Source organism: Cygnus olor, chromosome 1 (genome assembly GCF_009769625.2).
Source record: "Cygnus olor isolate bCygOlo1 chromosome 1, bCygOlo1.pri.v2, whole genome shotgun sequence".
In the NCBI taxonomy this organism is placed as follows: domain Eukaryota; kingdom Metazoa; phylum Chordata; class Aves; order Anseriformes; family Anatidae; genus Cygnus; species Cygnus olor.
Window position 1 is genome coordinate 183,638,464 of NC_049169.1, and position 144,179 is coordinate 183,782,642.

Below are 144,179 nucleotides of genomic sequence, written 5' to 3' on the forward strand. Positions count from 1 at the left end.
TCATCGCAAAGCCTGCCATTCAAATCGTGCCTAACTTTTCTTCATTATTCTCTTTATAGACTTGCAGAGATACAAACAGTCTCACAATTTGTATTTCAGTGGAATCTGAACCTTTACTTTTTCCTCCTATCCTTGCTTTTGTAGGGTTGACCCATGCAGACACAAATCTTTCAGATTGCTCATGGGCTCCTGCATGATCCAGCCATCCAAAGAAAGGCCAGAACAAAGTAATTTCAGAGACTCTGCTACATTCTTATCAACATCAATGCTTTCCTAGTTTGTGCCTTAAACAAATGCAGATATCAATTCTTAAGAAAAGTTTTTAATATACCTACGTAAAAACTCACTTTTCTGCACTACTTACTAACACTTCATAAGGGACTTTTTCATTGAGTCTACTTCATATCAGAGGGTTTGTCTTTGAACAACATACAACAAAAAAAAAGTTATCTAAAAAGGTTCAGTAGTTTACACAAGATTTCTTTACCATTACCATTTTTTATCACAACCGAAAGCAATAGTAACAAAATCCCCTGACACACACTTAGTTTTTTATCCTTAAAAAACATTTGTTAACTCATGTTTTAAATTTGATTTGGAAAAACAAAATTTTTCTCTTTTTACTCTCAGACGTGTCCTGCTGATGTGCAGTGTATTTTCTAGAGGTTTGCTCAGTAACCCTAACTGATTTTGGTTAGCATTATCCCAAAGCAGGGTAACTCTGAAATGAATAATAACACAATTTTAATCAGTTTTCAGCCATATAAAGTACTCAGAGATCACTACTGGGGAGTGTAAACAGCCAAATACAGAAGACAGCTCCAGTTCGTTTTGCAGAACCACACTCCATAAGGTACCGATTTACATCTCCCAAAGCTCCTGTGCAGACTTTCCAAGCACCACCACTACAGAGAAGTCCAGGTTAGTGTTTCACCAGGGAGAATGAAATTATATTAATATGTATAAGCATACACCGCAATACCTCCAAGGCATTGACTAGTCCCAGCCAGTATTTAACTTGAATCCCTCTGCTAATGTTTAAGGCTCTGGAGACTTATCCATAATTATTTATGTACCTATTGTCCAAGTGTTCCTTGGCTTCACAGTCATCACGCTGACTACAAACTAAAAATAGTCCAAATGAAGAGACAAACAAAGACAAAAGACTGCAATGAAGTTTCTGTATCTCAGTGTTTATTACTTAAAATAACATCTAACCTTATTTATGATCCGTGTATGTTACTTAGGGATGCAGTGGCACGTCTGTTATAGCTCAAGGGGCATGAATTAAAGTAGTGTTCCAGCACTGCTGAAGTCTGCACCCTGCCAGCTGAACCATAAGTTATCTACCTCTTTGGAACAGGGATTCAGAGGTTAAGAATTGGATGCTGCTGTCGTGCCTATTGCGTTAGCCAACAGCACATAAGGGAGTCTCGACCACGCTAGCCCAGGGGGTCATCTGGGCTCAGGGGAGAAGATACAGACAAACCTTTGTTTCTTGCTGGAAAAACAGATGGTATTTTTATATGACCGTGCTGCTATAATAGTTGTGAGATCATAGCTGAGAAGGATGTGCTAGAATATGATTTCATTTTTTGAAGATCTATCAGAAGGGAAAGAGCTAAGTACTCTCCATTTTCCTCAATATTTTTAAATCCATTTTGCTTTTCATACATCCATTCATTTCATAGACCTGTTTATCTGTCCTGACTCCCTTAAACAGATGTTTCCCTGGCTTAAAAAACAAACAAACAAACAAAACCAAACAAACAAGAAAAGAAATCCAGTTCCCGCTTGTTTGGATTGCTTGGAGAAGTCGTCCAAGTACTAATACACTTGCAGGTAACAGTGAATCAGTCTGTAAGATGACTATTTGCCAGATTCTTGTACTACACACACACACACAGAGCCTTGGTATGTACACATTCATTAGTGCCATGGGTAGATCTTATTTTGCCAAAGCAATATGCTCCATGTCTCCCTTTCTGCAGAAGATGAACTCTTGCTGGATGTGGAATCCATGGGTAGGAATACTCCATAGCTGCCAACACCAGCACATTCATTTTTGAAGAAAGAAGTTAAACTGCCTAGCACATTTCAAACCGGCAAACTGGTCAGCACAGTAGCTCTTCAATGCACTGCAGACGCGTAACTGCAGTCATGAGAAATAACCTGATGTATTTTAGGCAAATGGGAGCAGTCAAGCCGCAGCAGCACAGAGCAATGCAGCTTGTGGGTCAGCCAGGCACATTGGCCACCTGCAATGTAACGACCTTATCGCTCTCTCCAGGTACCTTAAAGGAGGCTGTAGCGAGGTGGGGGCTGGTCTATTCTCCCACATGCCTGGTGACAGGATGAAGGGGAATGGGCTAAAGTTGTGCCAGGGGAGGTTTAGGTTGGATATTAGGAAGAACTTCTTCATGGAAAGGGTTGTTAGGCTTTGGAATAGGCTGCCCAGGGAAGTGGTTGAGTCACCATCCCTGGAGGTCTTTAAAAGATATTTAGATGTAGAGCTTAGTGATATGGTTTAGTGGAGGACTTGTTAGTGTTAGGTCAGAGGTTGGACTCAGTGATCTTGGAGGTCTCTTCCAACCTAGACGATTCTGTGATTCTGTGATTCTGATTCTGTAAGCATTCTTACAGCAGGCCCCTAGGAAATGCTTCAGACAAGTCATGAGGAAAGTCACTCGAATAGACTTCCAGCAGCTCCCAGGTATTGCATCGGGCCTCCCAAGTCTCATACCTTTTCTAAGGGCTTGTTATACCATCAATAAACACCACTCGGTCATAACCTCTCTAACAGACTGTGGGTGGTTATCAGTTGTCTACAACTCTACCACTCTTCCCAGCACTGCCATACAAGCAGCAAATTATACAAATAATTTAAAACTCAGTCTCTTTCTATGCACACACTTAGTATTCAAGAAACAGTTGCCGAACAGACATGTCCTCCAGAAATGGCATAGGCACAGGTGTTCCCTCTTACCTACATGACCTTAAGTCCCTCTCAGGTCTATGCCTTTCCACCTGTCAGACTCTACCTTCCTTGTGTCTTCATATTCTGCTATCAAGATTAAGATCACTGTCCTCCTTTGAACTTTCAGAAGTTTGTTGTTTTAGTAGAATGAGCTTCAAAATCTAGACTGAATCCAAGCCTTTGTTGCTGGCATGTTCTGTACAATATTCTTTAAGAATGAGGTGACATTAACTCTGGAATTCCCATCTGTTTTTTGCCATGTTCTAATGTTTCATCTGGGGTTATTCTGAGTCTGTATAAAGATCCCGTTACAAAACAAAGAGAAATACCGAGTGTCAGCTTTTGGACTGGAGATCAGAAGAGCTGTTTGAACCACAGGATGATGAAGAGTCATTCAGCTCTGCAAACAGTTTTGGCAAATTCACTTTACGTGGTCTCTGGAAAGCAGCTTTCCACATGTGGGACAAATCTTTATCTTCCTATCTTCATTAAGTAGAGAGAGGTTTAGCTATGGGAGTCATTCAATTATGTCAAGGACAGGCTTCATCCTGTAGCCACATTGCAACCTCAGTTGCACAGACTGTCATGAGCTACCCTGCTGCATGCACTCAATCATCTGCTGTCAAACCAGGAACCAGGTCAAAACCACAAGGAATTTCTAACTCTTTTTGGCTGACTAGGTCTGATGCCATTTAAGGTCTCAACATCAGAACTGCTGATAACTTTTGTATCTTGTTGCCAAAAAAACAAAAAACCAAAACCATATCCATGGCCATCTTCCAGTCTTTAAGCCAAGTCATAAGTTTTGGAAGTGCTAATCCACTGTGTCAGCTTTTCCTTAGTAGTTTTACAAGTCTGGCTAGATTCTGCCTGGTAGAAGCTTTCGTGATAATGAGAGTTTAAGCACAGATGAGGTTAGAGCAGCTCTTAATGTTTTTCAATCAAACAGTAAAATTCTGGTCTAAGAAAAATGTTTTCTGGTGTTATGTCTAATTCTACTATTCTTGATAATTTATTTTCTCAATAAAATGCTTCATAAGAACAGGAACAGAAGAAAAATGACCAGTTTTCTGCAGGAGTGTTGCAGTGGGACTACAAAAAGCACCAATTACTCTCATCAAGGAGACAGCAAGCAATCTCATTCAAGTATTTGCTAGAAAGCTACAGAAGAAACAGCTGACTGCACAGGAATATGTAAGATTTATGCAACTTTTGTGTGCACTATTCATAGATTCATGCATTGCCTCAACTTACATGATATGTCTGAAATTCTTACACCCACACCTCTATTTGCATATAGTGCAAGTGATCCCGTGGCAAAAAAATATGGACCTTTTTGGTTCACTTATCAAAGGAGTTAATTAATGGTACAGCTAACTTCCTACCCTGTATGTTGCCTTCTCCAGATAATAAAAGAGGATCATGATAAAGTCCCAAATACAGAGTCACTGCTCAGGTACCCTAGAAACGAGTTCCACCTGAAGAATCATGCAAAGGAGAGAGAATGGGACTGCACCTTACACTTAGAAAACTAGGAAGAAAAGGAAGAAAAATCTAGTGCAAGGCCCACTCCATTCCCCCAAACCATGGATGCTGTACCTCTAATACTGAAACAGTTTCAGAGAAAACAGTGAGGGAAGGTTGCTCTTGCTACATGCACCCTCCCCCATCACAAAGGAATTTCAGGAGTGGCTTGAACAGACCTGCATGTTTAAAGGAATCTAATTTTACATCTACTGATTTCTCTGGGTTATAAAATAATGAAGCATTCTTTCTATTCCTGGAAAATTCTGATTTATTCAAGATTACACAGTACATCAATCTATCCCTAGTCTGGAAGAAGGGCATGATAACTTATTTACACTAAAAAAAAAAAAAAAAGACTTCTGAATTTTCCAGTGTTAGGGCAAAAGATTTGAATATGTTGGAATAAAAGCTCCTCACAGTGAATAACAAGCACTCACGGGGGGGATGAAGTGATTTCATTGACCCCATTTACCCTTTCTGCAGGCTGCTCTAAAAATCCTGGGGTTTTAGCTCCTCTCCTTTCTATTAATATAAGCATTATGCATATAGCTCAGTAGGTGTACAGTCAACACCAATCAATTCCCAACACCAATTCCCCACTTTAAGGATGTTTTATTATGTGCAGTGATTACTTTGGGGAGAATACTTTTGCTACTAAGTGCAAATCTAATGCATAATACAGTTGCACCAGATTGAGCAATGTGCAAGAGCTTTTATTTTTCCATCAAGCAAAATGTTTTGTGAAAACATTTGCAGAGTGGTCATTCATAAAGCTCAGTCAGATAACTTCAGAATTAGGAAAAGTTAGAAAGCATGTAGACTGATATTCTCAACTGTGCCTGGACAGTAATTTACAAGGATGCTGAAAGTTTCTTAGGAAATTCACATTCCTAGCTCCACAAAAGCTTCATTCTTTCATTTGAGATTCCATGTTCTTCTGGAGACTTGTCAACATTTTACTCCTAATTTGATCTGCATTTATATTCACTCACAATTGAATCCCATACAGTTAGGACTGTATCCTGTATAGATTAATTTTTCATTCTCAAGGAAGAGACCAGATCAAAGTAAGCAATGCACATACGGTGGCAGTTTTCTCTGTAGACAGTAAGACAGTTAAGAGCTTCAAAATAAATTGGCTTACATTTCCTATGCCTTTGCTTTACACAGCAAAAAGGCTTATAGGAAACATTCACTGGATGTAAAGTCAATGGCGAACATTATCTTTCATAACCAACAAATAATGAAATAATATTTAAAAAACAAACAAACAAAAAAAGATGTAATCATAATTTTGCTAAGATACAAACCTGACAACAAAATGTTATGTGGCAACACAGCTTCATAGTTGTAAATGCCACTAAGTCTGAGGGAACAGACCCTCACATACAAGAAACTCAACAATTGCCAGAACAGGCACTGCCACCAGTGTTTTGTTTTCTGTTGTGAAGCAATATACATGCACACTGCGTTTCGAATATAGATGTCATTTAGTAAATTGATTGTATTAGTGCAAGACTTCTCAAGTTTTATGATGCCATGGATTTTTCAACAGCAGGGAACAGTCAGTCTCGCAGATCTACTACATTTTTGCCAGAAAGTAAAAGGCTAATGACTTGAAATATGAATGCCACAGTAAGGCATATGATTAATAGCCACTGAGTAATAAAATCATTGCTGACAAAATATGTCCAATGAAAAGTTTAAATCTTTTCCAATGAAAAGTTTAAATATCCTCTTGGGAAAGGAGTCCTGGGTCTTGTTTCCAGTGCTGCAGATGCATTTTATTCAATGACTTGACAGGCAAGTGTTGTGAAGCAGTTCCCAGCACATGGACGAGAACCAAGAATCTCCATTTTCAAACATGTTCCTCCGTAAAAAAAAAAAAAAAAAAAAAAAAAAAAAAAAGTACTTCTGTACTTCTCCACTTAGTCTGTGTCCTCAAGAGTCTTGCACCTTCTGCTGAACAACAGCCCAATTTAAACAATAGCTCAGTGGTACCAAGGGTTAATTTTTTTTAAGCTAAGGAGGACTCAGAACCTCTCTGCTCCGTTTTGCTGTAACCATTACATTACTGTAGTAACACAGCCTCTACTTCCTACCTGCCTCAGAAGACGGTTTGGTGCTCACTTTCCTACAACGAGGTTGCAAGTCCCTTGTTAAGCCCTCTTGCAAGTCAAGTGCCTCTTGAAACACACCTCCACAACATGTGTTTTCTAGCAGCTGACTCCAAATGGCTTTGCTCCCCTAAACATAAAAATCAAACCAGAAATTGCCATACAGTTTCCCTACCATCAGTATAGAGAGAGAGCCACGTCACTAACCCTGTATGAGGCTACCCTGTAGGCATCAGACATGGGGAATATGGGCCAGGTGAGAGACTCCAGCTTCTGGAGTGGCTGACCCCACCAGGAAAGGCTCTTGACCCTGTCAGTCACACAGGGAGCCAGAAAACTGTCCCCTAAGGCAAAGATCTGACCTGACACCTAGAGGCAGGGGGTACCACCACCACAGCCTGGCCCCTACATCACTCCTCTCACATCCCCAGTGTCCTTGACCTAGGCCTAGGCCTGGCTAACAGGGCTATAGAAGGCTTTAGAAGGAGAAAAACATCCAGCTTTTCTCCTAAGACTGCTGCCTTTTTATCCATTCTCCATGCTTGCATCGATTGGCCTCCTTGACCTGATACGGCCTGCTATGACTGTAACTCTCTTTTCTGGACCAAAACCTACGGCTGCTGCTCTCCTCACACCAGGATCTCTGAATCCTTATTTCCCTATATTGCAGCCTCTCCACCTGCATTCTCCACAACATGGAGGCTGCTAGGTAAGACAGTGAATTCCTCACACAAACTGGTGCAGAAAGTCTTCACTGATTTTATCTAATCCAGGAGGAAAGAAGGGCAGCCCCAACCTACCACCACCAGTGGCACAGCAGGCCCTTGTCCTGTCCGAAGTGCCACCCCTCTAGGAAGCCTCCCAGTTCCCAGAACTTCCCCACCCACCCTTCAAAACCCAAGTAAGACAAAAATCACTCACCCCCAGCTAGGATATAAATTCCTGTGCTGATCCCTTGACACCTGCAACCTCGTTTTCCTACGCAGTGGGACTGATGATGGTGTAGATCATCAAGGGACCTAGGTGCCCTATTGCAGGCACATGTCAATACAGGCTAACATGCAAACAGCATTAGGTGCACTGCTGTTAGCACAGCAAAGGGTAACTGAGTTGTAGCACTGCTGCAGTACGTATTAAATATGAGGCATCATTGCCTGGGACCTTGTATTTTACACAGCCTTGTGATTTGTTATCCACACCAAGGCAGAGGTGCCCAGGCCACATCATATTTACTCTCTCTTAAGAGCTTAAGAACTCTGGTTTCCCTAAATGTAAATGGAGAGTTTGAGGAAACACAAGCCTTTGATGTGTGTGGGGAGATGTAATGCATTTAGGCAGAATATTTTAATTATGTGAATTACAACAGGGCAGCCTGCTCTTTTTCTTTTTTTTTTTTTTCGTGCTGAGTCATTTCCACTTGGACTCTGCAAACATGGAACCATGCACCGAGTGTTTAAGCATTTGGAATAAACTATTAATGCTGTGCTCTAGCTTTGGCATGCCTTAAACAGAGAAAAAGAAATCACTCCTTTTCTTCTTTATTTCCCTGAGCTTCTTAGTGGCCCCTTTGGGAGAGACTGGAGCTAGCTGATCCTACGTGTTTGAGATACATGGTGCCAAGGGCCAGTGGGCTGACACTATCTCACCCCATTCCCAGGGATGACTTCTGAAACGTCTCTGAGGCTTTCAGTTGCCATCCAGTCTCACTTGTGTACAAAATATGGAGAGATGAGTCAGAGCAATTTCTTGCCCTTTATGAAGAAAACTTGATACCTTGTGCATAGTTGCGGTATCTCTATACACAGTTTACATACTTGCCACCAACCTAGTTTTATTTTTTTCTTTTGAGTCTTTTGATATTCTTTTTTTCACAAAGTAATTTTTCTGCTGAAGTCTAGCTAAACGAGGTGTTTATTCAGCATCTGTGCCATCTAAATATTTACTAATGAAGATCTTTTTAAAAACTTTTTCCCTCAGCCACTAGGCAACGTATCTTTTTCCATTTCTTTGATCCTGAAGCCCCCCTTATTTTTAATTATTCTTTGCTTGGCAGCTGAAGGAAAATGTAGCAATATATACCAAGCCCTTCCCCACCCTCCCAGTTAACAAAGATACTGGTTGTAGATCAAAGAATCCATCAGAACAAACTGCTTCCTATGCAATAAGCCCTCTGTCTCTGGAATAAGCAAGTTTATCTTCATTGTGCATTCCGATAAGATGTTATTATAGTAGTGACTTTAATTACATTTCTCATTATTACATTAGTGCGCAGTAACATGGGGTTTCACTGCATCTAAATGTGATAGTTTGTAGAATATGGTGCCTTTAAGTCTTGTGATAGAGGGAAATAAAACTTCAGAAGCCACAAAACAAACAAAGAATGCTTCATTTTATAGGCATTTGACCAGAAGTACCTGTGGAAGGAGTGAGAAGAATTTTTGGAATATGCACTGGAAGGCAGAAAAAGATGAAGAGACATAAAAAGACAACAGTATATGCACCACTGTACATCCCTGTCATGCAAACATGGTAAGATTCTAGAAAATAAGTAACTGCTTCATGAATTAAGGGATAGATACTTACTTTTTTTGTCCCAACTTTGTATAGTGATATATCTGGAAGTATATTTTTAGTGACACATCTTTAAATGTTCACCTATTTTCCTACATAGGAAAACAGTTGCTTCTCCCACTATTATTTTATGGTAAGACCAGAAACTGTAAGACTAGTGTGCTATCTCAAAGTATTTTGTGTTAGGTATTGAGTGGATTAAAAAATCTTTGTAGGTATAAAAATATTCATTATGATTTGTATATTTTTGCTGTCTAAAATATTAATTGAATTGATATTGTTAAAAAGATTTTCATGTAATTCAGCTTCTCTGATAACTTGATTAAATGCGGGGCCTGGTATTTGCTGCCAGGTGATTCCCAGGGGAGTGAATTTATCACATGCTTAATCTTGCAATCTTTACTTAATAACTGCTTGATCTATAACTTATTGAAAAATGGTGGTAGTGCGCATAAACTGCAGTCAACTTTAAAATCAGGGTATAAATTACCAAACGCATCTCCCTTTGAAAGGCATAGACCTTCAAACAGACCACTGCTAATGGTTCTACAGAGTAGAAATAACATCATGATCTCCAAGAGAACTGCTGTTAACTTATTTCCAAGGAGTGGATTGGAGCGCAACAATTTTCTTCTTGGAGCCCCTAGGCAAAATATTCAGTCGGTCCCCAACTTGTTTTAAAGCAACCACATGGTAAAATGGTGCATTGCTTGACCCCTGTTGCTTGAAGCAACTACAAGTTTACGAGACTCTTTTTACTTCTGCCAGATAGTGAAAATACAGATAAATCTGATCCATATAAATCAAGTTTTTAATTAAAATACAGTGAGTTTTCTAATACAAACGGCATTTTCCCTTCTACTCACTGTATCCTGCTTTAATGCCAACACTGCACAAATAAACTGTGCTTATCAGTAAAATGTTCTTGTCTGTCAAATATTACTATGTTTTTTCCCTCTCATTATATTTTAAGTTTTAAATAGACTAGTTTATAGAGATGTCTTTTTTCCCCTGGAAGGCATATATACTGTCTTTGTTTAAAACATGAGAGTGTTTTAAAATAAAACATTATTAAGGAGATGCTTGCCATCAACATTAATTCTGAACATCTTTTAATGTTTTCATCTGGAGAGCAAAGTTTGTGGACAGCATTCAGTGAGGAGAGTCTCAAATGACATTCCAAAATGAGTCTGTGCATATCTTTACAGAGATTATCCTTTCTATTTTGAGACGTTTGTTAATGAGGTAAGTTCAGAAGAAGGTGGGGAAAAAAAAAAAAAGCAGAATGTTACCAACCTACCAACCTGATGTCATGACTAGTATTTTTTTCCTTTCTACAGCAAAAATATGAAGAAACCACATGAGCTTCTGAGGATCCAAATAACCATGCCTCCTAAATAAACATACAAGGATTTTCTAGGGATCACTGCTTCAGTATGGCTGGTTTATAAAGATGAAATACATTGAGAAATATTAAGAAGTTCACAGGCTACTAAGGTAATACCTCCAAATGCCAATCCCTTAATATCATAAGGACAAAAGCATTTGCTATCTATTTTGCACCAAAGTTCTGTAGGTGGAACGAGTTCAGCTGAGTTTTGAATGGAAAAAGCCCGGCACGAACAGAACTTAGTAGGTTAAGCTGACCATGCTCTTAAAATATACTTCAAAACATGTTGGTCTTCTTCATACCTATTCTTCATTAAAAACATGGCCAAATGTCTACAGTCTCACTTTTAAACGTACTTCCAGGAAGGGTCAGGAAGGATATCCTCTCAGGTTAATAATGTCACATGACAAGTTCTGCTAAATAAAGATTACTTTCCTAGCCCCCAAAATTCTGTCTCTAACATGAAACGAGTATGTGTTAGACTCAGTCTTGACTTGTAGAGAAATCTAACGTGAAGTTAAAAGAGATTGCTTAAGTGCAAGGTATTGTGACTTGATTTTATTTGTGACATGTAACCAGACAGCCGTACATGTACTTGGTAATTTAAAAAAACAAAAAGGAAAAAGCCAGTCTCACAAAGCTGAAAACAGTTAAAAGCTAAATCAGCTGAAAAGAAAAAATAAATAGCAAAGGGAATAATAATTAGGAAGTGCCTAAAACATTCAAGGAGATGCTTTAAAAACCACAATCCAACTGAGAACAGAGGCAATTCTAGTTAACAGAGAACAGACAGACTCAGAAGGGATACGAATGCAAATATAGGTTGCACTTAGATCTTAGAGGTCTTTTCCAACCTGAATGATTCTATGATTCTGTGATTCTACAAAACATGGGAGACAAAAAAGAAATAGAGATTTTAGGAAACAACAAAAAACAAAAAACAAGAAGGCGAATCAAAAGAAATCCACGGCTAGCAGAATTAACAGTAAGGAATGAGTTAAGCATCTCAGAAATTAAGTCCTTTGAACAACAATTAATATTGTTGCTGGAAATGATACTACTGGCTGGAAATGATGGAACTGTGAGTAATAGAGCAAAGACCATTCAAAAAGGATCTGAAAAAAAAACTGAAATTGATACATTAGGTATCATTACATGAAACATTAGGTATTATTAGGCAAGCTAATATGTTTTCTCTTTTAGCAGTAGTTGAAGATGATGATAAAAAGCGAAGTCTAATGTAAGTCACTGTGAAATCATCAGTTCTTTATACCTTGCTCTCAAGAATTTTAAATGTGCAGGCTGAGGAGCTCTCTGACCCATGTGCGTTGTTTCAACAGGTTTGGGAAGGCTGGAAAAGTTAGACTGGAAGACAGCTAATATCATATCAACATTTTTAAGGAGATAGATGGAATGAGTGAGGTGATTAACTGTTCATACAGGTCTTAGTTATTAAAATTAAGGGGGGACAATGTGAGTAACACCAGTCAGCAAAAAATATCTGGTGAAATTAAAACTGAATTACAAGTTTGGCTGGTAAAGGAAATGGGTCTGATATTACAGACTTTCCAGAGGTATTCAGCTTCATGCTACCTGACATTTTAATTAGGAAATTAATGTAAGCTGTATTGAATTTGTATTACTCTAAATTGATTAAAAACTGACTAGCTCCTAGGTCTGAAAATGCCACCATAAATGGGGAAAATTTTATCAACCTGATAGGTTTTTAATGAGGGCCCAAAGAGATCATTTCTTAACCTTGCAGTATTTAACTACGTTTTTAACAATGACCCAGAACTAACTATGAAGTTGATATAGAAAATTTTGCTAATGACACAAATTATGGCTTCGGTAAAAAGGGGAGAGAAAAAATTCAGGGGACAACATAGTCAGATTGTAAATAGGGCAGGTGAGGACCTCCGGACCACTCCATCTCTCCCACCCTGTTTCCAAGGAAGGACCAGGTAACAGACTGTTAGCTAATCTGCTCTTCTATGGGAGAGATTCTCCCCACTGATAGGGAATTTATTCCAATATCTGCCTGTAAGCCTGGTGCAAGAAAACAGTGCATGTTTCTGCGTGCTTAAAAGTAAGGTGAAGTGCAAGAAATAATGTAGGCAGACACATGAGAAGATGGGGAGTCTAACCTGGAATCTAAAGAGCTTTTGGTCATCATCTCAGCCAGGTATTCAGTGATAACCATTGTTCTTTACAGGAAGGATAAACCTAACCATGGAACAATTTAACAAGGCTTGTAATAGATTTTCCATCACTAAAGACTTCAAAATCTTTACATTTTTCCAGAAGATTTGCTCTAGCTCATCCATAGCCATTGGCTTTGAAGCCAAAATTCAGGGAAGTCTCAGGATCTCTGGGTACGTGTGGAGTCAGAGGTTCCCTTTGCCTCTGGATGTTTGTGTATCTTTATATATTGTATCTTTAAATACTGTTTCTTTTCTTCCAAGCAAATTTTCAATGACAAGAAAACTGTTCAGACTAGTAGGATAAAGAGTGGAATCAGGTGAAATGGCTGACAGTTCCTCTGAATCTTCCCAACATCAGGCATAATGTTCGGAAGGTGAAGTAAAAGCAAGGAATTACACTGGGTCTTGAACCAACGCCAGCTGAGACTGAGACTTCAGCCAGGTCAGGCAAACTGCAGGGAAGTGATTTCTGATTACACATTTCAGCACTTGCTGGCTAAACAGAATGGAAACAGAATCCTTACAGAATTTACCTTCTAAGGTTTACTAAGTCATCAACGTTGTTATGGAAACATACAACAAATGCAAAGGTAGATGTTGTGGTTTAAGCCCAGCAGGCAGCTAAGTGCCACCCAGCTGCTTGCTCACTCTCCCCAGGTGGGATGGGGGAGAGAATTGGGAAGGTAGAAGTTCAGGAGCTCATGGGTTAAGGACGGTTCACTAGGGAAAGCAAAAACCACACACACAAGCAAAGCAGAATAAGGAATTCATTCTCTACTTCCCATCAGCAGGCAGGTGTTCAGCCACTTCCAGGAAAGCAGGGCTCAGCATGCACAGCAATTTCTTGGGAAGACAAATGCCATCACTCCCAATGTCCCCCCTTCCTTATCCCAGTTTTATTTCTGAGCATGATACCAAACAGTATGGGATATCCCTTTGGCCAGTTTGGTTCACCTGTCCTGGCTGTGTCCCCTCCCAGCTCCTGGTGCATCCCCAGCCTCCCCGCGGGCAGGGCAGCACAAGGAGCAGAACAGTCCTGGCTCTGTGTGAGTGCTGCTCTGCAACAACCAAAACATCAGTGGGTTATCACCATTATTTCTACAAAACTCCAAAACACAGCATTGTGTGAGCCTCTACAAAGAAAATTAACTCTATCCCAGACAAACCATGGCAATAATCATCCCTTATTCCATACTGTTTATGTCATGCTCAGGTCCCACACTTTCCAATGCATCCACCCTTCAATTAATACACTGATATCATTCCCTTAGTCTAAGGACCACCCCTGTGAAATGTTCTTAAAATGTCCACTGAGTTGTTTTAATCCATGACTGAGCTTCTATCTGTTGTGGTGGTTGCTCAGGGCAGGAGAGGCAGTGAGCTGCATGGAGTTATGGAGCTCCAAAGCCAGCTCAGGTTGGGTCACTGCTGCACTTGAACTGTCTTGCAAGGCTCATCCTCCACTGGTTTGAGTGGTTCCTGCTGTAGGACTTCCTGTAACATGCAACTCAGGTCATGGGTTGCAAGAATTTAAAGGTATATCCATCACAATCTCCATCCCTGGTCCCTTCAGACCAGGCTACACGGTTGGCATTGCAGTGAACTCCTCCCCTCGCCCATGCTCCAGCCTGGGCTTCTCCATTGGCCACAGTCCCTTAGAGGTGTGCCTATGCCGGGATGGCCTTAACCATGAGCCACAGTCCCTTCAGGGCTCTGCCTGCTGTGCCGTGGACTTATCCATAGCCACAGATGCTTTGAGGTATTCTGGCACGGCCTTATCCACAAACTCAGACACTGCAAGGTATACCTGCTGTGGCATGGAGTTATTTGTGGCCACAGAGGCTTTGAGGTGCACTTTGCTCCGGAGTGGACTTATTCATGGCCAGAGATGCTTTGGGGTGTACCTGCTCCTGTGAGGACTCATCCACAGGTCACAGTCCTGACCTGAGGTCAGTCTGGAGTCCCAGTGCAGTACAGTACAGGAGTCCCTGTCCAGTACAGCAGCACAGGGACATGTCTCTGTCCTCTTCCTCCACGTGGTCTCATAGTTTTGAGGAGGATGAAAAAGACCATCAACAGGAAGATCTTGTAGTCTGGGATTTAGCCATATCTCTTTGAATAAAAAGATATCGCAACAACACATCATTCTGAGCATCTCAGAGTCTTCCTTTCTGCAGCAGAAAAGAAACACAGCATGAATAACAAAACAGGTTGCTGGACCTCAATCCATTAAAAACTTTGGTGGTCTAAAGTCAGGTCTTGGTATGTGGATAAAAAAAAGAAAAAGAAAGAAAAAAAAAAGGAAATTAGATGATGACAACTTTCAGTGGAATTACTTCAAATTTATGTCCTTGTAGCTCAGAGTAGAATTTGCCCCTAAAATCTTTAATCACAAATAATATGACTTCATTCTTATGCAGCTGCTTCAGCAGGTACTTGCATACACAGAACAATATCTTTAGCTCAATTACAGTGCTGGCTAGAAAAAATCATCCTTTCCAATTCTACAAATTGCATTAAATTCAGTTGCAGCCAGTTTAAATGTTTTTCTGAGTCTTTTTTTGGTTGGTAACTGAAAGTTTATCTTCATTTGTCCGTATCAGCCTGCTCATTTACCTCTTGACACCTCTTTTGAATCTGGATGAAAAGTGCCATGAAGCTAAATGACAAATTTTGGATCTTGCTGGTTGTCTGACCCAAAAAAGGACAGAATCCACATTCTGGTGGCAGTACGTGAAGCCACTCAGCCTGTTCACCCCAGTGCCTCCCAGTATTTCTGTGCTGTTATTACACAGCAATATTTCTGTGCTATTATTATACAGTCTGCTATTATTATACAGTCTTCTCAGGTGCTTCTTGTTACACGTCCACTCTACTGATTCCCTTTTCTCCTTCTCTCCCTTTAGTCGTGCATCTCCGAACCTGTCTGCCTGCCTCCATCTTCAGCTTCTCTGAATTTATAGCTTCACTTCTAGGGGCCGAAGCAAAGCGTAGTGAGACAATAGTATTTCTGATGTCTTTGCTGTGAGGGAACAGAGAAACCAGCTGTCCAGCACAGTCTCTGCAATGCTGCATTCACCAACTTGTTGCATAAGATAACAGCTGCTTTTTCCACCTGTTTTTCTTCTGAGAACTAGCATCTTACGCCACAAACATGCAGAAAATTGATGTGAGCAGCATGAAGCATGTTTGTACGGAACAAGTGTCCTATTCTGCCGGTGCTGGAAAAGATGTGTGGCAGAAGACTCCCTGATGGTTCAAGTGTCTATTTAAAACCTGATACAGATGTGCCCAAGCTGCTCAGACCTCTGTTTGGATAGTGATATCCTCAAGCAACCTGTGAAAAACTGGGTAAACTGAGCAAGCTTGAAGCCTCTCAACAACCCAAGCAACATCAGACTTAGCCGAATCCAAGGATGAGGGGCTGAGGCTGCTCTGGCCCTACAATTAGAGAGAAGGGGAACAAAAGGAGTGGAGGTAGGCATCCTGACATGGTTTGATCTTGTTCACGCACCCACTGAGGGATGGTGATTGCTTCTACTTGAAGGAGTCATCCTTCTTCTTTTTCTCAGCAATGCTGCCCTGCACGTCTGGCTCCACCCTCAGCTACGGGAACAACTCTCGCTTTCCAGGGCTCTGGCACAGGCAAAGCAGGCAGCAGAACCACAGCTATGTCGCTGTTCCCAGGAATCCGCTGCCAAAAGCAAGTGTCTGCTTTGTCTTTGCCTAGAGAAAGCCCACGAGGAAAATGTAACTCATAGCAAATCCGTGGTGCTGTGGCTGGAGTTTTTCTCGTGCCCATGCCAGCACACTTGGAGTGGGTTGAGGTTATCTCCACAGCAGGACGTACAACACTGCTGCTGCAACAGTTATTTCTTGTTTGGTGGTGGTGGACTGTGCCAGCACTTCACTGGAGCCCTGTAACAGTACATACACGGAGTAGATGTACTTACAGCTCTTGGGAACTTGCAGTCCCTTCCAAGTAGAAAATTCATTTTATTCTATGCATATTACACAGTGTCTGTGCTGAAAAAAAATAATAAAAAACAATAATAATAAAAAATAGGAGCCTTCCTTCCTTTTCACAGCTTCATCCAGTCTTCATAGTTTTCTACATATTCCTTTACTCATGTTTTTCTTTACAGAGCTATCCAGCATAAAAAGACAAAATGCAGACCAAACCAGGTTTTGGTTTATGAGTAAAGGAGGTTGGTTCATGTTTTAGAGGATAGGATTAGAGAAGGAAGGTTATACTGTGTGCAGGTCAAAGTTGGGCTTTTTCACTTACAAGGGGCAGGATAGGAAATCAGGCACTTAGGAGGGATAACAGCACATGAGGAACGGAATTAGCAGAGCCTAGGCGGGGCAGGTGACTGACAGGTGATGAGTGACACCAGCAGAAGAAGGGTTAGAGTAGATCCTGAAAATGAGAACGCAGGATTTGAAAGCCACGTGGGCAAAGATTTGGTCTTTAGGGAAGGGATTTAAAGTGTGTGTGGAGAGAGGGGAGAAGATGAGCTGTTATATATGAGCCTTGCTCCTGAGAAGATACATAGGTCAGTAGGTTAGCAGATGACAGGTAATGCCAGCATATATTCAGCCACTGTAATAAAACAGTATAACCTGAAATACAGCCATATATGAAAAATTTGTATGATTGGTAGTGTATCAAATTCTAGAAATCTGTATACTCGCTTGACGTCTTAACTAGACTTTTTCAACATGTTGCAGTTAAAATTGGCACCACACATGAATGCAATCTAGCTGTTTTACAAATCTGAGTCTGACTCAAAGCTACTATCAAAGTAAAGATTTACAGACTGACTGAGAAATCTAGGCAGTGTCCACCTGCTGCTGTCCCCTCCTGGCTGGGGCATCTCCAGTAGCAGAACTGGCATTTTAATTCACACCACCAAGGAAGATGGGCTGGGGATAGCACAGTGGGTGGGAGTGTAGACCACCTTGTTCTGCCTCCTCTTCGCTGCCAGCAGCACTTATGAGAAGATGAATGAGAAACCAGAAGTTTTAGCACCTGGAATAGATGCAGTGAGATTTGGCAGAACTCAGGTATGAAAGCCCTGGGATTCATGACCAAGTAGTCATGCCTCAGAAAGTTACACACCACACCTCAGCTGAGCCACCGTAACTGTCTGTGTCTGGCTTTACTCAACAGCAAGCACGAGCCAATGCACCTTAACCAGATTTAAGGCTAGCAGGGCAGAGGAGCAGAAACTGAAGGTTTTTTGGTTTGTTCGTGGTTTTTTTTTGAAAAGAAGTCTGCATGGTGTGCAGGCTGAAGGAGGGCATCCTCACCTACATGGCGCTCTGTGGCAGCACCACCACTTGCAAGGGGAAGAGCGCAGGATTAACAGAAAGGTCTAAACAGGGAGCCTGACTGATAGGTTTTAGACCTAAATACGCAACTCCTCTATCATAGTGTGGATGTATTTGATGTGATAATATTACTTTCCTCATAATCTTTCTACAGATTGATGTTTTAAGTGCATAAGTTAAAAATAAACAGCATTGTGGATGTAAAATCTCAAGTCACGCCGAGTTAGGATGTGTGATTGGCACTTCATAAATGTTTACAGTGATTTATAAATAACAGCGTCTCTTCTGCCACTCATCTGTCAAGAAGTCTCCTGCAGGAGAAGGGAGACAGCAGTGGGGAAGCAGCTGATATTTTAAGATGTTTTGGACCAAAGTGGCAAAGAGAGGTATTCAGGGAGTTGCATTACATCCCCCTTCTCCCTCACAACCCTCACACACACATGCCTTGATGAATTTGCACTGCGGAGCTGTAATTCCATTGTGGCTTTCTGATGTCTACACAAACTGCATTAGCTTTTCTGTCATGTTTTACAAGGAAAAAAAATTTGGCGAAAATGTCAGCAGGATGATATCTTTAATCATATTTATTGATTGACTTCAAAAGGCTCAGTGCAATTTAACTGGAACCCTCAATGCAATCAGAGGCAGGTTCAGCCAGAACCTATTCCTAGCATCGCCTAGAGCCTTAAATTCACAAGTACCTTTTGTCTCTGGTGTCCTCCTGTATAAGTGGCCGTAGTGACTGGACTTACCCGATATTTCTCTTTCAGCCTGTCCTTATTACAGATAATCCAATATGCTGTCCAATACAGCTAATCTAGCATATGGTTAGAAATGGTTTGCTGTTCTCTGGCCGGTCCCATGAACCGACAGGACCATTCAAAGCCCCTGTGAAAGTATTACTAAATCCTATTTACAAAAAGTTTTATTTCCTTGCATTGCTGTTAAAAGCTGAGTGGAAGTCCTATGTGACCGGCTCCCAAAACCACCGGTCCGGATTTTCAGGACGGCAAATTCAAGGCACAGGCTGCTCGGCCAGCGGGACCCCAGCAGCTGTCTCCCATGGGTGAAAGCTGTGTGTGTGTGGATTTCTGCAGGACACAGTGCCTGGGTGACTGGGTGACAGGAGAACCTGAGGCGGGAGCCAGTGGCGTCCCCTGAGCCCAGGAGGGCCCGGACCCGGCCTCTGCCCCCAGCCCCGCTCGGGACCCCTATGGTGGGGAGCTGAAATGGCGGCGCCTCAGGGCTGGGGCGGCTGCGGGACAGGCAGAGAAGGGATGGGTGGGGTGGGCTGGGCGAGGGGGTGAGCTGTGAGTGTGCGTGAGTGTGTGTGTATGTGTGAGCGTGTATATGATTGTGTGTGCGAGGTGGGGACACGCTCATGTGTGCGTGAGGGGCGAGAGGTCTGTCGGGGCAGGGGGCAGCAGAGCCATGGGGTGAGGGTTCAGTGTGGGCGGTGGGGGTGTGGAGGGTGAGCTCTGTGCATGTGTGCGTGAGGAGTGAGCGAGTGTGTGAGGAGTGGGGGTGCGAGGAGTGGGTGCGTGAAGAGTGCATGTGTGTGTGTGTGTGAGGACTGAGTGTGCGTGAGGAGTGTGCATGTGAGGAGAGAGCGTGTGAGGAGTGTGTGGGTGGCAGTGTGTGTGTGTGAGGAGTGGGTGTGTGTGTAAGGAGTGGGTGCGTGAAGAGTGAGGGTGGGTGTGAGGAGTGAGTGAATGCGTGAGGAGTGTGTGTGTAAGGAGTGCACGTGTGTGAGGAGTGAGTGAATGTGTGAGGAGTGTGTGCAGGGGGGGTGTTTGAGGAGTGAGTGAGCGTGTGAGGAGTGTGTGCGGGGGGAGTGTTTGAGGAGTGAGTGAGCGTGTGAGGAGTGTGTGTACGTGTGTGTGTGAGCAGCCTATGTGTCTGTGAGCAGTGTATGTGTGTGTGTGCGCGCGGGGCGGGCGGCGGCGGGGGGGGAGCGCAGGGGCGGGCCGGCGGCCGCGCTGCTGCTGGCGGCGCTCCAGCGCGGCGCACTAATACAGGCAGCCGGCTCCCGCCTGACTGACGCCGGCCGGGGCTGCTGCTGCCGCTGCCGCTGCGCCCTGGCCCCGCCACCGCCGCCGCCGCGCAGCTGCAGCCCCAGCCCCGCTCCCAGCCCCGCTCCCTCCCTGCGAGGCACCGAGACCCCAGCCCGAGCCGGCGGCAGGTAAGAGCCGGGGCTCCCCGCCGCGTCCCGGGGCGGGGGCCGCGCGGAGCCGTCCCCCCGAAGTTACCGGCGGCGGCGGGGGGCAGCGGCCGGTGCCGGTGTCCCCGCGGCGCTGGGGGGCCGGGAGGGGGCCGGGGCGGCGGGGGCAGAGGCAGAGACAAGGCGACGCCAGGGCTGCGAGCGAAAAGGAGGAGGAAAAAAAAAAAAAAAAAAAAAAAAAAGCGTTTTTATGGATGGCTTAGCGCTGACAAGCCTCCCCGCCGTTATGATTGCTTTCCTTCTGGTTTAAGAAGGTGGGGGGGGGGGGAAGAAAAAAAAAAAAAAACTAAAGCAAAACAACAACACAAAAATCCCCACATGACACGTTTGGGAATAGTTTTCCTTTCAGAGGTTGCTCGCTGCTCAAGAAATGCCGCTCCTGGACACGCTCCCGAGCAGAATTTCGGGGATTTGGTTGTGTACCAAACGCCGTCCTGGGTTTCGGCTCCGCAGCCGAAACGCTGGCTGGTGCTGGTTACCAAAACCCAGCAGCCCACCCCATGGCAAAGCCAGCCCCATCCCAGCTGTATCCCCTTGCCCCCACAAAGCCAGACCCATCCCAGCTCTATCTCCGTGCCCCCGCAGCTCTGAGCCTCGGGAGCTCAAAGTTTGGCTAATTTGCAACAATTCCGATATTGTGTGGCAACTGCGTTTTCCTCCTTTGATTTTATGGGTAAATTAATTTGATGCTAGCCAGGGCTGCTTTAAAGGACGGCTTAGTGGGAATAAAAATAAATGACACACGCTTGCATGCTCACAAACACACACACACGCTGTTAATTACTCGCATTTTATAGATTAATGAGGAAAAAACTCAGCCCAGAACGGTCAACTTCTCAGTGAATGAACTCTCCCTGGGTAGCAGTAGGAAATGATGTGCACGTCTTTGGAATGTGTTCAAGTTTGGGGCTGTTTGGGAAGGACACTGCAGATAAGGCAAGTTTCGCTCCTTCGTACCTGCGACGTGGAGGAGCGAGGGGCTTTACCCGTGCGCCCGTCCCTGCGGTAGGAGCGACCTGCTCGTCTTCGGGAGCGTAAGCTCGAGAAAAACGCCACAAAATTCTTCCCCTCAGCAACGGTAGGACAAATGCCATCACTCCAACAAGCCTCATCCGTTTTAATCCAGCCAGACAACTCCCTTCGTCCAGATTTGATAAGTACCGGTGTCTGGCTGGTGCGTGTTTGTTTCCTGCTAGGTTTTAAAACAGAGGCTGGGAGTGTATTTTTTTTTCCTATTTTAAATATTGAGTTAATTTGACATAGTGGCTAAGATAAACATGAATTTTATCAAGAAGTATACGTTGTGTTACATTTACTGAGTTGTGCAGTAGTTTCCTTTCTTGTCTGTCCCTTGTGATGGAGTTAACAAACATTTTCTACTTCACCATGTCACAGGCATATAAGCTGATAAACTGTAATTCTGCAGAAATGACTGAAATAGGGGTCGAGTGCATTTTACCACGCATCCTGGTGGTAATCAGGATTCGTGTGTTGATAGGGGCTGGAGACAGATGCTTTTATGCACATGCAGCAACTGAAACGAACACGCACCAAGGTTTACTCTGAGCTGTCAGCCGCACAACTTTGCGAAGAAGTTGGGCACTAATATTTTATTAATGCACTTGTCTGAAGCTAAGAGGCACACGCGCGTATGCCAAATATCCACAGAAGGTGGAGAGGAGTGTAGAGGAACTGGGGAGCCGCTTGGGTCTGGAAGCTGCTTTCACATGAGTTGGTAGCAGTGCCCCATGCTGCCTTCGCTGGGGATGGAACAAGGCCTAGCGCAGTAAAATAGGAGCAGGGAAGTGTCGGCATAACGTATCACATAACATCTGGACAGTTAATCCTCCTTTCTCCCCTTTTATTCTTTTACAGACTTGGTGCATTTCACATTTGAATCCTTAGCTATCTGCTGTTATCAGCCCGGCAGATAGAGTGTCATCTAATCCACTGCTGAATGCTAAAGTGCTGTAATTCTGATGGCCAGGCTAATCTGTCATGATAAAGTTTTATTTTTCCATTGTTAAATTCAAAGGACAATGACTGCTAATTACAAGTGACCTCTAACCAAAACACTAGCTAGTGTTTTATCACCGGTGCTGATACTTGCTAGCAGTATTCCGGCATCAGCTGCACGAGGCACCCTGCTTCAAAGAAACCTAACAGAAGAATTCAGGGAGCCAAAAGGGGGGGAAATACATGTGCTCTAGGCAATTTGCTGCAAAAAAACGTGGTGAAAGTGTACATAGATTCTATTTGCTGTGCAGCATATCTATTACAAATAATAATAATGACAGGGATGGGAAAGAAATAATTAAAAATTTCACTTAAAATATTTATGATAGCAGCACAGCAAATACATACATACCAAAGGCTGTTATGGTAGACTGCGTGGTTTCCTGCTGCAGGCTGGTATAAAGAATCATTAGAGTTATTGTACGTTAACAGCCAAAGACAGTAATAGCAATGACAATTTGAGAGAATCATTGCTTTCCTATTACTGTCTTTGAGGACGTTTGTTGTAAGAAACATTAGACTGAATACAGTGTAATAAAATTAATTTTTCAAAAATATTCTTTATAACGTTGGAATGGTAATAGTGTGGGAATTTTGCAGATAAAGAGGCGATTTGAAGAGTTTAGGGCTCCGTGTAGTCACTAGAGTAGCTGAAATCCTTGCTGAGCTTTTGCAGATGAGGGGATCTAATAGACTGCGGGATCGGAGCCCAGACCGAGATCCTGATGGGTATACGTACACGTTTACATCAGAGCAGGTGACACACTGTCTGCCCAAGGTTTTTTTTGTGCAGATAGCTGTGATTTTTAAACGGATTTTTCTACAGGACCACTTGCAGGTTTCTGCAAGAACTGTTGCAACATCCTAGACAGATGCACGGCAGAACAGTTTTCTGTGAGGTTCAGCTCCTCTGGACAAGGGCACAGCAAGGACACCGTGGAGGTGGACACGATTTCCTAGCTTACACGGTCACCACTGTAAAAACAGAAAGCAGAAAGGAAAAGAAAATCTGATAATCGACCCTGTGGTTTATCTTTATTTATTTATTTTTGAGGCAGCATGAAGCTCTAGGTGTGTTTCTCCCTGGGAGGAGAAATGCCGTGTCTTTCCTGCATCCTTCTCTCCAGAACTTGTTTCCTTCCCACTCTTCTTCATCGTCAGTCACACCACCATCCTTCCCTCTGCCAAACTCGGCATCATCCTTTGACTGCTGTGTTTCCTCACAACTCTTGGTACTCCCAGATGTCTCCTGCCACTTTTTCTTCACGTTACTTCTTACATTCCCCCCTTCCTTTTGTTTGCAGCTGCCAAAGCATTAGTGCACGCAGTGGCACCCTTCCAGCTCGATACTGCAACCTCCCGTTTCCCAACAAGCTCCCTTCTTCCACCTACGTTCTGTTCCCAGGCAGCACGACCCCTGCCAAAACCCCGTATCTTTTGTTTTCCTTTCTGAAATGTCTCCGCGCAGACTCCCGTTCTGGAGTCTTTATATACTCCTGGTTTTTAGTTAGGCTTTGAAAAATGTCCCCGCTTGCACGGTTCTCCAGGACTATTGGCCTCGGTCCTGCGGTCCACTGAAAGACGGGAAGGAGGAGGAAGGAAAATGAACAGATCTGTGGGTCATTACAGTTTGTTCTGCTTCAGGCTTCCTTTCACCCTCATTACCTGGCTACAATAGGAGCAAGGTTGGTCGCTGCTTGATAACTGTTACTCTGTTTGTCCTGCCCCGTATTGTACTCGGTCATGCAGCTGCGCTGTGAGGAGCGCGAGGCGGCGGGCTGGTGGTGGTGGTACCCTTTCCAGAAGGTGGTGTTTGCTCACAGCAAAGCTCCGTGTAATTAAGAACACTTTATAATGCAAATAACCATGCTGCTGAGGTTGGTACACTTAAACAATGGTTAATCATTTTGCAGTTTCTTGCCATGCCTTCCCTTAGTGAAAATTTTTTTTATTTATTTTTGGTAAAGCTTTCCTGTGGAGCGTTCCTCATCAGGAGAGGTCCGAGGGCTTTACAGGGCGGTCCCAGTCAGGATACCTACATGGCAGGTGCAGAAATCAGGGCACCCGAGGGAAGACCAGTTACAGGATGGGATCCCACGTGCTGGGCTCAGAAGGGACCAAAGGCACCTAGAGCTCACGTGGCTTTTCGGGACTCCTTTCTGGTTACTTGCTGGCCTGGCCTATCCAAACCTACTTGTCTCCATCAAATGACTCCAGCTGCCAACGTGCAGTTTCTTACCCCGCAGCGTGTGAGGTGGATAATTTATCTCTTTAATCGAGAGCTCCTGGATTGCTTCATGGAGGGCATGAAGCCTCCACAGGGCCATCTAGAGTAGGGAAACTGAAATTCGTCCCTGTGTGAAGCGGCACCCTGCTGCTTGTCCTGCAAGGCTTCTGCTGGGGCCTGGGCTTCTTGGTGGAGACCTGCGTGGGGTCTCGGGCAGAGCCGAGTGGTAGGAGGGGAGAGGAAGGGGAGAAACAGAGTTGGGATGTTCCCTGGGCTCCTGGGGTGAGTTTGCAGAAGAGATACGTTTCTTCTGAAGGCTCGGGGCCCTCTTTCTGCCCTCTGCTTGGTACCCCGCGTTTTCTGGAGCTGGCTGTTACCACGGCATGTCATCTCGCATCTTAAAGGGAATCCGGCCCTCATTTTGTGCTCCCAGGCCCTAACGTAGGCATGTGAAGGCTGTTTAATCTCATCAGCAAGTGTTCTGCTTTGTGGAGAAGCTGAGCACCCACATCTCCGGCTGAAGTCGCCGGGGCTGGCCAGCCGTCTCCTCCTTCTCCCCCCACAGGAGGGAACTAGACAGACAAGCTCCTGCTCCTTTTGTTCCTGGTGCTGCTGTTGTGAGACAGCTTCCACGGAGAGTCCAAGCACATCCAGATGCTCTTCATGGAAAACGCCTCGGTGCTGTCCCTTGCGAGCATCGGCCCCTTGTCCAAGGCAACCCCAGCCGGTGAATCAGATGAAATCCGCTAACACCAGAGCCTACCTGTCCTCCACGCCTATTCTGAACAGTTTTAGGCCCGGTGGATGCTCCTCCCTTCCCCCCGCAGGGTTTCAGGAGCCGCTGAGGGCTCCATTAGCGCAGACGGCTGCGGATGTCGGTGCGGGAGAGCCCATATGTCAGTCTGAGCGCATTAGCAGCTTCCCACAGTGAGAGCCTTTTAGGAGAGACAGGTTTGCATGCGATATGGTTTGAAGGCAATGAAATGCCTAGCGTGATTTCCCTGGAAAACTGCTAACGTGGGGAGTTTGCGTGCGTGACATTCCTCCCCCTACGTGGAGGTGGCCGTGGGGAGGAAGGAGAGGTGGCTGGCGGTGCAGCTGCTCCCTCCTGGGCCCGCTGGAACTGCTTCTGGAGGTTCTTCCCTTTGAGCCCTTCATTGACCATCTGTGTGATTTATCGATCTGTATTTCGCTCGCCAGGCTGAGTGGGGGATTCGGTGAAACCTGCAAGAGGTGCCTGCTGCGTTAGCACCGCGATGGAGTCAGTGACCCCCCGGGCAGCCCACCCGAGGTGTCGGGATGGAAGCCGCAGCCAGGACCATGTCTGGGTCTGCTCTGTCAACGTGGGGCCGTTACAGGGCACAGATCACTCAGCCAGCTCGCAGTGTCACAGGTTACCTTTGGCTCTGGGATGTTGGATACCTGGCGCAGCTGGGCAGCAGGTCTCAAAAATGCGAGATGCACGGAGAAGCAGGCACCAAAGTTTCATCGCCAGGATGAGACCTTGCAGGTCTGCCGAAGGGAGCCAGCCTCCCTTCCTTTCCGTGTGTCCCAGCAGGAAATGAAGGTGTTAGGCACCTGAACGCCGCAGAGCTGGGCCTCAGATCTCCTGCTAGGCAGATGGCGTGTGCTACACAGAGAAAACAGTTGCCATACCCATTTCCCGTGCACGTGCTGTAAATGTACAACTCGAGCTCAGAAAGTGCATTCCTCTCTAACAGCTCGAGACACTAAACTTTCAGGATAGCCTCTCCATCAGACCTGAGTGCCAGATCCTAGGTGAAGCAGCTGTTCTTCAGAAGTATCCTTACTCGCAGCATTCTTAACGTCTAACTCCAAGCAAATCCTTTCCCTAAAATGTGTGTTTGGGAATTTCTCCAAGAATGCCAGTGATTGATAACAAGGATTACAGGATCTGATTAGTGTGGATATAAACTTCAGGCCAGCAATGAAGCTGAAATTCTTTTCTAGTCCCCTTCTTCCTTTGTGAAGTGTTTGTTCTGGAGGCACTTGGCTGCGTGCTTTGTATTAGAGACGAGTCAGCGTTTATTTTAAAAGCAGGAACTCTATTTTTTGCGTATTTCCAACTGTTCCATTTTTAGAAACACCGATGGGTTTTGCTACAGTTTCACTGGGAATGGTGGGTATGTGAAGAATGCGGGACCGACTGTCTATAAAATGGGGATGACCAGAGCCACGAGAAGATGTGTTGGCTCCCCAAGGCAAGTTGATGCACCTCCCCGTCGTATCCCGCTGCCTTCTCCCACTAATACGTCCTCAGAGCTTCCCCGCAGCATGTTGACTCCTTGGGGGTGTTATCTCAGGAGGGGAAGGCGGTTGGGAGATGGGAGCTTTGTCAGGGCTGCCGGTCTGTGCCCGAGCAAAGCAGCCCCAGGAAGGGATAAGGCAGGGGCTGGGTGATCGGTTCGTCTTCCTGCCCGCGGGGAGCAGGGCGTGGGGCAGAGCAGAGGGTGTATCCCTCCGGGATTGCATCTCAGAGACTTCGGTGTGGCCCAGCCGGGGAACGCACTGTGGTTGACTCCATATAAACATCACAGCCCCTGGTTTCCTTTAAAAATTAATGCCGAGGAAGGAAGCGCGGTCAAAGAGAGATCACAGTGATAAGTTGGTCCGGTTTCGTATTTTTGCACAGATTTTGGTTGTGGTAATTCTCTGTGGTGCCTCCACATATTGTGGGCGATTTTCAAAGGTGCAAATTAGTGAGAATTTCCAGTCCTCTGCTTTCTCTGTTTTTTTGTTGTTTTTTTTTCTTTTTTTTTCAGGTGAGCGTGTTTATCCTGAGCAGCGGGATGCAGGTAGCACTGCCTGAGTTAGCCTAGGGCTCGAAACCAGCGTAACCGTGTTAGCGTAGTGCTGTGCCTGAACAGAGAGGCTCACGGGCTTGATTATTACAGAGGGCTGCAGGGCTTTCCAGTCCCTTCTTCCTCCCCAAGGCCAGCACAGCTATTCCTGAAGAAAGCTGGGTAACTCAGAGAGCTTGTGGGTCTCCTCCTTAGGGATCTCCAAAAGCCGCCTGGACGTGGCCCTGGGCAGCCTGCTCTGGGTGTCCCTGCTTGGGCAGGGGTGGCACCGGGGGCCTCCAGGGCGCCCTGCCAGCCTCAGCCAGCCTGTGGCTCTGTGATCTGCTCTCTCAGACCTCCAACAGCAGTAAGTATCCCAACACATAGCTCTCTACTGTTACACATTCTCATGTGGACATGAAATATGGATTGCTCCTACCCTACTTGCAGCAGCCTTTTGCACATTCGTGTGCTGTCACCACATCCGTGTCCCTCCCTTCTTCCTCACTAACGCAGCTTTGCTGATTGCGGTACCCAAAAGATGAACTCGTTCTGCATTCAACCTGGGGCTGCACCATCTCAAAGATGCACTCGCTCGGAGTGGTCCCACTACGGAAATTAGTACATCCTTTCCCAGTTAGGCACCACGGACGTACCAAAAGCAAGCTGGGTACTTAGTTTTCTTTTTTGACTGAATTTATGCCTCAAACACAGCCACAAGTGTTTGCCCTGTGGAAATTTATGTGGCTGTGTTAAGCTGTACAGCTCATGTGCCTGAATCTGTCCTCCTTTATAGCAAACGAAGATGTGTTACTCCTGTCGAGAGAAGCCGGACTGTGCTGAGGTAATATCTGAGTGGTTCCACAAGCTCAGAGAGATTATGTGGAAGTCACAGATGTTTAGACACTGGCATCAGACATTGTCCTCTTCTAATCCTGAATGCAGCGAGGGCTCCGCAGTGTGGAGGAGTAGCCAGAGAGGCACGAAGCGCTGTGGGATTTGTCTTTGATATCGATGGCTTCGCTCAAAGTTCAGCGCAGAAAGGCTTTCAGACCAAAGTTGAAATAAACAAGAAAATGAGCTTCAGAAGTTTGCATTATTCATTTAAGCTTATAGGAATAAACAATGAGATGCTGCCAGGGCTGTGTGAAACATGGGTAAATTTGAGTCTCAAGTACTTTACCTCATATCATTGCAGCTGTTTTCAATTGGAGCACTTCAGGGTCAAACCAGGAAGAAATTTGGTTTCTTAATTAAAAGCAAAAAAAAAAAAAAAAATCCTTCTTTACATCCTATTTAATTAAAACCCTGGGTGTCAGGTTCTGTGGTTGTGGAAGAACTCGGTAACAATGTAATGAATAATTCATTCCCTGTGTTTTGTTGGGTGCAAAAGGCAGTGGTTTTGGATGGGTTCATAACAACACCCTCGTCTTTCTGGTCCCCATCCCAAGAAGGAGCCCGGGGGATCCCAAATTATGCCGTGGGTGCCACAAGTGGAACATGAGTCTTTTCAAGGTGATTTGCATCTGTCAGGAATAACACGGGGCCGCTGTTCCTGAGCCGTGAGCTGCCTGCTGGAGCAGCAGCACGTGTGCGTGTGTGGCTCACGTATGCATTTCCGTGGCACTCTGCAGGGGTAAATGCATGCATAAAAACCTCCCCTGCCCTGCTCCGAGCAGCTGTGCCTGCGAAATCCTGTGCCAGTGCCAGGATTTCTGCCTCAGACTCAGGGTGTGTGAGCAGGCCCAGGGCAAGCTTGGTGAGGTTCCTCGCTCATTTGAGACCCAAAGTATTTGTAAACAGTCTTTTATTTCTTTATTTTAAAACCCTTTCCCCCCGCTGAGCTGTGGAAGATCCAGAGAGCAAACAGCAGTGACAACGTGACCGAGGAAGATCTTTGCCAGCCTGCAGTCTTCCGTCCGCTGCAGTACGCTGGCTGCTCTCAGCTGGGCACTAAATTGATTTGAAACCAAATCAAGTCTCAATTACAGCAATATCAGCTCTGGGAGAACTCACGTCCTTTTCTCTTTCCTAGTAGGTAGAAGTAACTAGCTCAGTGCTAGGTAAAAATAACCGACCGCGTGCGTGTTCACAGCATTCCTTCTTACATTGTTCGACTGAAATAATATTCTCCCGTCCAATTCTGTTGTGATTTAGTCACCGAGCTGCAGACTTCCAGCTATAATTGTCTCGCTGTTCCATTTTCCAGCCGCGTGCAATCTCCAAGAACTGTGCAGCTTCTGTCTAGACGACCCTCTGAGAAATCTCCCTCTGTGGCCTGACTTAGCTGTTGCAATGACACCGAGCCTGATGATGTCAGCCATTTTCGAGACTGATAGCCGTGCCTCTCGCGGCTCACTTAGCCGAGGCAGGGCAGAGCCTCGGAGTTTTATTCTGACACCAGATGCATGCCCACATCTGCACAGACGTGCACACGCACAGATACGCTTTTGAGGATGGCTGGGCGCCGTGCTGGTGTTGTGTTTTCAACCTGTTTTCACCAGCATCCCTGCAGCACTCCTCTTTGACTTCTTGCATAGAGCTTGAAGCGAAATTTAACAAGGACTGATCCAATTCCACCGCTACGCCCACTGAAATTAAATTATCAGGGAACTTCAGCAGCACAGTGACCTGCGCAGATGTTCTGCCAGGGGATGATGCAAATCCTAGTGGCACAGTGGATCCTTTTTGCATGAAACCAAATCTAAATTTCCCCAAACCTTTCCAGAGTGGAGGTGTCGCTGTGCTGTCACATGAGATACAGAGGAGGGTCAATTTCCATGAGCTCTGGAAGGAGCCCCTCTTACTGGCTTCAGCAGGACTCGGCTTGGGTCAGGGAACATCACGTGATGTGTAATGTGATGATCAAGTATACACCACAGTGATGGTGTTTCATCTGCTTCTCTCCGATCGTGGTGTGTCGGGCTCTTCAGCAGCACAGGGAAAGTTACTGTAGAGGAGTTCCTGGAGGAGCACGTTTCTCCTGTTGACCTGAGGGCCTACAGGCTAGCTCTGCACTGCCAGGTGAAAAATGTGCTTAGGAGCAGGAGGAAGTATTCCAGTCCCCTCTGCTCCTGTCCGTAGCAGTCATTCACATCTCAGGCGGGACTCATCTCGCCCAGCGTTCGTTGTATGCAGTGCTGGGTTTTGCTGATCATTTTCTGGGTGGAAATGGAGTGGAGAGCTCTGTGCCATGCACACACACGTATTTCTCACGTATGTATTCAGGGATTTCAGGGTGACTAGGTCAGATAGGAGTGTCAACAATTTGGACGTGTTTATGTGGCCATGTAAATTCTACCCCAAGGCTGTCTCCAAACCAGTAAATTAAACATGCCTGGTACTGTTCTTGGCCTTGAGGCCAACTGGGAGGGAGACACTTGCTTCCATGCACTAGGTGTCTCATCCTCCAAAACAGGGAGGCTCTATGCAAACTTCTTATTAGGAGTGAGCCCTGCTCCCTGCTAACTCCTGAATCGTGCACGAGAATTACGTGAGGGACTGCTACTCGGCACAGATCAAAGCCATTTCAGATACCGTGGTAACAATTTACACTGTACATAATCAAATTCTCATGCTTAGAAATGTTCCCCAGCATTGTTTAATCTGCTAGCTTAGATGTAGCTAAGGTGGGCACCCAGTATTTAGGGAGAACGGAACAGGTGAGCTGGGCTGAAACGTTTCCAGTCCCACCTTTTCCTCTTCCTGTAGACCACAAAAACAAAAAGGTTTGGTCCATGCTTACATGCTGTGTGTCTTCTGTCTCTCCCATAAAGCAAGTTTTAAACCTTGGGCTAAACTCGGCAATGGAATAAAGACTTAAGGCATGGAAGACTGACCATGTTTGGTCTTGACTAGTCTCTTACCAGCCAGACAAAGCTTCCCATGTCTTCCAAGAAGAAGGAATCGTGTTAGTTGTCCCCTGAATGATGTGTGACTCATACGACAGTACATCATACTGTCGCTGAAGGAGATAGAGGCAACCAGACCAGAACTCCCATCACGGTACGGCCAGGGCACGATACATGTGGTGGGGGTGTGGATCACAACCATAACACTTCCCTACCCCTCTGTGTTCTCTAGTGGTGAGCATCAAGAAACAAGACGGGTCGTCAGCACGGCGAATGTGTCCAACACAGCTTTAAAACCTTCCGGCATCGGAAGTTTCCAGTTGGGTGGGCAAGTTGCCTGTTAGAAAAGGCACGCAGTTTAAACAACTGCTGTCCTAAGAGATCATTAAAATGAAATTGTGAATTAACATCTCTATCTTTACAGCCGTGGAGCGGAGTGGCTGCCTAGGTATTTCATAATGGGGTATCTAAGCCTAGCAACACATGGCTTCGTCGGCTGAATAATATGCAGTATTATGTAATTTAATAACATTAAACTAGGATGCTCTGATAATTCTATTATTTGAAAGCTGTTTAATGTATTTAATGGCATCTATATTTTGTATGTCAGTTGGATTTGAGGCGAAAAAGATTTTAGAAGAAACTGGGGGGAGAACGATAGGAAATTGTGCAACGTACTTATCTGAGACTGCATCACATGGACTGCAAAGCGCTGCTTTTGCTTTTATACACATACCCTTGGCGACTCTCCCACTAGCAACAATAGTGCTCAGACTCATACTGATGTCACTGTTGAGTTATTTAATTTGACCGAACGAGATTAATGTGTTTATTTAAAACCTCGGTCAAAATGGAAAAGAAAAGCTCGGGACAATACTTCTACGTGAACACGTATGTTTTCCTCTCTGATGATTGCAGCGTTGCCTTAACGTTATCGGGGCAGCTGTTGACACACGCTAACGCCCGGGAGACCCCCGCAGATAAGAAGCGCCGGCCCTTTTCCCCTGCAGCAGAGCCTTCTGCACCAGCGCTGGTACCTCGGGCATTCATCCCAGCCTCTCCTCGCTTCCTCTTGCTGCTCTCAGGGCTGACCCGCAGCCATCCCAGCCCTGTTTTTATTTTCTCGTGTGAGGATGGGGTTTGGCAAAGGCAGCCACCGGCAGGCTCTCCGCAGGCTCCGGTGGGCAGCAAGGGACGAGCACCTGGGAGGAGCTGGGGCTCTGCAGGCTGAGCCTGATCTCACAAAAGCTGGGGCCTGCCGGCCCCAAAGTTCATCCGCAGTATGTTTTACAAACAGCTCGAGGGTTTTTTCCTGGGATAAATCATTCTGAGCTCATTTCTTTCTCACTTGTTCCCTCTAAGTGTCTGGAATAAACTTCGGCTCTGATTCAGTGGCAATAGCAACGATCCAGTTAAACGCTCCAGGTCGTAGGATTTTTACAAATACAGAGGGAGAAAGAAGTCGAGGATCTGAAGTTTCTCTTTGCTGGGACAAGTTCGAGCAGTTCTGTGGGGTTGCTTATTGATTATTGACTGGTGCAAGTGAGGTGCTTGTTGCCGTACTCTGGCAAGAGCCTCTCTCAGTGTCTAATGACAATCAGACATATACACAGAATAAAAATAAGGAAATTGCATAACCCTGACCCTAATTCTGTGGTAGGCGCATGAAGCAAGGTGGGTCTGCTCTCCCTTCCAGTTCTGTAGTTGTTCTGTCCGTATTTGCATGCTACCTCCTGTCCCCTGGTGCTTGGGGTGTGAACCTCCTGGTGGAGCAGCAGCCACTTCTCGGGTTTGTGACATGCCAGGGCGGCACCTTCGTGCTCTCTGTCCTTTGGGGTCAAGTGCTTCCATCTCCCCTGCTCTGTGGAAGTCCACAGAAGTTGGGAATTTGAGCCCCTGCCCTCACCACTGCTGCTCTCATGGAATGAGAGAATGTCCCCAGTTGGAAGGGACCCACAAGGGCCATGGAGTCCAACTCCTGGCTCCACACAGGACCACCCCAAAATTAAACCACGTGTCTGAGAGCGTTCTCCACGTGCTCCTTGAACTCCAGAGCGTGCTGCAGGGTTGTGTGGTGCTGAGGGTGTCAGACCCTGCTCAGGAACCAGGCTTTGGGACTGGCCTCCTGACCAGTGTCCCCAAGCGCCCTTTGAACTCTTTTAACAGCTGTGAATTTAAGAACACCGCAGAATAACGCGGTTTGGGAAGCCCTGCTGCTGCCACCACCAGGCAGCATCTCTCTGTCTCCTCGGTGGCTGCATGGGGGTGAGAAGGACCTGCTCTTCCCACGGAGCTGCTGCTCTGGATGCATCCACTTAGCAGCTGCCTCCATCTCCCGTTTCAAGTGCTTTGTGCAGTCCTTCGGACTTGGTATGCACAGGGGGTCCGTGAACTATATTTAAAGCAGTAAATAGCTTGACATACAAGGACGTTTTTCCTCAGAGTTCCAGTCAGTGGAAATATGTCATTTTCAGCTAAAATTAGACTGGCTCCAGCTACATTAAGAAAAGGAGAAAAAAAAAAAGTAAAATAAAAACAACGAAAAGCCCTCAAGAACTAAACTCTTTCTGTTGGACTTTGTCAGAGTAGCAGCTCCTAGCAGAAACAACCCAGGATCCATCCAGTACAGTCTGTGTCCAAAAGCCTGTGATTTTCATCCAAAAAACTTTGAATTATTGGAGACAGCCAAACAGACTGGCTGGGCAAACAAGGTTTTCTCTTGCAAAGTGAGACAATGTAAATAAGCTTAGAGAATAGTGATAGATCTTTCAAAGGCACTAAATGAAATCTGGGAGTAGTTGAATTTTAAAAGAATTTCACAGTTAATATTGTACAGCTCTTGACAAGCAGGGTGAGATTGGAGGGGCAGAGAAGGAGTTGAATACAGAAAAATATTCTACTCGTTGCTCCCATACAATCTGATATTACCGATTTAATTCTGTAGAAGATGCATGAGCTGAACCTACAGCTACCAGCATAGAAAAAAAAAAGCTACATTTTCTTTCACAATAAATACACCCCCAATCTGCAACAATTTGCCTATTGCATTAAACTCTAACTACAAATGAAAGTGACTGGACACTTTCTGAGGCACAGCTCTAAAATGAGTGTGGAGGATAGTGGGGAGGAGAGACTTGGACCCAAAATAAGCAAAACCAAACAAAAGCAGAACAAACAAACAAAAAAGCAGAAAATGAAAATTAAATGCAGATTTTGAATCATTTCTCTTTCAAAATATTCTGTTGAAGGAACAATGAAAGGAGTGTGTGAAGCTTAACTCTGTGTTGTGTTGTTATTCCAGGCTTCATCAGCAGTTTCTTGATGTTTGGAAAGTTCTGAGACCCACCCTGTCGGACTACTTGTAACCAGCACCTGAGACTACAAAATCCTCTCTTGGAAGGAAGCGTCCATCACAATATTGTAAAAACTCTGCAGGCCTTGCAAGGCAGGAGAGTGATTCGTGCTTCCGTTGACACTGGTGTGTGATCTCTGCTTCTTATGCACTCCAGCACCCCTATCAGTTCCTTGTTCTCCTTCACCAGCCCCGCAGTGAAAAGGCTGCTGGGCTGGAAACAAGGAGATGAAGAGGAAAAGTGGGCAGAAAAAGCTGTTGATTCCTTGGTGAAGAAATTAAAGAAGAAAAAGGGTGCCATGGAAGAACTGGAAAGGGCTCTAAGCTGCCCGGGTCAGCCCAGTAAATGTGTCACGATCCCACGTTCCTTGGATGGGCGGCTGCAGGTGTCTCACCGCAAGGGGCTGCCCCATGTCATATACTGCAGAGTGTGGCGCTGGCCTGATTTACAGTCTCACCATGAATTGAAACCACTGGAATGTTGCGAGTTCCCATTTGGCTCCAAACAGAAAGAAGTGTGCATTAACCCCTACCATTACCGGCGAGTGGAAACCCCAGGTAATTATATCACCTCCAAATGATTCACATCTCTCCATTAGCTCTTGTACTGGCAGATCTGTACCCGGTGCATCCTAACGAGTCCTCCTTTGAGATCTGAAGAGGCAGACTCTGTTTGATGGTGAAGGACCCTGGCTCTTTCCCGGCCCAGGGGCATCGCAGTCATGGCCACCTGCGGTGAGGAGCTCCTGGCAGGGGTCTGCGTGTCCTTGGACCCCCGAAGGATCTTGTCCAGGGTGCTGAAAGGGAGGTTCCTTTTGTGGACATGGGTGCTGGCCATCCTCTAATCCTCTCCCAATAGACCGGGGTCACTGCTGTGCCCATGGGCATGAAGGCTAGGCACCAGCCTGGTCTTACTACCTTGTCTGAAAACCAAAAATTGTCTCATTGATCCACAGGAAAAATGTATAGCTCTCTCTGTATAGATTAGAGTTGCAGTGAGATGGCTTGTTTTGCCATGGATGTGAAACCAGCTCAGTTGACTCCTCTTAAAATGCCTGATGGTATGCCTTCAGTGGGATTTAATGACCTCAGTGGGTAGTTTATGTGGAATAAATCCCCCAAGTTCTCATAAAACTTTGATTTTTTTTTCCACTGATGATCCCGTTTAGACTAGACTTGGTCAGCGTTGAAAACTTCTGACCTCACTGAAGGGTCATTTAGTTGGGCTTTGTGTCAATGAGACAGCTGTTACAAAATTGTAGTGTTCACTGCTGGCTTCTGCAGGGATCTTAGAAAGCAGGGCTGGTAGAGATCTCGAGCAGTCAACCTTTTCCCCTCTCCCCCTACTCCCAAGACAAAGCTAATTGCCAGGTACATTCCTGACAGATGTTTTTCTAATTAGCTCTGAAAATCCCATGCGATAGAGGCTCCACAACCTCCCCAGGCAGAAGAATCTATTGCTTTGCTCTCCTTGCAATTCAAAATGATTTCTAATGTCTAACCTAGCTCTCCCTTGCTGCCAAAAAATCGCAGTAATTCAATTTACTAATGGATACGGTTGGTAAGTGTATACTTATTATTCCGTGATTACTCTTTGTCTGGCATGAACTTTACTCTGAGGTGACATTAGGATCAGATAAGTGAACTGTGGGATGTTTCTTTTCACACAGATGAAATAAGGGAGAGACATTTGTTAACATTTGTTAAACAGGGGCTGTTCCCCTTCCTGATAGTCCACCCACTGCAGCAGAGCTGTCATTTTGAAGTTGTATCTGAGCTGCTGTAAACATTGTCACGACTAAAATTTTACAGCTGCAGGGAGTGGTGCACGTTGTCAACAGTTTTCAGTGGAAAGAGCTGATCTTCTGCCTTGCTAACGTAAACTCTTCAAGAAACTAAGAAAAGATGCTCATAAAATATCCCATGTTGTGTATCTTTCTCCTTGAAAGCTGCAGTCTCTAGTGCCTTCTCATTTCTTCTGGTGTAACTCCAGCGTAGCTAATGGAGTCTCCTCAGCGCCGTGGCTGACAGCTCTGCACGGGAATGTTTTAAACCCCCGTCTTCTGATCTGGTCAGTGCTCACCGACAAGAAACAGTGCTGGGATGACCCAGCAGCTGCTAAAGGGCTTCCAAGGCTGAAACTCAGAAGGTTTCAGCTGTGAATATGTCCCTACCATTTAGCCGGTGGAACAGACTGGCTGTGTCTGTACTAGTAAATGGAACATGGCCGGGCTGCAGGCCTGAGTATTGCTGAAATGCCAGCATGCTCCCCGGCACAGCCTGACCCACACGAGACACTTTTGGGCACCTTTGATGTGACCACCTTGCTTTGGAGGGGAAAGAGAAACAGCTTACAGCACTGCCAGTGGCAGTAACGCAGCTCCAGGCCACTCAGAAAGCAGTGCTGCAAATGGGGGGATGAGGGAAGAGAAGAAATGAGCTTGGTGGGGAAGTCGAAGCAGTGAGATTACCACCAAAAAAGGCTGGGAGCAATCGATCTGTTTAAACAACAGTCCTATTTTTTCCTACAGGAAATCTACATGTAGGCTGTTGGTGATCTTAGGCTTATGTGGGATTCTCTGAACCTCATCCCAGTGAGTTAAGGGATCTACCCATGAAACTATTCAGCAGCACATTTATTTACAATCCAGTAGCCAACATTATTTCCATACCAGTGTCTGTCCTTTTGGTGCTCACTTTGATCACTGTAGTCTGCCTTGCAGAGTCAGCCCCTCTGTGGCCAGGTCCGTTACCTTTTATCCAGAATGAGTGAGTCGTGTCCAAGATGGGAGGGCCTCGTCCCTTTTCTAATGCCCTGACAGATCCCTACACCCCTATTACCAGAGCATGTGTCCTCAGGCTGCCCAGCCACGTCACGGTCTGTGCTGACCAGTGCTGCACAGGCTGTGTGACTTTCGTTGCTGCTGCAGGTGTTCTCAAGTGGATGTCCTCCTTGCAGGTCTGCTGACCACAGGTGCCGTCTAGAAAAGAAACAAAAAAGATTTCCTCTATTTGTGCAACAGCACAGTGCAGGTAGGGGTTAGGCCACCTAGCCTAAAGGAGATAGACGTGATGGTTAGACTCTGATTCCCCCTTGAAGAGCTTGTCAGAAGTCTGAATGTTTCATTTTCAGTAGAAGCTGCAGTTCTGGAAAAACATAAAGCCATCTAAACACTCACCTTATTTTTATATGAGATCATTCATGTGCATTGTGGCAGTAGACAGCCGGAGCCTACGTGAACTTACACCAACGGATTGCTTTCATCAGCCCCCTGTAGGTCTGCAGTCTGGTATCTTCCCAGTTAGAAGACCACCTGATGATCTTACTATTGGCCATGTGTCTGACATTTGTGAATGGTCCTGGGCATAGCAAACAGGTGGAACAAGTGGGTCTCACCAGAGGATGGGCCTCGGAAGGTAGTGGACTCTGCAGAGATGGGCTGATGTGTCAGAAAAAGCGCAGATGTGGTACCTGGAATTAAATAGTGAGGCAGACAGTTTGCGAGCACCTGAGGTCACAGGCTCAATAACCACAGTCACAGCCAGGTTTCTAGCAAGAATTGTTGCAGCTGAGGAGAACAGGAGAGAACCTAGAGCAGGAAAGGCAGTGGTGGCAGGACTTGGGACATGTCTCTGTTTGCCTTCAGTTGAACAAAGGTTGTCAAAAGATTCTCTTTGCCCAGAGAAGCTGTGGATGCCCCATCCCTGGAGGTGTTCAAGGCCAGGCTGGATGGGGCTTTGGGCAACCTGGTCTGGTGGGAGGTGCCCCTGCCCATGGCAGGGGGTTGGAACGGGGTGGTCTTTAATGTCAACTCCAACCCAAACCATTCTAAGGTGATTTTGTGGTCTTTGAACACTTAGGGATGCACAGAAGGAAGGATCCTGGCTCATAATAGCAGGTAGAAGAAAAAGACCCCGCTGAGTGGCAAAATGCAGGTAACTTAGGAGGACAGGCTGGCCCTGGTGCACTCAGTCACTCAGTCTCATGCCTCTGGTCACAGTTCCTTCAGAATGGTTGAGCCCTGGAGAGCGACCTCTGTTCCCAAAAGAACAAGGAGGACAAGGCCCTCAGGGGATTTTTTTTTTTAAGCCACAAACAAACAAAAAAATCTCTGAATTCCTCACCACCACAGAGGCTTCAGCCCTCTAGGCAGCCACAGAGCAGTCAGTGGAAAGATTGAGTGAGGTCGCAAAAACTGTACAGCGGAGCAGAAATGAAGAGTGCCCTGGTCAGAGCTGGGAATGAGTTCAAGGCCTGAAAATTCCTCTTGCTGACTCACTCAGGGCGAGTCAATGGCTTTCCCTGGCAAGTGCTGTTCACACATCTCGATTCTCAGCCCTCATTTAGAAAAGCAGCTGCTCCGAGTTCTCACAGGGCTGGGGAAAGCTGCTTCCCCAGCAGCGGTACCCACGTGGAGGTGCCAGCACTGCTCAGCACCTCTGCTGGGTGCGAAGGCATCACCGGAGTTCCCTGTTTGCCAGGGCTGCTGGTCCAAGCTGGCCAGGCAGCAGGGAACCTGGCAGGCATCGCACCAGTGTCGTGGAGCAGCAAGGGGAAACTCCAGAAGCAGCAGCTCACAGCCCGGAGCTGCTCACAGCAGCAAGGGATGGCAGGGATTTAGCTGACCAAAGGCACACCTGCAGCGGTGGCGCTGCCCTTGTCCCTGTATAGAGCAGAGGAACTGAGTGCTAAAGGAGTTTATTTCTCTCTGCTGGCCGTAAACACGTTCATGGGGGACTGGGTAACACATCTCAGATGTGAACTCCTATTTGAATCCCACCTGGGAAGTCTGAGGAAATCCAAAAAGCTACAGAAGAGGTGAAGAAACAGAAATAGGACTTTAGAGGGTGGCAACAAAATATTCGTCCCACAGGTAGGCATGCCAGAGGCTGAAGGGAGGAAAGCAGGCTCCAGAAAACCATCCCTGTGCTGGCCAGAAGCTAATTAGAAAAATTTTGGTGCCAGAGAAGGGGCTACACATAGTCTCTGAACAGGAATCCCAGCGCCTGTGTTGCCAGGCAGGTAAGAAGTTAACTTCTATAGTGAACCTCTGTCATTGCTCCAGTTTTGTATATGTTTTTAGTGCTTCACTTCACAGGTGACAGGCAAATTCTCAAATGGCACATGCCCGTGGCTGGGCAGGAGCGTGGCTTAACCCTGGCCCAGCATCAGCGTGGTGCCCTGAGCAGGGATCTGAGCTGCTGCTGGGACCAGGCACGGCTCCTCCTGCCGAAACAGCCCCAGCTCTCCCAGCAAGCAGTGGGTGCTCATCTCCCAGGGAGGGTGTTCCTGCAGCCTCTTCTCATGCACATCTTTTGCATTATCTCTGTTTGCTTTATAGCAATTATTCCGCTCTTTCATTACACCGGATAAACGAGAGTTCGCTGTAATTAAAGGTGCTAGCTAACCTACCTAAAAAGAATCGGCCTTACCTAGACGGAGCTCTTGGGCCCAAACAATATGTTTAAACATGTTCAAACAATATATTTGTGTCAGCATTTATAACCAAGGGTGCCCGTTGCTGTTTGTTTCCATAAGCTGGTAAGGATGGACTGAAAGATTACGTGATGCTGGGTTTTAGGCCAGAGGAACTCGACACCAGGTCAATCAATAGAAGCCTGCAGGATTGTTCCTGTTGTTGGGACAAATCATCCTTGTCACAATAACCCAAATTGCCTCCTTATCTTCTTTTCTTGCTTTTAGGTCTTGGGGATTCATTCCCCCTACCTGTGTTTAAGGCCTTAACAAAGGCAATTAGGTGCTGAATGAGCGAGTGACTAAAAGAGAAGTCTCGTGGTACATGAAGTGCACGTTATAGGTTATAGGTGCTATTACCCCCTCCTGCAAGGACTACAGAAGGACCCAGTTAAAGCCCAAAGCTGAACTCCCATGTGCAGAAATATTTAGCAAGCTTCTTTGTGTTCCAGCCTCAGGGCTACATCTTGTAGGTAGGTCACCTAGTAGGGTTTGCAAAAGTGTTTTGGCTCCAGTTCTGCTCTTGCTCCTGATCTCCTGGTTGGCTTTCACAATGCAGCAATAATGTTACGGCACAAACAGTGTAAGATCGAAGTGAAGAGACTTAGTGAGGAGAGATGGTTTCTTCTATTAGACCGATTTTTACACAGATGAATTTGGCTTTCAGTTTTCTGACCTGCATTTTTCACGTCCCAATTATCAATCATTGACATTTGTCTCCTCCTGCTAGATCTTTTCTAACGATATTGCAAGAGGTAGATTAATATTACTGCAATATTTCAATTGCCATTTACATTTCATTTTAAAGATCCCACTGTCTGGCTGGCAGCATTTTCAAGTACCTGAAAACCTTTTAAAATCTAGTCTCCAGATTCTGGTCTGTGCTTTTTTTTTTTTTTTTTTTTTGCCTATCTGGTGGTAAAATAATGCTGTGTATTGCAGAGCACTATTAATCGATATTAAACTTGGCTCTGATTTTGGCAAAATCTGATTATAATATTTAGCAACCCCCTGATACTGTCATCCCTTCAGGAAGGAAAATAATTTTGAGAGGGAGAAATGTGCATGTTGCATTTCTGTAAGAGGGTTGTGTGCACATGCTGTACATGTGAAATTTATGGTACCTTGCTTAAGTCAGGAATGAGTCCATATTTTTCACATGGAAATGTGGAAACTGGCTACAGATCTGGAATAAAAAGTCCAAAATAATGTTTTGATTCTTGTTTTTGGACAGGTTCGTTGCTGTTCAATGACTTGTATATAGACAGCAATATTTGGGTAGCATGGAATATGGCTCTTTTTGACTTAAAAAGAGAGTTACTCTCAAGAGTGCAGTTTAAATTGATTTTTTTCTGTTCTTGTTTTTATTTTCAGTCCTACCTCCTGTACTCGTTCCAAGACACAGCGAGTTTAACCCTCACCTCAGCCTCCTTGCCAAGTTTCGTAATACTTCTCTGCACAGCGAGCCTCTGATGCCACACAATGCCACCTACCCCGATTCTTTCCAGCATCCTCCGTGCACCCCTTTTCCATCGTCACCCAGCCACATGTTCTCCCAGTCACCCAGCAGCATCAGCTACCCCAACTCACCAGGAAGCTCTTCTGGACCAGGAAGTCCCTATCAGCTCACAGGTAAGAATGAGCTCTCAGACATCCCAACAGAGGCTGTTGAGGCTTTTGCCAGGGCCTGGGATCAGGAGCCAGTTCTTTGTGCTCCCTCCAGACTGTAGCTACAGATTGAAATGTTGGACAGGATGGATTTGGAGTGGGATTTCTTGGGACTGTCTCTTAGTATTGTCTCCCTCCTTCTGATGGAGGCTCAAGGAACTAAGAGCTGTAGTCATTCCACTCCTAGAAGTGCCTGAATGAACTTTCATGTTTACTGTAAGGGAAAAGTTCAAGAGAGGAGCAGGTGTGCCAGGCCATCCTTCTGTCCAGAGCTGCCCATCCAAGCTTCAATCCATGGAAGAGAGCATTTGCAACACCTGAGGCAGGCACCTTTAATGGAGGAGGTCAGGATAGGGACCTTTAGAAACTCCAACAAGAGAGACAGAATAAAATGGGGAAATCGATACACAGCAATTATTTTTAATATATGATGATCCCACTGACTGCAAACTTCAGGAAGTTAAGGTGTTTAATAATCTGGTCCAACACTTGATGAAGCTACCAGGCAAATACCCATGACTTTGAAACGTGTTTCATTAGCTCCACAGTTCCAAATTCAGCAGGGTTAAGTCACTCAGGTTGTTTGTGTTGTGAACTCCTTACTTGGTACTGCTCTAATCACCAAAAATCTAACAATTCTTTTACTGTTAAATATACAAAGAAGGTGTCACACAACACAGCTGAAAGCTAACTTTAATATCAAAGCATGGTTGAAATTCACTTTTGCACTTTGTCGTAACTCTGAAATAGTTTCAGCGATCTCAGCTTTTTCACAAGGATGAATTCAGGTCAGAACCTTGTAGAGTAGTGTTTTAAAGCATCAACTACAAAGCATTTAAATTCATGTCCTTAATGATATGTCTGTTTTTATTTTAAGTGCAAGAAAGATGTTTATTTTCACAAGGTATTTGTAGTATTTTAACTTCCTTTTAAGCCGGACACTTTCAACATTTTTCCCTTCCCGGTACACTCAATGGATTTCTGTTCATTTCTTCTCTAGATCTGTAGTTTAGATTAACTCATACTTAGCAACATCCAAACACTTTAGCGAGTAGTAGGACTTGTTTGACTTCTCCCATCTTTTTCTTTCACCTCTCTGTAACCGAGCTGGATTTAATGGAGCTGGTTCTGACAGGTAAATCAGGACCATTGCAAAGTACATAATGACTCTGACTCGTGTGATTTAACTGAACTTGGGACCTAGCAAAGCTACTTAAAAATGTAAGTAGCTCAACCTGAGCTTCAGTATGTCACAGCACAGTGAATGCTGATAAACATAATTTGCCTGAGTAACGATCAGGGATGAGCTATGTAAGGCAAACTAGGACTAGATCAAGAACCTTGAGTGGGATGGATGACACCAAATATAGATGTCAACAATGCAAATTTCTGCATCTGATGCAATTGTTTATATGCTCTTTGTAGTCAACAGAGAAAAATAGGCACTCCTAGAACAAGATTAATTTCATCTTAGGGTGCATGTCTAACATAGCTGAGATGCACCATGTCTGGAAGTACCCATTTTTCTTTAGTGAGTAAAGTTCATAGTGACTATCTTAGGCATAGACATCAAAATATGTGGATAACCACATTATTTCTTTCTGTAACTTGTATTATCTTCCACAGTTTCTTGATTTTGTTTTATTGTCCTAGCTTGCTGCATTTTCTGTGGGAGGGTTATGCCCTCTGTATGTTAGGAATATCATATTGTGGATGAGATTCCTAAATCATGAACGCTGCTTGAATAGAATTAATAACATTCCCATGCAATATGTATTAAGAAGTTTCAATGGTTATCCTATGAGACAGTCCACATTCATCCACGCTGGGTGAAGTTGCTGTGTTTCGAGGGCCAGCCACTAGACGCCATACACAAGAGGAAATTTCAGCCTGGAACTGGGTTAAACCCTGGACTTCTCTTAAAGATACCCTTAGCCCTGCAGGCTCATGTATCACTGTAACGTGCGCATAGGCCCATTGAGTTTCTGTTCACTTCATACTTACAGAGTTTATGTAGTGAACATTGGTGTTTTATGATATGAAAAATAAGTCACTTTTTGTTTGGCTTCCTAAAGCCTCCTGCCTTTCTTGAGAATCCACACTACAGAGAGCCGCCTTCCATTTTCCAGCTTACTGTGCCATAAAGGAAACAAAGCAGGGTCTGGGCAGGTTGTGAGTTGGTACTTTTCCTCCACATTTTTTCTTCATTTCCATTGCGCTTTGATGGGAGACTGAACAAATCAGAAGAGGGCTGTACTTCCCTTCTGGGACAGAGGTGAAAAGGACAAATCTGGAGGGAGTTTTGCCAACTCTCACTTTAGAAGGCTTTCCATAGGCCTTCTTTATAGTCTGTGAAGAAAGCGAGCTTTCTCCCAGAGGAGCAATTACAGTTAGCTTCTGCTCTTAAATCATCCTCTGCAAGGATTTTACATTTAGGAGAGAAGTCTGGAACTGAAGGATCAAACTGCTTTACTTTCTTAGTGTAACAACTTGCGTTACCAGAGGACTTGGCAGGACAGTGCTCTGGGCCTGAGGCACTGTTGTGACTGTGCCTCCTTCTTTCAAGTGTACCAAGTCCAACACAACTGCCCTCCCTCACCATTCTTCCTGAATATGTTTTGGTCTTAATTTGGATACTGAGATCAGGTTCAGATCAGGGCTTTGTTTTGAACCCTTTCTAGCTAAACAGTGCTGAAGAAGTGGTAAGTATCCACCAGGAAATGCTGGGGAGAATTGACCAAGGTATTGATTTCGCTGTCTTTTCTTTCTTTTCTTTCTTTCCTTCTTTCTAACAGTGGAAACTCCGCCCCCACCTTACCATGCAAGAGAAACTCCAGGAAACTTAAATGGGCGGTCAATGGATGCAATATCTGAAAGCCAACTAGTGCTGTCTTTGCCCAATGGAGGTAAATCTGCCGATGGAGAAACTGAAAGTAAATAACTATTTGTACTATTCTTCAAAGAGAAATTGTTAAGCAAAAAAAATATTATTTGAACTAGAAGGTTCAATGATCTGTAATATTAGGTTTCAGACAGTTTTGAGGGTAAGGCTATGTACTAGACATGTCCATTAGCTAGCAGAATAGGATGATCTAAGAATTCAGTGACTTATGTGCAGAGTTATGGAGTTTAGACCTTGCTTGCGTCCATGGATTACTACAATCAGAAAGTTGTTAATGAAGGCAAACACTGTTATCTACAGTGTAAAGACAACGATATCAAATCAAGGATGGAGAGGCAATACAACACAAAAGAGCGCTATCAGTATCTAAACTTTCTTTATCACCTTTAGTTCTGGTTTTCATGTACTTTAGTCTTACATTTGGGAGCTTTCTTACTACCATCTTTGTGTTAATGTTACGTTACTGACTGGCTAGAATGGAAAAGGAGATATTCTAGTGAAGTACAAAGAGATTTTTACAGAAGGCCAAACTCTATGTCCTCATATAAAAAATTCTGTAGTGGGGAAGTGCATGGCTGGTTAGAGTAGAAGGGACTGGGATATTCCTCCCCCCTCTCAAAGCAACTTAATGACCTCTCCAGTATGGTCTCTGCTACCTCCAGACTAGTAAGGCAGGTGATGCTGCTCCTCCACCCTTTAAAGGCCACTGGTGCAGAGCAGCATGGGGGAGTTGAGTTCCTTTGCTGTGTTTTCCTCTGGCTTCCTCCTGCTGCAAAAGAAAAATCACCATTGTCCTTGTAGTCCAGTATATTGTAGTCCTAAACAAATGTCCTTTACAGCATATGGACTGAACTCTGTGCACACACAAGCACATTAAACAAGTAATGCCAGGCTTCTGAAACATGAAGTAATACGTGTGTATCAGAGAACCAGAGGAGAAGCAAGTTGAGGATGGTAGTGTTAATAACAGATGAGTACACAGAACGGCTGGATAATTACTAGTTATCAGACACCAATATTTTAAAGTAAATTGTCAAGATTTTAATCTCCTTACCGTAATTTGCCATCTCTGATCACTGCCATAGTGAATCTTAGTTGGAATTTTATTAGAGGTTGAGCACAAAGGTGCTCTGGGGGCAAGAGGTCTCACATGCCTGTGGGAGGCAGGCAGGATAAAGTTTCCCACTAATTCCTGCAGGACGAATGAGGCTCAGAGATTGTGTTACGGTATTGAGTCTTCGTCTCTGAGTTAGAAAACCTGGGCAGGGTTTAGATCCGAAAGAAATGACCTTGATGACATTTCCACTTACAGTCCCACATGGAAGCAGAAAGCCTCAAAGCACGCAAAAAATTTGGGGGGGAGTGATTCATTACTTCTGAACTTCAGCGTTTGGTACTAGACTGAAGGTTTGGCTCAGTTTTGACTTGCTTTGAGCCCATCTGTCATCCCTAGCTGCTGCTGGTGTGCAGAACAGATGTATCCCTTACTATTTTCAGTGTAGAGATTGGGTCCCAGTTCAGCAAGGAATGTCAGCATGTGCTTAATTTAATGCATTAGAGTTGTCACTTTTAAGAACAAGTGGGACTTCTCAGAGGCTTAGGGTTAAGCTGGTATACCAGCCCTTTGCACATTTGGAGCTTCAATCATAAAATTAAGAAGAAACAGAAGCTGCTGTTGAGATAAAGCCTGATATAAGTGACGGTTTAGAGGAAGAGCTGGGAGGATGAAAGGGGGGGGGAAGGGAAAAGAAACAGAGAATGATTGCTTAAAAAAATATTACTGAGAGCTGAGCGGCTGATTAATTTTGTTTCCTACAGATTTTCGGCCTGTTTGCTATGAGGAACCCCAACACTGGTGCTCAGTTGCATACTATGAACTCAACAACAGGGTAGGGGAGACTTTCCAGGCTTCCTCTCGAAGTATCCTTATAGATGGATTTACAGATCCCTCAAATAACAAAAACAGGTTCTGCCTGGGACTGCTCTCAAACGTAAACCGCAATTCTACTATAGAAAACACCAGGAGACACATAGGAAAAGGTAAGAGGAAATCCCTTCTCCTTGGGAGTATTCAGAGCTTGAAAGAGCTATACATTTCATTAACAAATCTGGCTGTGTTTGTCTTAAAACCAAAGCTGAGATTACTTCTGAAATAGAAGAAAAGCAGCTGATTCTTTTGTGACTGGATAACAATCAGCAGAGTAGCTCCTTACAAAAGCTATTTACTTGGCCAGCAAAGAGAAAAATGTTGTTTATAGTTGTATGTTCTAATTTAGCAGTATGTATTTTCATTTTATTTATTAGAGCTTCTGGCAACTGGGAATATTGCCATTGAAATGCCACTAAAAGGATAATTGTTGGTGCCTCAGGGCTGGTTCTCCTACCACCAAATAACAAAGGGAGATGAAACACTTAGCAGTTGAGCTATTTAGCTGAAGAACTCTACAAGAGTTGCCTTTGTAGCTTTTTCCCCGTAGCAACTTAAGAAAATCAGTCCAACCTGATTCCTTTCCTCATCAACTTCTCACTAGAAAAGCCAAGTTGTGGATTCTGCCTCCAGCAGTTCTTGTGTGCTCCTCTTCTGGTGTGTGCACATCTTGTGCACACCGGCTCATAAGCTACTGGTGGCATGTAGGATGAGACCTCACCTGGATACACATGGATCCACACACTCCACCCCAGCTCGCTAGGGCTGTGTAGGGCCTGATATTCTCCCAGAATTTATTGTTGTTTGCGGCGGTGAGTCAGAAGCCCTGTGTTGGCCACTTCTCTGTGCAGATGAAGCTTTGCCTGTTCTGGTATATCCAGTCTAGACTCATTATCTTGCCAGCCCAGCCTCTCACCAGTAGCTGCCTGGGAATGGATTCCCTACTGGGCTAATTAACTCTAATTGTTCCACTCCTATTATCTTGTCAACCTCACCTCATTTCCCAGGCCTGGAGCAGTATTTTAATTGGCTCTTGATAGTCTAGTGTTGAATGACTGTGTACGAGGAAGGTCTGAGACAAATGTGACATAGTTTTAACAGACACCAGTGAACCTGAAGGCTGGTGCAGGAGACATTGTGCTTAGCTCTTGCACTTTGCTCCAGAAGGAAAAGAAGGACCTGTGCTGGAAATGTGCTGTGTGAAGCTAGTGTGATGTGTCTAGGACAAGTGTCACATAGTAGTTTGTTGTGATGTGAGCAGTGGAAATGAGTTGCACGTCTAGTTCTAACTTACTCAGAAAACAAGGCAAAGCTTCTCTATCAGCATAAGCTGTCAAAGGGGTGTAGATCAAAGCTGAGCCCGGCCCTAAAAGAAGAACGACAAAAGATCCCGGTCAAAGCTGTCATTTGAGGATGTTACATCCTGTGAATTTCTGCCCCAAAAGAGGAAGAGATAGAACAGGAAGAATATGAGGTAAATGCTAATGGTCCTCATCCTTTCAAATGTGAAGATGTGTCTTCATTGATTAAAAGTCCTTTTAAGTCTTACGCTAGGAATCTGCCCAAGGGAAGGGAGCAGGCTGCCCAGAGAGAAGCTTAGTATATCTGAGATCCTTAATTTTAATGCTCTTCCCTGTTTATGCAAATCCTAAAAAAAAACATGTTCAAGTGGAACAGAAGTGGCACCAGTACAGGCCTGCAGAAGAGCACAGAGCAGCTCCAAAAGCCTGGAGTTCAAAGGCATGCTGGACAGATGAAAGCTACTGAAATGGATACAATTGTCACATGTTAACAGGGGAGAAAAAAGAGTGAGTAAACAAGATTAGCTCAGTAGGATAAGGATATGCGATTGAATTGTCATCTAGTGTATCAGCGTGAAACGGTTTCCTGGAAATACCACATCAAAGCTAAAAACAATCCAGAACACAATGCAACATCTACTAGCAATTGGACCTGTTTCAGCAATCAGACTTCAAGGACAAAAAGGGGACTTCTGATCAGAGTGGCAAAAAGATGTGGATGCTTGGAGACTGCCGAACCTCCTCTTTCTGCAGAGAGCAATGAAATCCTGCTAAAACATATGGACCCTTGATTTGGCCTTCTACAAATACGCATTCAGCTGGATGCCTTCCTTCAGGGTGCTTGTCTCTAGTGAATGAATATCAGAAGAATGGAAATGCACACTGACATTTCAGTGCTGCTGTATTTAATGCTTTTTAAAAGTCCACAAGGAAAAAGAAAATTATAGCCTCTGCTTTCAGAAGTTACTTTTGTGTTTTTGTTATTGCAGTTTGCAGTTTGGGTGATGCCTTTGAAAACATTATTTTTTTCTTTTTTCTTTTTTCTTTTTTGGAAGTTGGGTACTCAATATATTCTGAAAATCCAGCCTTTAAAGCTTTGCACCTAGAAGTGCAATCACCCTAAATCAAGAGTCACACCTGAAGATTTGAGATGTGGCGAACGTTTATGTCCTTGTTCTTCTCTCCTTACCCTTTGCTCTCGCTGTTTATTTCAGGAAGTTACATGGACTCCATCAGGGTCAGCTAGAACCTTTGTGTTTTTAGTATCTAATGACCTTCGCTTTCATCCCCCGTCCACAGGAAGGAAAGGAGCCACAGGTCACATAATAGCAGCCGCAGAGTGCACCTCCCCGTAATACCTGGTGCAGTTGGACTGGAGCTGGTGACTGGCCTAATGGAGTTGTAGTCTCGCCTGTGTTCTCAGTGCAATAGGAGCTTGTGCTGCGAGCCACACCTCCCTGTCACTCACATCTAATTTGAGATCTCGTGGGTGCATAGAAGTAAAAGTCAAGTGATGGCTTGAAGACAGACTAGGGTTCCTGTCTGAGTCACTCTGGAAGTCTATGGGAGAGCATATTTTTCCCAGATCCCTTTCCCACTCAACCTGCTTTTCCCCAAGCCTTTCCCACTTCTCTTCAGAGGCTGTTTTTGTTTTCAGGGTGTGCTGCTGCCCCTTGCTGTCATGACCACAGAATCAGGAACAGAGGCTGGGAACATGTAACCAGTCTTTTTGTATGAAAGACAACAGGAATGAAGAAAATTATGTCTGAATTATTAAAAAGCATAGTTATCACTAGCTTTGCAGACAGTCCACTGAGGCTCTGAATGTGTACATTTATATGTTAGAGTTTGAATGCCATACCTGGGAGTAGGGAGGATTTTATTATTTTTAGTGGTGGTTTTTATGAGAAGAAAGGACTCTGTTCTTCTGCCACTCTAGGACATGGGAGGCATTCATCTTGTTTTCACAGGATGACTCGGTCCCCTTCAGGGTGTGGTTTCATGCTCACATTTAAGCAGCCTGGGTCCCCATGGCTGTGCGGGCACTGAAGAAGATCTCACTGCAAATAAATCTTTGTTGTTTCCTTTTGTTTGTTTTTAAGTTAGTTTTCATTGGGTTCAGTTCCCTGACCTGGGTGGCTGCTCAGTCCCCAAGCTTTGCTGCCAGCATGAAAGCAGGTGTGGGAAGAAGCAACAGGAACAGAGGGAGAGCGAGCCTTTTCAGCACCAGCCCAGACTTCCATCAGTCTGAGCTGGCTGTGAACCTACTTTCTGTGGTGGATGGAGTGAATCAACAGGTTGTGGTTCCTCTTATCATCTATCAGCTAAGGAAGGCATCTACACAATTAGCTTACACCGGATCTCTAACTTTAAGGTTGTCAAATCGGGCTAAGAAAAGTTCTCCCCTTGTTTGATGTCTATTTTCATGCAAGCAGACATCCAAGGGGGGGGACCGGAGTCCTTGAATGGATAGAAGTGCTTCCATCTTCATTTCCCCAAGGCATGGTAAAAGTTTGGGAGTTCGTGTTGGTAAGGCACTCAGGCACTGAGAAATCCACCAGGAAATCAGTCCGTTTCTTGCTAAAGGTTGCTTTGAACAGGAAAGATCTAGTGAGTAAGTCAGGGACATGCAAATGTAAATATGTGGTTCTGATGTGGTGGATAAAATTCAGAAAAGGTGTTTTTAAGTGCACACCATGCTGTGTTTGAGCTGCATGAGATAGGATCCGGTAGTAGTACATAGCGTGCAACGAAGTGGGTCTTGGTCAGCGTGCCTGTGCTCAGACCAAATAGATTTGGATGTGTAATGCGTAACAGACTTGTCAGTTCTCTGACAGATCTGATCCATGCTTTGTATATGGCTGACATATGTTTGACATTTTGTGTGTGTATACATATGTGCGTGTGTGTATCATAAAGGTCCGTGCTGTTGGGTTAAAGAAGTAAGCCAATATTAACTGAGAAACAAAGCAAAATATACTAAGATTTTTTTTTCCTATACCAGTACCTTGAAATAACATTTTTGACAATTTCCTCTTAGTGCTGATGGGTCCATTGCACAGATACATGGATATACACAAAGTTTACTGTCTTTTAAAAGCCATGGTGTAGGCACTGAGTGCCTGGAATGATACTGGGCTTGTATGTCCACACCAGTGAAATAGTTAAAAAAATCACAGAAACAAACTAAATTACTGATATAACGTATTGTGAACAATGGAGGAATAATACCTGTCTTGTTTTCTTTTTCGAGGTGTTCATCTTTACTATGTCGGCGGGGAAGTTTATGCTGAATGTGTCAGTGACAGCAGTATTTTTGTGCAGAGCCGCAATTGTAACTATCAGCATGGCTTCCACCCAGCCACTGTCTGCAAGATCCCCAGCGGCTGCAGCCTTAAGATCTTCAACAACCAACTCTTCGCCCAGCTGCTTGCCCAATCAGTCAACCATGGCTTTGAAGTGGTATATGAGCTGACCAAGATGTGTACGATTCGAATGAGCTTTGTTAAAGTAAGGCTTTTTTGTTTTCTCTTGCCTTTCTGAAAAGGACAATCCCATCACTTGCTAGCTGTAGTGCAAAACTAGACCCTATCAAATCCTTCCCAAATAGGAATATGCACCCAAGCTGCAAATTGCATTCCAGACTGCCTGTTTTCTAATTTTGCCTTAAACTTGTCTTGTAGGTGGTTAAAATCAATACCTTGAAACTTCCTAGACTCCAAAAATAAAATTTCCATAGGCTCATGTGGAAAACAAGCAGAGACTGAACGGTGGTGTTCCCCCACCGATTGCATAAGGAGCTCAGCTTAGATGGACTCAGCAGCATGTAAATGTAGCACGTATCTTAGGCAGTTGTGATTTGTCCCATTGTTACTGCTTTGCAATGGAGCTTGGTAGAGCCACAGATCTGAAAAAAATGTCCTTATGTCTCCAGACCAATTTGCAGACTCATTGTTACTATAAAGTTGTATATATAGAACTGTATACATATGTATATGTATATATAACTGTATATATATATATATATATATAGTCAAGAAACACTAGCTCCTCCTTCATCTCCCACTGAGCTTGTTAGGAATTGTCATTGTTTGCCACCTCTCTGATCCCTGGCTACATGTTGTCTTAATTCCTGATCACCAGCCTCACTACCAGAAGGACTTGTTGCAAGCAGAATACAAAACCCAAAAGAACAACTGACCTCCCCCTGTTATTTAGAAGGGAGCCACCAAAGCCATTACTGTTTCCATAAGAGAAGACATTGGTGTCTTTGAAATCTGAATTTTGCAATCTGACTTCTCTGTGTGCAACATATCAGCCTCTGTGGGAGTTTCTTAAGTCTCTGAATGGTCCTCTAAATAGAATGAGATCTCTTGAGCCCTTTTAGCACTTAAGATTTACTTGGGTGCCTGTTGTGGCATCTAAACCCCAGAGAATGGTGAGTATTTCAAGACTGTTTACAGATGTGCTAGGCTAGGACTTCCCATAGTGGTGCTGGGAAGAGCTGGCAGCAATGTTCAGCCTGCAACCTAGGGAAGTTGCACCATTAGAAGCAAGTCGGTCCTGTTAGATACCATAAGAAGTGGCTTGAGTGTGTCCGTTCATCTTGCAGGTTTGGTTTTATACAAATGACTGAATCGAGCTGATTGAATTCACGTCTAAGATACTACAAAACTGCTTGAGGCTAAAGCCCAGTCCCCCTGTATTCTGCAAAGCAGATGAGTAGAGTCCCAGGGAGCTTTCTGGCCCTGACTCTTTCCAGCCATCGTTGGGGACCCATCAGCTTAACTCTCTAAGAGCATTAAGGTGCCCTGTAAGTTCTCCCAAGAGTCCAAGCCAAAATCTCTGTGCTTGTGACCACACTCTTGCTTTGTTCTTGGGAAGGAACTGACATCTTGTTCACACGCAAGCATTAGGGGAGAAAAAAAAAAAAAAAGGAAAGCAAGAAACCCAACAAACGACATTTTCTTTAATGGAAGACGTGAATGGGCATGTTGTTTGTAAAGGCAGTGTAGCCAGTTATGCAATATCTTCATTATCTCAGCAACTCAGGGGCAGTCTCTTTGATGTGTTATCTGCCTCCAAGCCCAGCATGGCAGCAGAAGTGGTGGCACTGATGCACTAAATAACACTGCTGTTGTATTATCACCTTGCTTTGTTGAAACAATAGCAGCCACTATAGTGCCTCAGGCACCAGAAGACCAGTGCAAGGAGTTATTTTGAACCTTTTCCCATGACCTTTGGAAAACGGCTATGCAAATGTCACCCAGACTCTTCCTGGCCTGTAAAAAAACCCTTTCCTGTACTCAGTTTTCTCAAATTATTTCTCTCCCAAGGTGTGAGCCCTGGTGTGTTTAGTTCAGGGACAGAAACACTCTTGGGCAATGGGTATGCAGTGGGCAGAGGAGCATATTGTATGTCAAACCCCAGGAAATGCCACACACCACGAGACCCTAGGTGCAGGGCAGTCCTGTGGCTTCTCCCCAGATTTGTGTCGAGGTGCTGCTGGGCAAGCTGAGCCGAAGGGCTCAGCCCTACACCACCAGTGCCTGAGCGGGCTGGGCAGGGACCAAGTCGTGAGAAACTTACCAGGACTGTATCACTCTCTGGAGGCAGGACATGGGACAGGGAAGTGAGGCTCCTGTCCTCTCTGCTACCCCTGGTGTGCTCATGGAGCAGCTGGGAGGAGCTCAGCCCTCAGGCACTTGTGAATGTATCATCAGCGAGAGCAGGTAACAATTTCCGTCCACACAGCCCTCCTGATAAACCTAGCAAAACCAGGTTGGCTGTTGTCCCTTCTCCACAGGTGAGACAGCTGAAGCACAAACCAGAGAGACGGAGACTTTCACCAAGCGAAGGACTGAAGCCAGTGCCCTCCCTCCCACATTCCTCCAGGTTTTGGGGCCAGGGGGCTGACCCAGCAAGGCTTGGTAATGTTTCCCAGTGCAAGGCAGCTCAGTGCAGTCCAGTGCAAGGCAGCTTAGTGCTTTGGGACGTGGCTGGACTCTGGCTTTTGCCCACGCAAGGTGGGAAGGGCTGGCAGGAGCAGCAGGCTTCCTCAGCTGATTGCCCCATGGTGAAAAGCTCACTTCTAGACTCCCCCTGTGGGTATCGTCATCCTCTTCCCATCCTCCGTGCAAAACAACAACACAGCTTTGCAGGTTGTTCTCATTTTATTCCCATCTTAGGGGAGCTCCACCTCTGGGTTCACGTCAGCCCTGGGGCTGAAGGAGGCTCCCTGCACCTGGGGAGCCTGTGTGATCTGCTGTGATCTGCTGTGATCTGGGGGAGCACAGGGAGCCCTGCCCCCGGGCATTTCACCCTCTGGCAGCTCCGGTCCCAGCCGGGGATGGCAGCACAGGCAGCAGGGCTGGGGAAGGGGACTGGAAGTGTTCGGGAGCTGCCAGCAGAGGGAGATGCCCGGCCACCTACACGGACTGCCAGACTCCTCACAATCAGGCAGGTTGCATTTGCAACCTGTAATTCCTATCCCTACAGATTTTCCGTCCTGTTCGTCGAGGGAGATGCATCAACTCCTCTGACACTTGCCCTTCTGGCCATGTTTTTTCCCTGCAGCTGAGGATTTAAGACTCTTAACAAAGTCAGAAGCCTGACAACACTCAAAGAGTGGCATTTTTTGCAAACATTTTCAGAACATTAATCTGAGTTGCCTATGAAAACAGGCACTTTCTAACCTGATAAATGTTCTGCAGGGCAGAAAAATGCTCCCTGATTAAAAGTACTCATTGGGCTTTGGTGGGTCCATGTCTTCATTTTCTGCTCTCTGCCCCTTTTCTCCATTAAGCACAAATGAATTTTATCCAGACCACTTATTATGGCATCTTGTTTTGGTGTTGGTCCTAGTTTTGCACGTGGGTGTCTAGAGAACTGGCTCCTAGCATCCTCAGTAGTTTGAGTTGTTCAGCACTCTACAGTTTAGGTACCTTTGGTAAACGTAGGTGTTAATGTACCTCCATGTCCCTTTCTTATGACAAAAATATCACCCCCCCCGACTAGCATAACTATAGGGTTCAGCTTCCCTGATCAGTGGCCCACAACTATAGAGCCTCATCCTGCAGTGGGACTGCATTTTGCAGATTGTCCTGTGGAGATCTGAGCTCTGTTTTGTAAGGGAGGCCAGCAGTTAGCTGTGAGACCTCGGGCTCTTCCTTGGATCGCTCAGGTTTGTGTGAAATTACTGTGCACAAGCGTCGTGTCTCCAGAGCTTTGGTATTGGGCTGAAGAGAGGAGAGCAGGAACTGCTGGGTCAGGTGCTGAGCGTTATGACATCTTTTCTGTAGTTCTGTGCTGATAAAAACATCTGGCTGGTCAAGTCCTGCGGCACTTTGTTGACGCCCTCACACTGTTCAGGGAATTTACACAGGTGGCTAAAATAGATCTATCTAGCCAAAACCCTGGCAGAGTGGCTGCCTTCTTACCAAGCAGACACTGTGCCCACTTGAGGTGGGGACTTCTGGTTCTTTTTGCTCCCTGCTAGCACCCCATGCCCACCTTCTGACAGGAGCTCCATGTCCCTTATCTCCCAGAAGGAGCTGGAGAAATTACTGCAGGATTTCCCACAGCAGACAGCCAGGAATTCCCGACATGTTCAAGGATAGAAAACCTATGGAAAATGCCTATACATGAGTTAAGTTTAAGGTAAAGGAGATAGGGCGAACCTTTCTGGAAGCTTCCAAAGGCTCAGACAAATACCTAAAACTTTGAGAGTCTCAGACTGGTGGGATGTATCTCTGTTGATAAATGAGGCAGTGCCCGGGATCATTACCAGTTCCTGCTAAAGTGTTGTGACAGGGCCTGGTCTGCGTTTTGTCTGTGCCAGACAGCAGCCTGGCAGACTTGCGTGGGCACGTCTCTGGAGTGCGAGCAGCAGGGGCCATTCCCTACAGGCTGTCTGCAGGCACCCGAGCTCAGAACCAGGCCAGTTCCTGCCAGTTGGTCTCAGCACCTGCAAGTGTCGCGAAGCACTTCTAATTCAATAGTATAAAGTTCCTGAGAACTGATGGTAATAACCTTAGAGAGGCAAAGTTTTCAGAGAAAATTATCCCTAGGACAAAGCATTATATCCTGGTGACTTGGGTGATGGGCTACCTGCAGTTGTCCTAGACCGACAGCATTGGATTTGTGATTTAATGTTGTATTTTTTTTAAAGTCTCACTTTTTGGCCCTTTGATGCTTTTGTAGGGCTGGGGAGCAGAGTATCACCGCCAAGATGTTACAAGCACGCCCTGCTGGATTGAGATCCACCTGCATGGACCATTGCAATGGCTGGATAAGGTGCTGACACAGATGGGCTCACCTCATAACCCCATCTCCTCAGTCTCTTAGGAATCATCTCTAGAAGTCCCTTAGGATGGATGCTATTGCAGGCAGTGGCTTATAGGATTTCCGATGAACAGAAGCTTCTATATGTAGATGTATGTAGATGTAAATATTCCTATACATAGTCTACTCTCCTATTTTTTTTTTCATGATATGTTTTGTGGTTTCTAGTTACTCTGATGCCAGTACAATAAGTTTAGAAATTCAGGTATAGCATATCTGTTCTCTAGTACAAAATAAGCCAAATTCCTGCAAAAGTGTCGAGCAGCTTCTGTGAGCATCTTCATTCCCCAGCCACGCCAGTAAACGGTGCGAATTCTCATCACTTCCACGTGGATTCAGAAACCTGGCTGTAGCTGTTCCTAGTAGGTGAAATTCACCCCTCTGCAGGCAACCAAAGTCAGATCTCGGCACCATTTATATCCATTGTACATCCTAATTTCAGGTCTAAAAGAGGACCTTAAGTGGTGCACAGGACTTATGCGTAGAGATGACTTTTTTCCAGTGATTGAAGGACTAAACAGCAATTCCAGTCTGTCTCCCTATGGCAAAGCGCGATGGGACAGCAGATCCTCTGAGGAGCTGAGACCCCTGTCTCCCCTAGGATTTGGCAGGAGGAGAGAGCCCTCGGGATGCCTTCAGCTCTGGAGCCTTATCAGAGCATTCTGGACACACCTGAGTAGTCTGATACTCTTAACACAGTAGTGTATGGTACTGCTGCACTGAAAAGCAACAAGCTCCTAAGAAAAAAAAAAGAGAATTTGAAATATATGCCTAGAAGTTTAAAATCTAATTAACTTCCAGTACTTTTTTTGCAAAGTACATACATACTTGCATATGTATCCGGCATGTAAACTGAATCCTATCCATTATACAGTATTGATGTAGTTTGTTTTAAAGTTAGGACTAACTGTAGTTAGACTACTGTGCTGATATCAAGGGTACGTCTAAAAGGGACTTGAACTGTGATTCAGAAAAAGGAAATGAAGTGTGCATTGAAGAACTGAGTAATTCATCTTGGGATGGTCTCTGCATTGGGAACAGGAAGCCCCACGCTCACAAGATGCACTGAGGAGGAGACGTGAGCCAGTCACATCTATTGCCTGTACTGTGCCCATCCTCAGGAGCTGACCGAAACACTTGGGTTTGACAGAGGGGGCTTCCCTGTCAGTCACTTCGTACATCCCCATGGATGGTTCCTCATCTTAGAGACAGGCTTCATCATCTGCAGCGGTTTTGCCTCGCCTGCAGGGAGTGGCGAGGCAGTGCAAGCCACGAACAAGCAAAGAGTGAGTCTAGGTGCAACCCTTTTTTTTAAAAAGCTCCTTGTCTGTAGTCCTTCCGTAAGCAAGAAAAATTACTGTCCGTACTGTCACTCACAGAGACAGCCTTTCAAAATGCTGTTCACCTGGTGGCCTTTTCTGAGGAGGCAGGTGAAACCCTACTGCCTTTTGGCAGTCCCTGTTACCTTGCTGAAAGGGTACAGGATTAGCTCCTTCCAGGCCACTGATTTTTTAATTTTTTTTTCTGTAAGGGTCAAAATGATAATTTCTCAAATCTCACTCTTCCTTAGAACGTACTAGAAGTATATTGAGAAAAAATGTTTTACAGAAAGTTTCTTTTCCTCTCACACGATATCTGGTGCTACACGTTTTACTGCATGATTAGAAGAGATGCCTGAAATCTTCAGGTCCATCACATATGCACACCAAATAACATTCATTGGAAAGACTTTCTGTGTCTTTTAGATGCTATGTAATACCTGTTATGAGGTGGTAATCATGAACAGAGCAGAAGAATGAGTAAAATAGAGGGGTTACTTCCTTTGAATGCACCATCAGCTGCCTCCAGCATTGGTAGAGCACAGAAGGATAAGTGATCGTTAAGACTGAGCAGTATTTGCAGGTTTTATAGAAAATTTGTAAATGTGAAGAACCCTATTCTGTCACCATTTGCCATCAGTAGTGTCATTGTGGAGTAGGAAAAGCTTTACAGTGTCCTGCAGCAATGAAATCCAGTAATAACGTTACACAGAAACTCCAGGCATGCCATTTACTGCTTAACAGACTAGAGAAAGGCTTGGAAACAGACATTTTCCTCAGCTCCCTCTGTCTTCAATCTCCCTGATCCTTTATCCTAAATTCATCCTTGCCTTTTAGGCTGAAACCTCCTTCCCACCCAATATATAGGGAAGCCTACGAGTTGCTTTTAGACATCTCCAGCACTGTCATCTTCCTCCCAGAGAGCAAAGGTGGCCTTGCTAAGGTGCGTCTGCTCTTGAACATCTCCAAAATCCAGTTTCCTGTTGATTCTTCAGAAGAAAAATTACGGTTAGTCAGTGAAGAGAAGCAGGTTTTTCTGAGGCATCATTCGTCTCATCATAAGGTGTTTCAGGTAGGCCAAATACACCACACCCTGAGCGTGATTTTGTGTGCCCACTGCGTGTAAGGGGAACGTATGGTCACTAGCTCAGACGTGGGCTGCTACATTGGACATACCCAAAAGCAGGAGAGGTTGGCCCCTGGGGAGGTGAAACAACTTTCACAGCCTGGCAGTGATGCTTGCTTAGTGAGTGTCTGTGTTTTTAAATGGAAGTTGGTAAATTCAGAGCAGCTTTTCCTTTCCTGTATTTCTACTCTTTTCTCTAATCTTCATGCAGATAGCCCTTCTGACTTCACTGCAACCCACGCGTGCATCTCATTAAAGGCAGTCACCTTAATATTTCTCTTACTCGTAAGTAAAGCAACAGTGACTTCTGAAGTGTGGTTCTTCTGACCTATTTGAAATGTCTACATTAGGATGAGATGAATCATGTAACTCTGCTGAAAGTTGGATCAAAGCACTGATTCTGGGCAATCAAAGCCAACATCCACCTTGGAGCTATTAGCCTTTGGGCAAGCTGTTATCACTTTGTGAATGATTTCTGATTTTGGTGGCCTGTAGAGGCTTAGTCCCAACCAAGCTAGCCCCACTGTACGAGCTGCTGTGCAAACAGAGCAGCTGACAGCTCCGTCCCGGGAGAAGGGAAGGGCTCATCATGAGGGAGAAGTAGTAGCAGTGGATGAGGCAAACAAGTAAATAGAAAGATGATCACTGCCTAGATGCAGTGATAAAAAGTAAGGCTACTAAACCATTTATTTCCTTTTCTTTCTGATCAAAGTCCTCTTAGAGTCCTCTCTTGTATACGAATTGAGATCAATTAAAAATTTGGTTTTCTCATAATTTACAGCAAGGTAACTTTGTATCTCACTGTAACGAGATCCAAATATCTCCTTTTGGAAGGCGATATTTTCTGCTGAAAGATCTTCATGAACCTATCAACCTACATTCAATTTAAAGCCTTTAAATGCACTCATTAATAGTTTTGAGATGGACTTCCTTAGAGATTTAAAACCACTTACGAGGAGACTGCTTAGTTGAAGGCAGCTTTTTTCAAATGTTTTTGCGAGCCATCAACAATCCAAACCCTCTTGAAGGTTTCTGTGGATAAATACCATGCATCATCAGGCAGTGATGGGAGTTTGATCAGGCAGTGGCATAAAGCACATCCATCATGGTACCAGGCCACTAGTTTTCCTACTGAGTAGTCGAGAGATGACTGCTTAATTGCTGCCAGTTCTCCAGCAGCACCAGTATTAATGTGCCATTTGCATCCAGAGGTGACCAAAGCAGCTACAGCACACTGCATGAAGCCGTTCAGTGCCACTGTTGCTGACTGCTCAGGCCCCTAACCTTGCCCTGTAACAGATGATCAGGGACATGGAGCAATGGCTGTAGCATTCAGAAGTGCAGCACATGCTTTTTCTCCCCGTCAAACCCTTCCTTACAGACAACTCAGCTGGCTATGCGTGATGGTGTTTTCACCCAGAGCACATCCAGGCAGCCCCCGTGCTTTGAAGGCTACACTGAGTTGACTTTTCGCAAGGGCTCTGCAGTGTGCTTGCCATTATTCCTGTAAAGCCACAAGCATCTTTACTCCTCATCAGTATTTCGTGTTTTGCTATGCTCAGTCAGTGTTAGTAACAAGAAGGGGAACCGTGGCCCTGAGTAACGTCAGCAGGAGTCAAAGAAATTCCTTCCATGTCTCCAGCAAGTGCTGTGCCAAGCCTTTCAACACCCTGAGCAGCCTCTAAGTGGTCCCTGTGTTGAGCAGAGCATCGGAGTAGATGCCCTGCGGAGATCCCTTCCCGTTTACGTTGCTCTGTGGTTCTGTGCAGACACCCAGTGCTAACGGGCTTCCACAGGCAGGAACTCTCTGCTAGCAGAGCCAGTGTCAGGATGAAGCATGTTTATTTATCCTCAGCTATTTTTTCACGAGTTCATTGCAGGACATAGTTGCTAGGTATTAATGTTCCCTCAGTATAAAATCTGCGCTGGAAACACCTCTCACTGTAAACATCATCTCCACTGTACAACTCTTAAAATGGAGCAAATCAGGCATTTGTGTCTAACTTTATGTCATCTGCCCTTGTTCCTCCTCGCTTCTGACATACTTCTTAGCCAATAAGCCCTGCAAATCAGAAAGTCTCAGCAGTGACCGAGGAGTTGCACAAGCCACTGGCTGTGCAGAGGCAGCTGAAGCAGGGACCATCAGCATCTTGGCTGGATGGAAACAATTCGTAAAGAAGCTTGACAGAATTTAGTAGTCTTTGAAGGGGTCTCAATTATACAGCCTGTTTTCTTGGTGCATTGGAGACTTCTCTGGTGCAGCTATAGTTTTTGTCAATACTTGAACACTGCATAGTGCTCAACATGGGAAAGGAACACTGCAATTAATGTAATATTCACCTCTCCTCCTGACTCCCCATAACGTAACTTAGTGAAACCAGAAACAGACACAATAAAAATTAATGTCATAGGGTGAAGTCATTAAATATCATTTTCAGAGCTGAGAAGTGCTTCCCAGAGTATACGTTTATATCATCACAAACCTACTGAACACAGCATGTCCCGTGTGCTCTCCAAGCCAAAGGTGAGTTCATTGCTCTGGAGAAGCCAGAAGTTACTTGACCATCCAAACCAAAGCCCTTCTAGGTCAGTGTGCTTCCCTGAGAGCATATAAGAGGTTAGGTCACCATCCGTTGAAAATGAGACTGATGGTAGAGTTGGTCCCATCTTGCAGTAGGGAGGGAGATTATGTGAGGCTTTAGCTCTGTGAACAAAACACTTCTCAACCTTGAGACTTCACTGCAGCCACTGAAAGAGGGCTGCTTCTTCTTGGTGCAGCTCTGGAAGTACCTTTCTGCAAGGCACAGGAAGCCTGAGAGGGCATTTAGTCTTTGTTCAGCAGAGAGAAATCGCTTAGTGTCTCTAGTGCAGACTCTTCTGCATGTGCACCAGCACAGGACTTTAGTTTGTACTGATCACCAACTCTCAGGAGCTCCAGAGTGGCCAGGAGTGACCAAGATCCTGTTCCCTGTTCACCCCAGGGCTTTCCAAACAGCTTGCCTGGGGGTGCCTTATGTTACATTGCCATATTGATGCCACATTTACCTGCCAAGGAGGTGAGATGTCTGAGAGCCCTGTCAGGAGGATGCTTCCACTTGTACCCAAGCCATGCTTGCAAACTTGGTGCCTGTACAGCTAATGAATCTAAGCTGCAGGCCACGTCTCTTATGCAAGGTAGACATAACCACTAAGTCCTCCAGAGTCAGCTACTCTTCCATTATAGCCAATGTGAACATTTGCAGCTATTTGTGAACGGTTTTTAGATCTCCAGTCATAGTGTTTTTATTATCCATGGATGCTGCTATTTTATATTCCGTGTTAGTCTTCAAATAATATTGCATATGAATAGCATAGGAAGAAATAGACCAACCAGTTAATAATTTTAAATACAGACCTCATCAGCAAAGAAAAGCTAGAAAAAGAGTTGGTAAAGTCTGACCCCTTGCACTTTCACTGTAGTGAGCACATCATCTGTTTCAAAGTGATTTTTTGATGCTAAAGTGTGTGTTACATCTTACTAATTCACAGTTATGTCCATGAGATGCTTTGCAAACAGGAGAGCAAGGGAACAAACGTAACGACAAGCAGAGATAATGCACCTCTAGATACATTTTTTTCACTTATTCAAGTAATTGGAGTTCATTTTAATTATTTATAATACTAAGTACAAGTTAAATGTACCACAATGTATTTTCTACAAGCAATTCAGTGTTAGCAATTTAATCCCTCATTTCAGTATCGCCTCTGCCATTCAAATTGGGCTGAGAAGTGGGACAAAAAAAAAGGAAGAAACGGGCCTTTTTGGGTGGATCAATGAAGCCATAATCTTGCAAAGATGTATGTAACCAAGGGGCCATAATGGTGGATTTGAGCAAGGTCTGTGTTCTTTGTGTTAAGTACTAGCTATCAGTCTGGTACAAAAAAGGGAAACGTGAAACACACAAAGATTTAATGGTACCACTTCTGTCTGCAAACAATTCTGCCCTCTCTCTTTTCCATCACAGTCAAGGCAAAACTTCTTCACCACTTGGAAGAAGAAAGTAAGTAGTATTCACAGTTAGTGATATTCTGTACAACAGTGTCGATCACTGTGTAAATAATGCTAGTTGGACTCTTGCCTCTTGAGAACAAGAAATCTGAGACATACTTTCAGGAGTCTGCGAGATCAGGGCAGCTCAGAGTCCTCTGATCAGCCCCAGAGTACTCTAACCCGTGCCCTGGCATATCAAGAATACAACTGCTAATCAGGTGGATGATTTCACCAGTATTCCTACTGCTGCATCTGCTTTGAGGCATCCTGAAGTCAACATATTTAGCCTGATGTTTGAACAGTACACTTTTTAACACACTCCATTTTCTTTGGCTGGAACTATTCTATTGTAAAAGGGATTATTCACGTCTTGTGTTTTACTGTTAATAAAGTATTTCTGATTTAAGAACTCCTTCTCTTGTTCCCTTTTTTTCCCCCCTCTTTGAAAGAGATTGGCCTCAGGGAGCTGTAGATCCCAGTTTGATTACCAGTAACTTTTGAAAACAGAGCTTTTAGAAAGCCTTTATTCATACAAGTATGTCTTATGAAAGAGGATCAGAATGGGATGCTAAACACTACGAAATAGATTGAAAATTAATATGGCATAAAATCTGCCTATTACAGTAATAACATGTATACCTCGTTAACTTTCCTGTGGTAGATGTGAAGATGCAAGAGGTTGGTTCCACTTACTTTCAGATGAAGCCAGCCAGACCCTGGCAGGCAATTAATGAGTAGTAGTGATGCTGCCATATGACAGAAGCTCTAGCTGTGGACCAGTAGATCTGCATTACCTGAAAGACAGATTTGCAGTACTGCAGGTCACAAATCACTCAAGGAAAAAGGTAGGTAGAGTAAGAATGTACTGTTCTTTGTTATAAAAGTCAGGATTTAATCCTCCTTAAATTCAGAATTTGGGTTCTGCAATAGAAGCGTGGGGGCGTTGGACAGGTAATGGTCTTGGAGCCATGCAGACGCTGCTGGGGTCACACACCCCCTGAGAACCCCATCTGACACTACCTGAACAGGACAGCCCTGTTATCAGCACATCTCCTGATGTCTACACCAGGCTGTGAGGCACTGGTATCACATCACTGGAAGCACAGGACAGCTGAGATGCACATCTCTATGCAGATCTTCAGCAAGTTTCACTTGTTTTGAGGTAACTCATTCAGCACTGTCTTAACACTCCCTGTGTCCCTTTTCTGCCTTGTGCTGCCCCAATGTCTCCACACCAGCTTCTAGTTTGCCTTGAAGCTAACTTCAGAGTTCTTCCGAGAAATTTAGGTTAGTGCATGAGAAGCAATTGAAATAGAAGCTCTTCTTAAATGAGTCAAAGGAACCTGCCCAATGAAAACTTTTCAATAAAACACATTTCCTAGAATTAGCAGCTCTAAAGAATTGTTTCTAAAACAATTACATCTTTTTGCAAATAACCATGGGTCCAGAGCAAGGTCTAGGGCTGCCTGGTGGATTCACTGCTGAGCTGCTGGAGAGACCTGTTGCGTCTGCCTGTATGTTCCAGTGACCCCGTTCATCTCAAGCTGCTGTGGAGGAGGATTGAGAGGACCCATTTGTGCTGCATGAGCCTGGGTGAGTGCTATGTGACTATTTGGATGCTGGTACATGCATTGTCTTTTGAGCTGTCTGGCCAGCCCACCCTAGTTTTGTGTGCGTCTGTCCGTCTGTCAGAAATATGTGCTACCTCTCAGCTATGGCTGAACCTGAGAACACAGACCAGAGGCAGATTCACATCTACCAGGCCGCAATAGGAAGGTCCCCCTGGGTCTCAACACCTGCTGAATTTGGCTATCTTCTAAGAAATATGTGGTCTACCACAAAACTAGGAATTGTAAATGTGAGTAGTATGCACTGCCTCTACCATTGCCCACAGGAAAACCCTAGGAAGATTAAAAAAAAATAAAATGTGAGCCTTTGGTTAAATCTCCTTTGGAACCAATCCAGGGAAAGAAAATCCATGGGGTATCATTGCACCAAATCAACTAACTCATAGTCGGTTAGTTTCCAGAAAGACATCAAAGTTTGATGTACATGGAGAATCCAACAATTGAGTTGCTTGTTCCACAGGTAAATGATTATCAAGTTTGCCTAAATGTGGTTGTTTCCATCAGATCTATTGCCATAGTGATTTATAACTTACTTTAGATCTGAGATCTGATAAAATAAAACAAGAATTCTGACATGCACATGTGCGCTATAGTAGATAACAGGTAGTTGATCCATATGAAGTGCTTGCAAAATGCACCTATACAGTTTACTACTGACAGATTCAGGCATTGCACTGAGTTCTGATTTGCAGATGCTCGTACATCTCATAGTTTAAGGAAGGCATATGTGAAAGTTTCTTTGAGATACTGTCAGAAGCAACTGCTGTGAAATCAACACCAGATATTATCTCTGTAAATTGGAACAGATACCAGAACAAAATAATCATCTGAATATAAATCTCACCCTATAAAAGTTATTAGTGTCAACATGACTATAGATTCAACTTTCACCTTTTGCATTTTCTCTTCCACTTCATTCCTGGTGAGAACACAGGCCTGCTGCTCAGTGGGCAGGACACCTAATAAAAGGACACAGAAGAGGCTGAAGTACCTAGTACTTCTTGTCTCTGGGTTTCCTCTGGTAAGACTTGTCCTCTCCACTCCCAATTCCTCAAGCCTGCTAGCAATGTCCAAGAGTGAAGCAGTAACCAAAGGAGAGGAAGACACAGTTAGGGACTGCTTACGCCACTCAGAACACGCACAAGTCCTTGAGACCAGATGGGATGCAATCACAGGTGCTGCAGGAGCTGGCCAGTATCACTGCATGGCCTTACTCAACCATTTCTGAAAGGTCATGGTGACCAGGGGAGGTTCTTTATCTCTAGAAAAAGGAAAAGATTACACCTGTCCTCAACAAGGGAAGAGAAATCTAGGAGACTACATGCTGCTCAGTCTCGTCTCAATTCCTGGAAAAGTTATGGGGCAAATCCTCCTCTAAGCCATTTCCGAGCCCATAAAGGATGACAAAGTGTCTGCGAACAACCAGCAACAATCTACCACAGGCAAGTGACAGCTAACCAGCCTGGTTGCCTTCCACAATGCAACGCCTTGTTCCATGGACAAAAGAGGAGCAAACAACGTTTACTTTGACTTTTGCAAGGTCTTTGACTTGACATCCTGGAATATCCTTATACCCAAACTGGTGATGTATGGACTGGATAAACGGGTGCTGAAGTGAGTTAAATTCACAGACAATTTTTTTGTTTGTTTAAAAACCTCCAGGGTCATCAAACACCACCCAGAGAGGCTACAAAATTTCGGCCCTTGGACGTGTTCCAAACTCAGCTGGGGACCCATTTCCAGAGGGCAGTTGAATACAGTCCACTGGAGGTCCCTTCCAACCTATATAATTCTACAGTGAGACTACCAGAAACTATACATTTTACAGTGGCTCATACCTTGCTGGTGAATTTTACCTTTCATTCCAGGGACTCGTATGTTTTACAAACCTAAAAATATGCAAAAAAAAAAAAAAAAACTTATACCTCAGATGTCACTTCAAATCAGGCCATGAATATTTAGATGCAGAACAATTATGCTCTCTTCAGCAAAAGCCTGACATCAGTACAGCACATCTTCCTGTCTGCTAAAGGGAGCACATTATATAAAAATGCAAAGGGTGTGTTTTACTCTTCTGTTAGTTATCATTTTTCCAGGTAGTTGTTTGTAAGAAATGCATCAGAGAAAACATGTAAAAAGTAGAAGAAATAACTTGAGTACAACTAGACGAAAAAAATCACAGGTAAGGACTCCAAATATTAAAAAGACTATACACAGAAATGGTATTTATAAAGTTGGCAGCACACTGTCTCTGAAAAAATGCAGTAAGAGCTATATATATGAAATATACAGATATATAATAAAATGTATTATATGTAATAAGGAAGAACTAAAAAATGTTGAACAGATATGCTGAAGGGACACCATCAACTGAAGTTTCTGGAAGCATTTCATTATAATCAAACTTGTTCGTTTGATAAGAGCAAATGTTCTCAGAGCATATTTTTACTCTGAAGCATGTTCTACATGTCGACATCTTCCTTGCAAAAGAAGAACTGAAACAAACTTCTTGAGAATTTAATAACAACAAACATTATGTTAAAATAAGAACAGAAATGGGAAAGCTACAGAAGAAAAATAACTACCGCTGAAACCAGTAAAGGCCAGACTGGGCACCTAGAATTACTTCCTTCTTTTAAAAACATTTAATCAGAGCTGTTTGCTTTCATGAGCTGACCATCTGAAATAAAAACAAAATAATTACTTCCTCGTCCAAGTTCAGCCCATTATATTTTTGCATGTATTCTGACATACTGAAAAACTTAATTTCATTTTGCTTAAAGCAAAAATAACTTTTTCTATGTCATAAGAGTCTGGGAAAACAGAGGTTTTAATGTCACTTACCTAGAGCTAGCCATTTTAATATAGAAATGAACAACAAAGCAACATACAAACGGAACAGAACAAAAAATAGTTTTCTTTAAAAAAAAGAAAAAAAACAGATTTACTCAAACACTTATTGGTCCAGAACTGTTGGTACAAATTTTTTAGATCTCTTTTTAAAAGAACAGCTTGCACAATACTAAATACAAGAAATCCCTACTGAACAGTTTCTATACATACACAAAGCACAGCTTATAAAATGTGTAACACTAACAAACACTCCTGAACAGATATTATTCAGCAGATCACACTGCTGCAATATCAAAGTAGTACTTTAATAAGCATCTCCACCATTCAGACAACCTCTGTTAGGAAATGTGGTTTAATACAAAACTCTGATTTAAAGACAAAATTTGGGATTCAACATTTACATAATACAGCATTTGGATTTTTAACCAAATCAATTTTAAGTTCATCTGAATTGGCTGAAAACCTGAGAAGTCCAGCACTTGAGCTGATTAGATATCTGTCGTCTTGATCAAATAATTTTAACTATACTTTTTTGGAAGAGAAAGAATACAAAACGGAAACAAATGTGCAATTGCATTTTACCTTTTGGATGCACTTGCTCTTAAAAGCCTTAAGCATTTGAGTTAAAAGCTTTGATCTTATTCACTCAGGTAAAAATACCGCTCATTTTTAAATAAGTCGTGATACGTGATTTCATGCGTAACAGGTTGGTCCTTAGAAATAACTACACAAAACAAGGTCCAACTCTCCACTGCATACTTTTAAGAAGATTTAGAGGTGGAACGTACTTTGCTGTTTCTCCGTTTTGGAGATTTTTAACACAAATTCCTTTACATGTGTTGTACAGACAGTGAAGCATTTCAAACCTATTCAACTTGCAAATAATGAATATATGGCAGGAGGATCACTCAGTTTGGACTTTTCTGAGCCACTGGTGGACTTCTTGATGGCACACTGTCTTTAGTGCAAGATTCTACTGGACATAAGCTTCTTGGATCCCTGAGGAATTACTGTTAGGTCATGCCACTGGACTGGCTCAAAGGGGACTTTTCTTTCACAACTTCCATAGAAAGTAACTGACTTCCTTCAATGATTGTCATCAAAGAGTGACTTGTTTAACAGTAAACCTTTACATAGAAAAATGTTAATTTAGTGGAAGACTTTGGTAGGAAAAGGATGTACAGCTCAGAATTACTGATAGAAACAAATTTTCACTTAAAAAATCAAACATTACAATGAAGTTTTAAAAAGAATCAAAAAATAGACTCCTCCAGATTTGCTCACAAGTTTGCAGACACCCAAGCAGCTCAAAACCTCAAAAGTGCAAACAAGGGACAAATACAACACGTAACAGCAGCAACTTCTCTTTTCCTTTTAACATAGAGATTCTCTATATTTAAATAAAATATACGTCCTAATCCTCCTTCAGCACCAGACTCATTTGCAGGTCACTGATCTGTTCTGATTACCCAGGTGCTCCTTGAAACTGCTGCTGCCGTTGCTCCAAAGCCTGTTGACTTAACAGCTGCTGTTGTTTCTGTAGGAACTGCACGACTTCTGGACTTCTCAGTAGGGACTGCAAGAAAGAGAAAGGGGACTTTAAATAACTCAGATATTTTAAATTATCTACCACAGTGATAAATTACAAAGCATGCTCACAAAAAACCGTCTCAAAACCATCTCAGGACATCAGCAGGTAACCACAACCAACGTTAACGCACATTCTAAAAGCAGATTCAGAACCTAAGGAACAAGTGATATTGCCCAAACCATACAAAAACACAACAGTAGTAATCTACAGACATTGAAAACAACATCAGCCTCTCAACTATGCTTGACTTTTGAGCCAATTTCCAAATTCCCTACTACAGACAGTAGTTCTGAGCTATAATAAATATAAATTAAATATTGTAATTCTGTAGCAAAGCTAAACTTCACCGAGCATTCCGTAATTTTCCAACATTTCTCAAAAAAAGTAGTCCAGCCACAAGGAATGTATTAAAAAAAACCAAACACCTGCCTTCAGTCAGAAGGCAAATAGCTTTAGATGCTCTTACATCTCATCACCTATCCTAGAATAGGAAAGCTAATTAGGAACAGATTAGACAAATACATCTGAAAACTTCCACTGCTCAGAGACAATGGAACCGCTTATCACTGAACATGAGATTTTAAGAATAAACTCCTTTTAAGGCAGATTAAATGAAAGTGAATGAGTAGAAATTTGCTAAAATAGAAAGTGAAATGACAGAAAAAAAAAAAAGCCCAAGGATACAGGCTGACATTTGCCAGCAGTATCGTTTGAACTGGCCCAAACAGCTGCAGTCTGCCATCCAATTTGAACTGTTCATTCTCATTCCTGCAAGGTGGCAGCACAAGCGTTTGTAAGGTCAAATGGCAAATGAGGTGGAAAATGGATCAAAAGTCAATGCAGAAAAAGTGTGATTTTCAGCTGAATTAATTCCCTAGACCGGTTGTTCATTGTGCACAGTCACTTCACTACGGCAACCAAAGAGGTACTGCAACTCTGCAATTCAGATTCACACTGAAAAGGACCAGCAGCTTCCAGGAAAGGGTCAGAACTTTATGTTGTTAGGAGGCAATTCTGCAGAGATTATAACTGGAAAAAAAAACAACAATCTTGCATACACCTTCAACCTAGAGCAGCACTGAACAGGTCAGACTACAAACAACAAGTTGTCTCACTGAACAGATGTGCAGCCTGCTTTTCCATAGCTTACATTTGCTCCCTCAAGTCACTTCACTGCACAGGGTACTTCTCAGTAAGGATTTCTTTACTTACTGCTGTTTTATGACATTTCGTCCTCCCTGACTACTACAGCCTCTGAAGCAAGAGGCCAGCTCCTCTTTCAACACCTTGTTGCTTCTCAGCCCCTCACCTCTGCTTTCTACCTCTTCATCCAGGGCGAGCTGCACATCCAGGCACACAGGGGCCGCCACAAAAGCCTCTCCTCTCCTGACAGAGATGAACACAACATGCAAGAAACTTAGGAACAAGCACAAGGGACTTTGCTCTTCCAAGGGACAAACCTGCGGGCAGCTACCACTGACACGCAGTAACTTTCACACGCCCGACATAAGGGCAACATGAGCAGCCTCAAACGTGAGAGGTCACGAGTGTTTTTTCCAGGTCACTGCATGTCCTTTAGGCCTGGTGTTGTGCAGATACACGTAAAGCAAAGAATAAATTCTAGGAGGAATAATGCTGACCATCTGAAGCTGAGTCAGAGCTGAGAGAGAGAAGCAAGAAACATATCAAAGAGAATCTCAATCTCAGTTCCCCAGAATAATGTAAGGAAACCTGATTCTCAAAGAGCCTTGACACAACTTTGAGCACAAGCTCTCAACATTTATTTATTCCATGAGCTTCTGGTTGACATACCAGAAAAAAAAAAAAGTTTCATTAATAAAAAAAACTTTCAAATTTAATTAAAAGCCACATGAATATGAACAGACAGGAAAGGAAACAACAATTCGTTAGGCAGTGCATGAAGAACAACATATAATGGGAAAAATAAAGTTCATAGTTCAACCGAAGAGCTACAGACACCCCCCTGAGTTTTAGAAATAACCATCACGTAGGTCCTAACATTGAGAATTCGTCCAAGAAAATAAGTCTGTACAGCTGTATACTTAACACTTCTATGATGCTTCCTTAAAGACTTCAAATTTGAGCCTGCTGGAGTTCAAGAAGCATTTGGACAAGGCTCTCAGAAACATGGTCTGATTTTGGGGTGGTCCTTTGGGGACCCAAGAGTTTGACTTGATTATCCTTGTAGGTCCTTTCCAACTCTGGATATTCTATGATTCTCTGAAACTTCTGAATAAGTACTACAACACTTGAATAGCAATTGTTAAATTGCTTTGCATAGGTAACAGGGAGTAGCCAAACAGTTCAACTAACTTCTGAAGGAAGGAGATTGTTAAAACAAACAAACAAACAAACAAACAAAAACAAAAAACAACAATAATGAAGTAGAAAGAATTGCAATGAAACACCCCAAACAATGGTAAGGACTGCATTATTGCTGTTCATTAGGCTCAATTATTGCAATATACTTACAGAAGCAACAGAAGCAATACAAAACTTACAACATATGTCATTCATGCAGTCTACAAATATCACACACGGTACTGTTTCCATACAGTTTGTTTTACCAGCAAATACATATGCAATTTTAAGTGTGGTATCATAATAAGCCTACAACTTTTAAAACACACTATAATAATTAAAGTTTACAGAAGACCTGAAGCCCATGCACTGTTCTGTCTGAAGCTTTACAGAAAAGTCGGGCTAATATGTTTAAAACATCTCAGTTATATTTTAAGTACTATTTACCCTAATGAAACGACTATACATATTTAGTACTACCAAAATATTCAACTTCAGTTAACATGGCAACCATCGATAAACTCCATCCCTTTTGTATTCTTCATGCAGAAGCAGAGACACACACCTGAACGGCAGCAAACTTCAAATCTGAAAACATGCACGTGCAGTGTATGATCACTGAGCTGATATTCACCTTTCGCAAGGGTGACAGTTAAACACTGCTAAGCTGCCTTTATTTTTTTTGAGTTCAAGACCTCCAAGAAAACAAAACCTACCAGCCTCTTTTTATTCAAGACTTGTTCTAGAAGAGTAGGTCTTGCTGGGCGATCTCCAATGGAGCCTGTTCTCTGTTTTGTAACAGAAACTGAACCTTCGACACAATCCTGTACATTAAAGAAAAAAAATAATAGAAAAGTGAGACTATAAAACCTGATATCATACACTTTTTACCACAGAAGAGTCCTAAAAGAACCTGTTTGCATTATTAATCTGCAGAGGAAAATAACAGCACTAGAATGGGTATGTATTTATTCAAGAACCGGCCTGTTTTCCTTCCCACATTATTTTCCTTACTCCATCACTCACAGTGAATGCAACTCCAGCAACGCAGCTGAGTTAGCCTTCTAAACTGCAAACCTAACCAAGTTACTGTGGCCAGCTAATGTCTTGAATTTATTTGATTGTATTTCTTAAGAGTGAACTCACTCAACACACCTCAGTCTCTAGTTTGCTAAGTGAATTATATTTAGCATTTGCAATCAGGTGGGAATGACAATATTCTTCACTGCAAAACAAAACAGACCAGAATACCAGTATGAACTTGTCAAAGCCACAGGCAAGAGACAATAAGATCCTCGTGCTTTTTGTTTGTATGTTTGTTCTGTTCCCTGTACAATCACCATTCATGAATTAGGCTGTCTTCTAAACAATGTAGCTCTACAATCTTCTGTAAAGAAAACATTCCTGTTTCGGAAAACTTCAATCATCATGCTAATCCTATGTTTAGCAAATTCACATCTTACTGACACTCTGACTCAACTGTTTGCCCATGAGTTTGCCACTCACTCTGACTATTTGCGAATTTGCGAAGACCCCAAAACACACTATCAGCACTGCAAAAAGGCACACCCAGTTTATCACTAACCATCCTGCTTTCTTCTGCAAGTTCAGGCCTTAATTTCTACTATTGTGTGTTGGTTTCAACATTACGGAAGTGGGAAAAGCAAGCCCTCTCTTTTCCAACATGCAGTCATCACTACTTCATGTTATAGATCAAAAAAACGCATCACTACATGAAATAATGCAACTGTACCGTAATGTCCCCTTTTCTGAGCTATGGCAAGTATTTGTGTAGCCACATCATGAACTGACTATGCTGAATTATTATGAAATGAAGAGTGAGCAGAGGAAAGCACACCAGTATGTAAATCTAGAGTTCACCCACATCTTGAATGCAGTGTGCAGTTCCTGTCCTCTCATCTGAGATAGAAGTAGCTACTACAAGCAGAGAAGGTTCACAGAATGGCAACAAGCAACAAGGACAATAAAAGCACAGAAACAAGCCTTTTCACTGCAGGAAGGAAACAACTTCAAAACAGACATCACCCAGAATTGCAAAAATCCCCAGGAAACCCACACTTACACCAACAAGCCCACTCAGCTAAAAAAGAAAGCAGCTCAGAGAATATTATCTAGCTTTTTCTTATTTCTATGGCACGCTTAGTGGTTACTATTATATTTTATGTGAATAAAAGCAGAATGAAAATATTTTTGTTAGTTGCCCTGCAGTTAGATCAGCTCCCTGCTCACAGTCACACAACTCCACAGACAGTTGTGCTGACAAAAAAAGGCTGCTTGTAGCAGGAGTGTCTGTCTGTGCCAGGTAAGCAGCTTTTTTTTTCTTCTGACAATCACTATTCCACACTTGTCCCGTCGGGCACAAACTAGCCAGCACCTTCAAAAGTAAAAACATTTTGGTCTCTTTTTAGCTCTAAACACAAAATCATAAACATCCTCTAACTCGTCAGTGCAAAAAATCATCAGAAACAGTGCTGCCTCGATTGAATCGCAAACCAACAACCAAAACTATCTAAAAAGTTGAATGTTAACATCAGCTCTAACCCTGGCAATCTCTATTCCCCCATCTAAGCAATACACACAAGTTTTTAGGAGCAAGTATGAAATATTAGCGTTCTAAATAGTTAAGTAAACGTCATTGATATAAAATATAAAAAAAATATTAAACTTATTTAAAATATAAATATAAAATAGCCATCTCAAAGAACATGCATGACCGATTTCAGCACACGATGTATTCCCCAGTGGCTGCTGTTCCTGTGGACCCCCACACTTCAACCAACGGGGCAGGAAGGCTGACAGCTGTCTCAGCCCTATACTTTCGCCTTTCCTCCTATGAAATAAACACACACAGCACTGCGAAGCAACACTTCTGGTACCTTCTGTCGTTGTATGCTGCTGCTGTTACCACTAGGAGAAGAAGAAATAGGGTTGTCTTGTGCCCGAAGCAGACCGAGCTCTGTGGCTGCTCGCAGGCTTCCCCCCCCACCCCCCCCGTGCATTAAAGACCCCACAACACCAAGACCCCCCGGCTATATTGACCAGCAGACACCCCCCGGAGCTCACACACCCCCGTGCCTCACCTCAGCCCGCGGGCCGCCCCCCGCCCCGGCCCCGCCGCCTCCTCCTCCTCCGCCACCGCCGCCCCCCAGGGCCTGGTCGCTCTTCTTGCGCTTGTACTTGTCCTTGTACATCTTGTTGCGGTGCCGCTTGCACATCCAGGGCTTGCGCTGCTTCGCCACCTGCGTGGTGGTCTCGCTGCAGCCCTGGTAGGTGCAGCTCTTGCAGTCGCCGCCCGCCGCCGCCACCGCCTCGCCGCTGGAGGAGGAGGAGGAGGAGGCGGCCGCCGCCGCCGCTGCAGCCGCCTCCTCGTCGTCCAGCTCCTCCGGGCTGGCCGTGCTCTCGCCGCCCGCCGCCTCCTCCCCCGCCTCGGCTTCGCCGGGACCCAGCTCGTAGAACAACATGAGGCCGCCCGCACCGGGGGGCTGCTGCGGCGGGGCGGCGGAGCCCTGCAGCGGCAGCACCCCCCCTCCAGCCGCCGCCGCCGCCTCCTCCTCGCCGCCGCACGGCTGCATCACGAGCAGCGCCAGCTGCGGCGGCGAGGAGGAGGAGGAGGAGGCGGAGGAGGAAGGGGGAGCGACGGCGGGGCTGCCTCGCAGGGCGCCGGTCACCGGGTAGCGAGGCCGCCGCCGCCGCTCGCAGCAGCAGCCGCCGCCCCGCGGTCGCCGCGCAGGCGTGGCGGGGCCGCGCAGGCGCTTCAGTGGGCAGGCGGTGGGCGCCATCTTGTCGCGGGGTGGGGAAGGCGGCGTTTTGGGCGTTTTCTCGTTTATGAGGGGGAAGAGTTCCCTCCTAGGCTCCTTGAGCTGCAGCGGGCCTGTCGTGTCGCACATGTGGTGGTAGATGTCTGGCCCCATCCTGTCCTTACACATATACCGTCCGTCTGCCATCCATGTATGCCTGTCACCAGTGAGAGTGGGGTGCTGAGAACAGCACCAAGGGTGCTGTTCTGCTTCCCCTCCCGCTCAGCCTCCTTATGGCTGCCGGTCGATCTCACTTGTATCTTTCAGCTCTCTTCAGCTTGCCCTTCCATTCATTGCTTTAGGTATTCACTGTCACCTTGGTTCACTTCAGTAGGACTCCTTCGATGTGTTTTACCTATTAAAAGGTTCATCTGAGCAGCTGTGTTCACCCAATTTGTCCAGTTACAAATACGTTCTTCCTAAGTAAACACCTTTATTCTGCCATGTAAATAAATCCAGTGTCCATAATCTCAGCCATCTTTTAATTCCTCAATCCAATCTTTTTTTTTTTCTTTTTTTTCCCCCTGAAAAGTTCTTACATTTTATTCCAACAAAAAAGGACTTGTAACTATTGTGCCTACCTTCAGTTTTCCTTCTGCTTCATCCTTCCGTGTCACAGGCACTGAACTTTCCCAACTGCCACAGAGAGGTTACACTAACCTTCTCTGTGATCATCTGCTGTTTGCTCCCCCTTCATTTTTCTTACCTCCTTTCCCCATGAGTTCAACCTTTCTTGTTGTACAGGTAGGTTCATCCCATATTAAAGAAACAGTGCTGACCCCGTTTGTTCTCTGGTAATTACCACAGATCCCCTTTCCTGTCATTAAGGTAAATGATTGTGCTGTTTACAGTTGCAGCCGTTAACTTTCACCCTTGACCATGCCTAGTACAGTTCTCCCTCATTTATCAAAATAGCTAATGACATGGTATAGTCCTAGACAATGAACTGAGTACTTTATCCTTGTCACCTTTGACCCACCACTCACCTTTAAAATTAGCAAAATAATTCCCAGCCTTACTGCTGTTTAAACTAAAATTACAGACTATTTCTTTTTCGGCAGTGGAGACGCTCCCCCACATCTGCCTCCGTTTCTATTTCATCCCTGCTGCAGACACTCAGATAACTCACCAGAGCCTGTCTTTAGGACTTGCATCTGTGCTGGTAGTGAAGCATGTAAAAATTATGTGTAGTATTGTTATCCTGCCTCTTACCTCTTTAGACAGTGAGCTCCTTGGAGCAGAGGGTGCCAGTAAATGTTTTGAATTTTTCTCATTACAGTTCCACTGAAGTAATTTTCGTTGATTTCTTTCAATTGGAACACATCTTGAAGGAACGCCTACTTAAAATTCTCAGTGCCCCTGACATTAATTAAAATAAAATCAAAAGTAATAACAAAACCAAAATAAAAGCATTTCTCTCTACCCACACTACCTCTACACATCCACACTATAAGTAATTAAAATGCAAATAAGAAACTGGAAGCTGATACCTTTCAAATTCCGGGAGGAAGACTTGTACCTTCCTCACCACTTCTCTGAAACCCCACTGGGACAGCTAGGTTTTGGCACAGGCCAGTAAGACCAGTAGATTTAAGCAGTTTGAGGCTAAAGGAGAAAATTATTTCCAGAATGAAGGCTTCCATGAAAATGCTCTTCTGAAAACTGCCTCTTTTTTTTGATTCAGTTGGATTCTGCCTCAGACACCCTGATAACACTTGGGGATCTCATTGGGTGTCTGAAAGCATACTTCAGTTCCTTAGTTCTCTTTTTCCTCATCTGAGGAGAAAAGAACAACAACAACAACAAGTCTGAAAGCTGATAATACCTTACAAAAATATTAAGGGGGCTAATTAATCAGCAAACTGATTTGACATTTAATGAAGCTGTTACTGGATCACAGTGTAAGGTATTAGCCAATTCTCTTCACCACAGAACCTTGTCATCTGCTTGCCTGAGGGCATAGAAACAGAAACAGGAATTAAATTAGCGGCAGCTAACAAATGAAGCCCTTCTTAAAAAAGCTGCCATTGATGCTTTTTTTTTTTCTGCCTGGTTTGCTCAGAAAAGAGAAACATCATGATGGAAAGCAAATAAAGCAAAGTGTAAGCTTCTGTGGGCTGCACTTGTAGCATTCCAGCTCTTGGGGAAGGAAGGTCATGTTTTGAGCATTTTGTAACTGGTCTGTACATCCTTGCTGGCCAGCCAGGAGTGGCTGCATCATGTTTTGCCTTCCCAGGTATAATTAAAAGGAGATGCCATATGTGATTATTGAAATCTATTAAGTTCATTTGTCCTTTGGCTGACAGCTTGTTGTTTAAATAGATTCTGTAATTTTCTGTTGTCTCGTTTGTGCTTGGGAAATAGTTCATTTTAATGTTCTAGCTTTCTGTGCCAGTTCTTAGTATGTGGTTCTTAATTGTCTCAGGAAGAAACATGTATTAAAAAAAAACAAAACACACAAACATACAATAGTACTAATGAGTATAGCTGCAGTAATATTTTCAAATTCTGGAAGTTATTTCTGCATGTTTCTATGAGTGATGTTATGAATTCAGCTCACTCAATGGTGACTTACGTATCTATCTATATTTTACACAGAAATGCATTTGCCTTTATCTTTAAGAGCACAGGCCGTATTAAGAACTTCTGTGAGAAGTGGAACCATGACATTCATGCATCCAGTGTTGAGATATCCTTACTAAGAAAACATAATCTAAATGCAAATCATCTTGTAACCTTATTGCTTGGTTATAAAATGAAAAGGTCAAGTCAAGGAGAGCATTTGAATTTTTAAAACAGCTTTGAAAGGTACTTGAAAGATACAAGGGAATGAGGAGTTCTGGAGGAAGCTGAGAACTAACCATTTTTGAACACATCTCTTTGGGAACACTTCATTTGATGAGGAAATCAAAATGTGAGTATATAGGTAAGAGGGATTTTTCTTCTTTATTGTATCTCTTACTGCTTAGCAACTTCTCCATTTATTCCTCCTACTTGCTCTTGGGTTCAGGTCAAATTGCACAGTCATGGAAAGGTACAGAAACTCAGCAACATCAAAACAGCTTTTCCCTTAAAGGAAGACAAAGTGCGGAGTGATCATTATGCTTGCTGATACTAACTTCCAGACAACAATGAATGCTGAGCTCTTTCCATCAATAACAAAGGAAGTGTTGCTACTGTTAGCGGTTTGTTAAAACTTGTTTTTCAGATAAGTTTAAAAAGCTTTGATTCCGATTTTATCAAATATTGTAAATATCCCTTTTCACACTGTTCAAGTGTCTCTGTTTCCCAACAGTATTAGGAAGTCAGAAGCATATCAGCCTGTATGAACTACAGATGAATTTATTTTTGCAAATGACAAAAATAAAAGTAAATATATAAACAAATATAAATTTGACTTGAATTATGGATATATATTCTGTTTGGAATGTATGCATATATGATATAAAATGGCCATCAGAAATGTGTTTCTAGAAGTCCATCTCATTTTGTGTGGTTACCTTTGTCCCATGACAAAGCAGATAAATAAGTTTGCTGAAAGTAAGTCTGCCTTTTAATTTATTTACTTTTAATTCAATGTAAATTATCCAATTTACAAATCACAGAATCACAGCATGGCTGAAATTGGAAGACACCCCTGGAGGCCCCTGGTGCCACCCCTGCCCAAGCATGGACACCCAGAGCAGGCTGCCCAGGACCACATCCAGGCGGCTTTTGGAGATCCCCAAGGAGGAGACCCCACAGCCTCTCTGGGCAGCCTGTGCCAGGGCTCCGTCACCCGCCCAGCACAGAAGTGCTGCCTGGTGCTCAGAGGGAGCCTCCTGGGTGCCCGGCTGTGCCCATGGCCTCCTGTCCTGGCACTGGGCACCACTGAGCAGGGCCTGGCTCTGTCTCCTTTGCATCCCTTCAGGGATTTACAGACATGGATGAGATTCCCCTCTGAGCCTTCTCTTCTCCAGGCTCAGCAGTCCCAGCTCTCCCAGCCTTTCCTCACAGGAGAGGTGCTCCAGTCCTGTGACCATCTTGGTGGCCCTCTGCTGGACTCCCTCCAGTCCCCCCAGGTCTCTTTTTATTGGGGGGGGTGGGAGGGTGGAGGGGGAGGGAGGGAGGGTGGACGGGTGGGCAGAACTGTATGCAGTACTCTGCAGGTGTAGCCTCATCAGTGCTGAGCAGAGGGGAAGGATCACCCCTCTTGACTTGCTGATGACACTTTGCCTAATGGAGCCAAGAATACCATTAGCTTTCTTAGTAGCAAGGCTACATTGCTGACTTGTGTTCAACTTGGTGTCTATCTAGGTCCTTTTCTGCAGAGCTGCTTTCCAGCTGGGTGACCCCCAGCATAAAAATCACACCCACCATATAATAAAAAACAAAATAATGCTGAATAAAGATGTGCAAGACAGGATTTAGAATACATCATGGATCGCTTATTGGACATTTATTAGCCCCTGTGATCTCAATAGCTTTAATTACTAGAACATTTCTAAATTGCAGAACAGTGTTTCTTTGATGATGTTTTCAGTTGCTGAAGTAGACTTTATCTGGAGGTCATTTTATTAGTCTAAGCAATTTCCATTTGCAGTGAATGGATGGTTGATTATTACTTCTAGCACACGAGCAAATCACTGTCATTCTGCATGTTCTCCCACCATGTGGAACCAGCATCTTTGAACGCATCCTGGAAAGTCTTCAGTTCCATGTGAGTTGTGATACACTCCTTTGTGGTATGGAGTAGGAATCACCTTGGCAAAGGTCAGTATCTGCTAATTCTAGTTAATATTGTTTCACAGATTGATTCCTTCTCGATCTAAATCATTTGATTCAAGCCTATTTTAAAATAACATGCCAGATCTCTCTCCTTATAGTCAAGAAAGAGTGAATAACAGAGAAGAAAATTACTTACAGTAGTAAAAGTAGGCATAGTCATTCTGCTTAATGAAGCAGCAAGCATAAATAATGGGATGCATTTAGAAAAAAAAAGTAATTAGCTCAGTTTAACCCTATGAAACATTCTGTTCCCGTATGAACAGGGAGAGCCTTGCTTATTGAGGAAGTTAAAACTAGATGGAAGCAAAGCTCTAGATAAGGGAAGCAATCCTCCGTTGGCAGGGAAATATGTCTAATCAGCTGCACTGTCCATTGCTAACATCTGTGACTGCCAAGCAAAGGAAACACATACCTGTCTCTGAATTTCAGCATCTTTCTCTTGCTAACTTTTTTTTTGCTTTAGCACTGACATTATTTCATGATCTAAAAGAGTCACACCTTGGGGTCACTCCTACCTTAGAGTTACTCACACAGGATTTGTTCTGAGGAGTCTTTTCTCACTTTAATCAACCAGTGAAGTATTTCCTGAATAGTTTTCATAGGGTTTTACATGTCATTCCACACAAAAGTTGGAATCTTCTGGCATAGTTATCTTGGCAGCAAAATTTATATTTTCTATTTTTGGCTTAATGCCACACACTTCTCACACACAAGTTTTTGAAAGTGTCTTGTTATTCTGAAAGATTTATTTCACACTTGAGAGTTCCCTTCATGAGTGGCTCTAACCCATTAACAGGAAGTTCTTTACGTGAACTGGAGTTATTTTTACACACTTTTTTATCACTTTGTTGAAGCTGTGAAATAGCAACTTTGCAAATTCTTCTACACAGTCACAGAAGTTTTGCTGCTTTGTTTTTCAATAGGAAGTTGGGGATTTTTGTTTTTATTTGTTCTGTTTAGCCACCATTCTTTAAAAAGCAAAAGAATCGCAGTCCTTTTTATTTATTTATTTTCACTGCACTGTAGATGAGAGCACCCATTATTGGAGAAAGGGACAGACAGAGGTGTAGAATGTAGTTGACACAGGAAAGACAAAATGCCCTGGTTTATGAAATTACATGTTAAGAACTGTCAGTGAATAAGATCTATAGGTTTCTCATTTACATGGTTTTCTAGCTCACTCTTCTCCTTTACAGAAAATCAGGGAAAAAGCAGCCAAACTCATGACTTTTAACGCTGTTGTTGTATTCTGCTCAAGAAGTTAGACCTCTGTTCTCTTTGAAATGCTTGGCAAATACATGTACAAAGGGTGTTCATGTATAGGGACTTCAGAATGATCATATTCAGGCTATGAGAGACAGAAAAGAACTCATTTTGCAGGGGAGAAGGAAGGAATTAGCACTCTGCAGGACTGAAGCATGGCTTGATCCTCAAAACATAACCAATCTGTGCCTAAGAAGCTATTTCTTCGCTCCTTTCTCAGACTGATGTTACAAGATTTGTATATTTAGGAACAGGAATAACATTTTCTAGTCAAATATGCTCTCTTTGTACTCTGTGCATACAGCAATTTTCTGCCTTTCATCTTGACAACGAGGAACGTGTCTAATTTGGAACTGAATGCCTGCCTGCAAACATCCAGGATTAACAGCCTGTTGGAAAGTCTGTTGGGTCTCACCTGTTTTCAAAGCCATTATATTAAAGCTGGATGTTTAATCAGTTTAGTTCTGGAAGAATCAGGGCCCAGACTTCCAGCTGGATCAAGCTGGCTTCAAATACAAGAACCCAACTGAGACCAGCCCTTGGACAGCTCAAAATGGAGCCATTAATGGGCCATGAGAGCACTACATAGTCATTTGCTTATATATCACAATTTTAATTGCTTTTCTCTATCTTGTCTTTCAGGCATGTAGGACCAGCTCCTTGGTTAGTTACTAGATGCCCTGGGACTGACAGTTCACTTGGAACACTTTTCACAAACATTGAGTTTATTGGTCCTGTCGTACAACTACACCTCAAGCATTTGTATTGATTTGTAGTCTTTATACCATGTTGACATTGCAGCTACATACGCCTGTTGCAAGTATTTCTGGAGACATATCACAGACTTCGTTGCACTTCAGCATCAACAGCCATTTCTAGGCAAAAGAGCTTCATGTATTTTTTCAGACCCTTTTTGCAAACCCAGAAGTCCCTGTAGCCTGCCAACCCGTTTGGCTGAGGCACATTTATTTCTGCATAATTCTTAGCCATTACAGCCGGAAAGATAACTGTTGTGATTCACTGGATGAGCTTTTCCCAGTTGGGCTCAATGGCTTGTACTATTCAGTAGACACTCAGACTCTGTCCTGATCCTGGTCATTATTTTAGAAGCAGCTATCGGCATACAGAAAGCTAGAAGTTAATTTGGTCACTAAAGACTTAATGTCTACGCTGAATAATGCTACTGGCTTCATGTCCCAGTACAGGAAAATTAGTGAAGATTATACTGCTTTGTACATTTGGGATGGTCAGCTTCAGATACATAATTTTCTCAAGAAGCAGCAAATATTCATGGAACTTTGTGAGGAAGTTACCTTGTTACTTCAAGTGATAGTCAGACAAGATCACCTTCTTGAAGAATCAGAGCACAATGTTCTCCTTTGACTAGTGCTGTCCCAACTGTGGCAGATTTTCAGAAACTGTTCAGAACAGGAAGCCAAGCTGTTTGGACTGCATCAATGGAGTGTTGTTTAATTTTTCTATGAGTTGACAATGGGTAGTAAACATTATGAATTATATTCAAACATTATGAATACTATACATAATAATAATAACATAATGTTACATATTATATTTCAAACATTATGAATTACACAGAATAAGTGACTTTCAGAAAAATAGGATTCCTGAGTTCCCAAGAGCCATCGGTGCTGTCGTAGAGGAGAAAATGAGTAGATGAGTCTGCAAATTTAAGATGCCCTTACAAGGCAGAAGGATTCATGAATGTGTATGTGGGAAAAATGGGAAAAGTGCTGAGAGGTCTTGGCATATTAAATGCTGAGAGAACTAAGGACAACTCCTTCCTAAGGACCTTGTAATTATGATGTTTATTTCATTATTAAATCTATGGGATTATGTAGGCTTAATGAATTGTTGGTATTCAATATCCTTTTTTATACTGTTCTGCAAGCAGTGTTATAACACTCTTCACCACACAGTCAGGATCTCCTGATCATCCATGGGGTTGCGTTTGGAGAGGAAGGAAATAATGTGCAACATAGGCTTTTCTGCCCTCCACTCTCAATTTTCAATACTGTTGTGTCCATCCTATATAGAGTTGGGCATTTAAATTGCTCAAAACAGAGTAGGGAGCTCAAAATGGAATTTGAACATGCTCAAAACATTGAGGATTGTTTAGCTCCCCATATATTAACATAAGGACAAATATGACTTACCTCACTTCAAGAGTAGTTTGTATAGAAAATTCTCACTACTTCTAAAGAAGTACCTTATAATTCAGCTACTGTGCAATGATATGAAATAGAGCAAGTGGTTCCTGTGGGTGTTATTTTATTATAAATTACCTTTGACACAAGGGATTTAGTGAAGACAACTTTATTCCAAGTAAAGTATGGAAGTTGTCTAAGGACCAAGATGTTCTTGCTTGGCTGCTTTTTCTCAATAAGCCATTATAAGTTGTGTTCAGAAATGTGTGAAAGTCTAAAAACTGAAAATCTATCCCTCTCTGCTTCTGTGTGGCACTGCTAGTTCACTGAGAGGTCCCTCCAGTCTTCCTTACCCTGAAATAAGGAGGGTCAATATCTTTAGGCCAGTGCTTAGAGAATAAAGTTGACTGACAGTTTGCATTGTAAGGAGAACATAGATGCAGATTTTGGGCTTTGTTAGTGGTGATGAAAAATGCAAATGCTTTGTTTTGGATTGTAAACACAAGCTGGAAGTTTAGATCAGTGGGCTCCTCTGAAACTGCCTGTATTAAGAAAGATTTTTAGATGCAGAGAATTGAGATGTTACAGTTTACCCTCATCTATTAATCTATTTATCTGTTAATATTATATAATATTAATAATATATATTATTATCTATTAATTGGCCCTATTTTTTTGGTAGTTTAAAAAACAGAATTAAAAATGTGAACCTGTATCTATATATATTTGTCTACTATCTAATATGAAAGACTGCTAATTGCCAAAATCAGCTCTGATTTAAAGCTTGAGCAGCCACAGTGAAATTGGTAAGAGCAAAGTCAACCCTGTCAATTTCCACATACCTATGCAAATATCTCTCAAAGCAGAATTTGGACCTAGAAGTCATTTATTTATTGACAATGTCTTCTGCAGCTGAAGCCGTTATTTCAAAGGAGATTGTAATTCATTTACTTATTCAGTTGGGGTCTGGAAGATCCATCTTGCTTGCAGAAAAAAAGAAAAAGGAGAATTAACAGGAAAATCAGTCACCACTACTAACTGCAATGATATTCATAGAACCGTAGAATCATAGAATATCCTGAGTTGGAAGGGACCCCCATGGATCACTGAGTCCAACTCCTAGCTCTACACAAGGCCACCCAAAAATCAGACCATGTGTATGAGAGCATTGCCCAGGTGCTTCTTGAACTCCGACAGGCTCGGTGCCATGACCGCTGCCCTGGGGAGCCTGTCCCAGTGCCCAACCACCCTCTGGGTGCAGAACCTTTCCCTAACCCCCAGCCTGACCCTCCCCTGTCCCAGCTCCATGCTGATCCCGTCGCTGTCCCCAGAGAGCAGAGCTCAGCGCCTGCCCCTCCGCTTCCCTTGTGAGGGAGCTGCAGGCCACCATGAGGCCTCCCCTCAGCCTGCTCTGCTCTGGGCTGAACAAACCAAGGGGCCTCAGCTGCTCCTCATACATCATCCCTTCAGACCCTTCACCATCTTCATAGGTTAATTTCTTGCACTGTTTAGTCCTCCTAGTTTGCCCACGACCTGAATCTGTTTCAAAGGTGGGTCAGATGCTAGCAATGACGTGACCAGTTGCAGCTGGGTTTGACCTATTTCCACTGGCATCAGACGTGAACTTATATATAATATCCTTAATTTCTTGATAGCTTGCTGACAGGCAAGACAGCCAGCACCACTTAGTGTATTAATGTAATCCGTGAGAGTTGCTCTTCAACCTATCTCTCGCCTTATTGGTCTTATCTGCTTCTTTACTCCCATATAATAAACCGATTGTATTTAAACTAATGGTCTTTCAAGCATGTCCTAGTCAAGCAAATCAACAAAATTTTCCATCCTTTAACAGTTTATTCTAAAAAAAATACATCCCATTCTAACTTAATATCCTATTAAGTTAGAAATGTAGAACACCAGGGAGGGAGGGCTCAGGTCAGCAGTGCTAAAACATTGTTAAACTTCCTAAAAAATTGAGACAATAACTTTCTTACATGAGAGATGGTGCAGTAAATATGAAGTGACTGTTTGTGCCAAATTATGATAAAGAAGAAGTAATTACTGATTGGAGAATTGGTGATTATATGTAGATCAGTAACCAAGACTATTTGCTCTCACTACGGAAAAAAGGTATCTCTAAATAGTAATTAAAAAATACGTGCTACACATAAATATGCACAACATGTGTATTAGAGATAAGATTTAAAATAGAAAAAAAAATTGAACAAAAGAAAGAAAAAAAGGGAAAACAGTTGTTTTAAAAGTAGAATTTATTGGACAGTTAAAAAAGATAGTTCCAATCTACTGAAAGGGACAACTTTGGCATAGAGCCAGCCTTGGCACAGTAATGAAGGCAAGACAAGATTTGTGAATAAAAAAATATCTAATGAAAAATATGTAAGGAGCTATCTCTGACAATGAATACATAATCATGAAATGTAGAAAAATTGCTAAAGAATGCTAGCATCCCATCCTTCAAAAAAAAAAAAAAAAGAGAAGCTGAAGAGTATTAGAAAAGAAATCCTGCTTAGGCCCACTACTAAATGGAGATGGTAAGGTTGGTAAGGAAGCAAAGAGGTTTAATAAATATTTATTGTAACTCATTCTAAAATGTATGATGCTTTTGTTCCATCAGAAGAGGAAATGAGAAGTATTTTATAGTTCAATAGCAACTAAGGAGGCTATTAAACATCTGCTAAAGAAAAATTTTCTCAGGTCTACCGGCAAATATAATTTGTAACTAGAGATCTAAGGAGTTGGCTAGGTAGACCTCTTGTCTGCTGAAATGTAGTTTTAATAAATCTTGGGACACCACAGCTATTCCAAGTGACAGGAAGGCTGTTAGTGCTGAAGCAATATTCCCAAGACAGGGAGGATAGCTCAAAGTAGTATAGACAGGATATAGTGGTATAAGTCACAGATATATAAATCTTCAGCAGTGGGAACTAGACATGAGTTATATCTGTTAAGGAATTGGATAACAAATAGAATAAGTGCCAATGAACATGCCTTTCAATAGGAAATAGTCCTTTTAAAGTAAGTCTGATTTTTTTTTAATTGTACTTTTAAGATAGCATGTGTTTGATATAAATACAAAATTTATTTAGATTTTGGTAAAAAACTTGGCAGTTCATTCTGATAGAGATCAGTATTGTGTATGAATTGGAACTGAACAGTAAAGAAAATAGTCTGGGAACTGATTTTTTTAAACAGTTATCAGTGATGACTTGTCCACATAGAATCATAGCTGAAAATGAATGTCTGTGGTGGGGTTGTACTAATTCTTATATTTTTCAACATTTGAATGAATGATCTGGAAGTAAATACAAACTTGCAGCTGATGAAATTTAAAGACCATTTCAAAATGCATGGTATGGCAAATTACAGTGAGGCCTTGATTGTGTCCCTAGCACCCTCAACTGATACAGGCTTTACTACAGCCGAATGCAAAACTAAGAACATGAAATTCAAGCCCTGCTTACAGAATGGTGAACCTTTACTTCAAGAATGGGGTTCTGAAAATAGCTTAAAGGTCACAATGTGCAAGCATTTCACCAAAGGCTCCCAGTGCTGCTCTGGTAAAAATACCACTTTCAATACTTATAGTAAACTTGATTCTGAAAGACAAGTAACAAATCTAGATCATCTATTTTAAAACAAACATATAGAAAACAGGATAAATGTGAAAAACCTTCACAAAATAGATTTAAGACCTAGAGGAAAATGCAGGGATAGCTTTGGAGTAAGACACATAACATGTTCTCTCAAAAAGAAGACTTGAGACATGACATAATTATGAGTACCTTTATGAAGAGAAAATAATAGTAAAAAAAAATAAATTAAAAAGAGAAAACATTAGCAAAAAGAACAGTTCCTGGAAACTTAAGTCATACATTTTCAGATGGGACATTAGGCACAAACTTTTAATGGTGAAGCTGCTTAACCACTGGATTAAGCTAATAAAGCAGTGGTGGACTCTCAAGCTTTCGATTTCTTGGATTCACACCTAGCTAAATTGCTGGAAAATGTGTTTAGCCAGACACAAGATACCACAATAAAAGGGGAACTGGGCCATACATCTGTGAAATGGTCTGTGAAATACTAGAGATTCAGATTGGGTGATCTAATACCCCCTTCTCATTTTAAACTCTGTAAAGCACCTTCAGCTCAACTCTAGGTACCATTAATCTTACTTTTGATGGTACTCAGGTTATTCGTATCAATGATCATAGAAGTCTAGTCATACTAGCTCAGATAGTTTGCAAAACTGTTTAATGTTTAAATATAATGGGTGAGCCAAATCTAGTGGAAATGTTCTGCAGATGTTTCTTTCCCTTCCACTGTGTTCCAGGGAAAGATCAAATGATGAACCCTCCATTATATAGGGTTCTGGCTTCCTTACTATGGCAAATACAAAAAACTTGTCCTCTTCTTTTCCACCTCTTCCTTTATACCTCTGAGCTGTTCCCTATTGTCCCTCATATGAGTTTCCTTAGGCTAGATAATGGTCAGCACTACTACGGGTGGTATCCTTTCTCTAAAGCATTCAGAGAAGCAGAGCTGGGATATGGACAAATGGGTATCTCCCTGTTTGTGAAGACAGGCTCAATGCTGTTGTAGCCGTAATACGCTTTTGTGCAACTAATGGGGCTTTCCACAGGGTTTTCAGTTTTCTTCATATTGGACAGCAATTTGGGAGTTTGTATGCGTTCTTGTGTCAGCGAGGTAGAGTAAAGCATACCTCCTGCAAAGCTGCACTTCAGATAATGCTGCTACTTCATGCTTCAAAAGGGACCCAGCAAAGACAGTCCTGGTATTATCACACACAACCAATTATATATTTGAAACAGAGAATGATCTTACAAAGAGGAGGGTTTTCTTACAGACAGGTTGCCACTGCAGTGGCTGTGGCTGGGACCACAAGTGAACAATCCAGGTGAGGGAAGTTTTGCAGATCATATAGGGAGATTAGAAGAAATAGGCAAAATGTCTGGCTCCACTGTCTGTAAGTATTTCAGCACTGCAAGGAGGGCAAGCCCATGATACTGCTAGTTCTGGCAGCCTTCTCCATGGAGGGACAAAGAAACTTCAGAGCAGAGATCACTTTCTAAAGCTTTTTATACCTTGAGTACAATCCCCTGCAGCATTTCATCGTGTTCTTTCTGTGCATATGCTTCCCAATAAGGGCTGGCAGGAGCCAGGAAGCATAACATACAGTAGCACAGTTCTCAGTCCCCTGCAGCCTGTCATTTCTAGCTTTCAAAGCCACCCCCTGACTTCTGGTCCAGAGGAAAGAAATTGGACAAAATGGACTTCAGAAAATCCTTGACCTGAGCTTTCTCATTAAAGATCCTCTATAAAAACTAGTTATTTTCTGGTCCCACTGTTTGGTAAGATACCATGCTGCTAGCTATTCATACAAAGAACTGAGTATATTCCAGAATTAATGACTAAAAGTTTCTAACATGATGAAAACTGTTCCTCTGTTTCTACAGTTTCTCTAGCTGTGAATATATATATATATATTTTTTTTTTTCTTTTGGTAGAAAACACGTGTACTTTACAGGAGAGATGATAAACCACAGTCTTCTTTCCTGAATTTGTCTCGCCAAGGATCATCTGATTGTTGCTTTCATGGTTCCTTTTGCAGCCATCTGAACTTTTCTCTAACTTGACATCATTCTTTTTGCACCTCGTTCTCACCTGCTATCCTTAATTTTCTATCAGTGAGCTCATGATCTAAGCAGACCAAAATAATTCCCTGCTTTAGCTATAGTTAAACCCACTGTGTCTCTGGATAATTACTAATATACAGTGAATATTTCTTTTTCCATAAAATTATAAGGACCCACGGGCAATACTTCATTTTGCACAGGTCTGTCTTTGCTGGGCTTTGTTGTGTAGGCAGCCATTCTGACCTAATGTCTTTCTGATCTGTATGACACCAATTCTATACTGTACTGTCAACCTGGGCAATCTCTGGACCATATAACAGCCATCTCCCAAGTTCTGACATGCCACATAGAGCTTTATTTCTGAACTATTATGAACTAGTTTTTCAGACTAGTTCATAAGTCCCCAAGAATTCTCTTCTGCTCTGACAAAACTCACAATCAAACCTACATAGCTCGTGCCTCCAGCATAGTAGATTCACTTCAGGAAGAAGATCCTCTTCGTGCAAAGCTCTCTTTCATTGCAAAACCAGTATAATGTGCCTTTTTGCACAAGGTGCACATGTACTACAGGCAACAGTATTTAGCAAATATTGTATGATACCACAGGAAGAATTTTCAGAGACTTTTTTTTTTCTCTGTAGGACATAAATATTGAATCAGAGAAAAGTGGCATTAAATTCTTCAGCTTTTAGTACCTCAGTAAAAATGATTTTCCTGTTGCCTTTAAAATGTTTTTATAAAATACATGTTTGGAATTAATTTAAGCTTGGAGTATGGCTATCTCACAAAGTAAATTTAATTACAGTTAATGTGCAAAGTTAATGATTAAAGCAAAATGCAGTGTGTAAGGTTATAGTCTTTCTCCTGTAGCAGCAGTTGTGCTTAATAGCACTACTACTGGAAAATAAATTAGGGTGAAAGTGGTTTGACCTGGTGCCATATTCCCTGTGCCATGTTCCCACGAAAATCCATTTTCTCTTGATTCTTTCTTATCTTTTACTGTTTATGCCCTTATGCAAGGTTCTAGCCAAGGGAGGCTGTGTATGAATCTGCAAGTCATCTCTAAGGGATATCCAATGAAAACATCACTGAAGACAACTGTGAATTTTTGGGTCAGTCCTGTCAATGCCTTTCACATTCTCTTTCTCAAAATATTCCTCTCATTCATTGCTGAGATGCACAGCCGCTCTCTTCACCTTTCCTAGTGAGAGGCTTGAGGAAAAAAGAAATCCTAAGGGAAAACTGGACTTTCAAATAGATTTCAACTGGAGAATGTTATGAAGTGAGTTTTGGGAGGAACAAGGAGAAAAGAGAGGGCATAATTTGATGATGTGGAGGGAAGTCAAGGCAAGCCAAAGAAAGGGAAGGGAAGAAACAGGGAATGGAAGGGAAGAGGAGGAGAGAGACGAAGAGGGAGAGGGAGAAGATGGAAGGAGAGGGAAGGGAAGAGGTGAGGTGTGAGCCATCAAGAAAAATTCCTTGAAGAGAAAATGTGCTAAATTCTCACTTCCTGTTCTCATGTGGGTGAAGTATGTCTTACTCACCAGATCATGTTGTCTGGTGCTTACCCAGATTTTTTTTTTTTTTTTTTTTTTTGTGGCACGTAGACTCTTTCTGTCATTTGCTGTGCTGCACCTACCAAGAGTCCCAGAATCATCAAGTGGCATTGCCAAGAATCATCGTAAGAAAAAGACATAAGCTAAAATTATCTAAATAAGTTAAAAGCTGTTAAAGAGGCCAAAAAAGCTAAGTTAGACATACAGCTGAAGAACCGTTTGTTAAATGCCTGAAGGAAAAAAAAAATAGGAAAGAAAAAAAGTCCAGTAATTCAACTCCTCTTACTCCACTCAAAACACATAACTGATAAAACACTTGATACAAAAATGGAAATGTGAGAATAGCCATTGACCATTGCTCTCCTGCTAAATGCATGACAAAGTATGTTTTTCTTAGAGATTGTGGGTTCAGAAATTACACTATAGTGCTGTAGGTAAGGAATGGCATTCACAATCCCCAATATTACCAGAAACTCCATTAATGCTGATTTCATTTATTAGGAATAGTTTCGTTTCTTTCCCACCTTATTCTTGCAAAATCTAGAGTACTGTTACTGAAACAGCAAATTCTAGCCTTGATCTGAAATAACATATCTTCTTAATCTGAAGATATGGGAATTAGATTTGCCTTCATACTTTTCCGTGTGATTCTCCAGCAGTTACATGGAAATGTTTCCAATTTTCTTAGAAATGAATACCTGAAATAGTGAGTACTGTAGGATTCTGGTGAGGCTGTGACAGGTTAAAACTTCAGTGAGTCTAAGTGCAGAAATACATGTGAATATGTGAACATTCTGCTAAATATTTTTATTTTTATTTTTTTTTTTCTCCTCAACAGCTCTGTTCTGTAGATGAGGTCTAACAGTTTTAAATGCTCATCTCAGCATCAATGTTTCTGAATAGCTTTAGTAAATCAAGCTGAACCTGGTACTGAAAATGTTGTGGATCACCCATGCCTAGTTCTAAATTAGTTCTATCCCCTTTGGCTTCTTCTTCCTTCATTGGTCATTCTCAAAAGACAAATTTCTCTCAAACGTCTCTTTTCCCAGTTTCTTCATGCATCTCTTAAAAATTCTCAGCATTTCTCACCGAAGTGTCGATATCACAATCATTAAAGTTCTCTTTTTGCTCTCACTCATTTGATGCTAATCTGTCTGTGTTCTGTTCTTTACATATTCATTTTCTTCTTTTCCTGTCATGCCTCAAAATTCAAACCCTATTTACTTGTCAAAGCCATGAAATCTCAGAGGAGAATCCTCCTCACAATGCCTGTCCTCCAAATGCTACCATGTGTTTGTGTTGACTCCAACCAAATCTGTATGGAAAACACTGAGCTAACAAAATTATTTTAGTATTCAAAGGCCTTTTGCTGAATCAAAATGAAATCAGTCTTGATCTTTGTAATTATACCAAATGGAAGTAGTTCCTCCCGAATGACAATCCCGTAATTGCTGGAAGAGCCTTCTTCTGGGCTGGTAGCTAACAATGTCAGGAAGCGGTCCCCTCACGTGTCCCAGCTTCCATGCCACGTAATTAAAGATCCTTAGGAGGCTGTCCCCAGCTGAGAATCATAAAGTCTTAATCTAGATCTCCTTCTGGCCCAGTAAGTTATGAAATACTTCTCAAACGCCATCCCCTCTGAAATGTCACAGTCCTTTCTTAGAGCATTAAATGCTGACAAGAAAAACACAAGGTTAATAAAAGCATTATTTTTAATAAAAGCTCTCATTTAAGATGGCTCCTCAGAGTTCAGGAGGAGGCAGAAGTATTTCCAAGTTTCTCAACCTCTGAATTATGAGGATATATGACTCTTTTACTCCTTAACAGCTTTTCTGCTTCTGCACTTCTGTCAAGATCAGTTCATAACTGGTTCATGCTAAGTGATAATCTAAAATAATTCCTTGCTATTTCTCTTACTTTTTTTCATTGTTCTTTTTTTTTTTTTTAACATTGCACCGTCAAAGCAACTTTCTGTCTTGTATTAAGCTTGCTACCCTTGCATCACAAATGTCTTGCATGATCAGAAAGAAGAAAACTAATGACAGCATATGAACCTTGGAACAGGCTTAATGAGGTCTCTTTAAACTCTTGTTTTTGTTACTAATGGAAATAATTTAAAAACCCTTAAGAGTCAACTAGTTCATCCTCTAGTCCAAGGCATAATTTACAATATAGTAGGCAATATGGATTGCCTAACCTGTTCTAAAAGAACTCTTAAAAGGCAGATCTGGACCCTCTCTAGGCAATCTATGGCCATGATTTACTTACCACCGGAAAGTGCTTTGTAGTGTTTTTAATTGAATCTTCTTTGTTGGAATTGTCATCCCCCTTACTTCATGTCTCACTTCTCATGAGGGACCAGGAGAAATTCAATGTAAATAAAAGGTGTGCAACTGGGTAAAAAAAAAAAAAAAAAAAAAAAAGGCAAACAAACATAAACATATAAGCTCCCTGACTCAACTGCAGGAAAAAAGCTGCAAGGCATAATCAGTGAGAATGACAGCTCAAAAGTCACAGTGCAAAAAGCTACTAGTATGTTAAAAAAATACTAAGCACTAGCAAACTGAACAGAAAATAATATTCACAGTGTGCCTTTAGGAAGAGCTCACAGTTCTGGTTCTATCTCGAGGCAGACAGCAAAACTGGAACTACAGAGATGAATGATAAGGATAATCAAAAGTATGGAACTGCTAAATAATAAATAGAGACGTGAATAGACTAGGAGGGAGATAACTGAGAGGGTAGAAAGGTCTATGGAAATGATTGGTAAGAAAAGTATTATAAATAGTTATTAGATGCCTCACCCAACACAAAAGCGAGAGAATGTTGAATGAGAGTAGCAGATGACTAGATAAAAACAAACAAAGGGTGTGAATTTTCATATAGTATTCAGTCAAGCTGTGGAAGTCTTAACTGCAGAAATGTACGGAGGCTACAAGTTTATATAGTTCAAAAAGTGAGTGGACAAATTCATGAAAGAAAACTGCATCCAAAGTAAAATGTGAATTCATTGTGTTATATGCGATAGTGCATATATAACTGTTTATGGTGTACATTTTAAATATCCATTGTGTATAACATAATTGTATTACACTAGTATACAGTACAGTTGTAATAAACATAGTGGCAAAATCTCTGACTCAAAGTCCTCAAATCATTATTTGCAGAATGGCTGCCATGAGAGCATTTGGAAGAAGTACTACTGTGAGCATATTCTTCTTATTGCCTTTATCAAGCACACTGACCTCTGTTTTCCTGGGGATGCTTTTCTTTTTCCTCAAGAAATAGTGGTCCTACTGCACTGGGTGCTGGAAACTGCTCTATAGAGTGTTTTAGCAAACATCCCTTGACTAGGGTAGCTTCGTCATCCATTCCAGCCACATTTGAAGTCGGTCTGCTACCATGAGCACAGGTTTGGCCAAAGCCTTGCTCTACTCCACGGAATGGTGCTCTTGTCAATGGGTGGAAGAAAAGGAAATTAAAAAGTGAGATGTGCTTGTATTTCATAGAGTCCCTGCATCTACACCACAGTTGGAAAAGTGCAAGAGACAGCCCTAGTACATATAGATGATGCAGTGAAAAATACTGATGTATGTGGTGTGGTGAAGTCTCCTATGCACAATGAGGCTTGGAGAAATGCAGCTGGGCAAAGGTACTTGTACTGAGGTAGTCCCTTGGCCATGAGACTTGACTCACCTCCATTAGCATCTCATCCAGCAACTTGTGGTCTTGTCCTGTCGCACAGAATCACAGAATGGCTGAGGTTGGAAGGGAACTCTGGAGATCATCTGGTCCGACCCAGCCAAGCAGGGTCACCTAGAGCATGTTGCACAGGATGGCATTCAGGTGGGTTTTGAATATCTCCAGAGAAGGAGACTCCACAGCCTCTCTGGGCAACCTGTTCCAGTGCTCTGTCACCGTTACGGCAAAGAAATCTTTCTCACATTCAGCCAGAATTTCCTGTATTTCAATTTGTGCCAGTTGCCTCTTGTTCTGCCACTAGGCACCACTGAAAAGAGTCTGGTCCCATCCTCTTGACACCCTTCCTTCAGATGTTTGTCTGGAGTGATTCATTCTAGGGATGTGTGTCCTCCACATTCACAGCACATAGAACTTCTGCACATCAAAGTGGTTGTCCTCAAAGTCCAGAACAAAACCCATGGCAGTGGGTACACTGAGTTCTCATGATCTTGGAGCATGCTGAAGAGTTATTACATATATAATACTGTTGATGCAAGTCATAGCCCAACATGCTTTTCCTGCAATTGAGGAGCAAGATGCAGCCCCCCCGGTGCTTCTTCTGCCTCCAGCTGTTTGCATAAACCCCATAGCTGCTCATCTGTCACTGCCCTCATATTCTGATTCTGTGATTTCCAGAAGCATCAGTCCTAGTACCAGATGTTTGAGTCTGGCAATTACTCATGTCCATGCTCCTGAGAAATGTAAGGCCATTGCCAAGAGGAGCATAGCTAAACTGAGACATCTGAGGAAAAATATGCCACATCTCATGAGCTCCATCTGACAAACTACAGTAATCCCTTTTGAAGGCTGAATCCTGGTCTAGAGGAATAATTTATTTGACCCTGTCCAGCCAATCTCATATCCTTACAAGCATCACAAAAAGATTATTCTTGATTATACCACAGTTTCTTCTAAAGCTAACTGTCTCATAGTAGCAATTGTAGCAGACTTCACTGAAACTAATAGCTAATATCCTAGTGAATGTGAGTTTTATGTGGCAAATATCCTTATAAAGCCAGTTATATTGATCAAGATCAACAATATAATTAACCTACTGAATTGGTTTGTTAAGGGCATTGTCATACTTGTAGACAGCAGCTCACAGCATGTCTGGCATTGAGTCCATATGCCTTTACATCTGGATTAACAAAGGAATAGTTTCCAGACCTGTGTCTGTAAAGTAAGCTTGAGTTCACAGCTTCAAGTCCACATCAGGAGACTTTAATGAATCTCACTGGTCCTACCTAAGTCACAATCACACTAACTCTGGGTTTTGCTGTAGTTATAACAAAAATATGACAGAATATCAGAAAGTATGTGTGTGTATATATATATATATATATTCAGAAGCTGGAAAAGAGGAAGAACAACAAAACAGTTAATGAGAAACAGTTAATAGCTATTCTGAAAGTGTTATTGGGAATTGTGCTGTGGCAGCTTCCATAGCTGAATGTAAACTAAAATGGGTGCTTCTGGTTTTCTGATATCCACATTTGATATATAAAATGATAGGAAGAAAGCACCTTCTTGCAATGGTTTATGTTTTGCTGAAGCATACAACTAAAAAAAAAAATTGTCACAAGAATTTCTTCCATCTGCTCCCTTTGGCTACAGGTACAAGGCTGTCAATTATCATATGCAAAAAGAAACCTGGGGGCAAATTCTCTGTTGTCATAACTCCACAAAAGCCTTGGACTTGGCCTTCCCCTTAAAGAACTGATTCTGAAAGATTCAGTGGAAAAACAGGAGAAAAATGAAGATAGCAGTACATGACCAACTTTTTCTCATAATTCATTTAGCATGGCTTCCTGTCCTGTCTGTCATTCAATGTGTTTTTAAACAATTCAAGGAAATGAATATTTATCTATGGGCAGTCTTATAAAAGACCCCCCTGGAACAGTTTACTGAGGCAAATACCTTTAAGAACCAAATACACCAGCAAAAGACTGAGCTTCGCTAGGTCATGCTTGTTTCTATATGCAATAGGGAATGAATGGCATCATATCTGTAGCAGATGTCGTCATTGCATTTTAAAAGCTGGCCATCTCTTTTTGCAGATTGGTGCTGTCTCCATTACAAACAGCTTTGATCTCTATCAGTTTGTGAAATGCCTTGGAATAGCACATGGACGAGTATCTACCTCATGCAGTCCCTAGTGTTTGATGCCATACCTAATATAAAAAATGTAGAAGAGGAAAATGTGCCTTCCGTTGCCTTTTAGGCTTGAAGTTCGTTGTGTTTGTCAGCTCTAGTGTGTGAAGACTTCCCTTTATGAACACAATCTGCAGAAGGGGTTCTTGTTGTTACAGGAAAGTCTACTGCACAGCCAAGGCATAAGCAGTACTTGGGGGAAAACACAAACATCAAATGCCACATAGGGTGCCATAAGACTTCAGGGTTTTGTGTGGAGTGAGGTCCAAAAGATTGTCCATTATAATTGTCACTGTCTCAACTGAGCAACATGAAGCAAACTCTATAGCAAACAATATAAGCATCCAAAAGAGTTTTCTGTTCAAAGACTGCCCTGTATCATTGACCTAGTATTATCAGATATGGTAAATAGTAGCAGTGTGTAAAGCGTAGGTAAGCCTTGAGTGTGTAAGGTCCATTTGTGAGAAAGAACAGAGCCTATGAAAACTCCAGAAAAACATAACAAAACAAAACAAAACATTCTGTGTTCAATACTGAAATTGGGACTACAAGTGTGTATTATGAACTGCAGATTTACATTTGGCTCCTAGAACCAGATCTTCCTGGACAAGAATGTCCTTTTCCTTTTTTTTTTTTCTTCGTGAATTGTCTATGCTGAGAAAACAATGCCATCTGACTGTGTCAATCCATTACTCAAGCAGGAAGAAAGAAACCTATCCGAGGAATCCTAAGTACTCATAAGTCACTGCAACCCTAATGTGATCAGTGTGTCTTTAAAACTGTAAATAGGCAGCTAATTGTGTACAGCATTTGGCTTGTCATGACTCATGATTGACTCATAATTCTCTTGCAGATGCAGCTAGTACCAGCCCCAGGAGAGGTGATGGGGGTGAGAAATTAAGAATCTTGGCATCAGATCATAGGCTTAGCAATGAATTTAAAAGCTGGGGAACAGAGTTTTTTAAGGGCTTATGGAATAGGTCCCATTAGGAGTCCAACTGTGACTGGGAATTTGAGCTGAAGTTGATTAGTATCATCACAAAGCTAATGAGACTTCTCTTTTTACATTACTTCAAAAAATCATAGAATCATAGAATATCCTGAGTTGGAAGGGACCCACAAGGATCATCGAGTCCAACTTTTGGTTCCCTAAAGGGCGTCCCAAAAAATCGGAGCACGTGTCCAAGAGCATTCTCCAAACAGTTCTTGAACTCCAGCAGCCTCGGTGCCGTGACCACTGCCCCAGGGAGCCTATCCCAGTGCCCAACCACCCTCTCGGTGAAAAACCTTTTCCTGATATCCAGCCTGAACTGCCCCTGTCACAGCTTCAAGCTGTTTAAGTGCCTCCAAATTGAATGCTACATCCAGGCAAAAGTGCTTCAGAGATCAGAATTCACATCTTCTAACAATTTAAGTGATCCAAGAAGTGTGAAGATTGGATTCAGCATCCTTATCAACCTCAGAGTGTGCAAAATGTCTTTCAACAGTATGTTGACCTCCAGGCTGTACATGTGAGAGGGGCAGGGTACCCACAGCACCTCCCTCTAAATAAAGTCTGTAAGCAGCACAGAAGGCAATCACTATGAGGTCAGATGAGTCCCCAGTGAGAAGTTTATAAAGTGAAAACCTGGATACCCTTCTCTGAAGTGATCTCAAAGTTTACAGAATCCTTGAATAAAACCAAAAGTTACCCCATGAGCAGGAACCACAATGCACAGCTCCTCACACCCAGTATCATGCTCTGTCTACACCATGTCTTGTCCACAAGGGATCCTTGCCAGTCACTGCCTAATTTTAATATGGTAGCTTTCACTGTCTGTGGATGTTCGTAAAAGTTGAGCATTTAGGGAGGAGAGCATATAGAGGGGGAAAAAAGTGCTTAATTGTGGTGTCCTGAGGAAATGTGATAACAAGCTGTAGGGACCTCCAGGATAAGGCTATCATGGGAGCTGGGGCTTTGGGATCACCCTTTGAGATACTTTTCAAGCCCATTCAGCCTTAAATTCAACAGTAAGCGAGCATATGTTCCAAGGTATTCTTAAAAAATGTTTATTCTCAGTCATCTGTCCCAGATCATCAGCAATTGGCAATTTAAGGGACTTTGGTAGTCCATGGGGAGAGAGAATTGTTACACTCCTAGACCTTTTGTCTTGCTGTGTGTGTTAGCTAGTTCAACACACTAAAAAAAAAAAAGAAAAAGTGGATTTATAGGGGGTCTGTGGTTCCCTCTGGCAACTATAGATAATTCTTCCAAATTAGGAAGGAAGTAGCTCAAAAAAGATGTCTGAGGAAACTTGCAATAATTTTACTGTACCATTAATGCCCGTTAATCTAGCTGCTTACGTAAGACCACATTTCCTTATTAAGAGGCAGCAATGATCACTCAGGGAGATGGCCAAGGTCGTGATAAGGATCGAACAGCAGCAAGGCAACAACAAGAGTCCATTTCAGAGGAAGATGATGATGATGAGGAGGAAGCAATAGTTATTAGTTTGCCGTTCTACAATAACTGCAAAGATGCTGACAGTTTGTGCCCTTACCACGCCACCTTGTGCTATCATAAGTCACCCCATGCTGGTCCAAGAATGGGCCATCATGACTGCTTCTGTAACAGAGCTGCTGGTGTGCTCCCTTCCAGCTTGCACGCTCATACAGCAGCACGTAGCTGGTCTGCGTCAGACAGGAATCATGATGGTGGTGTCAGGCATCGGTGGGGAGAGCGCCAAATATCCTTCAGGAAGTTCCTCGTCAGCTGAGCGCAACCTTCAAGGCTTTGATTCATGGGTTTGATTCAGGGGTTCTGCCTGTGCAGCAGTTTTTTGTGCTGCTTGATAATGCGTGTCAGAGGCATTTTGCTGGAGCCCTCTAAGGGCATGCCAGCTGCGTGATTGAGTGCTCTGGGAAGTTGGGTGATTGCACTGCTGCAGGCTTTCAAGGAACCAAACCATCAGGGACGATTTACAGCCCCGCTCCCTCTTCACTGCCAAGTTTTGCCCCTGATGAGATCCAGAATCTCTGAGGGCCTGGTCTTATACCATGTTAGTAGGTAAAGCTTTGAAGAATGGATGTTTTATAAAATCTGTTTAACTGATAACACTGCCCAGTCACCTTCCAAGCTTCCTTGACTGTCCCACATCTCTCATTCTGATTGAAAATGGATTTTGTTCTTCTGGAGTATGTAGTAATTCCCAGTGGTGATTGTTACTGATAGCATATAATGGAGCTCAGCTGTGTTGCTCCTGGATTTCTAATCAGCTTAGTAATGACAGGACTCCTGTCGGAGAATTGCACTAAGCCTATTTCATATTCAAAACTAGACAAGCAAAAACATAAATAAATAAATAAAATAAAAAATCCACAAAAGAACAGCACTACCACCAAAAAAAAACACAACACCATAAAATATTTTAATATAACTAATCGCAAAAAGTAGGGTAAAATAAAAGGAGGTGGCCGATTTCACCTCTGGGACATGTATTCTGCTAATCCTTGAAGCTAGCAGAAGTGACTGCGTGAACAAGTTACCGCAAGGCAAGTTTACACCACAGCAGCTACTCTGATGGGAAAGCCTGTAAGAACATTTTCATTCTACAGCACATGTGATTTAGCTTAGCCTATTTTTGCCACTTGACCCTTAACCGTAATATAAAGAAGAGTAGCTGCAGGGTGACAAATACTTTGCAAAGCTACAGCTTCTCTTGCCCATTAGTAACTGGTTTGCGTTGCTACATTCAACATCGGGGAGGTTGTCATCAAAGTAGGCTCCTCGGGGCTCGTAAATGACTCCAAGTGGAAGGCAGAAACATTTTCATTATAGTTTTTGGATTCTTATTCACCAGATTCAAGTTCCTTTTCTGAAATGGTCACAGGCTTCCTGGTGACCTTTAGTAAATCACTTTGGCTCGATTCTCAGAGATAATTAGTCCCACTGAATTCATGATTAATCATCTTTGAGGATCTAGGATTAATCCTTCATTTCCTCAATTGAGGAACAAAAGCAGGAGGCAATAATAGTCCGCTTTACCCTTTTTGTCTATATAGCTTGTAGTCTTTTTAAGTATAATTACTGCTGTGGCTGCAATGTACAGTAGATATATTAACTAGCTTTAAAATAGGTGGGTCTTCCCTTCCCTTCCCTTCCCTTCCCTTCCCTTCCCTTCCTTCCCTTCCCTTCCCTCCCTTCCCTTCCCTTCCTTCCCTTCCCTTCCCTTCCCTTCCCTTCCCTTCCCTTCCCTTCCCTTCCCTTCCCTTCCCTTCCCTTCCCTTCCCTTCCTTCCCTTCCCTTCCCTTCCCTTCCCTTCCCTTCCCTTCCCTTCCCTTCCCTTCCCTTCCCTTCCCTTCCCTTCCCCTTCCCCTTCCCCTTCCCCTTCCCTTCCCTCTTCCCTCTTCCCTCTTCCCCCTTCCCCCTTCGCCTTCCCCTTTCCCCCTTCCCCCTTCCCCCTTCCCCCTTCCCCCTTCCCCCTTCCCCCTTCCCCCTCCCCTTCCCCTTCCCCTTCCCCTTCCCCTTCCCTTTCCCTCCCCTCCCCTTCCCTCCCCTTTCCCCTTCCCCCTTTCCCCTTCCCCCTTTCCCCTTCCCCCTTTCCCCTTCCCCCTTTCCCCTTCCCCCTTTCCCCTTCCCCCTTTCCCCTTCCCCTTTCCCCTTCCCCCTTTCCCCTTCCCCTTTCCCCTTCCCTTCCCCTTTCCCCTTCCCCTTCCCCCTTCCCCCTTCCCCTTCCCCTTTCCCCTTCCCCCTTCCCCTTTCCCCTTCCCCTTTCCCCTTCCCCTTTCCCCTTCCCCTTCCCCCTTCCCCTTCCCCCTTCCCCTTCCCCCTTCCCCTTCCCCCTTCCCCTTTCCCTTTCCCTTTCCCTTTCCCTTTCCCTTTCCCTTTCCCTTTCCCTTTCCCTTTCCCTTTCCCTTTCCCTTTCCCTTTCCCTTTCCCTTTCCCTTTCCCTTTCCCTTTCCCTTTCTCTGTTCTGTTCTTCTTTTCTTTTTCCTTAACTGATAGCTAAAGTGCTTTTCCCCTCTGCTGGCTGTCATTTTGAAACAAAATCAACTCATTTTGAATTGTAAAGAAATGCCAGCTACGGATTATCACACATTATTCACATTTTTATTCATCTGTTTGACCCAGATGGGCTCTACCACATTTGGTCAGCACTCAATACAGAGTGAAGCTCTCTATGACACAGATTTTGGATAACCATGAATAAAATAATGAACTTACATCTCCTGAACTGAATATGTAGCTACTCTGAAAGAATCCAACCTTATTTTCATTCTAGGCACAGTATGGATATCTCAGACCACTTAACATTTGTAAATCAGTGAGAAGATCCATTTAAAAACTGAACTAGATGCACGTTTTTGGCTGCAATCTCTGTAATGAGACACCAAGCTGCATTTCAATGTGACAAATTGGTTTCATTCAAGATAATTATCTACATAGGGCTGAGACAACTCTCTGAAAAGGCACTAACCTTTTTTAAAAGAAAAGTTCTCAATGTGATGTGAAAACACTCCTAAAGAAAGGGATGGTTTCTTTACATCCCCTTTCTTGTACTCTGCTCCTATGCTTTGAGTGAAACTCCTTTTCTCCCTCTCTCTTAGTTTTTGCAGTGAGAAGTATTCTGTGTTGAGAGGTGTTTGAAGGGTGTCTATGAGACAAGAGATAATGTTGGGATGTTTATATCTGCCATTTTAGGCTTTCCTTTTGGTCAGCAAAGGGAGTAAGTGAATTCAGCATAAAGCAGATAGCTAAAAGCTTCTGATCGTTGTGCATGCCCTCAAAGTGCCTGTGTTTCATCGCTGGTAGAAAAGGCAGCCCAGGGTTCTCTGAAGTAGGTACTCAGTGTACAAGGTAAATGAGAAAAGACCTACACCACAACTTTGCGTGATAGAAACTAGTATTTTTTTTCATCACCCAACACTATTTTTTGTGTTTCTAAGCCCTCTTACAACCTCTGGCATTGCAGCTTCAGTAAGCATTCAGCTATTCTTTTCTCCTGCTATGCTGGAAAAAAAATTATGCTGCTCTCAACATCACCACTTCCCAGGCAGGTCCCGGTTAGCACTCAAACTGATGAAGGGGGGAGCACATCATTAGTAACTTATTAAAGGTTACTTATTATTTGTTATTATTATTGCTTTTTAGTTTCTTATTAAAGGTTACTGCTTTTTTGAGCCCGTTTGCTGTGGAGAGATAAGCACGCTTCTATGGATTCCTCTCTTTTTCCTTTCTAAGCTAAGAAAGCAAGATGACCAACCACAGCAGGGAAAATGGTAAGTCTTTTTTCCCTTCATAAGAGAGGAGAAGGGAGAGGGAAGCTTCTTGCTACAGTTTCATTCTTTTCACTGAGCTGCTTTCCTGACAAGGGGTATTTTGGAAAGGTTAATTTTCTAGGAACGTGTAAGCAAAATGAATACAATTTTTAATTGTCATAAAGATGAAGATAGCTTGAAGATAGTAGAAATGCATAATCAAAACCTCCTAATTTTTACTGTAATATAGCCCAGTTACTGAAAGCAGAGCTTAAGATGTTATCAAGGTGACGAATGATGTAACTTATTTCAGCCAGTTAGTAGGGTGAAAAACAGAGGTATGTTATGGCCCACTGTGGCATACCTGTGCTATCTTTCAGATGTTCCTGGGTGTTAGCAGACTTGGCTTACCTTATCTGTTCCTTCTTTTCAAGTAGCCTGCTGGTTACACTGGGCTGCTGGCTTGACTGCAACATCCTTCCTAGAAGGGTCCCAATGCCAGCTACCTCAGGAGCAGCTGAAACCTGTGAGCTGTCCTGACACCAGCTGGACATCTAATGCCACCACAGACACCATCCTACACCTAGCAGCATTGGAGGAGAGTCTTTATCACTTAGTTGTTTAAGGCCAAGTGGCTGCCCCATTTAAAAGCTGGCCATGAACAGAGGAAGCCATACCCCTGGAAGTGGGATGAAGGCGTTGATGCACTCAGGGCCTTCATGTGGATGCTGCATAGGAAAGAGGGAGAGGCCAAAACTCTCCCTTTCAGCAGCAAACTGCTAGGTAGCCTCAGCCATGGTATTTAATTTTGCATCCAAATTTTGATGCTGAAATTTATGTGATTCTGATGCTAGAACTATTCTCCAAATTCTGTTGTTAATTCTATCTACCAGAATTAAATGGAATTACCAAGTCTTGGTTCTCTGCAATGTGCAATACAAATTTAAAGTTACTTTATTCAATATTAAAGTACCCCTTGGACAGAGGAGACTATCTTTGTCAGGGAAGCGCTGGATAAACCTCCTTCCAGGGAGGTTGATGGACTGTAGAATACTTACAGGACTTTCTAGCCAGATTTCAGTCTTAGACCAGTTTACTCTTACATGACCTGGCAATCAATTCACTGATGTGTTTGCATATGTCATTACAATATGCAGAAACACTAGTATAAGCTACGTATGAATTTAAGACCTCTCTAGTCAAAGTGCATGCATCCAAAGCTGTGGTTCAACTACACCCTAAGGCACTGCCATCTTCCCCACCCCTTGCCTCTGCCCCACCAGGCAGTTTTCTGCAGTACAGCTTTGCTGACAGGGCTATTTGTGAAGGTATGCTGTCAATATGGTAAGGACCTAGATCAATCTCAAAGCAAGTTCAAAAAGATAAATCTTTGTGCAGTTGCCTGTCCAGTCCACTAGCATAAGCTCAACGGAGAGGGTGAGCCTCCAGCTGCGGGGAAGGGAACACCTTAGGCTGAACAAGTTTGACTTGTGAAGCTCTTTGGTCAGTAACCCTACTTGATGTTCTGAGGCAAAACCACCATTGTCTTGTTTGTAGAAACACTGAGTGAGGCGCCAGGGTTTAAGTCATAAAACCTGTGAAAGGGACACTAAAAGCCCACAGAGGCAGAGATGCTTTCAGGAAATGAATTCCCATGACGGATTTGTGTTGCTTTGATCACTTGGTTCATGCAGTCTCCTTTGTAAATTATTAATACATTTCAATGCTAATTTATTCTGATGTAAGAAGATAGAATGACTTTGGACTTCATTTTGATAGATGATATCCTAAGAATATTTGGATGACAAACGAAGAACTTCAGTATCTTGGTCTGTAATATGAAAGTTGTGTAAATACTAAACTGCCTGTTTTGCATGGTCTTTTAAAATGAAAATAAGAGGCTGTCACAAGTATTAGTGACCACGGTGTACTAAATATTTTATAACTCAGCTTCTTTTCTGAAGTCAGTTTAACAAAACAGGTCTTTTCAGCTCTTCTATTACCACTCTGCTACTGAACGACAAGATATTCTTTGTCAGGGTCTTGTTTTTTTTTCTTACCTGTGGCAAATCAGCATGAAATCCGTGACAGGGAGATGATTTGGGCCAAATAATTTAAAGGTATACGTAGTGACATATTTGACATATCTAATTTTGTTGCACAAAGAGATTTTACAAAACAGTGAAAATTGAAAGGAGCAGGATTTCAGGTGCCTGCCCGACAAATGGCAATCCCAAAGTGGTTTGAAACTTTAAGACATGGCACAGTATTCCAGATTGGCATTTTGTTAAATTCTGTATCACCATACACCCATAAAAAGATACTGACACATATTCAGAAGACATTTCTTGATGTAAATCTGTTTAGGACCCCTTTATATTACACTTAGTATCCTATTAAAAAGATACTTTGACAGTCTTTAGCACGCCTCTTTCTCCTTACGTATCTGAGCAAAAAGAAGCTCTGTTTCATGCCCTGAAGATAAAAAATTGATTTTAAAAAATCATCATGGATATTCGAGGCCTCAGCTTCAAAGATCTGTCCTGGTTTCCATTAGCTATGTGTCTGGATTTTATGTCATCCCCACACTGAAAAGATCAGAGGATATCTGAGGCAGCCTGTGAATTTGAAATGTTTCTCACACTGAACTACCTCTCCAGTAGTTTTAACAGAAAGTTAAAAACTGGGCAACAAAGTGTTACTGAGAATGTGTCCAGGATTGCAATTTAAGTAGTCGTGGTACTGTAATTTCCCTAACAGAAGCTGGCAACTTCCCACCCAGGGGAAGTGTTGACAACCTTCATCAGTGGTGAGCCCATTTCTTCCTCACTAGCCCATAACTAACTTCTCTTCAGTGACAGGTTTCTCATCTCTATTAGAAACACAGTTGATGAGAGCAGTTATACTGAAGATTAAAATGTTCTACATTTCTACAAGGTAGAAGACCCTTATTTTTTCTCACCTGACATTATAGACATCAAAAAGAAATGTAGAAAGAGAAATCAGTTGGTGTGCTCTTTATTTTTTATCACTAGATTCCTGTGGCTCATTTGTGTTGCCAGCAGGTAAAAAATAACAAGATGGAGGTATTGTAGTCTTGCCAAAGGTTTCTTATCTGCTCAGCTGGAAGATTTGTTAAATGATAAGACTGAAGGGAATTTATTAATTTATTCATACACTGCATGAATATGATTAACTGATTTTTCCATCTCACCAGCTGTTTCTTATAACCTTGAAAAAAAACTTTTGAAAATGCAGCTTTGAGTGCCAAAGTGTTGGGGAATATCAGTTTAATTAAACATCTTTAAAAGTCTTAGGATTCTGTTTCCACTTACTCTGATTTCCCCACCATGGCTTATCAACCTAAATGCAAAGATCTTTCTTTACTTAGCAGTGAGCAATACAACCATCACTTTCCTGCTTTCTCTTGTAGAGAGCTCTACACAAGGTTACCAGTATACACTGTAAGCTTTCCTTGTGAAGTCAATGCAATAACGGGGTTAGAGAATACCTGGAAGAACATTCAGTCCTGGCAAAGTCAATGGGCGAGTTTAAAGCTCAGCATGTATGTAGGACTGATTCAGCCTTTTTGCATAAAGTGGCAGAATTATGCATGGTTGTAGACAACAGCACTCTGCAAGTCTGGCTCCCAGGCCTATCCTGAAGATATTGGAGTGACTTCTGAACAATGTTTATAAATATATAAACCACGGGAGGTAAATAGATGGGGCCAGGCTCTTTTCAGTGGTGTGCAGTGGCCAAAAACTGGAACATGGGTAGTTCCAAACAAATATGAGTAAGAACTTCTTTACAGTGAGGGTCATAGAGGGAACAGGCTGCCCAGAGAGGTTGTGGAGTCTCCTTCTCTGGAGATATTCAAGAACCTGCCTGGACGCTTTCCTGCTCAACCGACTGTAGGGAAGCTGCTTTTAGCAGGGGGGTTGGACCCGGTGATCTCCAGAGGTCCCTTCCAACCCCTACGATTCTGTGATTTATCTTCTTTTAGTTTCAGTTATCAAACCCAAAGTGACTGTAATTCCTCCTGCTAGAACGCACTGACGATATGTCAACATTTCCTTTCTATTTGTTGCATTTTGTTATGAACTGCCATAAGGTTTAAAAACTTACGAAGGTAGACTGACAAGAGTATGAACGAGCCATCTGCTTAGTGTTTCAACTGCCCTATGCTCCAGAGAGATCTCAGATCTGGTTCTTAGTGAGCCCATATAGGATTTACTTTCACTGCCCATGTAGTTTCAGAAATTATTACCCCTTAATAAAGCCCTCAGGGACTTTGATAACATAATTAGATGATTCTCTATTTAGAAAGGAGTTTATTGATTCAGGAAGATGAAATCAACATTGTTTCCTGGATTGAAGGCATCCAACAAAATAGGAATTTACATTTTGTTTTATTCCCATGCTTAAAAAGAGTAAAACTGCACCCCAAAGTGAGCAAGACATGCTTTCTCAGCAGACAACCCATTCTTGAGTTAAAAGAAACAGTTACAATAAATGCACTTTAGGGTCTGTGAAAGAGATTAAATGACTTCACCCTTTGTGGTTGGCTTCACACAGAACAAGGTAGGTAGCATTTAAAGAAACAGGTCACAGCAAACAACTCTGTTTTGCAGGTGTATTGATCGATTCTTTGAACAGAATCATTTGGCCTCTTTCTGTAAAAGATCCACCATCTTTTACTACAGAGGAACCTTACTGGTTTATTATATTCTTTTTATTTATTTTTTATTTATATTTCATTAACCTACAAATCATCTTTTTTCCAAAGCACATGAGATTCTACTTCTGCTAGCAGGTAAATGGACAAATACTTGCTCTACAGACCTGATTCTATAATTAACCACTCCCTGAGGATATAACAGCAAAGTGCTGCTGCTCTACCTGGCATTACTATGGCTTCATTAATTTTACAGAATACATCAGAGTACTTTACTCTAATGTATTGTCAAAAATAATTATAGTGTAGTCATACTCTAGAAAGCAGATATGTAAAAATGCCATCTTCTTACTCAACAAATCACTTCCGTGGTGCTTGCACTCAGATCTTTTGTGGCAGAAGTACTCTTTTTTTTGGTGTTTCAGTTCTGCAAGTACCTCATATGCATAATATGGTTAAAATTGATTGTAGAGAATCCCTTAGGGGCAATCTCAACAAGGTAATCACCAAACCTGGGGTCTTAGAGTTGTGTACAAATTAAAATAAATAAATAAATAAATAAATACATAAGTAAAATATATAAAATAAAGCACAGTTGAAAGATCTTAGGGCTGACAAATCTTAAACGAATTCACAGCTTGACATCTTCTAGGCATTGAAGCAGACATAAGGAGAAGAGAAGCTAGGCTGGGTTTTAGAAGGCAGGCAGGCTTTCCAGGGCTGGCAGAGCACATCACTGCCTTGATAAAGGCAGTGTGTTCAGTCTGGAAGTAACCAAGAAACAACACACATGGAACTCCAGAATGTCATTTTACATCACTTTTCATTTTGAAAAAGACACTGTGAAATTAAGCCATAGCTGTTCAGTGTTACATTTTGTGGTGCAAGAGCCTTGTTTTGGCAAGGCTACTCTCTTAATTATGTTGCTTCATTTCTTTATTAGTTCACATAACCTTATAATTTTCAGTGTGTCATCTAGTTAAGCATGGATATAATTCAGTTATCCTTATTAGGTTTACAAGCCAATTGCAACTTAATATTAAAAGATATGAAAGTTCAGGTTTATAACAAAAAGTGACTATGCAATAATTTATAAACCAGTTTCCCCCTTCTAAAAAGTCTTGTGCTGGACAATTTCTCATGAGCCAATAAACGTCATCACCTCAGGTCACATTTCTACTCAGTGTATGTTCTCCAGACCTGTCACAAAGAGGCGTTACTGAGTCCTTCTGTGCCTGTTAACTGCAGAAATCTTATACAAGAGAGGAAGCAGAACCTCTTCTCACTTGTGTCTTTCCAGATGAGTATTTCCCTAAATTGCAATGGCAGGACAACACTATTGTGCTAGACCCAGTGGTCTACCAAGACATGAGACAGGTGAAGAAGACCTGTTCACCAGGTAAAAGCCTTTACCACCTCTTCTTGCTTGCACTGGTTCAGAGCTCACCTGTAACTGCTGCTAAGGTCCAGGTTGAATTCTGTTGCTACTCAGCAGCCATTGAGAAAGTGGCATCTGTGCTTTGTAGCACACATGGTTTTCCATACATTGGTCTCAATATACCTAAAATAATGTTTCTGTGCAAATCCCAGAACACCTCAGTTTTGAGGTGCTTATCTACTACATGCCTAAGTGACCCCTGAGCCCAATTGGGAACTATAAATCAAGTAATTTCTCACATCCTTACCACATAAAACCGTACACGAAATGAAGTGTGAGCAAAAGCCTTCTTTTTAAAAACGAGGAAAAAACAGGTTTATCTTTTTATGTACTACCCTAACCCTCTTCACACTTACCCAGCAAATGACATGCTTCAGTTCAGTTCCCTACTATATCTCATGCAGGATTGCAAAACAAGACTGACTCTACCTTGGACAGATGAATTGCCTGTTGATCAGTTGCCATTGTTCTACATTACTCAGGAGGTAGCTGGGAAGGATCTGGTTTTCCAGAAGACTAAAGTCAATGTAGATTTCCTATAGAGCCATCAGAGACCAGTAAAGAACCAAAACACTTTTTGGGGCAGCAACAGGAGATGTGAATGTAGCTTCTGGACTATTCCTCCTCTGTAAGCGTTCTACAGAAAGGGTCCTGCTTTAACATAGCTCTTGGGCTCTTCCTGTACAACACCCCTGCAGAAGTCATCCTGCAGGGATGCCTTTGTGTTGGGAACAGCAGTTAGTGTCATTTATTTAGGATTCTTTTCCTCAGTAGTGGGTGTTGCTTGATGAAATGTTCCTAGATACAGAAAGGAAAAAATGCACCTGTATTTGCACTTCAAAAAGAGTTTTAGTGAACACTTGATAGTGATAGTTCCATAAAATAAGACCATGAAAATATTATTTTCAGACTTTAGCATTTTTATTAAATAATTCTTATTTTTCCCTAAATGCTGTAGCAAGCTCAAAAACATATCTGCTGCAAATATTGAAAATCATCTCTATCAGCTAAAATCATTGATGTTTCTGTGCTTGTCCACAAAGTCCAAGAATGTGAGTAGTTTCTGCCTCATCTTTTGCTATATGTTCCAATATGGGCCCCAGGGAGTATTCTGTGATGTGTAGGGTCCCACTTGCAACACATACACCTCTGGGATATCTGCCCTCGATGTTGAAAATATACTTTGGAGAAAATTTCTGCTGTAACGAAGCAATGATTTAACTGCAGGAGGATGTAGCTGACTGCATAAACAAGAGTACCTAATTTGCAAAGTTGAGCGTATCGCAGTTCTGTGTGAAATAACCTCCTTGTGTAGTGAAGTCCTTAGACTAACCCAATGCTGCCATCTTTATAGCAGTCACAGAAAATGATTACTGCACTGCTTGCTATAAATTTTTAAATTATTATTGCCTATTATTTTCTTGCAATAGATGTATATTTAATGCTTCAAAATGCATCCAGAAGGGCAGTCCTTCTTTCTTACTCTCTATATTTTTTGGTATCAGGTTTCATTCCCAGAGCTTAAGGGGTGCCAAAAATGTCATTATACTTTTACTTCTGGTTAGTTTTAGAAAGGTGAACCTGCTTTCATTTTATGTTTCCAGTAAAGAGAGCTGTGCTATGCTACATCTTGGGGAAGAGAAGTGGGAGGACACACTCAGACTCTTTGTAGACACATCTTTTAAATGACAGACATACTTTGATTGCATGCCTCTCAGCAGCCCATTTCTGTCTGGGTTATCATGCTGAAACACCCACTATTCCATAATCCTATTTATCTTCATCCACCCAAAGGAACCTCCATAGGACTTACATGAGAGAAAGTGAAAGAAGAACTGGGTCACACCAGTAGTCCATTGAGTCTAGTATCTCATCTCCAGCAGTGACAGTTGGTAGCTACTGAGGGAAGAATATAAAATCAGAACAAGTAGATATAATTTCCTCTAATAGTCTCCCAGCCTCCAACCATTTTCAGGTCACAGACCTCCTGAGCCAGATCATGTTTGAATTTATTTAGAAACTTTTAATATGTAAACTTTTAACATCTAATTTCTTTGTCAACTACTGTTTGCATAAAGAACCAACTTCTCCACTTTTTTTTTTTTTTTTAATCTGGATTCTACTAACTCAATTTGCTGCTTCCTCACCCTTGCATTGCAAAACAGGATTAACGATTGATCCCCATCCATTCTCTCCATGCACAAGTAATTTTATACACCTCTCTTGTATCTCCCAGCCTTTTTTTTTAGCCTTGAGAGTCTTAGCTGCTGCATAAATGCCATTCCATACCTTTGAATATCCTACTGTCTTCTTTCTGTCCTACTACAACCTTTTGGAGATGATGGAACAGAACTGCACACAGATTTCATGATACAGATAAACCATGGATTTCACAGTAGCTTGAGGATGTCCACCATTTCTTTGTGATTTCCTTGTTTACTTGACCACAGCTGAGAACTAAGCCATCATTTTCATGGGTCTGTCCACTATAACCCCATGAGCTCACTCCTGAGTAGGGATGATCCTCTCAGAACCCATTAACTCAAGTGTCAATTTAGGATTATTTATTTATTTATTTATTTTATTTTGAAGTACATCCCTTCATATTTACCTACAGTGAATTTCATCTACTATTTTATTGTCTAGTCACTCACTCTTTTCAGATGTCCATCTTTCTTCATTGTTAACTTCATCCTTACATGCCTGAGTAACTTACTTTCAACAGTAAATATCACAGTAGCCTGCTACCAAACCCCTCTTTTAGCTTATTCACAAATATGTCAAAAAAACCAAGAAGATTCCATGCTTCTCCCTCCCTCCAGTCTGAAAAACTCCCCAGTTTTGTTTTCTATCCTCCTTACCATTTACTTATGCATGAAAACAGTTTTCCTTCCTCCATGGCCGCTTGGTTTCCTAAATGACCTTTGGCAGTGGGTTTAGTCAAAAGGCTTTTGGAAATCCAAGTAGATAGGATCACCTCTGTTTGCATTCCTGTTCACCCCCTCAAATAACTTGTTCATAACAAGTTATTTTCTCTTCACAAAAGCCACACTGATTCTCAAAAAGACCAGTTTTATCCAGATGTCTACTAATTCTAATCTTTGTTGTAACTTCAATTAATTTGCTTGGTATAGACATGGATATTAGGGACCTCGAGTTCCTCAGTGCTCCCATGGAGTCCTTTTTAAAATTAGCATCACACCAATTTGCCACCCTTCATTCTTCTGGTATCAGAACAACACAGCACAGCTGCTTCCCAGATTACTCTGATTTATTTATTCATAGAAATGCAATAAGCAGAGAGAATAAGATTAAAACATGCAGAGCCTTTATCCAGCCGTTTCTTGCTAATTCAGTTGATTTTTTCTAAAATTGAGGTTTCTCTAAGACCTGCCCAAGAAAAGCATCATGTCATTTCACCTTTGTTGGTGTCTCTGTTGGTTATCCTGCAAGCAGTTGCTGAATGTTGCTAAAGTTACCTCTCCCTTTCCCTTTCCCTTTCCCTTTCCCTTTCCCTTTCCCTTTCCCTTTCCCTTTCCCTTTCCCTTTCCCTTTCCCTTTCCCTTTCCCTTTCCCTTTCCCTTTCCCTTTCCCTTTCCCTTTCCCTTTCCCTTTCCCTTTCCCTTTCCCTTTCCCTTTCCCTTTCCTCTTCCCCTTCCCTTTCCCTTTCTTTCTCCCTTTCTCCCCCCCCCCCTTTTTTTTTTTCCAGGAAAGTCTGTTTAATTCTTTAGTACTCTTGGTTAATAGGTTTTCAGTCTTGGTAACACCACTGTATAACTTGTGTTGGAGCCTTGATGTTTCTATTTCACAGATTCTAGCTGGCTGTTTTCTCAAAGTTTCTTTTTATTTTCCCTTGGGATGTTCCTCATTCAGACTGTTGCTCTTCCTACCTACAACAGCCAATTGCCAAACCAAGCCAGTATTTTGATGCTCTGTGTTATAGCTGTACTTGCACTCTATACATAGCTTGGCAACATATCCGTAATATCACGCTTATTCTCCATGAACTCAATCTTGTCCTGAGATAAAAGTCTGCAAAGCAGCTTCAGGTAGTTTGAGGAGACAGGGCTGTTTTCCCCAGCACGGGCCATAACGCCAGTGGGACAGGACCAGGAGATGCAGTCTGAGCACCTGGCATGGGTGAGAAGCCCACCAACATACAAAAGCATCCATGAGATTCTGCTGGTTTCTGTAGAGGTACAAAGGAGCCCCAAAACAAGCTTAGGACAGCAGAGGATCAAAAGGTAGCAGAGTGCAATATTCCCATGACACTGGCTAGTTCTGTTGTCCTAGGTTCTTAATAGGATGAATGAGATGCAGTGGGTTTATTAAGGCCAAGAGCAGCTCCTGTTTGCCTTGAAGATGGAGTAGATCCCTCCACTACCGTAAATGTCTATTCAATTTGATAGAGATCTTTCAGTAGATGTTGAGAACCCGTACTTGCTCTGGCCCTTCCCATCTCCCACACGTTGCTTTCAGTGTAACATGGCACATTAACAGCAAGTGCAGGTCTGGAAGCAAAGGTTTTCTCAGCTTCCCACTTTTTGCTCAGTCCACTTGGCAGTAACAAAGCTGACAATAATTTGTCTTCAGTTATGTCTTATCAATAGTTTAGTAACTCAGTGCACTGGGCATGATCATAGTTGTTTTTCCCTGTGTAATTATCAGAAGCTTCAATATGCAACCTTTAATTCACTGGCAGTGCTGCTGATTGCATTTTAATGAATAACAGGCTTGCAGGTGAGCGCACAGCTTCAAGCATCCACAAAGATATTAAACTAAACCACAATCTACATTAAACAATAAAAAAATAACCAGGGAAGAGATTAATATTCAAAACATTTAAAAAAATAAGTATGTGAGGGTGCTCATAGAGCCATCCTTGGCAAGTGGCCTGAATAACAATACCTGGTAAGACAAGTGTGAGCATAATTTGTGTGTGTGTGTGTACTGAATACCTGAAACTGTCTGGAGGTCATCTTACATGTATGGGGGGCTTGTGGAGGGACCTTTATTCTCCTGCAGGAGGTGTGGTTTATCTGATCCATTACTGATATTGATTTGGAAGGTATTGTGGTAAAGTATCAGTAAACTGCTTCAATCCTTATCTGGTTTAGATTAGGAGAACTGAACAGTTTTTCCCTGCTATGTGCATAGGTACTTGGATGGTGACACGAACGGAGTCCTTCCATTGGAAATCACTGCTTTGTTGATAAGGCTTGTTATTTTCAACTGTCTAATGGCTAATTTCCAGTTTAGAAAAGAATTAAACTTGCTCCAGCAAGCAGCCATTGATAAAAAGAGATGTAGAATTAATAGGTTTATAAAGAGCAAACCTCAAGCTTTGTCTGCACTAGTATTTTCAGCTGTCATGTAAAAAAGATAAATCTCTGATCCCTGTTTGGTTGGTCTTGGTATGTCCAGAAAAGGGAGATGAAAAAGCAGTGAGTTACAGCTCGTCTGTGATAGTTTAGCATCAGTGCCTTCAGAGAGCAGATGTGTGGGGAAGTTTCCTCTCCTGGGGTGAGCCTCCGCAGCACCAACACCTGACCTGCTCACTCTGGACTCCTTCGACTGTCAAAAATCAGTTCTAAGTCATGAAATGCCTCATCAGAAAAATAGTTACCTGAAGCAGGTCAGATGCTTTGGATCTTGGAAAGTTTTGTTCCATTAATCATTTCTCTCTATTAATTGTCATGGGAGCCTGGAGTAGCTGCTTCAGGAGTGGATGCCTACCTTGTAGGTAAATAAAGTAGGATTCTGCTTGCAGATAACGGATTTACATGTAGGCATTTACAAACAATTTCAGTACCTTTCCACCCATTCCAGCTGCTCAAAATCTGTTCAACGCCATTGATGAAGCCAGGAGAGTTACTCAGCTGACCTTATGCAGAAGTGTTTATGTTTAGACGGGTAGATCCATTGCATGTATTTACACATGTGTCTCCCTTTCAGTAGGAGATGCTTATTCTCTCTGGACTAACTAGCAGTTAGTAACAAAACCAACAAAAATCAACATAACAAAAAGATAATGAAAAGTGAAGTATTTCAAAGTCTTAATGATAGTGCGTATCCCCATCTTGAGCATCTTTTTATATTGTAAAATTTTGTGACATTTTATCAGCTGATACATAAAAGGGATGGGAACGTAGCACTGAGTGTATGCCTAACACAGCTTTTGTTTGCTGTGTTAGACAGAGGCTTAGAGACACAAAGCATATTTAACTGAATATTCAAAGAGCCAGAGATCGTTGTAGGTGGGACCTTGGCCAAGTATTCAAGATACTGAAGTCCAATTCACATATTTGCTGTATGCCTTTAATATGACTTGGGCAAAGTCATTTAACTTCCCGCTTGAAAGACCTAATCAGTCATCTGCAAAAGAGAAAAATAGCTCTGTTTTTCTTCCTTTTCTTTCTGTGTTTGCACTGAGCGTTCTCTGGGACAGGGATTGCACGGTACACCTGCATTCCAATTTCTTTCAGGCTGCAAGTACAATAAAACAAATAAATAGCAAAACGAAAAGAATGTTTCATGGATGGGACTGGCAAACTAGAAACAGAGGCAAGGATAGCTCCCTTGAAATGCTTTGCAAAGATATCTGGCACATCTTATGGCAGGTCTGACCATTGCTCCTGAAAGCCAGCTATTTCCATTGCCAAGCACGGTGGCTCAGCAGAGTGTATGTGATGCCTGCACAGCCTGATTGCAGCAGGAGGGATCTCAAACTATGAAAATTCTGCCTTCTGAAATGTGTGAGCAGGGAAATAGATACTGCGAAAACAATGCTTTGGTGAAGGCTTTCAGTTCATGCAGTAAGTTTCAAATTCAGTGACTGACCCACATTTCTCTTCCATTTATGTAAATATATTCATGTCTAAGATCCACTCTGATGTGACTACACTGATATGACACACTGATATATCCAAAATATATTGTGAAATATTCCAAAAATCCTTTCAAGAAGATTTTGCTTTTATTACTATTTCAAATAATTTTCATGAATTCTTTTAAGAAGTAGATTTGCAAATCATTGCAAAGGATACTGTAGTTGACTACTGAGAAAGAAAAGTGGCCAACCACATTCACATATTTGAAAACACAATTTTGAGTCCTCTAAAAACAAATTAACCTTCCCCCCCCCCCCCCCCCCCTTTTTTTTTTTTTCCTGAATAAGGCAGTCAGGCTTGAGATACAGTATTTCATGCCCTGTTAATTTTTCCTTTATGGACACTCAAACATTCCCTATTTTAGGCAGACTTCTGTTAAAATCTTTTTGCTTAAAACTAAGGAAAGCAAAAGACATTGATTCTGCGTTCAGCTCTTTCACTGAGCATGGCATCTTGTGGTAAGGCAAATGCCTCTGACTTGACAAAATGCCTTGAAGTATTTATTATTCAGTCACTCTGGTGAGTAGAATTTTCTCCATTGGACCAGGACCAGAATGTAGGACCAGAATTTACTGCGGCAAATAAACCTAACACCAGCTGAAGTGATGGGATGAAGACCTGAGTTTGTGATTCTACAGAATACTGGGCCCTTCTATGATTTTCATACTTTTTTTCAGTCATTTAATAGCAATTTCAGCAAATATTCTTCTTGAATAAAAGCTAAGGTGCGTACTGTGCTCTGGCACTACCATGCTTAGAGGTTGCATGCCACTGGCTGGGGGTCTAAGTGTTTTCAGTGACCAGGAGTGAGGTTACGTGTAGGACTGTTAAGCCTTCATAGCAGAAGGCACTGTTCTTTTTGCATTAAATTTCTTAAAGATCTCAGGAATGCTTTTTTTTTTTTTACTTTCAACTCACCATTCTCATCTTCAAGTCTAGACTAAGGAGCTGCACAGAAAGAAATGAGATTAAAAATATTTGCAACAATAAAGCAAAACAAAAAGAGAGAATCAGCTAAGACTTTCAAGGAAAAGGTGTACGTAAAAAAAGCCAATAGAAATGCAGTTGGAAGTGATCAAAGGACAAATGAAAAATATAATGTATTTTAATGAAGGCCACTTCCTGCCTGAAAAAGGCTGCCATAAAGGAAAACACCCAGAAGTCAGTGAGGAGACTGAATTTGCACAAGAGGAGTTTTATCTCTGATTCTAAAAAGGTTATATCTGTAACGAGAAAGAAAAAGAACATTTAGGAAGTAAAGGAGACTTAATAAAAGACCTGTTAATTGCAAACCAGCCATGGACTCCTGGAAAATATAAACATAAAATAGTCAGTGGATTCAGATCATGTGGTGACTGTGATATTTATGCAGAAACATAGGGTTTAATTGGGAGTAGCCACATCGCCAGTTCCTGCAGAGCCTCTGAGAGTTGAGGTGGTACCTGGGAGAAGCCATCAATACCGAGTGGCTTCAGTGATGTCCCAGAGCTGGAGGAAGACCGGGATGGGTCTGTGCAAGGAAAGCAGAAGACACAGTGGACCGTACTGTAGATATTACCCATCCAGACAGCAGTCTGTCTCTCCCAGCTGTGTTTTCTCCACGGTGTCGCACGGCTCAATGCACTGCCCAGGTCCCTCCACTGCTCTTAGGCCTCAGCTCTGTCTCGGACAGGCAAATCATAGAATCATTAGGACTGCAAAAGACCTCCAAGATCATCTGATCCAACCATCCCCCTACCACCAATGTCACCCACTAAACCACGTCCCTAAGCACCACGTCCAACCTTTCCTTGAACACCCCCAGGGACAGTGACTCCACCACCTCCCCGGGCAACCTGTCCCAATGCCTGACTGCACTTTCTGAGAAGAAATGTCTCCTCATTTCCAACCTGAACCTCCCCTGGCACAACTTGAGGCCATTCCCTCTAGTCCTATCACTAGTTACCTGCGAGAAGAGGCCGACCCTCAGCTCCCCACACCTTCCTTTCAGGTAGTTGCAAAGAGCAATGAGGTCTCCCCTGAGCCCCCTCTTCTCCAGACCAAACACCCCCAGTGCCCTCAGCCGCTCCTCACAGGACTTGTGCTCCAGGCCCTTCACCAGCTTCATAGCCCTTCTCTGGACATACTTCAGGGCCTCGATGTCCTTCTTGCAGTGAGGGGCCCAAAGCTGAACACAGCACTCGAGGTGCTGCCTCACCAGGGCTGAGTACAGGGGGACAATCACCTCCCTGCTCCTGCTGGCTACACTGTTCCTGATACAAGCCAAATGAGGGAGAAGAAAAGCAGATGAGGTAACTGCAGCAGATCTACAGATGTAGCATACAGCTCTGACAATTTGCGCCAATATAATTACATTGTAACAATGCACTTCACTGAGTCACTTATGAAATATTATTCTCATAATTGTCTGAATAGCTACTTTGATTTGGATGAAAACTCCCTGAATTGTAAACAAAGGGTAATGATAAACATTAATGTATCAAGTTGGTGCTTGGTGGTTTACTGCTGAGATTGGTATTACATCCAGGCTTATTTAACATTTTACTTAATGATCTGGAAGAGGGAGTAAACAGAGTATTAAAAGAAATCTCAAGGGCAAGCTAAACTGGAACAAGTTGAGTACAGTGGAGGCAAGGAACTAGTGAAAAGGTGCTAAGGGAACAGATGGCTTGGGGTTAATGGGATGGACCAGGGTTCAGTTTTCTGACTATGCTATGCACATCTTCCCTCTGCCCAGGCTTTCAAAGTTTCTAATTGATTTCAGATTCTCAGAGATGCTTTGTAGTATACGGGTAACAGTTTCTCTGTACCTTGTATATCCACAGGTTAAACCCCTGATAACTGTGTTTACTTCCTCCAGTCTTGTTTAGATTTGACTCAAATATTGAGTCTAACATGGAGAAGGCCCCAGGCAACCTCTTTTGTGACCTTCCAGCACCGCTGGCAAACAGATAACAATGATTTGTGAAAAATATGGGAAGAACAACAACAAAAAAAAGAATTTCAAACTGGAAAAAGGTGAGACACTGCATGTAGGCAAGCTCAGCTGAGACAGAGATTCCCAGCAGTACCACAAAACCAGGGCAACAGCATAACAAGGTTCAGTGTGTTGAGGAACAAAAAATGATTAAATGTAAGGTTGCCTCAGGTTATATGGCCAATTTGGGGCTGTTTACGCAAAGATATCTCCTTGCAAAGCTGAAATCCAGCAAAGGTTCTTCATGCCCATGGGGTGACTGGAGCTGCAACATTGTGTGGGATGCAAAGTACATTCCCAGAAACTATTGACAAATTCAGTGAAGAAAGACAGAAGTGATTTAGCGAATGGAGGAGTTTTGTGGCGTACATACAAGCATGCAAATATATACATGTGTGCATGAGAGTGAGGGAAAACAAAACGAACTCTGGCATCGTCAACAAACATCTGCAGAATGTCAGACAAATCTGTATTTCACACATATATTCTTTAGGCAGTCCACACTCTCCACACATTTGTGTTGATGATGATTCAGGAGCTTGGTGGTAAATTTGAGGCTATGCCTACACAGGAGAATGGGGTAAGAATAGAAACCTTCCCACCTCTCATATTACCTGTTTTAACCTGATGTGTCTGTGCACAGATCAGTGCCCATATTCCTCCCAGGACCATGTTTCCTCTGCATGATGAAGAAGGTGAAGCTGCTCAAGGCAGCACAAGGTCACCTTCTCTTTTTTCCACTGGAACACTACAGTGAGGTCTGGGCAAGTCTCTGGGGTGACATAGTTTCTGAGTTTCTTCTCATTGCAGAAAGCTGTGCTTTAGTACACCTTTACCTGTGGGGTTTTATCATCTGGCTCCTCTGTGGATGAGGTGTCTTTGCTGAAATCAGTCCTTGTAGCACTGAGCTATACTGGCTCTGGGTTGGCAGCTCTGGGGACCCTGCAGAAACTGTGGACCTGGGACTCAGCACCCTCACACCAGCAAAAGAGATGGGCTCAGGGGAAGAGCAACTGTCATTTACCTGGATTTGTGCAAAGCATTTGACATTGTCCCACAAAACATTCTTGTCTCTAAAATGGAGAGACATGGATTTGATAGATGCACTACTAGGTGGGCAGAAGAATTGACTGGGTGGTCACATACAAAGAGTTGCAGTCAGAGTTGTAATGCCCAGATGGAGACCAGCAATGAGTAGTGTCTCTCAGGAGTCTACTGGGACAGGTATTATTTAACATCTTTGTTGGTTACATGGACAGTGGGATTGAGTGCACCCTCAGCAAATTTTCGGGTGACACCAAGCTGTGTGGTGCAGTCAACACACTGGAGGGAAGGGATGTCATCCAGAGGGACCCAGGCAGGCTTGAGAGGTGGGCCTGTGTGAACATCATGTAGTTCAACAAAGCCAAGTGCAAGGTCCTGCTTCTGGGCCAGAGCAATCCCAAACATGAATACAGGGTGGGCAATGACCGGGTTGAGAACAGACCTGCAGAGAAGGACTTGGGGATGCTGGTGGACAAAAAAATCAACATGAGCCAGCAATGTGCACTTGCAGCCCAGAAAGCCAACCGTGTCCTAGGCTGCATCAAAAGCAGCATGGCCAGCAGGGCAAGGGAGGTGATTGTCCCTTTCTGCTCTGCTCTTGTGAGGCCCCACCTGGAGTGGAGCCCTGCATTCAGCTCTGGGCCAGGCTGGATGGGCCTTTGGGCAACCTGGTCTGGTGGGAGGTGTCCCTGCCCATGGCAGGGGGGTTGGAACTACACGATCCTTAAGGTCCCTTCCAACCCAAACCATTCTGTGTTTCTGTGGTTCAGTGGAGACTTGTGGAAATTCAGTTCCTTGCTCTGATCCTGCTGTCTTCCCTTTTGCTGTGTTTCTTTCACTTTCTCAAGAAGCACCCCAGTGCTGCCATTGCTCAGGTTTGCTCTTCCTTACTGATGTTCATAGGGGCTGTGTAGTCTGTGCTATCTGGAGGCAAGGGAGGTTCTTACTGATGTTCTGAAAACTATCATAAAAAGGCTTCCTTTGGTCCATAGCTTTTGCAAAATGATAAGCCTTGACTAGTCCAAAAGCATGTTTCTTGAATATTTTTCTAATGACGTGACTTTGCTACTGGATTTTGCAGGGGAGCAAAATAATCGCTAAATAATAAGGATATTAATTAAAGTATTGAGATTCCATTCTGCAAAACACCAAATCTTTGGGGAGCTCCAGAAAACCAGAATGCAGTGGTGAAGAAGTCTAACTGTTCACATGCGGGAATGGGGTGGGGTGCTATGAAAACAAAATAGAAATTATCTTAAATAAGTTAGAAAATAATGTTCTCAGAATTCATATTTCAGAATAATAGCAGTACTATTGTAAGAGAAAGAAAAAATAATCTCTGAGGTGATGCCACCACATAAAGCCTGGCTTCTAGGAATTTATTTAAATCAAAAAGTGTATTAATGTGTATTCAAGAACATTTGGCAGTGATTTAATTTCAGAGGAGGAAAACCATACCATGAAACAAAATGTTTGCTACTTATGACCTATTGAAATTCATAGACGTTTGTCTGCACTAAAGGAAATTGCTTTTGAAGTGATTACTTAACAATTCCTTTACTGGACTTTAGCCCAGAGATACAAATTATTCAGAATTTGACTATCAGATTATGGATACAGATGTTTCATAGAAATCACTGCAACTTTTCTTTAGCTCTTGTATTACAGCTGTGGGCAGTAGAAGAGTCTCAAAAAGCCTGATGCCCTCAAGGATCCAAGACTACTGCTTTCACAAGTGTTAATTTATGGTAAGCATATGCTAATACTTTAACTATGAGATGTTAATCATTTTATGATACCGAACTTTGTTAGGATTGTGTTGTGAAATTTTAATGAAGATGCATCTGATATAGCACCCCATTATTATTAATACAAGTAACAAAGTTTTTGGTTGCCACTTCCTGTTTGTTTACTTCTCTATTGCCATGCTGTATTCCTTCTGGCTGAAAGCTCCCTGCCAGTTGGCTGACTTTGGCTGACTGAGAATACTTTTTTTTCAGAGTTTTAAGGGAAAGAAAAATCATTTCCAGAAATGAAAAGAGGAAAGCCTCCCTCCAGACGTCGTATGAAAATAGTGCCTTCCCTACATGCTAGATCAGGTTGTCCAACTCTTAGGAAAGGAGAAAAAATGATTATGCTACATTCCTCATCCCCATTTCTCTCAGTCTGAGCAGTAATCTGCCCCCTTCTGAATCCCATATTTGATCACATATCCTTCCTGGTGCCTGTGTATGGGGGAAGAGACACCTAATTCAAGGCTGAGGTTTTTGTTTTGTTTTGTTTTGTTTTATTTGTTTGTTTTCTGGGCAGGATCCACTCCAGGAGATCTAGCTTTCTTTAATAACGACTAACATAGAAATGAAGAAATTAAGTGGTTCCAGTGAATGGTGATAGCACATGCAGTAGTGATAAGAGCATTTCATAAAGCGGCTTTGTAAAGAATTGCTGCAACACCACCTCTAAGCACTGAAAGTAATTGATCTTTATCTTACCTAGTAAGCATATTGCCTAAAATTGTATTTACAGCTCATCCTTATTTAACAGCAGGGACTTTACAGATTGCATGCTCATCAGATAGGCACAGCGAATTTACTAGGACTCAGAAGATGCTTGGAGATGCAAGGTTTTCATTACTGTTACAAACCCCAAACCCAAAGGAGGTGCTGCATATTGATGTCAAGATGAGAGGTATGTGTCTGAAAATGCATCTTGTCAGCTACGATTTTTGTTATACACCCATTCCACTTAAAATGTTCTACAGACACCCAGGATGCGTGGAGTCTGCCTGCAAGATGTGCTTGTTCCCTACCCTTTTGATCTCAAGCAGATGCTACCTATTATCAGCAGAAGGCCTGTGTTGCATACTAAACAAAGTTGATAGCATTCAGTAAAGGGCATTGGTAAAGGTATGCTTATTATTTACTGCTGTCACATTACCCTACTGTTTCATTGCAGTTTTTATTGCATAGGTTTCTCTAGGCTCAGTAAATCAGCAGGGGGTGAAGTCACACCTAGTTACTGCACCAGGGGGTTTTAGATTGCTTAGCATAAAGTGCCATGTACGCAGGGCAAGGAGTAATTTCTGGAACTAAGGAAAATAGGGGAAAAGAGGGCTTCCTGAAGTACTTGCCTTCTTGGAGAGCATTTTAAAGTCATTGTCCTGCTTTTTCATCTGAAAAACCAGCATACTTCCATCATCATCAACTATTCCCCCCTCTCTGTCCTGCTGAATTAATGAATAATGTGATTAGATCCATCCTGTGGGCAACTCACGAATCACCGTCCTTAATGTAGACAATCTTTATAGCTCAGGAGCTCTATGTATGGTGAAGCACACGTATTAGTTATTAACACTCGGTTTCTCAAAACAGATGTTTTACACATTTTCAGGGATGTGGTTTCCTGAATACAAATTAGTTGAAGTGGCAACGGAAATGGAAATTGTTGGTATTTGTAACTCAAATGAAAACATTCACATTTACCAATTGCTCTGTTTCTGGAGCTCTAATATAATGTTATCCATTCTTCTTATCTGATTACATTCTCATTCCAGCATAGATTTCTTTTTCCCATTAAAAGTAACTTGGGCTCTAAACAGCGGAAAAATTAAACACCAATTAAAGCAATTAGAAAAACACTAATTTTGTCTGCTGAGTCTGGCTTTGCATTCCATTTAGATGCATAACTTCCATGGAGGTCAACAGGAGGTCTATGTGCAAGCGTGCATTACGATTGAGTCATGAAAGAAAATTAGATTAAGGTTTTATAAATAACTGACTTTTTGTTTTTCCGGATGAGTTAAATAATTGAAAAAAAAATAATCACAGGTCAATCTGAAGTAAATTTTCTTCACAAAAACATGGCCACGTTTTTTTAAAAAAAGTCCAATTGTAGGTTAAATAAGATTGTTTCATTTAATGTGTACAGACATGCATTGGATGCTTCTCTTTAGATCAGAAGTATTTAAATCATATTAAAATATATTTCAAAACAATCTTTCAGAATAGCACTTGCTCCAAAAATGTCATTATAAAACATTTCAGTTTATACTATGTTTTATTCAAGCCACCATTAAACTGTAACCTGTATTTTTCAGAGAATAATAATAATAAATAAAAAAAAGATAAGAAATATCTACATAGGACTCTCCCACAGGTGTGAATGTTCGCAGCAGGTTAATTCTGGTAAAATCATTGCTCACTGTCTGTACATCATTTGTTTCAAAAACACAATAAATATATATATAAATATATATATATATATTTTTTTTTCTGCTGAAACTAGTGCCTCCTGCCTTGCTACCCAAGCAGGTGCATTGTTTTAAGCATAACAATTTTCATTTGTCTTTAGCTGTAAGGGTTTTGTAGAATATAATAAGGTGAATGGTACTGAATAATAAGAGGATCTTCAGATGGAAACAATGACCAATAAGCACAGTGGCTGATTTTAAATGGACTTGAGACATGAACATGACTGAAGCGAAAATCATTTAGACTGAAGTGATGTGGAGGTGAACAGAGCTCCATCCTTGTGTTTCAGGATGTCCACTGTAATGAGGCATCAGTCACCCTGAGTACTATTTTAATACAACTTATGAGGGATAACAAGGCTAGTGAAAGCTAATCATGTAACCAGAAAAAAAAAAAAAAAAAGGTAATGCAAAGTCATACTTGTAGTATTATTGTTTTCCCACCTCTCTCAATTGCAATGTGCAGAAACACAAACTGGTGTATTAAAACTTATGCAAAACATATCTTTTGGAAAAGAGAACAAGCAAAGTGGCAGCATATGGCAGACTGGGTTGATGTCCCACCTGAGAAACTGGATAGGGTTGGCACACCAAAAATCAATTCTGCACTGAAAGGATGGTGTTACTGTAGGGCTAGTGATCTTCAGGGCTCCAAACAGTGGTGGTCTCCTTCGCAGACTTGAACAGTCATCTTCCTCGCTTTGCAATAGGAGAATGTGTATGAACTGGCACAGCTTCTGCTTTCAGTAGGATTCTTAAAACATTTTGGAATGAGAATATCAAGAATAAACACAGAAAATGCTCAAATCATAATAGGGTACATATTATGTTTTATTCAGAACTAGACATTACTAAGTTAAAAGCTGGTGTTACAATCAATATCAAAGGACAATCTTTGTATTTCTGCATTATTTTCTTCCCTTATTAGGGACCTACCTTAGAGTAGGTCCCCTCTATAAGTTATATAGTCTTAGACGCTCAGGGCAGCAGTACACTGATGCAGCTGTATGGCCCCCATACCAGGGCTGACCCAGGTCCACGGAGCAGGTACAGCCTTGTGTCATCCTATTTGTGCAAACACAACCATATGGGTAATAGAGCTCTGGTGAGGGATAGAGAACACAGCTGGGTACCTTCTAGCATCATTTCCTTAGAATTTTAATTCTGAAAAAGAATAGATTAAACCAACTGGAGAAGAGGAGGCTCATGAGAGACCTTACTGCTCTCTACTACTACTACCTGAAAGGAAGTTGTGGGGAGCTGGGGGTCGGCCTCTTCTCACAGGTAACTAGTGATAGCACTGGATGAAATGGCTTCAAGTTGCACCATGGGAGGTTTAGGTTGGAAATGAGGAGACATTTCTTCTCAGAAAGTGCAGTCAGGCATTGGGACGGGTTGCCCAGGGAGGTGGTGGAGTCACCGTCCCTGGGGGTGTTCAAGGAGAGGTTGGACCTGGTGCTTAGGGACATGGTTTAGTGGGTAAACACACTTATCTATTTTGCATGATGGGCTGCTAGTTGTAAATAGGAAGCTGATGGTGGAAGGTTTGCCACAAAGAAGTATTTTTTTCTTTATTTCTTCCTCTTGTTTTTCTTCATCCATTTTTTTTAAATGGAAAAAAAAATATATTTTTCAAATGCCAGATGGCATTTGAACTGAATCTGCACCTCTCTATCTACATATCTTTTCCAACTCCTTTTTATTTCTCTTATTCTCTATGTATTTGTTTGCCTACCTATTTATGTATCTCATTTTATTCTGATTAAAGCTTCTTTGCTTTCTGCTTTTTGCTTTTTGCTTTTCTTTCTACTGGGAGCTGCCCTTGGGGAAACAAACCAAAAGAGAAGAGTCCAGTCCTGAAAGCCTTTGCCATTAGAGTTCTTTTAAGAGGACAACTGATCAGACTAGAGCATGGCAGAGGGCAATGGCAGAGCTCTGCCTTTTTCACAACCATTTTGAACAAGTCAGGATGCAGAAGATAGGAGGACCCAAGCTGAGCAAAGACATTTATCAGGAAATCTGGCTGACTGTTGTAGTTGTTATTTTTTCCACCTTCCCCTTCTCTCTGTAACCACCCTTGTACCATGAAATTACAATCATTTTTGTAATGCAAAATCTCGCAAAGCTATGTTTTTTCATTTTCTTCCCTTCCGCTTTGAATGAAGCACTCTGACTCTAGTACCTAACTAATTGCTTTTGATGTTGCTGAAGTTCAAGTTACTGTATCTGGTATTCTTCATCACAGCAGCCTACGTTTCCACGTAATGAATACTGATGAGACTGATGCTAGAAAGTGCCTTTGGTCAAACGGCTTGCCTTGTTCTGAATTCTCAGTAGATCCAAGCAATTATAAATCTGTCAGTCCAATCTTCTTTAACTTCAACATGAGTTACAATGTTTTCTAATACAATGGAGAGTTTACCAATACATTTTCCTGGAGGTTATTCTGGGGGGTGGGATTGGTGATGTTACAAGCAGCTGCCAGGTCCCTTGTGAACACATACACGTAGCTTGAGATACAGAGACCAGCTGAAGTGTGCATCAGTGGATTAATATTCTTATTTACCTTTAACAGTCTTTATGATATGGAAAACAAAATAAAGTTCTGCCTCCTAGGTGGAAAAACAAACAAACAGACAAAACCCAACAAAACCAGAGATTCAAGAGGGCATGGGATGCCAGTAACATTTTAGTCTGTAACATTTGACCCCACATGCCAGCAGTGGCAGAAAACCACCTGAAGACAGCAGCTGGGCTGATAGATGTGTGTTGCAGGTGCAGTTATAAGAAACATCAGAGGATGAGGTGTTGCTCTTGTCAACGGTTGTGTGTCTCCAGAACAACGCCATGAGGTCAGACTTTGGTCTTACCCGTTTTCCCCACAGGGCTCTTATTTTTATACTCAGGGCTGAAATTGTGCATCTGGCCATTTCTTCATGAATATAACATGTGGATATAATCTGGAAAAGTGCATTTGCAAATTTTTCAAATATAGAAGAGTTAATGAAGGAAAATTATCCCTGCAGAGATATGAGATGCTTACTGAAGAGTTATTTTCCAAATAAAACCTCTCAAAATGTGAATGAAAATTGAAAGCAATGAAGAAGCTTTTATTTTACAGAAATTACTGAAACTTTATATGTTACTCATTCTCCAGTCTTTTTACCATAGAGACCAGGTACAGTCCATTGGGTTTTCCAACAATGTCACAATGACATGAAAAATTACTGTGAGGATAAAGGTATTTCTCACAGAAAAAGCCCTCTGTGGATATGCAAACAACTGTTCCTGAAGAGCTGCTAGTTCCACACATGCAGAAGCACACAGCTATGCAATACAAGATCTGGGGAATTAGCAGGTGGTAGGGCTGGGAACACCAAATCGGTGTCTGCACTGTGCGTATCCTCGGATGTTGAGGTACCTGCTGGTGACACTGCCAGCCCCAGCCACCTTTTGTGAAGCCATGCTCCCCAGGGTGTTGGGTGTTGGGAGTTTGGCACACATGCAAACCGCAGCTGTCCTTCTGTCTCCTCGGTGTCTCAGTGTGAGCATGGGCTGCAGTCTCGTGGGCTGTGTTACAGGGGTGACCTGAGGTGCTCCTGCCAGGCTGCTCCGGTGGTCCATGACTGGTGCCTGCCCAGCAGCCCAGGGTGTGTGGAGAGTCAGTGTTATGGCACAAGAAAGCCCTTTGGGGGCATTCCAGAAATCAGAGAATCACAGAATGGTTGAGGTTGGCAGGGGCGTCTGGAGCTTCTCTGGTCCAACCCCTGTCCTAGCTGGGACATCTAGAGCAGGTTGCCCAAGGAGCATGTCTAGATGGCCTTTGAAGATCTCCAAGGAGGGAGACTCTTGGGCAACCTGTGCCAGTGCTCCCTCACCCATCCAATAAAGAAGTCCTTCCTGATGTTCAGACAGAACCTTGTGTTCCAGTTTGTGCCCATTGCTTCCTGACCTGGCACTGGGCACCGCTGAGAACATCTGATTCCATCGTCTTCTTTCCTTCACTTCAGGTATTTATAAACACCAATCCCCCTGAGCCTCCTCTTCTCCAGACTGAGCAGTCCCAGCTCTCCCAGCCTCTGCTCACAGGAGAGGTGCTTCAGTCCCTCCATCATCTTCATGGCCCTTTGAAGAGCTTTTGATTCTTTAGAGCTTTTAAACACAAAAAATTTCTAATGTATGGGAAGAAGTAGGACACTTACATGCCCTTGTGCATAAAATAATTTGCCAGAGGTGAAAGACTGAAAGCAGCAGAAAAGCTGGCGCCCAAGGAGGTGTTGTGAGGTGTGTGACCATGGGCCAGTGAAGCAACCTGCCCAGGTACTGACCTTGGTGCCCCACCACTCATTGCCTGTCCCCATGTCCCCCTGTGGCACCCACACTGAGCATGGGAGGAAAAGGGACCTTGTGCCTCCTGGGCGATGGTAATCCTACTTAACTTTTTGCTGCAGTATCACCCATTTGTGCCCAATTCACTGCCCTCTCTCATCAGAAGATGCTTTTCTGTCACTGCTGCCCATATCTTTCCCACCCCTGAGTGGTTCTTTTCCACTTTATTTCTACCTCAAACATTAGTTTGCATTTTTTTCAGACTGCATCTCATTCTGCTTCCTGCCATGCTACTGTTCTCACTAGGTGCCCTGGTATTATTCCTCTGTCCTGGCAGGTGTTTGAAGCTTGTCCTGGTTTAATATTATCTGCAAGTCTCAGTGTTTGCTTCCATCCTCTGAATCCTGATAAAGCTGTTTGGGAAAAGAGGACCAGTAAGGATTTAATCCATTTCATCAGCCTGGCATAGAAAAGACTTTTCTGGGAAACAAACAAACCAAAAAAAAGTCTGAAGTCCTCCAATACAGTAACGATGCTTTGCACTTATTTCTCACTCATCAGTCACTGCTGAGCCTGGACTCAGGACAGAAAACAAAAACAAAAACAACAACAAAATAAACATCTTCTGGCTACTGTTAAACCCTGAATTTGGGGCATGTAATCCTCTGCTGTAGCCACAGCGTGGGGCCGTTGTCTCTGGGAGCTTGCGAGGGGCTACAGACATGAAAAGGCCATTCAGCTTGGGAAGCAGCTGGGCTGCAGTTCGCACTGTTTCCTTAGACAACTGTGACAGATGCAGCAAAAACAGTCCCATCAAGGAGAATGGGAGGTGTATGGGACCTTCCCATGCAGATACCTTTCCCAGGGATCTCACTGAAAAGAAGACTAAAGGAAAAGAGCTCAAGTACGGCAGAACACAATGATGCTCCACGGGGATTCAGCCTCACCAGAGCCCCACAGGGCCAGATAGCAAAAGAAGAGAGCAAACAAACTGCATGTAAGGAGGGTAAGAGTCATTCCCAAGTTAAAGGGTATTTGGAGGAAAACCAGTCAAGAGTTTAAGCTTAGAGAGAAAAGCCTTTCGGGTGAGCTGGTAGACACAGAAGGGCTGAAATGAGAAAATTTATTCAATGGAATAAACCCTCTACACAGCTGCAGAGTAGCTAAGTGAAGTGCATGACACTATATCAAGAAGGGGATCAGAAAAATCTGTTAAAGGTGAGGAAAGGTAAATGTCATGGGTTAACCTGGCTGTGGGATCAGGGTGGCCAGCAGCATAAGAAAGTCTAATCTTAGAAACAGAGGCTACCATGGGCTTCAACAGGTACTTTTTGATTAAATATACCTAAAGAGAACATCTATGTCAAAGTACAGTAAAATATTTTTTTTTCTGTGTGATTGAGAAACTCCTTTATCCATGTTTTATTGTTATTTTTATTTCTATAGATTTCCAGGTATGCTTTGCAACTCTCTGAAGCCATGCACTCTTGGAGTCCTGTAGTACTGAGAGCTAATAGCACAATCCCAATCAGAGAGCTTAGTAGAAACCAAACCAAACCAAACCAAACCAAAAAAACCAAACCAAACCAAACCAAAACAAAAAAAACAAAACCCCATAACAACAACAACAACAACAACAACAAAAGGCCCAGGGCAAAAACTGCCTGTGAAATGTGAGCCCTCTCCACAAAAAGGCAGTGGAAAAGTTGGAAATGTGTGTGACTGCAGGCAGGAGAAAGAGCAGAGCAACTCTTTAATTACAAAATATTGAACAAATCATCCCCAGTAAAGATGTTGTTCGCTCAGCTCCAGAGATGGGAAAACACACCAGAGGAGGCACTGAGTTAGAAGCCACTGAGGTTTTGCACTGTCACTGACAGAATCACAGCTTGGGTGGGGGACTTCTAGGGACCACCTGGCCAACACCCCTGCTCAAAGCAGTGTCAGCTGCAGTAGGCTACCCAGGCCCATATTTAAACATGTGGATAAGAGCCATCTGGGGCCATCTCTTCTCCAGGTGAACAGTCCTGGCTCTCTCAGCCTCCTGAGGTGAGAGGTGCTCCAATCCTTTAATCAACCTCATGGCCCTTCACTGGATTTTCACCAGCATGTCCCCATCCCTTTTATACTGGGAAGCACAAAACTGGACCCAGCACTCCAGGTGTATCTGAGTGCTCCTCCTAATGCAGCCTCCTTTGCAGCAACATTGTATTGATGGCCCATGGCCAATTTGGGCCAGAACCATCAGATCTTTCTCTGAAGAGCTGTTTTCCAGCTGGTCAGCCCCCAGCATGTACTGGTGCATGGGGTTGTTCTTCCCTGGGGCAAAACTTCACGTTTTCTGTTGCTGAACTTCATGAGATTCCTCTCTGCCCACTCCTCCAAGTGTGTTGGTGTGTTAGTGACAGAAAGAAGGAGACAGAGAAAACACAGAATTTTGATGAAAATAAATAATCTAATCTGTTTTTCAATTTACCATCATGGAAAATCCCTGCAACTAGCTCAAGTGAACTCAAGGTCAGGTTCTCTTTTCTTTTTACCTTTCTTTTTTTTTTTTTTTTTTTTTCTTGAAGGCCGAGTGCTTAGCAATCCTCAAAATGGCATGTTGCTTTTTGCCTGTGGCTTCTCCTGATGCTGTTCTGCTGTATCCAACTTGTTTTTACTCAAATCTGTTCTGAGAAGAACAGGTGCAACTCAGCTGAAAACATGATGACTCTATATAGTCCCATATGTCACTGCAGAGTGGAAAAAAAAAAAGCTAATAGCATCTAATAAACTATGAAGCAAAATCAAATGTGTGTTTTCAGTCACCTTTTCTACTTTGTGCAAACTGAAAAAATAATTTTTGTTCTTGTGGAGTTTGATAATAGCTCATTGAACAAAGCCAATGGATGTTCAACAGTGTATTTAATATGAAACGTCTGTACATCCATAAACATAAACTAGTAAAAAGAAACATATCACTGGTAATAAATAACTCTCTCAGACTGCGGTCTCATCTCTGGTTTTGATTAAATTCCTGCATTTGCAGCAAAGGAAGCAACAAGTTTACAACTTTGTAGGTAAGAGAATATAGTTGAATGGCTGCTCTGTCTTGATTTAAAGTTCATTTATTTTTATCTACAAGTCAACAGAAAAATACATTCTGTTACAGATTTGGGGTTTTAAACAGCTTTCAGAAAGGAAATAATCTTTCCCAATGACTTTCCAATAGTAAACTCTTTTCCCCATCAATTACAGTGAAAAGCGACTTACAAGGAATTTTTGGCCAGATGAATAAAATATTCAAGAGACTAAATATATTCATAAGAACAGTTTGGCTCAGAGATTCTTTGGGCTTAATTCCTCTACTAGTCAGCAAATTCTTTGACCTTTGTAAGGAGCTAATCAACACCATAATTGATTACCACTTACCATGCTGTAGGTTCACTTTGAAAAATTGAAAACAGCAACTCCAACATCATCTGTATGTTGTTTGGCACGGAGCAGCTGTGTTTTTAATGATTATATTCACACTGGAGTTTCCAATTTCCTCTTTCAAAGACTGCATAGTTAATGACAGAATGTGCCTCGGTGATGACCCAGACCTAGATGTGCTCTTGCACCAGTAACAGATACAGCAGGGACATTTCCACACCCTTCCTCTGGTCTCGCCACTGACTTGGACACTGCCATTATAGGTGAATATGCATGGGCTTGAGGCAGGACTGGGCTGTGCTCATGTATTGCAACAAGGACTGCAAGAAGTAACACAGCACACTATAGAGCTGCAATCCTCGTAGATCACTTTGGGCATTTCAAGTCTTTCTTTTTTTTTTTGATCATTTGGTTTGATTTAATTCACAGATGACCACAGGACCCTGTACACAATACTACTAGTTATCCATTACACACCTCCTTAGTGTCAAAGCACAGGTCTGGCCGGCAACTACGCACATCCCTGTGTCCACCCCAGCATGCGTTCATGAAATTACAAGGCAAAATCTGCCCCAGTAAGCCTTCGCCAGCACAAGTAATATCTGTCCCTGCTGGCTCTGCATAAACGGGTACGAACATCTTGTGCCTAAAGAAAGGACAGTCACAGGTGCTATTCAGCTAGCAGCGATGGTCACAGTAAGCGGATCTAAAAGAAACCATCAGTTTGTACTGGTATCAGTCACGAACAGGCTGCATGATCAGCAAAGGATGGAAAGGAGTTGTGCGATATTTGTGATTCAGCAGCAAAAGCTGCCCCCCAGAGGAACAAGTCATTAGGCAAATTATATGCAGTGTGGTCCAAAAATATCTTTACACATTCAGCAGTGAGCACAGTTATTGTAGTCGCTTTACTAAATTAACCAAAGATTTCAGCAATTCAAAAACTGAAATACAGACACTTTATACAGAAAGATTTAAGTACAAATAAACCAAAGTAACATTCTTCAGGGAAAGGATTTTACTTGTGTTTCATAAACACCAATAAATACTGAAAAAGACAAGGAAATTACAAAAGAAACAATAGCAACAACTTTAAATTGTCCCAAGGACTATATTTATAATTTAAGCTAATTTTTGATACTTTTGCAATGGGGATTTAATCCAGAAGTTCTTATCTAATTAAAAATGAAAAAAAAAATAAAAAAATAAAAACAAACCAACAGAGTATTACTGATATAAAACCAGGAAAGGGGTCACAACTAGAGCAGAAAAATGACACATCTGGTTAGAACCATATTACAATTTGGCAGGAATACTAATGAACACCATGTATATGTGAGTAAAAGACAGCATCACAGTTACAGGCATGAAACAATGATTAAGAGTCGTTATCCAAAATGAAAAGCAACATTAGTAAAAGGCAAAATGAAGACTAGAAAAGGAAAGAAAGAAAAATAAGGAAACTTTAAAAGCCACCTCTTCATCATAGTCTTCTAAGGCAAATGTTGCATGCACTACCTCCCCGAGAAACAAGACAAAGCTTTTCCGTTCCCCTCATATTCCCCTTCATTTAGTTTCATGAAGAAAGGTTTGAAAGAGCAGACCGCTGGGAAGAAATACTACAGACTTCTAAATTAGTGAAAGAACTTCCAGCTTCACTGTTATATTCTGGGTAAGAGGAACTGGAAGAAATTATATTTTTCAGCCTCTGAAGTGCAATGATCAATAGCAAAAGGAGAAAAGCTAAGAGACTAAGGAATATAGAAACATAGACATAGACGTTAGATAAACGGCCAGGTGATGAATCCACGGAAGTTGAAAGGGATGTGGGATATAACTCCAGGAAAGTCCCATTTTCCATGTTTCCTACAAATCCAGATGAGGGGTCAGGTTCCGACATCTTGGGGTTTGCGTTTTAAAAATCACCACAGATCTTGGATTCGAAGGCAGTTTTAGCAGCATAACAGAGGGCTTATTTTAGATGAGCATTTTGCCATCACAACAAAGAGATGGAGTCAGCCAGTGATCAGATTTATCCTTTACTGATCAAACCCAAGAAAATGGAAGATTGTATCCTTCAGAACTGTGAGGAAAAAGAAAAAAGAAAAAAAAAAGTAAGATTAATTTACTAACAGATAACATGATTTTATGTGTACCTGAGACAACCCAATTCTTAAGAGTTATTCGTCCTTAGCACTGAGGTGCAATTCTTAAGGCATTAGCTAACTCCTATCTTTACATCTCTAAATGCTAAAATGCAGCAATAAGAGAATCCCACCCATCAACAAATTAAAATTGATCCATTCCAGGAATTGATCCCACCAGGAATTCTTTAACTGAGGAACAGCCCAATCAAAATAGCTTTGTATTTTATGTGGGAAAGATGTATTAGAACCCAAATTTGTTTTGTGGATAAAAGCTAATAAAGGAATGAAAAATCCCTCTCAAGTCACCAGCTTTTCAACCTAGAGGAAGGCTATTCAATGCCATGATGGATTCAACGACAGAATCCACTACCATTGCCCACTTATTCCATACTGTCTTGCCTGAGGTGACTAGAGTGAGAAAATCTGCCAGACCTGGCCTCTTACTATAGATTTATGAAGTGGATCAAATGGTTTCAAAGATCAAAATGCATCTTGCTCTCATGCTGCCAGGGTGATCTCAATGGCAGACACGTTTCAGTGAAGTGTTGCAGCTTTTGACACCCACGAGCAAATTCCTGAGAAAAGAAGCAGCCCTGGCAGCCCAGCAAACACGAGGGGTCTGTCTATGGGCAGCAAAGCTTTGCCTTCAGCCTCTTTGCGTTGAAACCTGGAAGCTCTGGTGCTGGCAAAGGTCAGACTAGAACAGGAGGAGCAGATCAGGGTATGCTGAGCTGCTTTTTTTCTTCTTTTTAAACTAACGTTGTCAATCCCCAAGTGCTGTCTGGAAGAGTAAGAGGAACCTTGGTGGTAAAGAATTGCTTGTAAAAAGCCTACATGCTGTAGCTGAATTGTACACAGAAACCCATTGCCTTTATTTCGACACAAAACAGATCATACAAGGTGTAAGTGGGGAACAAATGAAGCTCATTTTCTGTATGTAATTATCCACATGCAACCTTTCTATCCATCCATGGTCAACCTCTCACTGCAGATACTTGGCATGGGAAGGAAAGGTGCCCAGCTTTCCTCCGCACAAGGAAGACAATATCCATACAGACCTAAGTTCCCAACATCTTGACCTTGCTTTAGGGCTGGCTCTACACAGTTACCTCTAACTCCCAGCTAGAGGTTTTGAGGAAAATCCCACTGCTTTTCATGGCAACATAGATAGCAAACTGTCAGCAACAGTAAGAAAGACAGAATCAGGCCCTTAAAGTAAAGTCTGTGGTCTCTTTCTGTGTGTCACACAGCTGCTGAAGTCTTTCCATGGAAGCGTCCCAGCATTGTTGCAGGCAATGTTCTGCCTTCTAATTTTTCCTGTAACCATATTACATATATGTTCCATTACATATTCTGCTAACTTGATAAAGTTCCTCCTTCTTCAAGAGGGTGACATTTTTTAATGCTTGCTTTGAGCACAAAACCCCCAGTCTGAACTAAAAATCCCCAGGAAGGATTAGATACTTTTCTGCTGGTGCTGTTTCTTCTCAGGAAGCCTTGGAGATACCTGCTGAAAATGCTTTGCAGCCACTTAAGTTATTTGCCCAGGTACTCACTGTACTTCCATGCTGTAAATTAAATTTAGGAGGTTATGCTATAGGCCGTAAAAAGCCCTAAGAGCCCTGAGTGAACAAAGACTACGTAAAGGAGTAGGTAGAATCTAATCCTATATTTTAAAATTCTAATTTATTTTCTATACGTCAGAATGACATCTAAACCACTGCATAAAACAGGTCAAGACTATTCTTTGGTGTCACGGACAAGTTGCATGGCATACTGCATGAAGACATCTGAACTCCTTTTTATGCCTGTGGACAGGATGGCCAAGTCACAGCTGCCTTTGGGAATGAATGATGGCCATCCTAACCCTACATATGGCATGGCTTGGAGGGTGGTAGCTGGCCAAAACCATGCCAGGAAGTATGCTACTAATTCAACAGGAGAGATGATGACAGGCCTATGGCCCGGATTCATTTACTAGTATATTCACATCCATAATACTCTGATGGATAAAAGGTTACATTCCAGATGTTGTTTTATTGCAGAGCTTCTGGTAGTCTTAATCAAGCATCCCAACAGCCTACAAGATATGCAGGAGTGCAAAAGTGCATCTGCAAATGCCAGATAAAATATTCTTACCCTTGTGGTATACAACTTATACAGATGTATAAAATATATTTAAGGAAACCGATTTTATAACTCTAATAGTATTTACCCCAACAAGAAGCAGTATTTATTGTACCTTGTGAAATGAATCACAATACACTGAACAGAGAGATCCTTATGAGATTATACTCCTTTTGAACTATCTTTAATTCAGTGATCCAAAATTAACTAATGGTACAATACATGTTCATTTCATGTTCTGGAAGTAGTTAAGTGTCTTAAAGCTAATTTATCCTTTTTAAGAGATAAGCTTTGATATAGAAGATGTTTATCCTTGATTACTCATTGTAATGAAAAGCAGATCCATTAATAATTGAATTTCTCTATAATAACTTAAGGAATTAATTCACATAAATTCTTTAATATGGCAGAAGTTAAAAGCCTTTAAATTCTTCACAAATTTGAAATCTGCTCTGTTCTACTTTTACCCTTAATGGTTTTGGCCCTGGTACAAGGAAGAGCTCCAACATAGGACTTCCTTTGAAGTGAGCAGAAAATTTATGGTCTTAAATAGGACTAATCAGAATCTTACAGTTAAGCAGAGATGTGAGTGCTTTGCTAGATCAGAGCCTTTATAGGTTTTACAATGTCAATTGGGCTATTTTTAACTGAGTATTTTGTGGTGAGATCAGAGGCTCTGTAAACTCTGATTCCAAATGACTATGGTCCAGATCCTCATTGCCCCACTTACACTGCACAGGGATGTGATATGCAACTGGATCTCATCTAAAATAAAGCTTCAGCTAAAGTGACTCTTCAGGTGATGTTTTAGGAAGAAAAAAAAAAAAAGGGTTGTTTTAATTATACATTTCAAATACAAGAAACGTAAAGTCCTGCTCATCCTAAAAGGATTTTTACAAACCATCTGTACCCTGCTGAAGTAAATTAACAGCAACGTCCTATGGAAGTGTGAACATATGAGCTCATAACATCTGCATAGCATTCATAGGAAAGGTACAAATGTGTACAGAAATAAAACAGGTCCAGTCCTGATCCCTGATGAAGTTCCCTGGTGCTATCCCAGCACTGCAAAAAAGGCTGGAGATCAGCCAGGGTGGCTCAGCTGCCAGCTGCTGGGCCGTGAGGGACAGGGGCGCAAGAGTAGTTTGGACTGAGACATGCACAAACCTCTGCCACAAGGCACATCAGACCTCCCAGCCTTGAAGAGCAGCTTTATTCAGTGCACTACAGCTACCAGGTCCCTGCTTCTTCCAAGACAAGAAGATAAGCTGTACAACCATTTTTCTCTCTCCTGGGGCCTAATCCTCCCGAAGGAAGAGTCCCCAGAGAAGCCAGATGTTGGCTTAATCTTCTTCCTTGGTAAATGGTTTCGTGTATTTCTGAAAACTAAATAGAACAACATCACGGCCAAACCTGGTCCCAGAAAAATGATTAGCAAGTTTGTCACTGACTTCAGAGTATAATGAGAAAATTGACTCAATATCTGTGATGTAGCTGGATCCAGATGACCTTCTCAGAGGCAACTATGTCATTCCAGGACAGGGACGTGCAGCTTGAAGAGGCTTCATGAGTCATCAAGCCCAACCTGACTGCTGTCCCAGGCCATACTCTGTCTTTCCAACCCTGGCTGAGTTCTCGCCCTATTACTCCACTGTTACACAGCCTGCTGCTCTGATGGACAAGCTGCTGATACAGATTCACTCATTTTAGCAAAACTACTCCTTGCATCAAGAAGGCACAGACTCCACCTCCACTCTCTGCTAGTTTTAGATATAAAAGAGAAGAAAACCTTATTCTGTTACTTCAATCCCCAAATAGGCGTGCCAGCACACAAGGAAAGGCTTTGCTAGATACATGGTGTCATTTGCAAATGCTCACTTTTCAAACAGAACCATTATGCAAGTATTATCCCACAGTTTCACATTGTTCATCCATTCATGTCCTCTGTATAAATCACTTTCCACAGATGATACCCACTCTTATTCCAAGGGCAGGGCTACCTCATGGATACTGCAGGCAGCCTCAGTTGCAGCTTTTCATCTTTTCTTCTATCCATGGTAAGGGGGAGACAGACAAAATGACCTTCACCAAAAGTAAGGCAAACGGGGGAGGCGAGGATTAAGTAAATTGTCAACACGTAAGAGCTAAATCCCAGCTGATGTGAAGTATCATGTCTGGGTAGCTGCGCCAAAACTATCAACTGTTTGCACCTTTGATGGCACCTGTCATAAAACTTATTTCTTCAGAACACTGCAGAGTGGTCAAGGGGAGAGGCCTCGCTAATTAGCATATGCCCTGAGTGCCAAATTATATGTAACACATGCAATTTAATCTTGAGCATCACTGAGACATCAGTCATCTCCCTCTTCAGTCTAAGGTGAATTTCAAACAGGGCTGCAGTACTCTCCCAAGATGGCATGGAGTAAACAGAGAGCTTTTGCATAGCCCCAGGATCATAAATCCTTTACCTTCCAGTTGCCTGTATTATATTTCTCTGCATATCTTGATGCAACAACTCTTACTTCAGACACACTGAAATATAATTTAATGGTGCATGCTCACAAACACCAAGGCCCTAAAACATGAGGAACATGAGGTCTTTTCCGACCTAAATGATTCTACGATTCTATGATTTTATTTGGAGTTTATCAGCCACAGGTAAATGCTTTGTTTTCTTGGTTCTTCCTGGCTTTCTGTGACTACAGGCTGTGAAATACCTTGGCCATTTCAGAGGCTTCAAAGTGTTTAAGCAGAGAGACAGACATCAAAGAAAATCAGTGTTTTTATGCTTGACAAACTAAGATTTTTGTCCTGATCTTCCATCAGCTCTTCCTCTGCAGGTAGAAGGTATCCTAAAAAGTCATTTTCTTATTGTAAACAACTCCTAACAGCGGAGGGCTTAATCTACCTTTACAACAGTTACAACAGTGAGCTCCCTTTTCCCTTCAGACATCAATATGGGACACATCAGCTTTCCTTCCCTAAAAGCTAGAAACCCTTTTGGCTGATTTCAGCCCAATGTATACACAGAGGCAGAGGATGAAAGCAACGTAAAAATTAGATTTCTACAACTTCTTTAAAACAGATGGTTCTGGGGAGAGCAGGGAGTCGCTCAATGACCCAACAAGGGACTGGTGAAGCTCACCCATGGGCATCTGCCCAAGGAGCCTTGGGACACCAGGCTTCATTCCCCCTGCATGCACTGTCCTCCTGAGGATCCAGTTCCCCAGCTTGCATACACATGTGTCTCGAGGGACACAGAGGTGTGGGTGGAAGAAGCACAGCCCCACCACTGATCACACGTGGGAGGCAGGGGGAAGCACAGAGGGAGTCAGGGATGCGGCTGCTCCTTCCACTGCTCACAAGTCCTCCAAGGAGCCTCATACAGATGCTAGGTAACACAAGGGACAGAAACAAATCTTCCTGTTTGCATTCATTTCTGCTTTCTTTTAGAAACCAAATACCAGCACTGGACATCTTGTGCAAATAGCACAGTAAGGACCCATGGGGACACACTTTGAGTGGTCTCTGTGGAACAATATGCCCACGAAGGATGACCTGGGACCATCCCCTTGATGATGATCTGGTGGCTAGCTAAAGGCACTGAAATTACTGACTGTTAATCTGGCTAGGAAATGGCTAGGAAAGGGAGATCAGTTGCAAGATGGTACTCCGGCTCTGAGCAGCAATTACACGCTCTGTATTATGCAGACAGTTCTTTGTTTTGAATAGGAGAGGGGAGGCAGAGGACTTTCATTAAAGATGACACTGATTATCTCTATTAAAGGACTCATGAGTGTGTTCTCTGCTCTCTTTTGCCCTTTTGGAAAGTTGGAGCAAGGAGTGGACAGATAATGATATCATCCCCTTGTGACCTGAAAAAAACACCATCTCCTTTGTTCAGCGTTAGAGCAGATAGAGCAGGATAGTAATTGTGCAGACTCCCAGAAGAGAGCCCAGACGATGCCACTTAAAACTTCCTGATGTTTAAAGCTGTCCCCATTTCCAGTCCTGTTATCATGTTTTTATCGCTACTTCCAAAAGCTGGCAGCAAGTTTTCACTAGATCTGTTAAAAAGATTACGATTTCTCATGACCTTTGCTAATTTGATCTACGGATGAAGGCCAGCAAGCTTCTGGTTTAACTTTTCCATCTTCCTCCCCAACACCTTTGTTTTATGCATTTATTTCCTTAGTATATAGGACTGAACCACCACATATAGTCCTTCCAACTAACATGCAACACAAAACATTTATTGCCATTAAAATACTTTTACATGCTCATACCAAAGGACCGAATTAACTTTACATACAGGGAACCCTCCAGACATGAAAGTCAGTTTGCTCTAGACTGGGAAAATGTAGCAGTTTAGCATCTTGCAGCTGAATCAGACAATAGTGCTAGACAAAAGAGAAGTTAGCAATATTTTACTCATTTGAAAATGTAGAATGATTAGGTAAGAAAGGCAAACAATGACTGCTCACTTGGAGTTTAGCAAGAATATGATCCTTAATGCTTCTTATTCTTGCATAAATGCCTTTGGCAACTTGAAAGACCACAAGTAAATAGGGTGCTGTTTCTTCATGGCCCCGGACCCCTCCAGGAGCATTGAATTCCTTTGCCACTCTGCGTGGGAAACAGGATTGGTCACCTACTGACTCAATAAAATGTGCACACAAGGAAAAGGAAAAACTATTTCCTGCCACAAGCAAGGTCTTCCCTTTAATTTATGATCTAATTTCATCTTTTATTATGATCTAATATGATTTAAATGTATGATTTTTAAAATCTAAGAAGACAAGAGCCCAGATGGCTTGGTTGCAGGTTAAAATCAAGTTATATTTTGTTTGGGGTTTTGTGTGGGGCTGGGAAAAGGAAACTCTTGGAGACATAAGGATATTTAATTCATTCAAATAGGCTTAAATGCCTTTATCATTTACATTTCCCATGGATCTCCACACTACACAGTTATTTATATCAATGTAAAGCAAATACATCATGACCTGGGACCAAACCCAGAGCTTCTACCCCTTCAGTCACTGCCAGATGAATCTGCTTCTATAAAGTATGAGAAAAACAAGCAATGAGAAGGAATAAAATACTTACAAGCAGGATGGTATAGGGATGTAGGACAAATGTCCAACGCGCAGGATGTGGATGGTTATCACGCCCAAATCTAAAGGGACTGCATGCTGAGAAGAGTGCCTATAAAAAAGCAAATCAAAGCCGAAGAGTTTAGTAATAAATACATTAATTAACCCCCCCCAAAGAAAAAAAAAAAAAACAAAAACAACCAAACAAACAAAAAACAAACAGGGATGAAAAGTGGCAGAAATTTCAGGGTAAAACAAAAAGAATGGAGTCCTGGCATGTTTTTCATTTCTGCTAGCCACATCCTTCTGCTGTCCAGCTACAGCACTGCATGTATAATAAAAAAAATAACATGCTTCTCTCTTGATCTCCTCTTTACAGACATGTCTTGATAACACCCTGCCCCTCTTCTTTTGCAAAGTGCTCCTGCACCAAGACAGCCTGCTGTCACCTGGTGCTGCTTTAAGCACTGGAGCTGCGCATCTACATTCCAGTTCATTTCACGTCATCACCTAAAGGCTTCTGCCAGGAATCAGGTCTTTCTGGATTACACACCATTATTTATTTATACTCTTTATTTCAGACAAACTGCAGTTTAAATTCACTTACCTGAAACCCACCGTCTGAATATTGTATGTGCACAAATACAGCTAGCAGATTTTTGCATGCTAAATTCACTCAATACTGGCCCCTGAACTGTCTTTAATAAAGCAAACTAAATTGATTTTATGTTTGAAGAAACAATCCCAGACAATATAGATTAAAGCAAAAGTATGGCCACTTTCAAGACGATCTTCTCCTCCAGGAAAGAAAAGACGCTCGTACAGTCATTATCCGTCTCAAAGCGCTACCCTTTCAGCACATTTGGTTTGAACTGCATTAGAGAAGCAGATCTCTGGGGATGAATGTTAATGCATTGTTATGTTGCTTTCATCCCTTCCATCACTGAATCACTTATGGTTTAAGCCAGTCCAAGTTCAATAAAGAAAATTATCTAGTGCAGCTGTTAAAAGTCAGCATCGTTGAAATGCAAATGTTTTGATAACATTGCACTTGATAACATTGACTATGTTATGATGTTCCACCCAAGGAGAGGCAGATGGCTTCCTGATCACCTCCCAGCCTGGGAAGAGAGGTGTGTGGCTGCAAGTAAGCCCTCAGGTCGGCTTCCCCAGGGACAGACCCAGCTGGTGCCTGGATGTGAGGGCTGTGCACCCCAGCACCTGCCCAGGAGCATGTCGGCTGAGGCAGGTGCTGCTACTGCCATGGAGAGGGGATGCAACAGCCCCCACAAACCTTTTCTCTTGTAAATCTGCCTCATGTAATAAAGAGCTCAATCCCATGCCCCACAGTTTCATCTGCTCATAGCAGAGACCCTTTCCCTTCCCTTTGTTTCTTTCAGAATGGATGTCTTGGGGAAGGAGGCACAAACCTCTGCAGCAGAGACTTTATCTTCAGACATGACAAATATAAATGGTTTTGCTTCTTTTCCAGCTCTCCTTTGTCTCTGCAGGATCTTCTTTAGCACATCTCTCCCGACATGCACCGAGCACTGCTCTTGCCCGTCCAGCCCTTCATGCAACACAATGCCCCAGTCCCCAGCAAGGCGAAGGGAAGAGAGCCTGCGAACTCTTGAGCTGATTAAACACACCAGAGATGCAGCGTGAAGCACAATGCATCCTCAAGGCTCTTTAAATGTCTGTATTCATATTCAAATGGAAAGCGTGCACAGTGAGACAGAGAGGTCTGAGCTTTTAATTACCTCCGAAGAATACAGAAATATTTGGACCAGAAGACCAAGAACCTAATATATGGGAGCCCCTTTGGCTTATGTAGTCCTTCATCCTTCTTGCACCAGTCTAATGCCCTTCACAGCTACTTTGAGGGTCTCAGTTACAGCAGTAGCCCCCAGGCTCATGCTGACCATGTTCTGACAGCAGGACTTGGCCTGACCACATCTGTCTCTCCCATTGTCAACGAGACACATGGGGAGCGGGGACCTAGCTGTTCCCGTGTTGCTCAGGATGTGAATGGGGCAAGGAGTCTCATCACTGTACATTTGGGAGATACAGCCGTCCGTATTTCTGCTTCCCATGGGAGCGAGAGTCTGAATCTCACCCAGTGGACACACAGTCACTGGGGAAATCAGTCTCCTGCCTGTGTTAGTTTGCTAAAGATATTTATTTCCCACTTCTGTTGAAAATTTCCTGCGGAAAAAAATGAGATAACTGGAAACAAATAAAAAAGAAATTCAAAATCCCATTCTCAGTCTGGTTTACCACAGCAAGTAGTCATATTTCATGTCTCGGTTCCCAGTCCCAGCTTATTCCCTTCCATCCCACTCTGAGCAGCTTTTGTTCCTGTTGGTCATCTTCAGCCAAATTCAACCCCAAGCAGAAACCTCAAAGGCATTTGAGCTCCTAAGGTTTAGTGACAACAGATGATCAGGAAGAGGAAACACTAAGGTTCAAACAGCCATTTGGTTCCCCCTGATGGCTTTAGATCTCTCTAATTGACTTCTGCAGCCAAACACAGCGACCCAGATGTCACTGCCAAAGCAACACACCCCTCCACGGGTACCCGTGGAGGCAGCAGGCTGGCAAGGAGGCCCAATGCAAGGGGAGACCATGCAGAGAGAGAAAATGATGGGATTGGGATTCCTTAATTTCTGCATTTATGGAGTGTCTTCTTGTCCAATCTCTTACGAACACAAATTCAAAATTTTTGTTTGAGATTATAGTGTGGGGTGGGATGACTGCATGTTTTCACGTGGCAAAACGAAAGGAACGCAAACGCATAATTTTCATTTAAAGCCCACTTCCCTTGGTGGAAGGAGTATATGAAAATATTGCAGCTGCTCCTGCCTTTTCTTCCCTTTCTCTGCTGCGTCACCCCGCTCCCTTTGCCCCTTCTTGCAGAGGCTGCAAGTGGCCCTGTGGAGGATCCCACCAGCACTGATGAGCCTCTCTGGACAAGAAGCCACCCAGCATGCGTGTGTGGATGCAATTACCTCAGAGCAAACAGAAATTAATTAAGCTTTGCTAGCTTGTGTCTGATTCTTAACAGCAGCTCCCGATCACCACCTTCTGTATCCAATGCAAGGGAACTGGCGCTGGGCTCCACGCCTCTGGCCAAAGGGCCGGAGGGCAGCTGGCTCTCCCTGAAGCTGTGTGGACTTCTCACGGGGCAGTGTTCCAGCTCCTACGCATCGCTTACTCAGAGTAAAACCTGCCAGATAAACATTCAAGCCCCAGGGCAAGCAGTCATGATTATCAGGGCTTGCTTTCATTCTCCATTGCGCTCACCTGTGAAGCTGACAACTTGCAGGGCTCAGATCCGCTGGTT

General features: G+C 42.7%; 3 protein-coding genes and 1 long non-coding RNA gene across 9 annotated transcripts in view; 2 read left to right on the plus strand and 2 right to left on the minus strand.

Moving 5' to 3' along the window:
• Positions 1-2,575: 2,575 nt before the first annotated feature.
• LOC121063155 lies at positions 2,576-10,666 on the plus strand. Its single transcript, XR_005815852.1, has 3 exons — positions 2,576-4,171; positions 9,018-9,150; positions 10,533-10,666. It is a non-coding gene; the product is annotated as an uncharacterized LOC121063155 (long non-coding RNA).
• A 9,415-nt stretch (positions 10,667-20,081) lies between these two features.
• SMAD9 (SMAD family member 9) lies at positions 20,082-57,071 on the plus strand. 3 transcript variants are annotated; one of them, XM_040543524.1, is made up of 7 exons: positions 20,082-20,302; positions 34,538-35,146; positions 41,439-41,696; positions 44,528-44,665; positions 46,453-46,674; positions 51,116-51,372; positions 51,546-51,909. In XM_040543524.1, the coding sequence occupies exons 2-7, from the start codon at positions 34,735-34,737 to the stop codon at positions 51,588-51,590; spliced, it is 1,332 nt and encodes a 443-aa protein (XP_040399458.1). In that variant the 5' UTR covers positions 20,082-20,302; positions 34,538-34,734; the 3' UTR covers positions 51,591-51,909. The 3 variants fall into 3 exon arrangements, with proteins under 3 accessions (XP_040399458.1, XP_040399451.1, XP_040399445.1); XM_040543517.1 differs by lacking the exon at positions 51,546-51,909 and adding an exon at positions 56,065-57,071 and having other exon boundaries at positions 20,083-20,302; positions 44,528-44,638; XM_040543511.1 differs by lacking the exon at positions 51,546-51,909 and adding an exon at positions 56,065-57,071 and having other exon boundaries at positions 20,084-20,302.
• A 9,667-nt stretch (positions 57,072-66,738) lies between these two features.
• Positions 66,739-75,341, minus strand: LOC121063179 (regulatory factor X associated protein). 2 transcript variants are annotated; one of them, XM_040543545.1, is made up of 4 exons: positions 74,176-75,341; positions 71,791-71,898; positions 70,062-70,138; positions 68,573-68,737 (listed from the first exon to the last, which is right to left on the minus strand). In XM_040543545.1, the coding sequence occupies exons 1-3, from the start codon at positions 75,037-75,039 to the stop codon at positions 70,079-70,081; spliced, it is 1,032 nt and encodes a 343-aa protein (XP_040399479.1). In that variant the 5' UTR covers positions 75,040-75,341; the 3' UTR covers positions 68,573-68,737; positions 70,062-70,078. The 2 variants fall into 2 exon arrangements, with proteins under 2 accessions (XP_040399469.1, XP_040399479.1); XM_040543535.1 differs by lacking the exon at positions 70,062-70,138 and having other exon boundaries at positions 66,739-68,737; positions 74,176-75,322.
• Positions 75,342-130,963: 55,622 nt separating this feature from the next.
• The window catches only part of SERTM1 (serine rich and transmembrane domain containing 1), a 17,908-nt gene continuing 4,692 nt past the window's right edge, over positions 130,964-144,179 (minus strand). For all 3 annotated transcript variants that reach the window (XM_040543555.1, XM_040543559.1, XM_040543562.1), the window contains exons 2-3: positions 140,850-140,948; positions 130,964-133,552 (exon numbers count right to left, since the gene is read on the minus strand). In XM_040543555.1, coding sequence (XP_040399489.1) covers positions 133,046-133,369 — 324 coding nt within the window. In that variant the 5' untranslated portion in view covers positions 133,370-133,552; positions 140,850-140,948 and the 3' untranslated portion in view covers positions 130,964-133,045. The remainder of the gene's footprint in view (positions 133,553-140,849; positions 140,949-144,179) is intronic.

Bases quoted from the DNA above. Each gene is read 5' to 3' on its own strand.
- SMAD9 (XM_040543511.1), top strand. From the start codon at position 34,735: ATGCACTCCAGCACCCCTATCAGTTCCTTGTTCTCCTTCACCAGCCCC. The intron at 41,697-44,527 runs GTAAGAATGAGC...TCTTTCTAACAG, and splicing joins AAGTCCCTATCAGCTCACAG to TGGAAACTCCGCCCCCACCT. The intron at 46,675-51,115 runs GTAAGAGGAAAT...TTCTTTTTCGAG, and splicing joins CAGGAGACACATAGGAAAAG to GTGTTCATCTTTACTATGTC.
- LOC121063179 (XM_040543535.1), bottom strand. From the start codon at position 75,039: ATGGCAGACGGACGGTATATGTGTAAGGACAGGATGGGGCCAGACATC. The intron at 71,899-74,175 runs GTGAGGCACGGG...TTTAATGTACAG, and splicing joins GGGGCGGCCCGCGGGCTGAG to GATTGTGTCGAAGGTTCAGT. The intron at 68,738-71,790 runs GTAGGTTTTGTT...TCTTTCTTGCAG, and splicing joins TCTTGAATAAAAAGAGGCTG to TCCCTACTGAGAAGTCCAGA.